Source organism: Lycium ferocissimum, chromosome 7 (assembly GCF_029784015.1).
Source record: "Lycium ferocissimum isolate CSIRO_LF1 chromosome 7, AGI_CSIRO_Lferr_CH_V1, whole genome shotgun sequence".
Taxonomy (NCBI): Eukaryota; Viridiplantae; Streptophyta; class Magnoliopsida; order Solanales; family Solanaceae; genus Lycium; species Lycium ferocissimum.
In genome coordinates, this window is record NC_081348.1 from 37,985,766 (window position 1) to 38,129,365 (window position 143,600).

Genomic DNA, 143,600 nt, shown 5'->3' on the forward strand with positions numbered 1-143,600 from the left:
TTAGTGTTCTTTCCCTAGAAAAATAAATAAAGACCAGCCCATTTGAAGGACAATGGTGCAATTTTTTCGAAAGGGCAATTTGCACGATTATCCTTATTCGGGGGTGGTCTTTAATTTTTGTCCCCCAAATTACTGGTCTTTAATTTTGCCCTTCACCTAAAATAGCTTGATGTTCTGGGTTCGAATCCCGACGCAGTAAAAAAATAATAATCCGCAAGGCAGAATTTCGTTGCAAAATTAGGCCCATTCTGACACTTTTGTAGAATTCTAGCAGAGTTAAAAAAGAAATTCTACCTTGAAAAGTTTCGCAAGGCAAACTTTTACCTTAAGGCAAATTCTACCGAACCCAGAACCTCAAGATACTTTGAACTACTTTTTTAAGCGAAAGACAAAAATTAAAGACCAGCAATTTGAGGGGCAAAAATAAAAGACCAGTGCCTTCGAAGGATATCCGTGCAAACAAATGTTTTGGAAAAGAAACGCTTTTGGGCCCGATAGCAAAAGCTATAAGCAATTGGATGAAATAGAAGCCCAGGGACACTCCGATTAGGCCCAGCGTTGTTAAAAAGCAAATCTGGAAAGATCAAGTGGAAGCGAAAGAGGGGGAAACAATGGCGGCGCGGCAAAAGTGAACCTAGCCAGCGTAAAAATTGCTACGCTCCTTGAGAACGTGCTTACACCGCACATTGCCCAGTGCACCCTGATTTGAAGGACCAACTAGGCTTTCATCTTAATACTATTATTATGTTGTTATCGGCTTAGAGAGAGGCTCGGCAACACCAATATCTACATCCACTCTTCCTACTTTTCATACTCTCCTCCACTCACTTACTCTTCCCCAAAAAATTAAAAAAAAAAGTACACCTTTAGTATGGAACCCTAGTTCCCAGATTCTTGATTTCGATTTCTTTCTCTTCAAAGAAGACAAAAACTAAGGTAATCTTGAATTCTTCTTCTAACTCTTGTAAACTATTTTTCATTCTTCAAACCCAACTATCTAAATGTGGGTACAAACAAGAAAAAGGGAAAGTTGGGACATTTTCCCTACTACATTAAATACTTGGATTTCCCTTTATTCTACTGTTGGCTAGTGTTTTTTGCTTACTTTTCTCTCAAAGTAGCTGAAAATTGGCGTGCTTTGGTAAGGTATTACATGGTTTGTTCTGTTGGTTTTGAATGTTTAAAGGGTTTCCTTGTACATCCTTTAGTTTCCAATCACATATTGCTAAGGCTTAAGTTATGCAGACGAGTCTAAACACTTGAATTGGCTGTTGGATATTGTGTATAGTTGCAACTCAAGCAGAAGTCTGTTTCCTTTAAAGACAAAGGTTTTGATAGATAGGCGATAAGTCTTAAAATAAAGAAGTAAATAAATGGACCTTGGGCCTATCGAGGATTGCCCGAGTCGAGTCCATCCATTCCTTAGATAGCCGATGTGGGACTCTTAACAAAAAAAAAAAAAGATAAAAGAGACTTTTACCCTTTAGTAAGGAGATAAGGGGCAATAAATAATTTATGTAACACTCAAATCTAGAGGTTATGACCCGTGGCGTATCTAGGATTTTCACTAAGGGGGTTCGAAAAATAAAAATGTAGTGCTTGGGGTTTGAACTTGGAACCTCAAGGTGAAATTTGAACCCCCTAAACCACTAAGCCGACCTCTAGTCTTGTGTTCATGGTACTCAAAATCTGTATACGTACATAAAAACAAAAAAAAATTATCTTATATATACAGTGTAATAGATTCACCCCTGGTTATGACTCTCTAATGCTGCAAAGTATGATGTGAATTACAAAGAAAACGTGTTACCAATAGATGCATGTCTTTCCTACAGTGTATGTTATTACAAAACTAAATACCCGAAAATAGAAGGAACCAAGATCCTTTTTTATTGTTTATTTTTAGAATAATAAACCAAGATCTAGCTTCTTATTTCATTCAAGTCTACTAAATGCAATTTAGTGGAGATATGCATACATGCATTAAGTAGAATTATGATCCTCTTTTAACTTCACGAACGTGTAATCAATTTCGAATTTTACTCTTATTCTGTCCTTGATGTCCTATTATGACTTACACTATGATTAACATGAATGCTAGCAAGTTTATATACCATATAATCCAAAAGAAGATGTATGGGTAGTAATTTCTATGAATACAGAAATAAATATTTTATGAAGAGAATAGTTCCACCTTTCTACCATTTGGTTTAATGGTATATCCTGTTTAGTTTTTTTTTTTTTTTTTTTTTTTTTTTTTTTTTTTTAAGGAAAGTAGAAATTATTTTGGGACAAACTGTTGATGAAAGTCTGCTTTTGTAGTTACCAAATATAAATTTATTCATTTGCTCGAGGCCTCAGCTGTTGCTGCTGGGATAGCCATTTATATGAACTAGTGCACCATTCGCACCCTGATTTGAAGGACCAACTCAGCTTTCACTCTATTATGTTATCGGCTTAGAGAGAAAGGCTCGGGAACATCAATATCTACCAGCCGCTCTTCCTACTTTTCATCTCTCCTCCACTCACTTACTCTTCCCCAAAAAAAATACACCTTCACTTTGAAGCCCTAGTTTACAGATTCTTGATTATTTCTTTCTCTGGGAAGAAAAGAATTAATGTAATCTTGAATTCTTCTAACTCTTGTAAAATATTTTCCTTCTTGAAACCCCACACTCTTGCAAACATCGTTTTGGCTAAATGTGGGTGGAAACAAGAAAAAGAAAAGTTGGGACATTTTCCATATAACACTAAATTCATGGATTTGCACTGGTTTAGTGATTCTACTTTTTGTTAGGGTTTTTGTTGTCTTTTTCCCTCAAAGTAGCTGAAAATTGTCAAGCTTTCGTAAGTTATATCAAATGTCTTGTCCTTTTGGTTCTTAATGTTTACAGGGTTTCCTTGGACACCCTTTAGTTTTGCTTTCCATATTCTATCACAAATTACTAACCATAAAAAAAAAACAGATGAGCTTAAATTGTTTGACATACTTGAATTGGCTGTTGGATATGGTGTATAGTTGCAACTCGAGCTTCTGTCTCTTCCGTTAAAGACAAATTAGTTTCTAAAGACAAAGGTTTGGATAAATAGGCGAATAAGTCTTAAAAATAAAGAAGTAAAGAAATGAAACTTGGGCTTAACTCAACTCCCAAAAGCTATGCTCAAGAGAGGAGGATTGCCCAAGTCCATATGAAGAGACCACCCATCGCTTAGAGTGCCGATGTGGGACTCTTAACAAAAAATAAGAAAAAGAGACTTTTTCCCCTTTAGTAAGGAGATAAGGCAATAAATAATTTAGGCAACACTCAAATCTAGAGGTTATGACCGGTGGCGGATCCAGGATTTTCACTAAGGGTGTTTGAAAAATAAAAATGTAGTGCTTAGGATTTGAACTTGGAACCTCAAGGTGAAATTTGAACCCCCTAAACCACTGAGCCAACCTCTAGTCTTGTGTTCAGGGTGTTCAAAATCTATATATGTACATAAAAAATAAAAAAATTACCTTATATACACAGTGTAATTTTTGCCGAGGGGGTTCGGGTGAACACCGTCCCGCCCCTGGTTATGACTCTTCAATCCTGCAAAGTATGATGTGATTACAAGCAAATGTGTTACCAAATAGATGCATGTCTTTCCTACAGTGTATGTTATTATAAAACTAAATACCAGAAAATAGAAGGAGCCAATATCCCTTTTTATTGTTTATTTGTAGAATAATAAACCAAGATCTAGCTTCTTATTCCATTCAAATCTATTAAATGCAATTTAGTGGAGATACGCATACATTCATTAAGTAGAAATCATGATCCTCTTTTAACTTCATGAACGTGTAATCAATTTCGAATTTTACTCTTATTCTGCCCTTGATGTCCTATTATGACTTTACACTATGATTAATATGAATGCTAGCAAGTTTATATACCATATAATCCAATGGAAGGAGATATATGGGAGTAATTTCTATGAATAAAAAAATAAATCTTTTATGAAGAGAACAGTGCCACCTTTCTACCATTTGGTTTAATGGTATATATCCTGTTTAGTTTTAGTTTTAGTTTTTTTTTTTTTTTTTTTTTTTTTTTTTTGATAAAGATATCCTGTTTAGTTTTATTTAGGGAAGTAGAAATTATTTTGGGACAAACTGTTGATGAAAGTATGCTTCTGTAGTCACCAAAGTTTGCTTATGTAGTCACCAAAGTTAAATTTATTTATTTGCTTGAGGCCTCAGCTGTTCCTACTGGGATAGCCATTTATATCAACTTGAAAACTACCATGTCTCAATGTTCCGTTGTCTTTGTCCTTATATTTCTTCCAGAAAATACCCGTTTGGCCATGAGAATTTTTCACTTTTGGATTTTTTTTTCACTTCATTTGAAAATCAGCGTTTGGTCATGAAAGTCCCAAATACAACTTCCTTGGAAAACAACCAAAACCCTATTTTCACTTTTTCACTTTCAGTACATTCAAACAACCAAAAATTCTTTGCAAAACTATAACCAAACACAACTCCAACTTCAAAATTCCAAATAAAGTAGAAAAATATGTGGTTTTCATGGCCAAACGCCTCTTGTAGGCCGCTAGGCCAGTGTACTCATCTAGTCTACCGGAGGAACTTTGAACCTCAGAGCGGTTCTATGCTCAATCCGAGTAATTTATGTACGAAACAAGCTTTTAAAAGAATGTGGTCAACTTTGCAAATTTTACTTAGGCTGCATTTGTTCTCATAAGATTAAGACGTCTAAATCTGAATGCACATCTTAATGATTAAGATGTTATCTCTAAATCTGAATATTACATACTACCTCTGTCCCAATTTATGTGATACACTTTCTTTTTTAGTCTGTCCCAAAAAGAACGATACATTTCCTTATTTGGCAACAATTTAACTTTAAACTTTACCTTTTACGCTTAACGAGATTTTCTATAACCTCACAAATATCTTGGGCTTATTTTAGACCTTTTTCTTTATTGCTTAAACTCCGTGCCCAGTCAAGCTATATCACATAAATTGGGACGGAGGGAGTAATTAAGACTGTTTGTTTTTAACATTTGAATGAACATAATTTCATTTTATTTCCAAATTATTACTCCCCCGTCCCAATTTATGTGGTATAGTTCAAGAGTCAAATTTCTTAATTTTGACCGCGAAATCGGACATAGAATCTCTAAATATTTTAAAAATAAAATTTACATATTTGGAAACTATGTAAGAAGTACTATACGTCGCAATAATTAACATTTCAAAATATTTACAAGGCATATGAAAAAATTGTAGTCAAAGCAAAACTTATTTGACTCTTGAAATGCGAAAGGTGACACATAAATTGGGACGGATGGAGTAATAAACATAATAAAAAGACAGAGCTTTGAACTTCTTCAAGCACCAATAATGTCGAAACTTTGCCACTGCCGTAACCCTCGAGTAATCCACAAGCAAATTTGAACCTTCAGATTCCACTAAAATCATTCTCTAAATTCAAATTTCAAAGACGAAAGAGAAGAAATTGATACAATTTCTAATTTTGTTTGTTTTTCAATTCCCAAAATTCATCCAACCACCTACTCTCATTAACAGACCCACCATTTTTGATAACTCAATAAAAGATCACCACTGTCAAGGTGGTGGTGGTTGGGTTTTCTAGACCTTGTTCATGGTTGTTCTCCGTGTAATGATATTTGGTTATGTGTCATTGGTAATTTTCTGGCAATGAATTTCAATTATATTTTCTTAGGCCAGTGGAGGAGTGATGATTGGGAAGAAGCATGGTAAAAATTGGAGATTGTTTTTTGCTTCCTTTGTTTTAGAGGTTGAATTGTAGTTTATTATTTGCACTGGTCCGGCAATAGAGATGAGAGATGAGATGAGAAGGCAGGTTTAGAAATCCTTAGCCATGGATGATTTGGGTTTCTACAGGGAGATAAAATTGGAGAAGAAGAATAAGTTTAATAGTAGAATTTAACATTAAAAACATAAAAGAGCAAGCAAAGGGTCTGAATGGTTTTCAGACTCTGTTCAGGATCTGTCTGAATCAGACGTGTTAAAGATGTATTAAGTGGCTAAATCGTAATAAAAACAAATGCACTTCATGGACGGAGTTCTGAACCATTCAATTTAGACCTCCATTAAGTGCAAACAAATGAGGCCTTACCCCAGGTTCACTAGCTGCTTTTCTGGTCTTGTGTGGTCTCTGGGAAGTAACTAAGTTAAATTCCACTAAAATGCTCTTTATTGATTGAGCTTTCTGTGAAATATTGTTATCTTCTTTCCTCCATATTTAATGTTGCGCCCTTGTGCTACCAAGAAGATGGAATACCACTTATTGAGTCTTTTTGCGTCCATGGCTGAATGGTTAAAGCGCCCGACTGAGTAAAGGGCAAAATCACAGGTTTGATTCCTACTGGACAGGCTGAGAGCAGTGCCTGCTCCCTTTACTTGGGGGAGTTGGATGGCAGTTTCGCTATTTGGGGCTTCCGGTTATTCTTTTTCGTTCAAACAAAGGGGTCCTTCCTCGAGAAGACTGAAACTACAATTTATCTAACCAACCAAAACCTTCTCCCTCCATTATTGTCAGCGCAATAGCTTGTGCAAAAAATCAGTATATATAGAAAAAAATTCATATATTCATTGTTGAGATTCCAGATTCTTTCAAATGGAAGCAAGGAATAGACTAAGGGCTGTACCTTAATGATCCCAACTGTATTGATGTTCCTGAGTGGTAGTCTTTTGGTAAGTAAATATAAGTTACACAATTTTATTTTCTTATTTTAGATTTGACAATTCACGGGCTGGACTTTATGTAGAGATTATAGCAGGAGGACTAATTTATTTGGATAATTTTCTTGTCCCCACTATTTGAAAGCATGAAGCTGCCGAGAACTGCTGCTATATATTTGTGCTTCATGTCCTTATTACTGTGTGACAAGAAAGTGCCACCAAAACTTAAAGGCAAGTTCTACAAAGTGGTGGTTAGACCGACTTTGCTATATGGGGCGGAGTGTTGGCCAGTCAAGAACTCTCACGTTCAGAAGATGAAAGTCGCGGAAATGCGAATGCTGCGGTGGATGTGTGGCCACACTAGGAAGGATAAGATTAGGAATGAAGACATCCGGGGCAAGGTGGGAGTGGCATCGGTGGAGGACAAGATGCGGGAAGCGAGGCTAAGATGGTTTGGACATGTCAAGAGGAGAGACACAGATGCCCCAGTGCGGAGGTGTGAGAGGTTGGCTATGGACGGTTTCAGGAGAGGTAGAGGTAGGCCAAAGAAGTATTGGGGAGAGGTGGTTAGACAGGACATGGCGCAGTTTCAGCTTACCGAGGACATGACCTTAGATAGGAGGTTGTGGAGGACTCAAATTAGGATAGAAGGTTAGGAGGTAGTCTCGCTTACTTCTTTCGTCCTAGTAGTTGTAGTTTGCTCATTCGTTTATTGCCATCTGATTTCTGCTTATATTGTTGGGTCTTGTACTTCGAGTATCTTATTTATTTATGGTAGCTACTGTTTATCATGACTCTCTCGCTTTTGTTGCTTCTCGTTTTCATATTGTTTTGTTATGCTTGTCCTTATCTGACCTTTTGTCTTGTTCTCTTTTGAGCCGAGGGTCTTTCGGAAACAACCTCGGGTAAGGTCTGCGTACACTCTACCCTCCCCAGACCCCACATTGTGGGAATTTACTGGGTATGTTGTTGTATCGTTATTACTCGAAGGAGATATGTTAGCCTCTCTTTCTTCTTTGGTTCTGTTGCATTTAGGAAGTCTAGCCAAAAGTAGATAAGTACTATTTAATAGTGCTATTGTAGTACATGTGACACGGTGATGTACAGATCAGAGAAAACTCCACTACTCCAGCAACCAAATGTCCCATCTTTAACTGATTTTGTATCAAACATTAACCCTCATTATTTTAAGTGCATAATTGGATGAGCGTTTCTATTCTTTATCTCTCATGTTTGTAAGTATTTGGTGCATTTAAGTATACGTTTGTTTTATAACCGCAACTTTGATTTGATATTTCTGTGCTCATGCCACTATTTTTTTTTTGGTCAGAGAAGCAATATTGGATTTTTCAGTTTGGAGTATAAGAAATTTTGCGCCATGGCATTGTCTTTGTGAGAATTGGGAGAATAGATTTCTCGTGATCTTGGATCATTGAATATATTGATCACTGCAGTAACTTAGAACTTGAGCACAGACGTCATTAAGATGAAAATGAAGAGATAACTGTGTCCTGTAGACATTTTTGGTAATGCCAATCAGGAAGAGTTGAGACCACAGCTAGAAATCAAACTGAGATGTCAACTCTTGGAAACACTGCAGTTTCACCTGAAAAGGTGGCAACAACAACTGCTGGGGGCCATTACACAGCATCAGCAGCAGGTAATATGTCTGAAAACCCTGGTGTTGAGCAATCAGGAGAAGCATGTGAAAACACAGTTCAAAATCTTAACCAATCAGAATGTCGAGAGAAAACACCTGGTCAGCCTAGAAAAAGAAAATCTATTTCAGGATCCCCTATCAGCAGTACTAGACTTCTACGCTCAAGGTCTAAGGAGAAATCTGGAGCTCCTGAGGCAAATAATACTGTAGTAACTCATGATGCTATTGAGGAAAAGAAAAGAAAAAGGAGAAAGAAAAAACATAGTAAGGATATAGCTGTGAATGAATTCACAAGAATAAGGGCCCATCTGAGGTACTTATTACATAGAATACAATATGAGCAGACCTTGATTGAAGCTTACTCTGGTGAAGGCTGGAAAGGACAAAGGTTCGTAACCTTTTATCAGAATTATTATGTAGTAAAATGTGTGAGAATTTAATTGATGAATGCTTAGTGAAGGTTGGATAAGAGGCAATCTTCTGTACCTTGTTGCAGTTTTATTGTACACATTTTTTTGACTTCATAATACTTGACCACTCATAGCAGCTTGTTACCCTACAGCAATATTTATTTGTGAAGTGTGAACAGTATACAAGATCGATATTGATGAAGAAGGGACATAGTACTACTATAGTTCATTGAATCGGGAGATGTTACTCTAAAAAGTTCTAGGATAATGTCTGTATGCTGGGCTTTGCCAATAGCAATAAAATTATTTACCTTGGTGGAAAAAAAATCATTGGTTAATTGTGCTTATATGATGGTGACTTAAGCTTGCAGGTGTGCACCGCTAACATTATGTTGCGAAGTAGCATCGTGGGCTTTGTTTTTTTTTTTTTTTTTTTGGGGCAAAAGTAATAGGTTTCTTTAAAGAACGGGCATGGGCTTTGTACAATCTCAAAGCTCGTTGCACTGTTGAAGGATATCAAGGTTTTTTTGCTTGCAATTTTGCATAATCTCTGTTGATGTAAGTTTTTGAAGTATCTGGGAGGTACCAACTTACCAAAAACAAAAAGTGGTCGTTGAGGGGTACTTTCTACCTGCTCATGTGTCGCATTATTAGTGTTGCGTTGATGTGATGGTCTAATTACTTGCTCTTTACTGGGAGGAAGCAGGTGTAAGCATGCTAACCCTGTAGAGTTATTTGTATTTGCTTTGCTGACATCTGCCATTGCCAAAGGGCCAATGGTTTTAGCAACTACCAGTTGTTATTACCCCAATAAGCTCATTTTAGTTTATCGTGTCATGTCACATTCATAAGGCAGGGAGAATATGTAATTTTTGTAATTATCTTCTCTATTACAAGGTGCTACTGCAGCTGCCTGCTTAACCTAACCTTAGATTATCTGGCCTGTTGAAAGAATTATATTATAGAAATCATGTTCATGTCTGGTAGTTGTTATTTCCTTGCTTAGCTCACTTTGCTGTATTTTCCTGTTTATGTTAATTCAAAGTCATTATTGGGTTTTGTGGTGTTGCCACTCTTGCAGCTTAGAAAAGATAAAGCTGGAGAAGGAGCTACAACGAGCCAAGACCCATATTTTTCGTTACAAATTAAAAATTAGAGATTTGTTTCAACGCCTTGATACTTTACTTGCTGAAGGGAGGCTTCCGGCATCTTTATTTGACAATGAAGGGGAGATTGACAGTGAAGATGTAGGATATGCTTGTTGGCTGTTATATTTTTAGATGTGTTCACGGTGCTATGATGGGGTAACTGGATTTCTCAGGCATCTTTATTCTTCTGCAGATATTCTGTGCAAAGTGTGGCTCGAAGGATCTGCTAGCTGATAATGATATTATCCTCTGTGATGGCGCTTGTGAGCGTGCATTTCACCAGTTATGTGTGGAGCCACCTCTGTTAAAAGAAGACAGTAATGTTCAGTTATCCTCTTGATAATTGTTCTGATAGCTTTTTCTCAAGTCTCAAATAACTTCCTTACACTCATGGTTCTGTTGTTCCTTCCTATGCATGCTAACAGTTCCACCTGATGATGAAGGCTGGCTTTGTCCTGGTTGTGATTGCAAAGTTGACTGCATTGACTTGCTTAATGATCTTCAAGGAACAGACCTTTCCGTTACTGACAGCTGGGAGGTCACGTCTTGATCATTGTTCTGGATAATCAGCAGTTAGTTTTTCTGATCGTTATGATTTTCAGTGCTGTTCCTAAGTGTCTTCTTCTAACATGTGTAGAAAGTATATTCCAAGGAAGCTGCTGCTGCGTCCGGGGAAAAGCTGGATGATATTTCTGGACTTCCATCAGATGACTCGGAGGACGATGACTACAACCCTGAAAATCCAGATGTAGAAAAAAATGATTCGGAAGATGAATCCAGTTCCGATGAATCTGATTTTTACTCTGCATCTGAAGACCTGGCAGAAGCCCCTCCTAAAGATGATGAGATTTTGGGACTTCCTTCTGATGACTCAGAAGATGATGACTTTAATCCTGATGATCCAGATAAGGAGCCGGCTAAAACAGAAAGTTCAAGTTCCGACTTTACGTCTGACTCTGAGGATCTTGGTTTGATAGTTGATACTAATAGGTTGCCAGGTGATGAACAAGGGGTTTCCAGTCCAGTAGATAACAGTAGGCCAAACTCAGCTTCCCAAGAGGAAAAAGCTAACGTTGGTAAAGCTAAAAGAAATTCGCTGAAGGATGAGTTGTCCTATCTCACGCAATCTGTTAGCCCTCTTGTCTCTGCCAAAAGGCACTTAGAGAGGTTGGACTACAAAAAGCTGCACGATGTAAGCTGCTTCTATTTTTTTTTTTTTGGTCATTATCTATGTTCATATATCCACATATATGCTGTTTAATTATCTACTATTTGTGTATATAACTAATGTAGTACATTTTAACCCTCTTGACATGTTCATGCCTTGGTCAATCTCCTACCAGTTTAGATTCGGAGTAATGAAATTTACTGATGTAGTCCATGTAGAATATTCGTATTTGTCAGAAAAAAAATGGAAACTGCAGGGCCATTGATCATGCCATTTTTGCTTGGCCAGTTTACTTCTGCCATCATTTATGAGATTATCATATTCAATATCATACTCCAGGTCTTTTTTAGCACAAAAAATGCAATTCCTGTTTGAGTTATTTCCTTGATTTTTGTCTAAATGCAACTTTTTATCCTCAAGGGGTCATTCACATTAACATAATTTTCTGGTTTTGTCCATGTTTTCATCAGTATAAAATTGGTCATGAGAGCCTATTCTCTATGGAGAAGGATAGAGGAAGATAAGTGGGAACAAAACCACAACACCCTTTTAAGTTGGGAGTTAAATTTAATCTATTTGTGATTTAGTATAATCAATTTCTGTGGGTTAAAGTTTTAAAATATCAGATTGTACGTGGCATATATACGAGAACTGGGTCACTGTATTTTACTACAAAAAAGTTCTGTGGAAAAACAACATAAGTTCTTGTCTAAAACATTCAAATTGAGTTCTGACAGCTGAGTGAGTCTAAGCCCTTATAATAGGTGCTTAAGTTGTACAAGCAGTCAAACACTTACCATTATACGGAGAACTGTTGTTTCTCTTTCAACTCTCAATAGCTGCATGACTAATGCTTAGATTGCTGAGGTATCATTCTTACTGTCTCCAGTAGCCAACCTTCTTTGATATCTTCCCTTGTTGGTTACTTGATATAAAGGTCATCTCTTGGAAAGAAAGAAAGTGGGATTCTTTTGAAACAACCAAGTTGAAATATCAAGCTTGCAGTTATCTTGGATTTTAAAATTGTGAAGGCTTAACTGCTATTTTTATGGGAGGATTTGAGGAAAGCGCTTGTCTGCAATTGGACATACTATTTTCTTTATAACATAAACTAAGATCTATTATATAAAAAAACAATGATTTATTCATTTAAATGGTACGTCACTGCATGTTATATATTGATCAATCATATATGCGCTTGTGTTCGTCAACGTGACTCCTTATCATTTTATATTCCACCTGCTTGGATTGATTTGCTCGGATTCATTGGTGTATGAAGGAAACATATGGAAATGGATCTTCTGATTCTAGTGATGATGAAGATTTTGAGGGTGGTCCTTCACCCAAGGTGAGAAAGATCAGAAATGCCAAAGCTGCTATGGCTTCTCCTAGTTCGACTCCAGCAGATATCAAGGACCAAAATGGGAAATGGAAAGGGAGCGGACATACTTCTGATGGGGGACACTCTGAGAAACTCAAAGTTGGAGGCGTGGACACCTCTGAATCTCATTCAAGCGGTAAAAGAAAAACATATGGAGAAGCCGCCACCAAGGTATTTGTGGGCTTTACTCTGGTTCTAACTGTTTACATAATCTGATCAGTGTTTATAGTTTCCGCTGAAATTTAAAACAATTCCTATTGAAGGTAGGAGGTCATAGTTATGTCATCCTTGTAGAAGTTATATACAATGAATATGATATTAAAAACAATTCCAATTGAAGGTAGGACGTCATATTTATGTCATCCTTGAAGTAGTAGTGTACAATGGATATGATAAACCAACTTCACTAGCTTTTAAGCAGAACTTGTTTACTCTGTAGTTACCCCAAAAAGAAAGTAGAACTTGTTTATAGATGTGCTTGCCTAATATGGTGAAGCCTTCTAAAAGATTTTCTTTCCAAAAAGATTTTCTTTCCAAAAAGTTGTATGCATTTATGATTTTTCTTTCTTATATTTTTCTGCATTTGCTTGAAGAGACAAACAGGATGTGGTTAGATAGGATTCATATGGCAGACCCAACTAGTTTGGGATTGACGGACACTGTATTTGTCTAGTTTATTGGAAGAATTTTGTTTGTCAATTTTCATGCATTTGCTCACTCCAGCTTAATGCTTTTTTGGGTTCAGAGACTCTATGAATCCTTCAAGGACAATCAGTATCCTGACCGTGACGCAAAGGAGAAGTTGGGTAAAGAATTAGGGCTAACAGCTCACCAGGTTTTATAAGTTCTCCCTGGCATATGTTAATTTCAGCTTCGTCCTGTTTTTCACCACTCATATCTTCTTTTTTGCTTCGCTGCTGCCCCTTTTTTCCCTTCTTAGTTAGTTTCTTTTTATTAAATATGCAGGTCAGTAAATGGTTTGAAAATGCTCGTCATTGCCGTCGTCATTCTTCTCACTGGGACTCAATTATGAGTCAAAAAGTGTCGAAAGAATCTCCATCCTCGTCACAGATAATTGGAGAACCACTTGGAACTGAATCTAAAAGCATCTTGAATGATGCTTCCTGCAATGGGGTTGAGAAATTTGAACCACTAAAGCAATGCCTTAATGGAGAAAAATCTCCTGCCATAGATAACAGCGAGGGAGATTTGTTGATACAGGAGTCCAGTGGAAAAGAATCTAGTAAACCAAAAGCAAAAAATGATGCAACAATTCAAGGATCGGATGACACTCCCCCCAGTAAGACTTCTAAGAAGCAGAATGCGAAGGTTGACACCATGGATTCTCAGAATGATGATATGACAGATCAAGGATCGGATGACACTCCTCGCAATAAGACTTCTAAGAAGCCAAATGCGAAGGTTGATACCCCAAATTCTCAGAATGTCCGTAGAAGTAGCAGGTTGCAGAAACAAGGCTGAGGCCAAATTGTGGACCATATGAATACTTTGAGTGCAATATAATCTACCTGGAAGTTTTCTGATCTCCGTGAATGGTTAAAGATTGAAACATTAGCTAGTTGAAGGGTCGGGCAGTTGTCCAGATACTCATGCGGAACTTTGAGGTACCGAGTTATATGGAGTTCCTCTGTTAATCCACAGAACGAACATGCATGGATGTAACAGTTCTCTTCGCATTTTCCCATCCATATTGGATGTAGCAGGGTTACTGGAGCTATCATATTTGAATTTCAATTGCCGTTACATTTATGGCTCAATCGTACAGTAAACATGGTTTGATGTCGCTATGTTGTACGTATTGCAGATTAAAATATTTCTCCTTTTTTATTTATTTGGTTTTTGTTGTCCTCTGTTGTAACTGTTTCAGTAAAGATGAACTTATTTCAGTTGGAATGTCGGATTTGCTGCTCAACCGTCATTTGGAGAAGCAAAGCGTTTAATGCGCCAGTATATCATGACATAGTAGGGAGCTGGAGATTTATTTGTGACAGAATATCCCTCCGAGGGTGAGTAGTAGTAATTTGTTGGGTTGGTTTCATTCGAAGTGTTTATTTTCTTAAGAAGTATTTCGTTTGGATAGCTAAGTGTTTGATCAGGATTTTGAGGAAAAAAAGAGTGCTCGGCTAACGAGGCGATCTCTAGAATCTTTTCAGGCGATCCCTAAAATCTTTTCATTCTCAAGGTTCGGACTCGAGAGCTTTGGTTAAGAATGGAAACTCGAGATCATTGGTTAGGGGGGAAAAGATCCTATCCACCACACCTTTATGGTCATTTCGTCTTAATTTTATAATTCGTTTATTCATGGGCTATAAGCATCACCTTCTTCCCCTCTTCCTTGCATTTTCCTACGATATATTTCTCATTACGATCTTTAGGATAATAGGATACATCATCACGACGAATCACCAGTCATTGAACCGGTTGATACATTTTTTTATGTATTTAAATTATCATATAAAACTTAAGTAATTAGATGTTCAATATTAATACTTTGACTTAATTTTATTGATTATTGATTAAAATTATTAATGAATTTTGTGGCTGCAATTTTTTTATATATTTTAGATAAATAAAATCAAAACTAAAAGTATATCATAATAGCCATTTAAAATAGTTTATCTATTTAAATAATAGTGATAAATGTGAGCTTCATGTGCTCTTATCAATAAGTTTTAACACTGAAAGAAGTTCAAGAAGAGTATTGTGCTTTCATGGACAGTCAGACGCAGTATACTGTATACAATTTAGTAAATAATATTTATGCAACTTACTAATCAAGAGCACTTGTATAAGTTTTTCTAATTGTATTTAATTTCATGTTTCAATATCGTTACATTTTGATTTCTAATGTTCAAAACAATGCTCCAAAGCGATTATAGCATTGTGGCTTGATCTTAACTTACATGATATTTGACTTGTATAAATTATTTTCCTAGCAATGAAATCAAGCTTAACATGTAGAAAGATAACAATGTAAGTTCCAAATCTGTCATGCTATTTGAAATTATTTTTAAAAATGCTTGCTGTTTATTTCCACTTGTTAAATTACTAAATTAAATGTTCCCTTTCAAATTATGTTCATTATTTAAGTTACGTGGCTAGAATGTCTTACGTAATCTAAATTTTGTAATAAGGATAAACTTAGGTTTTCTTTAGCGAAATGGCTAGAATGTCTTACTACTTCAAATGTTAGCTCTCAAGTTTTCCTCCCAATTGTGTGTTTAGTTTAGTTTTTAATAAGAGAACTATTTTTAGAAATAGAAATTTTTGCATTAGTTTTTGTGAACAATCTTGACTATTTTGTTACTCCTTGCGTTTAATTTATTCGTCTGGTTTAGACTTGATATGGAGTTTAAGAAAGTAAAATCTACTTTTGAATTTTGTGGGCATAAAATAAAAATACATAAAATGTATCAAAATATCCTCCAATCTTGTAATATCAAATATGCCACGTTGAAAATTGGATTTAAAAAGTTGACAAAAATTAGAATTAAAGTGACTAAGAAGGAATTTAAGAGCCCGCTTTGGATTAACTTATTTTAGGTGCTTTTAAGCACTTCTGAAATGTTTAAATTAAAATAAAAAATACTTTTAAATATTTATTTTTAAGCTAAAATAGAAAAGAGAAGTCAAAACTCATAAACTTTTTAGCTTATACGCCGTAACCCAATCCAAACGGGCTCTCTGGTTAAACAAATTTAAACGAGGAGTAGTAGTATTTTTTTAAAAAAAGACGTCTATATTTGGATCCACAATTTGTCTTTTATTGGAGAAAATTGCCAAAAACTTTTGTAAACCAAACGGTTAAGTAGTACGGCGGACGATCGTAAATCTTCCATAGGAAAATGGAGTGGGAGACTGACGAGAAAGAATTAAAGGCCGCCGGAGCTGAGGCTCTGCCGGACGGACGTTGTGGAGTCCGTATTCAGGGCTGGGAGATTGAGTCTCGCAAGCATTCCATTCTCACTTCTCTTCAACTTGAAAGGTAATGTACTCTTTTACCCCTCTGCTATTCAATTAACAGCTTCTCGTCACTGCAACTTGTTTGTTTCATGTTTAAGCTATTTAAACTAGACTTTCTAAGATATATAAACTTTTATTTTGACAATCGATTATTTTTAGAGTTAATGGTCAAAAACACAACTCAACTATCACTTTTTCGTGAGTGAGTTTCCTACCTGAACTATCACCATTTTCAGATAGGAAAAGTGAATAACTGATAGTTGAAGTGTGTTTTTGATAAATAGTTGGTCATAGTTCAGGTAGGAACTGGCACACCTAAAGTGAACAACTGATATTTGAAGTATGTTTTTGACAAATAGTTAGTGATAGTTCAGGTTGGAAACTCATGAAAAAATGATAGTTCGAGTGTGTTTTTGACCATTTACTCTTATTTTTATCCTTTATTAGCTTTGAAATTATTACCAGTTGTTGTGCTCTCTATTGAGGATGAAAACAAGCACGTCACCAGCCAAAGAGCAATCTTTCGCTGAATGAATAAAAACTTACTACTCATTAATGATGAAGCATTTATTTTGGATTGCTGTGTAGTTGATGATTGATTGACTACTTGGAAACAGGAAGTCATGCAGGATACTGTAGGAATGTAGGACTTGGTTAGGATGTGAAACATGAAATAAGACTTTTGCTTCTACCAAATAGTTATAGCCTTTTCCTCTACTTTGTCTGAACTTTTCTAATCCATAACAAATTTCTGGATGAGAATTGATATGCAATCTTGTTATCTGTGAATCTTTTGCTGCCTTGGAGAACTTCTCGTGATGCTTAATTTCAACGATTCTTGAGTGGGCTTAATCACTCAGGCCTGAGGTCTTAATGATTCTTACCTCAGTGTATGCGAATCTCGGATTTTGGGTTGAGTGCTGCATATTGATGAGGGTTCTTAAACAATTTGGTTCGGAGAACGTTCCTTGTTTTTCCTTCTTGCATGTGAGAGATGACCTGTGAAGAAGCATCCCTAAATCTTGAACTCTCCCCAGGCCCGCGAAAAGAAATTGCCATGCATTTTCTATAGAGAAAATAGTCAAATACCCCCTCAATGTATACTCGGACTAATTATGACGCATCCAACCTTTGCGGGCGACCTATTATCCCCCTGAGCATTTAAAAAGTGGAATTTATAATCCCTTGCAAAGTCACACCCAGATATGTGCTGGACTGTGTAGTGCACGCGCTTGACACGTGTACATTTAAAAAAAAAAATTCATTTATTTTCTTATTCGTTTCTTTATTTTTCTCTTTCCTCTGTCTATGATTTGTTATCTTTTTTTTTTTTTTTTTCTTTTTTCTTTCCTTAGTCTTCCTCAATTAAAATTCATTTTCTTCCTCCATTAACACACACACACATTCAATTTCATCATCAATCATACATATCTTTTCAAGAAATCAACCAACCCATTTTCTTCCTCCATTAACACACACACATTCAATTTCATCATCAATCATAAATATCTTTTCAAGAAATCAACCAACCCATATTCTTCCTCCATTAACACACACATTCAACCCATTTTCTTCCTCCATTAACAGACACACATTCAATCCATTTTCTTCCTCCATTAACACACACACATTCAATTTCATCATCAATCATACATATCTTTTCAAGAAATCAACCAACCCATTTTCTTCCTCCATTAACACACACACATTCAACCCATTTTTTTCCTCCATTAACACACACACATTCAATTTTATCATCAATCATACATATCTTTTCAAGAAATCAACCTATTTGGGTTCAAGAATTTCTTTTCCACGGGGCTGCTTCTTCTCTTTTCTGAAAACCCCCAACTTCCGGCGGCGGTGGTGGGGCAGTGGCCGCTCGTCGGTGGTGGTGGTGTTGGCGCAGGAGGGAAAGAAGGAGACGAAGGGTCATTGGCGCAGTGGTGCAAGCAGTGGAGAGAAGCAGATGAAGGAAGGGGGTCCATTGGGGCAGTGGCCGCTCGCCGGCGATGAAGTCCGGTGGCGGCGGCTCTTGATGAAAGAAGAGAGGGAGGGAGTAAAAGTAAAAAATGAGATAGAAAGAAAAAAAAAAGGGAAAAATTAATTAAAAATACATATATTTATGAAAAGATATATTAAAAATAAAATTTTAATACTTGTTTTTGGTGCTCACTCTCTCAAAGAAAGTGAAACACACTCACTTTGCCACGTAAGCATTTAGGGGGGTATAAATTCCACTTTTAAAATGCTTAGGGGGGTAATGGGTCGCCCGCAAAGGTTGGGTGCGTCATAATTAATCCGAGTATACGTTGAGGGGACATTTGACTATTTTCTCTTTTCTATATTGAACAATTATTTTGTGGATTTTTATGCTTTTGCGTATCATAGTTCATATCCTCTTGTAGATGAGAACACTTATCTCTTCGATATCTTGAAAGGGTCTAATTCCTCCCTAAATGTCTTGATATGCATACAGATGGGAAGAAGAACTTCAGACCTCTCACTTGCCAGAGATGGTATTTGGGGACAATTCTTTGGTGCTTAAACATGTGAATTCTGGCACAAAAATTCACTTTAATGCATTCGATGCTCTAGTTGGTTGGAAACACGAAGCGTTACCACCTGTTGAAGTTCCAGCAGCTGCAAAATGGAAATTCAGAAGGTATTGTTAGTTTTCCAATTATGTATTCTGGATCCTCTTTTAGTTCTCTCTCGCCGCTTATTTCAAACATCATGTATTCTGGATCCTCTTTTAGTTCTCTCTCCTCTTGTCCTGGATCCTCTTTTAGTTAAACCCCCTTTTTTCATTTCCATTTCTTTTCTTGGGGAGGGCACCTTGCATTTCAGCGATTCATGAAAGCTCCTCCATTCATCTCTATTTTTGATATAAGTTACGTGTGTAACTGAAGAAAGGATATAGAAGTAGAGAAGACATAATGTACTTTTATTAGGATGTACTGGCATTGTGAAGCTTACAGCAATCCTTTAAGAATTAGTAGCATTGTCATTGCTTTTATTGAGATCCACGCTTCTACAGTCATGCTTTATTCTAGGCTAGTACCATATTCCATTTGCGATATTTGCATGAACGCTGTTACCTTTGACTAATAACTCGATGTATGTGATATTCTCAACCTTGGTTGACAGAAGGCTTTCTTCATTGTCCTCCTCTTTCTTTTACCGACTCTCTCTCTCTCTCTCATTTTTTTTGTGTGTGTGTGTTTGCAGTAAACCTTTGCAACAGGTGGTGCTTGACTATGACTATACCTTCACAACACCTTACAATGGAAGTGAAACTGTCGAAAGGAATGCCGAGGTCTGAATCTTTTATCATTGGAGTAATACTTATTAAAGTTTTGGGACAATTTATTATTCACTAACACTTTCTAGATTGTTAAAGCTAATACGCCAGCTGGTTTAATGTTTGTTACCTTGGTTAGACTGTTTCATCAGTTGTTTTGTCCTTATCCTCCAGTCAGTGACTCGAATGTTTCATTTTTGAGTTACACTTTAGCAATAATCGCTGGTCACTTGGAAAGTTATTTTATTTGAAGTAACACTTATTAAAGTATGAGGACGTTTTATTATTCACTCACACTTTCTAGTTTATTAGAGCTAATATGCCAGCTGGTTTAATGTTTGCTACTTTGATTAGGTTGTTTTATCAGTAATTTTGTCCTTATCCTCCACTCAGTGACTCAACTGTTGCATTTTTGAGTTACACCTTAGCGACAATCGTTGATCACTTGGAAAGTTAATTTATTTGAATGGGAATATTTTTATTTATGTTCCTTCTTCTATCTTTTCCTTTAGTTATTGCTTTTTTTTTTCTTTTTTTGATAAGGTGAGGTTAATCCTTTAGTTATTGCTCTGTTGCTGTCAAACTCAAAGTTGTTTGAACTATTCTTGTTGCTTTTGTCTAATTAGTGTGTAAGAGGGTTATCGAATGAAAGCAGCTGCAGTCTCCAGTGGGAGGATTGCATGGAGAAAATTGATTTGGTTGCACTGGCATCAAAAGAACCTATTCTCTTTTATGATGAGGTTTGTGAATCAGAATTTGGTGATTTCTGGGTCATGTGACTGGGTAATCTTATCCATTTTCTATTTGTGTTACCTTTCTAGCATCCTAGTTTATTTCCATTTCTCATTCTACAGATCATCTTATATGAGGATGAACTTGCTGATAATGGAATCTCACTTTTGACTGTTAAAGTGGTAATGTTATTTCTGGCTTTTATTAAGTCATATCAATATGTCTGACTTCCAATTCACTGATAAACGACTTCTGTGTATTTCTAGAGAGTCATGCCAAGTGGTTGGTTCCTATTGCTGCGTTTCTGGGTGAGTAGCTCTGTTGGAAAATTTTCGACATAAACAATTATTACCTTGGTTCCCCTCGGAATCCGTTCTTTGTGCCCCGGTTATTGTTTCGTTATCTCTTTTACTGATGGTTGAATGCGTTACACAGCTTAGAGTTGATGGAGTGCTTATGAGGCTAAGAGACACTCGTTTACATTGTTCATTTGGGGAGCATATGAAATCAGTTATTCTTCGAGAAAGCTGCTGGAGAGAAGCAACATTTCAAGCCTTGTCTTCTGTGAGTTCAATATCATCTCTATACATGTACCAGGACCACCTGCTTAAAAAAAAAAAAAAGAAGTACCAGGGTGACTTCCCGACCCCTCCCACTTCTATATAGATCTATTGATCTGTCTATGCTGATGACCATAAGTTCTCGCAGTTGCTAATGTTTGTTGTCGATTTCAAAGTTGTTACTTTTGCTATCTGCGTTGTCTGTCACTTCTGGTGCCTCCCTGATATGTTCTATAAATCATAGGTTGTTTGGCATACTAGAGATCATTTTATCTATTGCTTGAGCGGGCAATCTCAATGATACTTTATCTTTGTATTATTAGGGAGAAATCATTCATCTGCTCTGATGCAGCACTGATTCAGGACACTGGTGCAGAAATTAGTTAAATAAAGCAGTATAGTTGACAGGATTCTGGGAGGATTTTCATAAAGAACTGATTAGGCCTTGGAGTAAGATTGCTGCTGTAGTGAAATGAAGAAACCAGATCCAACTGGAGTGAGAAGAAATGCAGGAAACAAAGAAGAGGAGCAAGTAGGAGAAAAGGGGTGGGGAGGTGGGCAGTCCTCTTTACCCTTGTATGGGTAGAAGCTATCTATGCACACCCCATTTTCAAATCATAATCTTCTTCATAACCAGATCATTACAATTTATCTTTCTATTACACCTAATAACAAGAAGCATAAGTCTTGGAGACCAAAACCTTTTAGAAAATCAGGGGACTAAGTTTTAACTAGACATTTTAAAGATCGATTTTAGTAGGACTCAATTATACTTCTACAAATGGCCCAAACCACTATAGCAGATGCCATATTGTGCAAGTGCGCACAGGCAAAAAAGAAAAAGAAAATGGAAGAAGCCAAAAAAGTAGTTGGGCTCCCTTTGACCAAATTCTCAAAGTAGCCTTGACAATTAAATGTAAAAATCCTTGAAACTAATGTCAGCATTAATTATATGGCGTTACACACTCTGTGTAGATGACATCAGGACGTCAATTGTTCCATCTAAAAGCACCTGCTAGGAATGTGGTTATCTTAGTCCTCCTTGAGGTATACTCAGCCTCGGTTGTACTGCTGGTAAGAATTTTGAGAGAGTTCAGTTCAGTTGGTCCAATTAAGTGAAGGAGATCTTTCTTCTTGTGTACCCGTTTTAAGAAATTCTTTACTTTAGATGTGCACTTTGTATCTAGTTGCTTTTAAATGGTAATTGGTAATTGGTAGTTACCTTTTACTCAAAAAAAAAAATGGTAATTGGTAAGAAAAAATATTATAAATATAAACAGCAATGCACTAAGATAGCTCTGCTAGGAAATTACTGAGAACCCCCTACCTGAAAACAAAAGGAAGGGTTCTTTCCTATATAGATTCCTATTCCTGCAGTGAGTCAATAAAATCTACATGCTTTTGCCGTCCTTTACATCCTGTTTATTGCACCAAAAAGCCAAAAACCAAAGACATTTGTATTTTAGCTGCTGTGTAGAGACAGCTTTCCCTTCAAAACATCTGGAACTTCTTCGGTCCCACAAAAACCCAACATACACACACTGACACTGTATTCCACAAGATCCTTGCTGATTTCCTGATACAATTTACAATTGCCTCAAGCAGTCAACAGATTCTTCACATTGAAAGGCATAACAAAATGCTGGCTGAAAAGATTGTGGAACAGATTCCAAAGTTTGTATCTAGTTAGCACTTCATATATTGGGTCTGATAGGACAACTCTGGTGTTGGATCGTATTTGTTTTAACTTACTTTTAGTTTGTTTTGTAAATTTCCCTTACAGATCTTCTTAATTTCTGCAGAAAGGATATCCTTCTGATTGTGCTGCGTATAGTGATCCAAGCATTATTAGTGAAAGACTTTCCATCATAATGCAGAAGGCTCAAAAGCTCAGTATCGAAATGCCATGTAAGCACTAGGTGTGGTCGATATTGTTGTATCAGATCCTTCTTTCTATGTTCCTCCTATTTGTGGAATTTTAGTGAATGATAATTAATTTTCAAGGATGTTATGGAATTATTTGACCTTATGAATATTGCCACATCTGAGTACTTGCATCCCGTCATTCTTCTTCTTCCGACTTTTGATTTTCCTCCCAATGTAAGTGTCGTCTAGATCTGAAGAGAAATAACACAGCATTGAGACGTGCAATGAGCACAAGGACATGGTTGATGCCTTGGATAACTGGAAAAGTGGAATGACTCAGTAGTGACTATTACATTGGAGACTTCTTTGAAAGAATCATTATGAGCGATGAAAACACTAGGTGATTTCTTCCCATCTGCCTTAGACAGAGTTACCAGGTTCCGCTACTAGTGGGAAGTAGCAGATATCCAGTGGAATAGTCATGGTGCGCACAAACTGGCCGGACACCACCGTTATAAAAAAAAAGGTCTCTATGGGCGATAAACTTTTGACATGCTACACCTTCGTTAACTTTCGAACTCCCAAAATGAAGCATATATGGCCTTTTCACAAGCTTTTCCTTATATAGCCACAAAAATGTCTACCGGCACCTCATCAGGGCTAAAGTGTTGGAATTTTAGTGGTTCTCTTGGGAAGAGGTTGCTGGTGGTGTTTTGATTGCACTGAAGAGTTGTGCTGATCAAAAAGTTAAAAATGAAAGCACATTGTATGCTTTTGTGAAACTTCCCCTTGGTATAAGATCTGATTGAGCAAACAAATCTGTTGTTCATTAACTTTTTGGTTGAGGAACAAATGTTATTGATGATGAGCTAGTTGGTAAACCACCGACACAGAACCCATATCGGATGACAATGGTCAACTTATGATGAACATTATTTCAGAAGTAAAATAAGTAAATACAAAAAATTACCATCTCAAAAAAAAAAAGTAAATACGAGAAATTGTGATTTTTTTTTAACAACTACTTTTTTTTAAGTTTTAGATAAGATAATTCGTACAATTCAATATGATTTCGGAGCCATTAGAGGTTCTGAGATTGAATTTCACCGCCTTCATCAACAATAGTACTTCGTCTGCTTGGCCCAAAAAAAAAAAAATCAAGGCTACACATGAAAGGGCGTGTTCCAAACCTAAGACAAATATATAAAAGTGTTCCTTGCCAGGGTGGTGGCGTTGATTCAGGGTACTAGTTAAAAACTTCAGTCACTAGACAACCGATATTACTTTTTTAGAATATTTTCTTTGTCAAGGCTTAATTAGAACATGTAAAAGAGATTGCCTTCAACTGCAAGGTGTGGTTCTAATCTATATTTCCTGAAGATTTCAAAGTCTTAGGGTCTGATGCTCTATACTAGTACATCCAGGGAAATGATGAGATCTAAAGGGGCATTTTTTATTAGTCGGCCAAGCAGGGACAATAGGTTCAATGGGTTATACGGGTATATCTTAGATAGTGGAAGGCAGAAGAAAAAACGTTTATGAAGTGGATTCATAGCATATATGCAGCATGTAAAGAAATAGATGGAGTAGTCGGAGGTGGGGAGTGGTAATCTATAAAATGTGAAAGGACTTAAATTTACTTAAAAGAGTTATACACTTTGTAGAATCTTGTACCATTGTTACCAAAAAATTTGTAATGGACAATAAGTTGCATTCTCTAGTATAGGTAACTGTGGACTTTTAGTATCTAAGCTGGTGATCAAGTGGTGCTGGGTGGCTTTTGTCAAATCGATACAAAAGATAAAAGCTTCAAAAGAAATCAATAGTAACATCAAAATCTCAAGGTGGGGTGGGTGGGGGAGTGAAGGTGTTATGGCCTGTGCTAACTCTCCTTTCTAACTGCCTCATGTGAATAGAAGAGCACCACTTCTTGCTCAGAATAGTTGTTACGAGAAAGTGCATGGTATGCAATAACTTGAGGAAGCACCACTTCTTCCTCAAAATTATTGAGATGCTCAAAACTTTAAATTGACAAATTGAGAAGTCAAGTTCTCTTTGCCTGGCTCTGAAATATTATAACTTTAACTGGTCATGTGGGTTAATAAGTATGTAATTGAAACTACCTAGGTCGAACATTTGGTGTTACAATGAGATATTATCTTATGTTACTATCTCTTATGTATCAGACAATATGAAAGTTGAGAGTCGAGGATTAGTAGGTTGGCTATTTCTGGAGAATCCGATGGCAGTAGGATACAGCTCTGAACAGTTAGTGTGATTACCGACATGCCTTCACACCAACCTTATGAAGCACTTTGTAGAGAGTGGCTTGCTGACTTTAGCGCTGAATAAAGCAGGCCTAGATTTCTGTGATTTTGGCATGGGAGTAAAATGTTCTCATTTTGACTTGTGTTTCGTGTGTCTGTGGCAAATGTTCACAAAATTCTAGAGTGGTGCAATTGGTGGGTTTCTATTTGCTGCTTCGCGTAGCACTTGAGTGTTGTTGCTGACCAGAAGGCATTTTGAGTTCTGTTCGTTTGACACGTGTAGTGGAAAGAGGTCCAACTTACCTTTGACATGTCGACAATAGAGGTGAAGGCCCATTTAGTCCTATTCCCAGTGTGCTGTGACAACTTAATCCTGAACACCGTCCACCATCCATAGCGTCCATCTGCACTATTGCCTGAGTGCTCGCTTTCACACGCTCACTCTCTGCTCTTTCTCCCTGTTTTGCCTGTATAACTCTTTAAAGTTCATCAATTTGCTGTTTCCTCTATAATTCTAATTGGAATTTGTCTAATTTCTTGTAGCTTAAACATAGTGCTTCTAGTTTGCTACCAAAAAATTATATATGCATAAATCAATAACCTTCTTTCACTATAACTCTTTCTTTTTCATTATCAAAAAAAAATAACCTTCTTTCACTATTTGCGAGAGAGTAGGACATTAAAAACTTGTTCTAAGTGCAGTAGGAATAGACGTAACTGAAAAGTACATATTACATCTTAGGTATCATTCATATGACAGGTTTAAGCTGGAAATCGTGACATTTTAGGAGCACTACTTCTCTAGGATCTTTTCCTCTAAACAGGTGGTCGCAGATCATACAATCAGTTCATGTACTGCTGATGAACCAAGCTGAAGCTGTTACAGGAGAGGATACTAAATAATTTGCAATAGATGAGTGGAATTATTACAGCTTAAGATTCAGATCAATCTTATTTGTATTTGAGGCCTGGTCTTCTGATTGATATGGATTTAGTCGAAAACTTCCTGGCCATTTCAAGTCAAATCCTTCATCTACTGGATTGGGACGCGATGTCATTTGAAATCCTGCACTAGCCTCGCTGAACCTTCCCACAGTTGTATTTATTTCTCTGCCTGTTTTATTCACAAGTGAGTGGGGAACCATGCCAAGAGATTTGAACATGGGATTGTTGATAGGTAAAGCCATCATGGTCATCATCCTCTGGGACTGATACTGTCTCACAGCTCCTCTTTCCCTCTTATGAGCATTCTGGTGGCCTCCCAGAGCCTGTGAACTGTAGAACTTCCTCATGCAGAAGTTACACGAAAAAACCTTGCTAGGTCTTGTCTGTGACTCAGATTCTTTAGATGTTGAAGGCGAGTTTTTTCCTAAGCTCAAACTCAACCACTCACCTTGATCGAGTAGTGAGGTTCCCCGGCTGCCATCCTCATCACTTCTCATTCTGCTGGCTGTTGGAATTATGCAGAAATCTTTTTTTTCTCTTCCCTCCCCACAATTTCACTGAAGAGCCAATTTGAAATTTGTAGATGTAGGAAGAGGCTTTGTGGAGATACTGACCAAAAGGACTCTTAAAGAGCTAGAGATCAGAGAGGTAAGGAATAAAAATGAGATCATGCAGGAGGTGAAGGTAAGATTAGGTATTGAAATTTATGATATCTCTTTTTCACTGTCCCCACCTAGTGAGGCTTGGTGTTCCAGGGGACAATGCTTACGTCATGTTTCACTGCAGTCCCTGTCAAGCCCGCGATTCCCCACTTCTTTTTCTCTCTTTTATCTAATCAAATAAATACTGCCTTTAATTATTTCTCGTTGGAGTTAATCGAGGTTGGGAATCACTGATTCAATTTATGGTCTCATCATAATCTCCTATAGTTTGTTTTGCCTGCCGTGTTGCTGCATCTTATGCAGACTTTGTCATATAGTATGTATTAGATTACACTAGTATTTCTCTTTAGCTGTATAATAAGAATTTGGATATCACGCGACTGAAGTTTACAGGTTTGAGATCAGTTTAAAAGGCATAGATTTTAGTGGATCTGGCAGCTTGCAATTGAAGCTTGTCCCACTTTGAAGAATTAGTTGGTTTTAAGAGCAGGATATTTGTCCGATAGCTCCAAGAATAAATCTCCTGCTCTGATTCTCTCTTATCATTTTTCCTGTTATTATTGCTATTGTAGGGGTAAAGTTTTGTAGTTTGCGAAAACTTTCATATTAAGTTGGTGCGGAAGTATTATAAAGATGGAACCCACCTGCAGTGACTTGTTCCCTGTGTGAAAGAATGAGTGAATGAGAAGCTTTAGGAGCAGAATGTAGATGTTGGAGTGAGTGGTGGTAGAGTCATACTAAATTGAGTGTGCCTTGTTTCAATGTCTGATGGAGTGGTAGGGTCCAAAGATTTGTCAATAATAGTGATTAAAATAGGAAAGAGATGAGGTAGCATCTTTTCCAACATAGTTTAGTATTTTCTTCTAAACATGAGTATCTATGTGGGTGTCTTCATGTTGGGTTTTCTTTCCTGACAGATAGTGGGCGTTGTATATGAACAGCAGAAAGCCCAGTTCACCATGAGATAAAGATACCTCAATAATTAAGGTGTTAGTGCTAGTTGATAAAAATAATAATTAAATATTTGTGATGTTGAGAGACAGATTAAATCTTCTGCAATTGAATTTGTTGGGAGGTAATAATTATCTGTTGTAATAATCTAGTCTAAACAAGCTGACATGGCCACCATCGTTATCAAGAAAATAAAAAAGCCTAGAACGCTTATCTGGTGACTGTCAATTGATGTCTTTCCTTTTATGGAGCACCAGATAATATGTTGAGGTTCATGTAATGAAGTGTTATACTGTCACACGTTGAAGGCAATAGTCAGTTCAATGTTATCCTGCTTTAGTTTAAGATTATCCGTTTCTAGACATTTTTAACAAGAGTTGCAGCTTTTCCTGCTGATTAGTCTGTTTCGTCATGAGTTCACTTCCAGAAAATGAAATACTCCCTCCGGATTAAAAAGAGTGGGGCAATTTGCAGGATTGCCCTTCACTGGAGGTGGCTTTTAATTTTTACCCCTCAAAATGGTGGTCTTTAAAATTTGCCCTTTAGGCAGAATTTGCATATGAAAACAAATTCTGCCTAATAAATTTTGCTTTGTGATTTTTTTTTTTTTTTAATGAAATTTGTGTTCAACCCACAACCTCGGGTTTTGCAAACGAAGGGTTGTCTTAAAGCACCACCAATTTGAAGGGCAAAAATTAAAGACCACTCAAATGAAGGGCAATCGGCGTTAAAAAAAAAAGTATTCACTTAACCATTTCGTATACTTTCATTAAAATATTAACTCCTAGATAAAAATAGATAATTTGACTAAATTGCCCCTAATTAAATAGGTATTGGGATTTGATCACATAGCAGTTAATAGGGGTAAATCTAAAAAAATAAGGTTAATTCTTTCTTGATTTGATAAGTGAACATTCTTTTTGATCCAAGAAAAAAAAAGTTAAGTGGACACTCTTTTTGATCCGGAGGGAGTACTACTTTTACATCCCAAATGCCTCAAGAAGTATGGTGGGTCGCACCATTACACTTGTTAAATCCATATCACTTTTTCTTCATATGTTACGTTATGTGGTTTGTCTATCTTTTTCATTTTTAAAAAGGAGGGTGTCTGAATTTTGCGCCTTGCAAGATTCGACTATTTCCATTTAGATTTCATTACTTCCCCAACACATGTACCGAGTAATTTTTCTCACGAAGACTTAGATAGATGAGGGTAAACCACTTAGTGTTTTTTCGTCTTTGCCGGTTTTGAACCCAGATATCCCATGTTTTCTTTGTTTACCGATTTCGTTGACTGCTAGATCACCCATGGAAGGCTTGTGGTTCGTCCATTCTTTTCATGAATCAAGACTTACGAAAATTTTCCGTACATCATTGGAAAAAAAGTAGTCTGTCATTGGAAAATAAGTGGTCCTTAGACCTAGTACTACGAAAAAATATATTGGGCCTAGTGTATTCCGATATATGTACACCAAAGTGGTGCATTTCCAATGTGGTCCAACATACCAGTTAGGGTTATTCCTTGGCTTAGGTACTAAAGAAAGCAATAGGTTTGCTGACATAATTTGAAGAACCAATGAGATATAAGGCATATTGAAGAGGATAACGATGATGATGCGACTAGTCAATCTATATGTCCTTCCCAATATCTCAAAGAACCTTTTCTCTGAACTATGTCTTTTAGTAGGTTTCTCAAAAAGAGATGGAGGAATCCTCAAAGTAAAACTTTTTTTTTCTTTGATTAAGACTTCTTTTTAGTGGAGGGCCTATTTAACATGAGAATTTTTATCATAGTTTGGACCTAGGCCAATTGGGAGCCAAGGTGGTGCTTTTTCAGTGGCAAAGGAGTAGGAGGTGTTGTTGATTATTATTGGCCGGACGGAGAGAATGAGATAATGAAAACGATAGACAAAGAACGTCTTGATTGGTTGAACGTACTTATATAACTTTGAGAACTTTATTCATTAAAGTTGAGGCAAGTGCAAGGTCAACCATGGTAAAGATCAACAAATATACTTGATGACCTGCATGAGACTAGCTAGCATACTTTAGATAAAGAAGGTATCATATCATGGGTAAGCTCATAGGGGCATCATGAGGACCACCTTAGGCAAAATGCCAAATTACTTTTTGTTCACTCAAACTTTTCTCTTAGGAAGGAGATAGATATCTTTTTCGACGTTTCTTTGTCACGAGGGGTTACACAATCACTAATAGATCTAAGGAAACATTTTCGGTTGAACTTAAAATAAAATAAGTATTACTTCCTCCGTCCCAATTTATGTGGCATTTTTCGCTTTTCGAGAGTCAATTTGACTAAGCTTTGAAACTAAACTTAAAATTTAAAGATTAAAATTTATATACTATAATTTGCAACTTTTCTCATATCAATTTGGTAAAAAAATACATCTTAAAATGTTTGTTAAAGTTCATGCAGTTTGAATCTCGGAAAACGAAAAGTGCCACATAAAATAAGACCGAGGGAGTAAAATATTGGGTTGAAGGTGTATCTCAAGTGAAATATCGATTTTTATTTCTGAGGTCATTATTAAAACATGTAATAATAAAAAACGTAGAAGGTATATATACGATCTTAGATAAAAAGTACTCCCTCCGTCTCAAATTATTGGTCGTTTTTTTGCTTTATAAGCTTCTTAAGAAATATTAATTAGGAGGGGTATTTGACTAACTTTATCCTTAATTATATCTAAGTTATGATCTCTCTCCATCAAATGTTTACTCTATTTGTGTGTCATCTCCATTACTGACAAAATACTATTAAAGATAAAATGGGGAAAACAGATTAATTGTTCCTTGAACTTCTAAAACGACAAATAATTTGAGACAGAGGGAGTACTACACAAGTAATGTTGAGCAATGCATTACATTAATTTTAATATAAAATTTTGTAGTTTATGGAACAAGGTGTTTGGCGGAAGAGACAGAATTCTTGTGGTCACATCAGATAGCCGGATTAAAAGATAAGATGAACTTCATGGTTAGCTAAGTAGCAACGTGAAGTAGAGGTCGAAAAGCCTCCATCTCTAATTTATTCCATCTTTTAGGAAACAAGATAAACCCAAAGATATGTGGTTCTTCATTAGTCTATTTATGGCGCATGTACTATCTATTTCCGAAGATATGATGATTGGTGTATTTTTTTTCATTTTGATCATTCAATATTCGAAACCAAATCATTTGATTAATCTGAATCCGTCCAAATAGACAGATGTGTACGGAGCTCGCTACTGGAAATAATACGAATTTGAGACCTCTATTTAAAGATAGAGAGGTAGCACTTTAATTATCTCCTTTTTTTTTCTTTTCTTTTTTTTAGCGCGAATTGGCCTTCATATGGACTGGTCTTTAATTTTTGCCCCTATTTCTCATTTACTGAAATCTTTTGGGCCAAAGTACCCATATTGGCTGGTCTATGAACCCAGAGATTTTGGGTTCGAACCCCAGCAGAGTTAAAAAAAAACAATTTCACAAGGCAATATTAAGCCTATTCGAACAAAGTTACATAGACATATGCCGCACAAAGCATAGTTCTGTAATTTCTACAGAACTATACCGAACAAGGCATAGTTTTGTAGGATAACTTAATTTCCACACAATTATGCCGGAAAAGGCATAGTTTCTATTAGGTCACGTACAAAGGAAACCGACAAACCGAACCAAACCAGAAAAAAAAAAAAAAAAGCGGACTAGTGATTTGGTTTGGTGTTGGAATAAAAAACTCGACCATACTAGGGTTGGTTTGATTTTAACTAAAAAAAGTCAAACCGACCCGATTATATGTATGCTACTTTTAAACTATTTTATACATAAAAATATTTAATAGAATGTATTTTATAAATGTTTTCTTAAATTTTTCACGATTTTTATATTTTTACATTCAGGTTTGGACTTAATTTGTGAAATGTTCCATATGTTTTGAAGCCCATATAAGTAATAGTCTAGATGATCTTAGAGTATTACTCCATCAACTCTAATGCAGTTTGTGATTTTGCTATATTCTATTTTGTCTCTAATGTTATTGGAAGCGGTTGAATTTAAGTGTTGAATTTTTTTGGCGATCGTTTCCTTGTTGAGGTTATTTTTTAGCAAATACCCTTGCCATATCTTTTAGCAATTACCCTTGGATTTAAGTGGTGAAATTGGTGGCAAGCAGAATCATACCAACGTACTTTTCTTTTGAAATGGAGAGGCTTACCAACTTGATCCCATGGTTTCTTTTATGTCCAATGATATGAATGTGGTTTTGTGTTAATCAGTAAGTTTCAAAAGGGATTGGTTATACATCCCCGAGAAAATGTTACTATTTAAAAGTTGCTAAAGAATTCCCATAATACTATTTAAAAGTTGCTAAAGAATTCCCATGTTACTATCTTTAACAATAGCTATTTTTAAAAGTCGTTATGGTATTTCCTTTGGAAGTATTCTCTCAACCTTATTGCAAAGAACTGATGTGTATTACTCAGATTCTGTTAGATTTATTGTAAGATGAGTCATATCGAACCACAAAAAATCCTACAAACCCGAAAAAATTCGAGAAAACCCAAGGTTGAAAAACCCGACTTTTCTTGGTTTGGTTTGATTTAGTTTATAGATTTAAAAATCCGATACAATTGATTTGGTTTGGTGTTTTAAAAATCCGAACCAACCCGATCCATGTACACCCCTAGTTTCTATACAACTTTGCCCGAATAAGCATATATTTTGCTATGAAACCTTGTCTTGCAATTTTATTTTTTTAACACCGCTGAATTCGAACCCAGAATGTCAGGAATATTTCCGGCCACTTTTTTATTACTTAAAGTGCCGAAGAGGCAAATATTAAAGACCACCCCAAGATAGGGGCAATAGTACGAGTTACCCCATTGTCGCACCACATCCCTTTGGTGGTAGGTTTTACGCACTTTTAAGAAGTTCAGGAATAGGAATTTTGGGATTAAACTAGCAAGATATATACTACTACACTTAAAATAGTCAATTTTTTAAACTAATGACTTTTACCAAGTTAATAACAGTTTATGATTAATCATGTTAGAGTTCAAATTTAAAAAGGATGAAAACTAAACGCTTTCCTTTTACAATTACCAGTTACTACCACTTACGGCTCAGAACAGTTTTTAGCAAAAATATACGCCTTCAATTTACAGGCTTCCACCACAGGCTTCCACCTTTTACACTTCTTTTGTTGACAAAAGTACTAATGGTTTTACGAGCTATTCTTCATTTGCTCTTTCTCACATCGAGATACAAAATTTAGAAATTGTTTTTACTGGCCGCTTCAGTCTTGAATACATATGGTTTATATAGTTGACCACAACTATTGATTGATTAATGCTATCATCGTTAATATCCAATTTATTTTCCTAGATAGGCATTACAGAATGACCAATCTTTTGCAGATCCACACCGAAACATAGAAGGAAAGGTCTTATAAAAGCTCAAAGAAAGCACCAAATGTAAGTAACTACACACATCTGCTCATCATGCCTCCAGTGTCGTTGCACTAAAAATAAAAGAGGGCCACAATAAGGCACACGATTGCTCCTAAAGTATGTGCATAATAAGACAGCATAACCTCCATTCAATTGTTATCAACCGTACTGGTAAAAATCTCTCTGACATTATACAAGATTGCAAAAGAAAGACAGAATAAGAAGCATCTCAAATTGCTTACATAAGATAGGTTAAGCACGAATGAGCACTAAACTGAAATAAATTTAATCTCTATGACTGTCCGTCAAAAAACAGATTTTCTAGTTTATCTTTAGAACATGAAAAAGAAAGATTACAGCTATTATTGTCTGCATCTGAAACAGATTGTCAGAGATGCATTTACCCGCCAAGACTACCATGAACTTCAAGCAACTTTGTGCTGCTCCAGTAATTGTGTTCAAGTACCTGTTAGTTACGAATCATGGGGTGTATGTGTTAGTCAATGCAATTCTATAGAACTATTAAAGCAATTCTAATAGTGCCAGAGTTCCAAAGCAACTCATTCAATTAAGGTCCACCATAAAAACACATGGAAACGTGCTGATACTCTTAGACACAAGAATCTTGTTTAATGACGCTCACCACACAGCACTCAAAACTACATCTTGAGGTAAGTGTGCATCTCTAAATCTGGATCAGAAGTATATGACATTATATTACAGAACTCCAAGTGGATTTTGAGTGATTCTAGCCCTAGTTTACACTAAAATTCTACCAACTGAATGAACAGAAATTCTACCAACTGAATGAACAGAAGGAGAAAGCTAGTTAGAGAAAAGGTGCTCATGACAAGCTGCTTGATTTTAGGGAAAATTAAAAATGTACCTGAAGGCTCAATAGATGATGATGTTTCTGAATTAAATGGAAGTCAGCTAGAGTCTTCTTGTTTATGTTTAGTACAAAATAGACTTTCCACTTATCTAATAAAACAAAAGAACGAAAGAGAGATTTTCTTAGGTCCTCGAATTTTAGTTTAGGTCAACGAATTTTCTCCTTCTCCGGTTTTCCCCGAATAGTGGTTTGTTATTTCTGTTTTTCCCTCATCAAGCTGCTAGTTCTATAAATATAATAGTTTCGGGACTTCCTGTGTTCTTTGGTTTTCTCTTCTAAATTATAACTTACTTTATTCAGGTTCATTTTAGTATTGTAAGTCTGTCTCGTATTATACTCGATGTGCACACGCCTCCAATTCCAAGATGACAAGTTTAGGGGCATCCTTAGGATCTGTATAATTCATGAAGAGAACTAGGAGGCTGACTTATTAAATATGTTTTGGCTGACTTTACAACCCTCTTAAACCCAAATAAGATAATTCCACAAGATGAGATTAGGTAGGCCAACAAAGCTCCATCTTTCTGTCTATGTACATATTTTTCACCACAAGAGGGTCAGTTGTGAATGAGAGACTGTTCTCTCTGTTGTATATAGGTGCTTGGTAGCAATAAGCGAGAAACATCTTGAATTTTCAAATCTTACTATTTGGTGCTTCGAAGCTCATACAAGGTCTCTATTAGAGATTGTTAGTAAAATACAGTGGTGTTGACCATCTGCTTCTTTCAAACCACCGCTGCCTATTGTGGACCATCTCACAACTTATCAACCCACACCTGGGCATCTCCCTCACCTAAATGTTTACTTAAATTTTTATTGGCTTAACTTATGGTTGAATTTGCTTGCTTGTCTGTAAATTGAACTGGAGCCCTCCAAAAGTTTGCCTGAACTACAGTCTATAATAAAAAGAAACTGTCTTGTGTTGTAAATTCTATGTTATTTGTGCATGTCCATAACTCATAAAGGTGTAATTCCCACTATTACTTTGGTAACTCTCACACTTCCATAATCTCAAATGCTTAATGTCATGTCTCCCACCTCCTCCATGATCTCAAATACTTAATGTTATGTTTATGTCATTCTTTTTGTACACCTCCAGGTATACAAATCAGCACTAGGTATACAAAAAGAGGATGAGAAATAATATTGTATACACTTGGAAGAAAAGAGAACTTTCTTCCAAGTGTGTACAATATGAGTTCTTATGCTTTATAGTGTTACATAGAGGCATACAAAAGGTAGCCATAAACATGACAATAACCATGAAGGTCATGGGGGAGGTTATGGAGGTGTGGGAGTTAATATCTACATCATGGAGAAAAATATCATTTTTTCCAATGGGGTTTTTCCTACTAAGGTTTTCACGAGGCACATCATCTATAGATGTCCAAAGGGGAGTGTTATGAAATACACCGTATATGTATGTCCACTACAGAAATTAACTCCCACTACTTTTCTCGATGAAGTAGATATTAACTCTCACAACTCCATAACCTCCCCCATGAACTTCCCCTATGACCTTCATGGTTTATGTCATGTTTATAGCTACCTTTTGTATGGTTTATGTCATGTTTATAGCTACCTTTTGTATGCCTCTTAACACTATAAATAGAGGCATAAAAACTCATATTGTACACACTTGGAAGAAAGAAGAAAGTTCTCTCTTTCTCTACATTTCTTGTCTACTTTCTTGTTCCTTCCAACTGTTTTCCAAGTGTATACAATATGACTTCTCATCCTCTATTTAGAGTAGTACTATTACATAGAGGTATACAAAAAGAATGCCATAAACATGACATTAAGTACTTGAGACCATGGAGGAGGTGAGAGACATGACATTAAACATTTGAGATTATGGAGAAGGCTATAGATGTGTGGGAGATCATGTGTGGGAGTTACCAAAGTAATAGTGGGAATTACACCTTTATGAGTTATGGACATCCATATATGACATAGAATTTACAACATCCTGAACTATGAAGTAATTTTCGTTATTTTGATACTATAAATTGGATAGCAAATTTGGGAAATAACTAACAATGTATACCGGTGTAGAAATACTAGAAAGAGCCAAAAGACAAAAATTGGCTAGAACCTATTAGTTACTTAAACACTAACTATGCTAGGCGTAAATTGACAAAAGAACCTTGATCATATAGATTAAATTCACCCTGCAAAAAACAACAGGTATGAGAAGGTTTAGCACACGAAAGAAGAGCAACACAAAGAGAACCGCAAGGTGAACAAACATATGAATAGCTCCCATAGATCAAATGACTCTTTATTTTATATAAGGCCACTAAAATTCTGAAGAATTTAGTTCCAATCAGTGCACATTTAGTTTCATCAAGAATGCAGAATTGCTAACTTAAGATGCTATTATGTTATCAATCAAAAACCAGAAAAAAAGAAGTTGGAATATAAGAAACCTACAATGCTTCAAAATGTGACCTTGGAGGTTTGGAAGCGCTGCTGACATCACCCATCTTTTCCATTCCTCCCTATAAATCCCCAATTCCTTCTTATCAACCAATATCAACAAATAAAAACAATATTTAACTAGAACATCCCTCACTTCACCAATCAGAAAGCAAACAACATTCTAGCTATGCACATAAAGAGCATGCTGAAAAGAGCAATTGTCAAATGCAGAAGACACAAATCAAGGAAACAATTTCTAAAACGGCTTTCCAAACATAAACAGTTTATTTCTTCTATCCTAAAACAGAACAAGACTCACAAAGAAACTACTAGCGATCCTGACAAGAACGTTGGAAGGTACCGTGATACAGCTCGCAGCAAGCCCGCACGTTGACTGTCAAGTGAGAAGTCAATCGAGTTCCAGACACCACATTGTGCAGCGGCAACAAAGACTGAGTACACCCCAATGCTCCCAATGGCCTAATCAGATATAAGAATAACTTGTGATTAAACAATTCCTTTTTTTCCTTTTCTGGAAGAAGGATGATGAAACAAATCTAAAATACAATATTGAAGGAACTTTTAACAACAAAAACAACGCCTCAATCACAAACTAGACGCAGTGATCAATGCGAATCATCCACATCCATTATGCTTATTTTCGCCCATCTAATTCAAGTTTTATTTCCTCATTCAATAACAATAATTTCTACGACTCAATTCCAAATTAGTTGGAATTGACTTTATAATCCTAAATTCCCTCCGTCCCAAAATACTTGTCACATTTAGCTTCTTGAGAGTCAAACTGCATGAACTTTGACCAACATTTATTTTTTCACTGTATTGACATGAGAAAAATAGCAACTTATAGTACTTTTTGTATGGTTTTTTCTTATAACCATGGTGTCCAGGCGAACTTGCGCGAACGTTCGACTAATTCTACAGCATACCTGCCACCTCTCACCAGCACCAAGTACCAAGTAACTATGTCCACCAAAGTTAGAACAGATGGGAAGAAATCATCTAGTGCTTTGTCTCTGCTGGGAAGAATTTAATGTGAGACCTCATGGTGCTCAACCCACTTCATTGACCACTAGGCCACACCCTTGGGTACTTTTTTTTTTTTTTTTTTTAACAATATTTAAGTTTTAATTTTAAGATACTGAATCAATCCAATCTAATTTAGCTCTAAAAGTTTAATTAAATTGACTTTGGTGAATCGAAACATGACAAGTATTTTGGGACAGAGGGAGTATATCCTTGCACTATATTTGGTTCTGTTTGCTTTACTACACCTCAATCTGAATCTAGGTAAATTCTATATATTCTAGTCTCTCTCTATTTATATACAATTCGTTTCAATACTTAAATAAGTTTGAAAAATGTTAGATGGAGATGGTACCTGGGACTGCCGAATGAGAAGCGGCGCGTGTTGGCACGCGTGGCGGAGATTGGAGGAGTGCGAACACGGTTAAGTGACGGAGATGAACGGGAAGTGGAAGCCCTAACGGTGGACATAAGTGACCTGCTAACGGAACCACGCCAAGCCATAGCTGTATTGATTGATCTCTCTTCCTAACAACACCAATATGGTCTGCTCTGTGGGTTTAGATTAGGGTTTTGGGTTATACTATGGTGTTGCGCGTGACCAGGAAAATTAACGTGTACTTGCTGAAAATTAATTGTACTACTAATTTGCGACAACGGCCCCAAGGGAATTGATTAATTGCATAACTAGTCCCCGTTTCTGAATATGGTAAATATTTCGCCCTTAACTAATTAGTCATTTTTAAGGGTAAAAACTAACTGCACCCAATGTTATATAACAATACATAAGACATGTTCTCGGTACACTTTATTCACTAAATTATAATTAATTAATACACATTCTCACCTTAATTTATGACTTATCATGATAAATTAGTATGATTTGGTGTAAATACCGAACGTGTTTAAGTTTTACCATTTTTAAGTGTGAAATTTTTTCACTCGAATGGAAAAGTGACTTTGTGTAAGAGCAAGAAATTGAATTACAGTGGATATCAACAAAATCAAGAGTTACAAGGTTGGCTAGTAGTTTTGATATGAAGAGTTACCTCCCTCAGACCTTAGCATGGTCTAAGATAGCTAAGAATATTTTACGTGTGTTCTTATTTGGTTCAACTTGATGAATCCTCAATCTTAATAAAAATTTAATCACAATCTATATAGTAAATGCCATGTACCGACGTCATGTCAGCATGTCGAACCAAATCTTTGAGTCAAATGTACTTGAGATAATACAAGCCTCGTAATTTGGTTACGTAAAAAGGAAAACAAATTGTAATAATCACTAGCCTTAAAACATTTTTTTCGTCTGTCTTGCTACGCATTTCGTTGTATAATTCAATGTTTCAATGTCACTCGGAAGTCTGAACTAGGATCTATTTGTTTGGATGCCGATGGCTTGGTGAAAACATCCATTGAGATAACGTCACATAAAACGGATTCGGTATATAAATTTGATAAACTTGAACCTGCACATTTTTTAAATTATGAGTTCAGAATCTAATATTATTATTTTTAGTGATATTTTTCTCGTATATCTCTAGGTTTCGTGTCGAAAATACTAAATCCAGGTCTCTGGCGCCACCAGTAGCATAATAGGCCAAGCCTGCCATTGACCTGAAGTTTACAATCATCGGAAACATGTTATCAACTAACCTTGTTCCTTCTCATCCACAAGCATATAATAGCAGCAGGCAGAAAAGGCAACAACACCTCCAAATTAAAGTGATGTCGGTTATTAACATGGTAATTATAAAGTTATATAAAGGTGAAAATGCAGCCACTAAAGCGGACCACACAAATAGAGATCATCTTTGCATAAAAATCAAGAACCTTAGTCCCTATGCTTTATCCTAATATATGTTGAATTCAAGTTCTCTCATTTAGCTGACCATCAAGCTAAACTTGTACGGTGTACCACTAGAAGAGAGTGTATGTCTTCACACAATTCAACTGCTTGTTGAACGTGTAAACCTTGCCGGTCAGCAACTTTGCAGCCACAGTTCGTCCTCTATAATGCAGCCTTTTCGTAGTAGTCTGTTCATTTGACGATAGGCCAACTTCATGAAGATCTCCTTCATTCCAGCAGATGCTGACTGTCACACCTCCCCGTGCTTTCAAGCCTTTAACACAACCATTTTGCCATTTATCTCGAGGAAGGGCTGGGAGCAAGTATAAATCTTTCATGGTGCTCTGCACAAGCATTTCTGCTATTGCTGCAGAAAAACTAACAACGGATTTGCAAATTAGCACCATCATCGATCCAGCATCCCTCGTGTCAAGTTTAAATAGGAAAACTTCTAGAGTTAATGTTATTTCATATAGATATCTAGAAACATCATTAGTTTCAACTAACAATAGAGCGACATGTACGAAGATTCATATAGCCGACACTGCCTTGGAATTAAGGCCTAGTTGTTGATGTTGTAACAACGCTGTCAAAATTGAACTTTCGAAAGACAATTATAGGGAACCTCAGAAACAAGGACTCACCCAAAGTTGGCATCAATCTGAAAAGGAGGGTGTGCTGTGAACAGATTAGAGTAGAGACCTCCTTCGAAGTTGACCTCGTGATCAGGATCTACCAAATAAAATAGATGCTTGACCATGCGGTAAGCATGCTCACTGTCATGAAGACGTGCCCATAGTGCGGCTTTCCATGTTGTTGACCAACCTGGACCCTCCTCCCCTGCTCAACACAGTAAAAGTCATGAATCTTCATGTAATTACAAGAGTCTAGATTACGATCGCAAAATCTATAGCTACAATGTTCAAATTAATAAGGTTATACCCAAGCTGGACCAGGTCATCTTCCAAACAAACCTCTTTTATACAGGGTATTATCAGTGGCTTTACAGAGGGCAGGAGTCTCAGCCACAGTGATTGTGTGGCCCGGGAAGACACCAAAAAGGTGTGAAACATGACGATGATGCGGCTCTGGATCCTCAAAATCTTGTGCCTGCCATTCACCCATAGATAGTGAGTAACTAATGATAACATTATCTTGAATTACATTTTGTCAAAACTCAAAACTTGTTTTACTTTAAAACATCTCATTGTGATTGTCTTGAAATGAAAAATTTTCACGTACCCATTCCATGATTGTACCATCTCGTGCAATTTCGGTTGGCCGAAGACGAGGTTGAGCTTTACAGACTCTTTTAATCAGGTCATCTTCACTTTTTCCAAGGACCTGTTAACAATCTCTAAACTTATTAGATATGGTATTATATTTGCAATTTTAAGTGTGTATGTACATATTAGGTGACCCGAAGAGAAAAAGGAAGCTAGAGATGTTACTAAACCAAGTAGAAAATCTACCTCAGCAGCAAAAATAATGTCATTGAAAACTTCTCTTATGATTGACATGTCCATGGTTGATGAGTAGCTCACACTAGCTGGTTTACCATCAGGAGCGGTAAAATTATGCTCAGGAGAGGTTGATGGGTTGGTTTCTAAATACCCTCCACGCCCTTCAATCAGCCAATCCAACAGAAATGAAGTACAACCTTCCAGCAAGGGATAAGCTCTATTTGCTAAAAAGGCCTATATATAAGGATAAAACGACCGTCAAACAATAGTTGCAGTAAAACTAAAGTCACCCAAAGCCCATATATTTAATTTATAGTTAACTTTATCGATACTCTTTTAAGCTTTTAATAGTTTCACAAACTTCTCTAATAGTACCAAAAATTACGCAAACCTTTTTGTTGTGTCATTGGTTACTGACATGATCAAAATATCTTTAGCAAGCTCAAACATTCGGACAAGGGAGATTTATGTAAATTCGGGCACCACAAAGGAGGTTTCATAATTATTGAACACCAGGTATTGACTATTCAAAATATGCAAGAATGCAGGTGACATGACCACATCAAAAATAGAAAACTAACATAACAATTTCATATTTGCTGGTTTTCAGGATAGAGAAGTATGTGTAAGGGGTTCGTTAAATTTTAAAACCACAAAAAGTCATTCTAATTGCTCTTACAAGCTATATCATAGGCTGCACTTTTTGAGACTACCAATATATGAGCATATTTTCAGGTCGGCACTCAGGACATCGGTTTCTTGTTCATTGACTGACCAGCAAATTGCAAATATGTTGAGCAGTGGCTCTATTTCTAGTGGTGGTTAAGACAAAAGGCAACACTGCAATTAAAAGGTATATCAGATATAAAATATGCAGGCCAGAGAGAACGAAGTTGCAATAAGAAACTATTACTTTGTCCATTGTATAAGTGTAATGCTCCCATAAATGAGTGCAAAGCCACGCTCCACCCATTTGCCACAGAGCCCAGACAGCCTGACCTCGATCTGGAGATGTTTTTGCCCAATTATCAGACACATGATGAGCAACCCAACCTGAAGCTTCATAGTTCACCTGTAAGATTCTGAAACTAAATACATGAGGGCTGCACATAGCAATATTATAATAGAAATACCAATACCTTAACTTCCACCGACATTCTAGCAACATACTTAAAATACTCATAATGACTGGAAGGTTACACTGTAGGGCCAGGAAATGGGAAAAAAAAAAAACTTACTTTTGCAGTTTTGCTTCCGTTGATTGACAGAGATGTTATGTAGTCAAAGAGAGGTTCTTGACACTCCTTAAGATTACACGAGAGTGCATGCCAATAGTTCATTTGAAGATTGATATTCAAGTGAGGGGCACAACTGATGAGGAGCAAACAAAACTCAGAACAATCTTGATTATTATACATCTGAAGAAAGCGACTCTAAAGTAAAGCTATAAAGAGGAATTAAATAAATTTATGAAGTACATACTCCCATGGTGGCTCTAACATGTAGTTCCATATGCCTTGCAGGTTTGCAGGCTGGGTCCCAGGACGTGAACAAGCAATAAGTAGATATCGCCCATACTGGAATAGAAGCTCCACAAGGGATGGATCTTCATCAGTTTTAAAAGACTTCACCCTATCTGCAGTTGAAACTGTAGCACTTTCACTTGCTACACTGTCAGAGTTTTTCGACAACTGCAAGGAAACTCGATGAAACAGCTTCTGATAGTCATCCAAGTGCCGTGCATACAATTCAGAATATGAAAACTTCTTTATTGAATTCATCATGCTTGAACATTCTGACTTGGGATCTTTTTTTGAATCCACTGCGGTAAACGGTCCATTAAATGATGAAGCGGCCACTAGAAGGATAATAGCCCAATCACATTTCTCGACACGGAACCTTCTATTGTCTAAAACATGTATAATACCTGAACCCTCGTTGATCTGTAAATCGAGAATCGCAGCAAACTTAATTCCTTCGGGATTGTCATTCACATACACCTTCGTTGTCTTTCTTTTGCCTGGGCAACTTCCTTCCATGGTGATCTGATTATTTCCACTGACATAAGTATGATGATGCATTTTGCTATCCATGGATAGGGTAAAAGTTAAGCATCCCGGCTTATTTGCGGAAACCTTTGCTGCAATCACTTGATCTGGGTTTGATGCAAAATATTCCCTTGCAAATTCTACACCACCGACAGAGTAGTTAACTTTCACTTTTGCTGTGTCCAAATCCAGCACTCTCTCATACTTTACTTCATGAAATGTCCCTTGAGAATCATCAAACTCAAGCTTAATATCTCCAAGGAGCTGGTAAACCTTCACCATTGTTCATGGAAATAATAATACAGTTATTAAACCAGTTAAAGAGTGCATTTCTCTTCAAGGAAACATTATCTACTTCCTAAAAGTTAGTCCCTTCGTCTGTATAATTGTGTTACATTAGTGTCTCAAGGCCTTCATAGGGTACCAAGTTCAGACTGTTCCATTATATCCTCATATTTCTTTTCAATGCATAATGTAATATAAATTAGTTGCCTTATATTAGTTAGAGAGAGTTTGTTAAGGTCTTGGTACACCCTCGTGGGTAACATTTCGGAGAGTCCAATAAAAGTCACCATAAGTCCATGACCACTCAACCTATGATAGTTTATGCAGAGGCGGTTCCAGGATTTAAATTTTGTGGGTTCAATCTTAAGATTTTTAGCATTGAACTCATTATATTTTTAAAGTTAGGGGTTCATATCTACTATTTATTGCAATTTTAATAATTTTTTACACATAAATTTAGGCTCCGCGTAGAAAGTAACCCCTATCTTGTAGGCTAGATACGCCTGAGTTTGTGGATGATTTGGTTTTGTCTGGACAGTTAGGGAGGTTCTATAATTTCTTTTGTTAACACCCATGCCTCATGATGACAAGTCATTAAAGTTGAATTAACAGCAGAAAAAGAGGATCACATGATGCGAACCAGAAACCGAGCTGATAAAGAAACGCACCTCAGGGAAATTATCCATCAAATTTACAGCAGCTTCAGTAGCCTCAGCGTATTGGCCATTATCAACAAGTTTTCTGACCTCAGCCAACGACTTTGGAGCTTCAGGATTAGTATAATCCCCGGGAGTTCCAGTCCAAAGTGTATCCTCTAAACAAACCACAGCAAACATCAGTTTATTCTAGTGTTCTCCGCCTAAAACATAAGTAATAATTTTAGACAGCTCTTTAATTTAGCTCCTTTGTAGTACTAGATAGAGGCTTAAAGAAAATCTTTAGCAGAGTTGTCTGTCTTTCCCTATTTCTTTAAATTCTCTAGTGCCTTAAAGTAATGGCATAAAATCACTTGTAGCATTGATGATTATCAGTACAAAGAAAGTCCTTTCAGATAGGTCAAAGACTATACAGCGCATCTATTCGACTTCTCAAACAGGAAATGCAGGGACAACAGGAAATTAGAAATTAAAGAATGAATTTTTAGTCATCGCTTATCATATTTTCTTAAAAACAAAAACCAAGCAAACATATACTGATAAATGAAATTGCACATGCATTAGCAAGAAAACCACCTTAATTACCATTAAGATTGAGAATCTCAGTTGTAACACCACCCCAAACCATAGCACCAAGACGGCCATTACCAATAGGAAGGGCATCAGTCCAGTGCTTAGCTGATTCATTGAACCTTATCTCAAGAGGCCTTGAACTTTTTTCAGCATTTTTCAAACTTGGGTTCCATATATCTCTGTCTGTTGGTTCTTTTACAAGTATCCACTCCGAATCTTCCATTAAAACCCCAAGAAATTAAAGAAAGGAAGTCACTTTTTTTTTTCTTTCAGGACAATGATGTTAGTGGTTGAAGCTTATAGAAAGTACTACTGCTAATAAACTCAAATCACTTCCAAGATTCAACACTGAAGTGAGCAGACTAAGAATACATTGAAGTGGCAAATTAAATGTGACGTTCCTGAGGACGGTTGATGGTGGTGCGGAAGAGGGTGAATGATTGGCTTATTTTAAGCGATTATTGGCTTTTAAATCCTTTTCTAGTTTTGTAGTTAATGGCAATGATGAAAACTACTTAAAAGCACATAATTTTAGGTACTCAAACTTATGACTTTTAGCTTGGCTTATAAGCTATTTTAAAAAAATTAATACAAACACCCTCTAAATTAGCGTTTGAACATCCAATTTTATCTCATAATTTCATATCATGAGATAAAATTCTGAATTTTCCAAAAAGATAAGATTTGAGATTTTAAATCATGATTTCAAAAAATTCAAATGTAAAACTTGACTCATAAGTTTATATTTTGCAAAAAAAAGACTCATAAGTTGGTACATATTTTAACAATTACTCCCACCAATCATTTATCAATTTTATTAACTTCTACCAATCTTTATTTATGTTCTAACTTCTACCAAGTCATAATTACATTATTATTCATGTTAAATTTTCTTTTTTTATTGAATTAAAGTTTGATCAATTGATATTGTATTATTTAGAACGGAAAAGGGCCAAATATACCCCTGTACTATTGAAAAAGGGCCAAATATACCCTCATTATACTTTGAGTTCAAATATACCCTCCTCCGTTAAGTTTATCCAAGATGGACATCCAATCCTACGTGGCATTGACCTTTGATGAAGTAGATGCCACGTGACATGCCACCTCAGCGCCCATAACTCATTTTACCCCTCCCCTCTATTTATTCTTCCACCGCTAAATTTTCTTCCTCTCCACCACCATTACCGCCACCGTGGCCACCCCTTCAAATTCCATGCTGCTTGTAACGTATCGTTCCAAGCTTCATATTTGGGCTACTGTCTTTCCAATGTCAAATTGCTGTGAAAATTTATTACTACAGTAATGTAGTGACAGAGACACTATTGAAATGTCTCTAGTAGCTCTGTTTTGCTACTCATTTGCTTTTCGACAGGTAGATTGGTGTTGAAAAGTTGCACGAGAACTCCCTGATTTATTAATTTAATGCTATACTACGAACAATAAAATCGATCTTGTACAAAGGGGGACACACAAAAAATGTAAGAAAATATACTACATCAGAATTCGCGTTTCAATATACTGTATTAGTTTATCACAGTCAAAAGAACAATACGTTGGAAAAGAGTGGAGGGGAAGAACGATACGGTGGTAATCATGATGGAGGGGAAGAAAATTTAGCAGTGGAAGAACAAATAGAGGGAGGGGTAAATGGGTTAGGGGCGGCGTACCAGATGGCATGCTGCGATGCACAAGATCCACTGATCAAATATCAATGCCACTTAGGATTGGATGTCCACCTTGGACAAATTTAACGGATGAGGGGTATATTTGAACCCAAAGTATAACGAAGGATATATTTGGCCCTTTTTCAATAGTACAGGGGCATATTTGGCCCTTTTCCGTTTTTAGAAAGACCTTCTAGTAGCGTATTAATTTTGTTATAAATTATGACTTGCTCATTTGATAAAATTGTATAAGAATTAGAATGTTTTGATAGTTTTTACAATTTGTGGGATTTTTATGTATATAACAAAAAATACAACTTAAGAAATTTAGGTTGCATGTTCAAACATGAGTTCAAATTATGATTTTATCTCATAATTTCAACTCATAATTTCAAATTATGTCCAAACGGCACCTAAGTAAGAGATGGTGACAGCAAAGAATGTGACAAGAGAGTTTTCTTCGATTGCACTGCACATGACATGTAGGTCCAAGACTTTGGTCCCACACATCCATGGCTTTGTACGAAACTCCATTGCCACGTTCACAAGAAGCTACGAAAAGAAATTGTACACTGTCAGCTCCCACTGCAGTTATCGCATGCCTCGTCAAGTAGGTGCCACCTCCCGTCCTTGTGAATCGCACAATAACTGCATGTATTCTTTAAGCTTCTTTAGTTTACACTTAGGGGGTCGTTTGATAAAAGGTATAAGTTGAATATCCCAACATTAATTTTTTATATTATGTTTAGTAAAAGGTATAAATTTATCTTGAAATAAATTTATATCTTGTATCAAATAAAGTATAAAATGCATCCCATGGTATAAGCTGGGATATATCTTCTTATATCACTTATCCTGGGACTATTTTATACCATCTCTGGATAAAAAAATCCCAAAATACTAAGATAAATTAGTCCCGGGATTATAATCCCGGGTTAATTTTGGCCATGCACCAAACGACCACTTAGGATCGTTTAATTTGGTCTCTGAACAAGGTAATAAAATTATACTGTAGTACTAAGAAAATTAAATAATAAACGGAATTATTTAGTGAACATGTGAGGCATAAAATGTTTGATTTTATATTAGGTAAGCATTTATTTTCAATTGGAAAAAAAGTTTTGGTGAAGGGCATATTTTTTTTTTTTGTTATTTTATCTCGACATGATTATTATCTCACACTGAGTTTGATATAAAAATAATACTCTCGGCCTCCTTTCTAGTTTATAAGTGAACATTATTATTTTTGGAGAGTCAAAAGTTTCTTCTTTGACTTATAATGCTTTCAAATATATGAATTTTTTTAATAAAAAATTGAATAATCTATATTTGAATACACCTACCATTAATAACTTTTTTAGCCTTTGTACTCCAAATCTTGTCATATAAGTTGGAACGAGGGGAATTTCATAATTACGGTTTAAATAATTTGAGGATTGCTTATATCAGAATAAAAGTTCAGTCAAATGCAAAGTATAGTTAATCCCTCACTTCTTCGAATTGTTATCCCTTATCATTGTAACCAAAATTACATGTACTCTTTAGATTGTGCTGCTTCTTACATTATAGCGTTACTCTTATATTTATACTTTGTAAAATATAGACCATTGAAAAAGAAAAATGTAGAAATGCCACTCTACTGATCAAAATGAATTATGTAGCTTGAGCTCAAGCTTTAGACAAAAGCACAAATTAGTTCATGTATTTAATGGAAAATGAAATGACAATATTGTATAACCTGAAGAAAAGGTAACCTAACATATTTGATAGTAACTTCTTAATGAAGAGATTTAGGGAAAAATTTATTGTCAGATTTAATTATTCTTATCGGATTCTTCTCAATCCACAATTCTTTGTCCCGACCTTAAGTTGTCCACCCAAATTAAAGAAAAAAATATTAAGAGTTTTTGTGGACATGTGACCACAAATTGTTCAGCCTTTGACAAGTGTCTTAATTTTTTTATGCTCAAAAAAAGGATAAAGAGCTTAATATTTGCATCCGCTATAGATTCTTAGCCGCCAGCACAGAACACATTAACATCCATTAAAGTATTTTCCAATTTGAAATGGACGTTCATACTGTGACTATTATCGGAGGACAATCTTAATTTTGCAACCGCTCAATCAAAAAAAAAAAAAAAAAAAAATCAAATTAACAAAAATCAGAAAAGCTGATTATGTTCTCATAACTGTCTTGATGAATCACTATTGAAAATCAACATTTTAATTCAGCATAACTCAACGTTGTTCGTCTTTGATGACAAGGGTTTATACTGACTTGTCTGGGCCTTTGAGCAAGTAGTCAAATGGGGTAGTTTTTTTTCTATTTGGAATCAGTTGAATATTCATTCAACTTCAACATATATAATCGCATTATGAATATCTACAAATTAACTTAGCAGTATTATAGTCGAGATCCTATAACGTCTTAACAACAATTGAATATGCTAATCGAGATCCTATAGTGTACTGCTTGTTAGAAGTTCCACACACTTCCACTTAATCAAACATGATAGTTTTTATTTCCCATATAAACATATATATGTACACAAGCTTACACAATACTATTATTACATAAAAGAGTTATTTAGCCATTTATATTCCTAAAATATTTTTGCAGGAATCAAAGGCAAATCTACCTCATCACACCACTCCACAAGCCTTGTCTCATAGTATGAACTTTTCACATTATTTGGCCAATAACTTAACCATACTTGACCCCCTACTCTCCACTTCAACACACTTCCTTCCATTTCTTTACTCAATCTCCATCCTACTTCTTCACCACATTCCTCCCCTGCAAAGACCAAACCACCCTTCTTAGTAAATGCCCTATTCCCTCCAAAATATCTTCCTCGAAAATTGTTCATCAGTTGATTATTCCTATCATCGCCATTACTAGGCTTCCACGTGGAAATTTCACAACCAGACACGTGGTCGTATAAGATAGCTTCATATACGGCTGCATTCCCTTCAGCTTCTTGGTCCCACCTCCAATTTTTCATCTTTGATTTTGTTGCCATTTTCGCCCTTGTCTTAACCTCGGTTTGTTTTGAATTCCCAAAATTGCCCTTTACGACTCTTTGCATTTCGAATTCACGTTCGACGTTGTTAGTGGACCGGCCCAAACTTAACCCGCCCACATAATTAGCACCTACTTCTGGCCCAACCCAAACTCGAATCCTAGATGGAAAATGCTTCTCTTGCAAATAAGAATCCTCCTCTTCCTCATTCTTGTTAAAGCCCAATCTTGCAACACCAAGACGTATGTTATCCAAACGGGCCCTTACCTGGATAAACCCATCATAGAATCCAACCGTATATTCAAATTGGATCACAGCCTCAAGTTGCTGATGGGCCAGTGTATATTTTAGTGCAATATCTTTAGATTCAATTATAGGAAATTGAATTTTGTCACCGTTCATGCGCGTGGGTTTCATTGCCTTAATTGGCGCGTAACCTTTTAACATCCATAACCCATGAGCCTCTGTGGCATAGGAGAATCCAAGGTAATGAGATGCTAACGGCATTAACGACTTTAATCCTACGCCGCCAACTTCCCTTAAAATCAACCATTTTGCTAACATGTACCCAAAGGTGCGCATGAAACAGAGTTCCACGTCAGTTCCTACTGAAATAAAGAAGGTTCGCAGAACTGGGGCGTGCTTGCACGAAAAGGCTTCAAGGTTTGGAGCTAGCAGGGAGTGGAAGTAAAGAGACCCCACTGCTGCCGGCGCGTCGAACGCAAACATCCAGAAAAGGCGAGTGAGGAAGATGAGATTGAAGAAATTTGAGAATGATTCTGGTGAGTGTGAGTCTAGGATCCAAGAAACCGGGTCGGGTTGGAGCTTGTGGAGCTGCGAACGTGGACATGTGCAGCTGTCATGCGCCGTGGGTGAACGTGAGATGATTTCTTGAAGGAGTTGTAGAACAAGTGGCAAGAATGGTTTGTCCGAGGAAAGGGGACACGTGTCAGAAACCCAGATAGTCACCTCTTCTTGAGAGGTGTCATGAAAACCTACCAAGCATACAGAGAAGACCAATGAAGAATTACTCTCTGAGTTTGGCTCAAGTGTTTTCTCAGCTTTGAATTGAATTGATTGGTTTGAATTGCCTAGGGAAGTAGCAAGATTATAAATGAGAGATGAGTCATTCCCAGTACTCCAGATTTCAGAGTCAAGAAGATCACATATCCAAGACCAAATATCCATATTTTTTTGATTTTGTTGTCTCTTTGCTTTTGGAAGTTTAAAGTGAATGGAACTATGGAAGAGTATATAAAGTGAAGAACCTAAGTGAAAGAATTTATAAAGTGAACGAGTGATAATAGGGTGGCCAACATGGAGGTAATTTTGTCCGAAAGAATTCGTGGTTATAGGTTAAGGACTTGTGTAAGGTTTAAGTTCTACTGCATTAAATGCTCCATATATGCATAAAAGATTTTTTTCCGGTAATTAATTTTCTATTTTGGTTTGTATTTAGAGAAACTGCATTATTGAGTGAAACACAAAAAATTTGTTATTTTCGTAGGGTACTACTTATTGGGGATAGAGACTTATGTGGTGTAAATGGGAGCGACGTCCAAGTCATGCATGCATGTATGCCAAATTTCTACGAGATTTACAAAGAGTGTGTGGAGAATTAGCAACCTTTCATGTTTCAGTGACAAAACGGAGACTTGGATTTCAACGAGGGCAACATAAATTTAATATATATATTGTTATTAACAGAATGAAGTTTTAATTTAGAAGACAATGATTGTTATAAGTAATTAATTATCGTTGGGGAATTCATGAATATGTGCAACTGGCTTTTACGGTATACGATATTCCACGCTCATTTCCTACAGACGAAGTAAATGGACTCTCGTGAATTAGACGTGCTGCTTTCTATTCTTTTTGTCAATTATTTGGTGGTTGATTTTCACGGCTTGATTTTCAAAACGACCTCTTTTTATTTTCAGATGCACTAAACTTGACTCCTCATGCAAGAGGTTGTAGACTTGTAGCCCACGAAAGTATGATTTCATTAAAATGGAATTATAATGAGCGCATATATTGACTTATTGAGCGATTGAAAATCGATACAACACAAACCAATTAAATGAAAAGTAAAGATTAATATTGTCTCCCTCTCTCCTGCTTTCTAGTTCTCTCGATTTTAGTTGTGTTCGTTTCAAACTTATCCGGCTCTTCTATGTTTTCCCAAATTATTACTTGGATGTGAGATGTACATGTCCCATTTTAAAACTAATTTTTTAAATTTAATTAACCACTATTAAACTAACCCATATATAGTTATATTTAGGGGTGTTAAATGGGTGGTTTGGCCAGAAGTTGGGCTGGTAAAAGTGAACTGAGTTATAAATAAATACAGTAGTATTCTTATTAACAGAATGAAGTTTTAATGAGAAAGATAATTATGAGTAGTTATCGTTGGGGAGTTCATGAATACATGCAACTGGCTTTTACGGTATACCATATATATTCCACGCTCAATTCCTAAAAACGAAGTAATGGACTCTCGTGAATTAGACGTGTTGCTTTCTATTCTCTTTTTTGATTATTTGACAGTAGATTTTCGTGGCTCAATATAATATAATACTCCCTCCGTTCGATTTATGTGGTTTAATTTGGAGTACGTGGGTCAATTAGCTAATATTGTGTGTGAATTCGGACGATGGAATCTTCAAACTTTTGACATATTCCACGTGAAAATTATTATAAGTCACAATAGTTAATAATTTAAAGAATTTGAAAATTTAATTCATACTTAGTCGAGGAAAACATTCTTTGACTCTTTTTTTCTTTTTCCTTGCACCCAAGGATGTGGTCTAGTGGTTAATGAAGTTGTTTGAACACCGAGGTTTCGGGTTCAAATTCCAACAGAAACAAAATACTAGATGATTTCTTCTCATATGTTCTAGCCTTGGTGGATTAAGTTACCTGATACCTATCAAAGGACAATGACAAGATATCCCGTAAAATTAATGAAATGCGCTTGTAAGTTCTATTACAATTTTGTTAATACTCAGTACAAGATAAATAACCCAAACAAACATATAATATAAAAGAGAAAGAATTAGAAATAGGAAAAGTGGGACTAAACAGGAAGCCATGCAATCTCCTCTCTCTCTTAACCTAGTTTATCGGAGCTAGAACTTACTAGTACTCTCGTGATCTAAATTCGTGTGACAATACTTTTTTTTTTTTTTTTTTAAGTCAACCCCCCCCCCCCCCCCCCCCCCCCCACACACACACACAAAAAAAAAAAAAAAAAAAAAAAGGAGATATATTTTTACATTTAGTAATAATTTAATCTTGAACTCACCACTTTACCCTTACCGATTTGATTTATAACCACATAAATATTTATGACTAGACCACAAGTTCAAAGTTCTTTCTTTCATTTTTAAACTTTGTGTTTAGTCAAACACTTTCACATAAATTGAAATGGAGGCAGTACTTGGTATAAATTGATTCTCAATTATACAACTGAGAAATATAAAATATATCTATGCATGCATATACGAATAACTATCGTTATATGAGAGGTTTAAAACTTGGTTTTATACAAAATGACCAAATATTATCCCCTATCCCCTTTCTTTCTTGACTCGACTTAGTTTTGTGTTCATTTCAGACGACCTAAATTTAGCCATTTCTTTTTTGCACGGAATCTCATTCAAACGCACTGATCTTTAATTTTTGGCCCTTATATTCGTGGTCTTTAATTTTTATCCTGTTGCTTATTTAATGAAAATATCAAGTTGTGCTTAGCTAGAGGCACAATAAAGGGGGGATACCACATACAAAGTGATGGGGAAAAAAAGAAGAGATGAGCCCACTTGATTTGAAACTCGCGAGTTGAATCATGTGTTGTAGGCGGAGAATAAACTGGCCCAATAAAATTTTTTACCAAGAGATAAAATATTTCAGGTCGAATCCATTGGGAGACACGTGTAGTTGACAACATCTTTCACTTAGACGCTTCAACTAAACCTTGTACCTATTGAACACTCAGCATTATTTTACATCGAATTTGTTCCAATTAGACTTTTTTTTGACAAACAGCTTAAATTATAGTGTGCGTGCAATACACTCGCATGTGACGTGGCATAATGACTAATTAAAAGAGGACATGTGGCATTTGGGTGCAAAATAATAATTTAAAAATAAATAAAAAGGAAAAAGAAAAGAAAAAACAATTTTCAACAAAAAAAATAAATTAAAAAACCTATTTTGTAAATACACACACTTTCTCTAATCCTTCGGTAATGTCGCCGCCGTCGGAGCTGACCGCCGGATGGCCGACAATAATAATAGACAACACTTCTTCCTCATCCCCTTTTCTTTCCTTTTTTGTATCTGATAACGTCGCCACATTGTCCTCACCGGGAAAGGCCCAATTTGGACAATTTGGTATGTTTCTAGCGTTTCTCCGGCATTTCGCCATTGAAGCAATGCCGTTGGACACCGTTGTAGATTATGTTCCCCCTCCCTTATTTATTTGATCCACATCGCTATGAGTTAACATGGAACCTACAATGCTAGCGGAGATTATTTTCAAAAAATTTGCGACTTATCATAACTGTGAAGCCGATAGTCTAAGCCTGGAAATTTGTTAAATGAAGCTTTCTTTCGGGTATACTTTACGAATGCTTTCTTTCAATTTTTGTCATGGTAACGATCAATACTTCTTATTTACATAATTGCAATTATCCGGATAAACTCATACTGCTATAATGCTTTCTTTTGACGTTGTAATACTCGCACATATTATTCAAAACCGCAATTTCTCCATTTATTTTCGCTTTTTCCACCATTGATTTAAGAATTTTAGTTGGATATTGGGTTTTTGAAGATTATTTGTTTTGCCATGATAAATGTTTGGTTTTTCAACTTCTGGAGATTATGTTCGTTTAAATCTTTCTTAGCTTTCATTTTTTTGAGCTACTATTCAAAGTTAATGGTAGGGAGAAAGAATGAGGAAGAAGAAAGGAGAAAAAAATTAGCTTTCACCAAAAAAGAGCTCCTCACGCGCTCAAAATTGGTGTCACACACACAATGTGCCAAGTCATATTAAGCAAAAGTGTTTAAATGGCACAAGACTCTAAATGCCACGCCCCACCTCAAGTGTCTAACTAACTTTGAAAGATGGGAACATAATTTAGTTGAGCCTGCTTGCTAAGTGAAAAATGTCAACGACTACAAGAGGATGTCGATGGGTTTGGCCAATATTTCAATTCATTTCACGTCTACTTATATAGTTATATAAGCTAATGTTTGATCAAAATTAAATTGTGTATCTGATGATCGAGTTTTACAACGGATGGGATGAGATAATTTCATAATTTATTAACACATTAATGGTGTATATATTTCGAAAACTGAACTTTTGTCTCGCTCGGCATAAATTTAGTAAGATTAAGTTATGCAGCATAAGTTGTGTAGTATTTTTCAAATATGTTGAGCGTTGAAAGTTTTGCCTTGTCCGACATAATTTATATGGATGTTATGACACACATATGTTGAAGCTAAACGTAAATTATGCCGAGTGAAATCTAAATCATGCCGCGCCAAAAATTTTGAAGACAAAAATTTAAGACCACAAATTTGAGAAGCAAAGATTAAAGACCTCCCTGAAATAGGGGCATTGTGCGAATGTGAATTAGCCACAAACTTGCCTAACAAAGGACTGAAGGAGTGAATGAATCGACGACAAGTTTATGCGCGGATTGCCCTTCTTACGGATTGGTCTTAAATTTTTGGCCCTGCTTCTTATTTAATGAAAATTTGTTGGCTAAAGTACCCTTATCCGCTAGTCTACGGAACCAGAGATTCTAGGTTCGATCCCCAGCAGACGCGATGAATTCGTTGTTTTCTCAACAACAAACAATTCACAGGCGACATAAGTTTTTTGGGAATTAAATTATCCGGCATAAAGTGTGTAATAACTAATTTGCAAGACATAAATTTATAGAAATTTTGTCTTGTCCGTCATAATTTCTGTAGGGATTAAATTTTCTGGCATAAGTTGTGTAGTGCCGAGCGAATTAGTTACTACACAAGTTATGCCAATTTTTTTTTTTTTTATATCAAAAATATTTTCGATCACTTTTTTTTTTTTTTACTTAAAGTGCCGAAGGAAAAAAACTAAAGATCACCCCAAGATAGGGCATCCAGCGAATGAGGACCAAGCCCCTAGATTCTGGGCCACTTCCGACCCTCACCTCTTGATAGGGCCAAATAGGCCCTCTCTCTTGAAAGGGATTGTGTAGATGTTTGCGAATTAACTAGTGTAATGTCTCTTCGAATGGAATGACGTCGATTCTTTGAAATAGTTTCGAATTGAATTTAACGTTTTGGTTGTATGTGGTCTTTAAATTTTTTTAGTATTTGTGATCTTTAAGTTTTCGTTTTCTTGGATACCTCGGATTACCAATTTTTTTGAACCCCGGCATAAAAATAAAAAATAATTTTGCAAAATATTGCGGTGCGAGGTGGGTGTATCTAGAAATTGTTAATACCGACATAAAGTCCTTAAGGAAAAACTAAAGTTATGCGCAAATATTTGGAAAACTTTTCCTCGAGGCGGAAATAAAGCAATTTAGTTATCCTACGTGGGATATAAAATTTTTCTTTAAGGAATTTTATTTATAGATCGAAAAACATTACCGACCTTCTTTAATTAAGGCATAATTATTAACTTTTCGGAAAACTCGTTTTTTTTGACTTTTCCTTAAAGCATAGATCTTTGCCTGATGAGTTTTTACAACGGATGGGAGGATAAAAATTTATTAACACCTCAAAGTGTATATACAGCATCGAACTTTTAGTTATGGCATAAATAGTAACACTTTTCAAAGCATAACTAAAAATATATACAAGGCGAACTTTTCGTCCCATGGCACAACTAAAAGTTTACCTTGAAAAGTAAAATAAAATAAAATATATGCTCAAGGCAAAGTCTGCCCTTTCAAAGGCATAACTTCGTAGTTTTTCCTTAAGGATTGTATACGGATGATCTTACACTCTCTCCCACCCAATCCTTATTCGAGAATTTTTTTATTTTATTTTATGCTCAACGACGCGATGGTTGTTCGAGCGTAACCCGGGTATCACTAATTTGCAAGCAAAACTTAAAGATTTTGTCTTGTCCTACAAATATGAGGGGCAAAATTTAAAGACCACCAATTTTTTTATTTTTTTTTTGATGTCAAGAATATTTTCAATCACTTTTTTTTTGGCAATCCGTGCAAAAAAAAGGCTCAGATCGAGATGTGCTCAACGACTAGTTCCAAAGTCTGACTTTTAAGTTTTTACATTACAGCTAAGGGTGTCAATGGTTCGGTTTGACCGTTTTTTCGCAAAAAAATATACCATATCAAATTTTCGGTTACTTTACTATATATAACCAAAATTAAACTTTTAAAGCTGCCCCAATCATTTCAATTTTTCTTCGGTATCGGTACGGTTCGGTTAATTTTTGATATTTTTTGAAAATCAACTAATACAATACAAAAGAAAGTTAGAAGTTAAGAATTACAAAGTGATGGAAAATCAAACTAAAAATACACTAACATTATTGATGAATCTCACAAATACAACGACATATTCGTATAACTTATTAGGAACACACTACACTATAAAATAAATACTAGCAAGGCATTAAGCCAACAATTGTATCAAGACATACTAATTGATGTTTAAGGAATATTTTTATTAAATTTTTTTTTTGAAAACTAAAACTACATAAATTAATTTCCTTTAAGTTCTAGCACGGTGGGAAATGGTAATTCTATTAGATTTTTAGTTCAAGAATTTACAATATATGAAGTTATATGTATATGCTACCGTTACTATTTGGAATAAGAACTTCAAAAATTTAGAAAAAATATAGCGGGAAGAAAAAGAAGAGGAGAAGAAAATAAATCTTTCCTTTTTTCTAGAGTAGTTGATGATATTGTCATGTATTAATATTTTAGACTTTATGTATTTTATTTCAATAGGGTAGAGTAGGTTTAAGTTTTAATTAGAGTCCTTTCCATTTAAATTCATCCCAAGGCAAGGTCTAAGGTTAAAATATTTAATGCTATGTATGATAAATTTTGATACATAAAATATATTTTTACATGTATATTTATTCGGTTCGGTAATTTTTCGGTATTTTTTATAAAATAAAAAACTCACCCTAATTATTCAGTATAGTTATAAATTTATATTGAAACCTTCGATTTTATTAAAACGAACCTAAAAATTGATTCGATACGGTTCGATCGGTTCAATCGGTTTTTGAAAAACTATTGACACCCCTAATTACAACACAACTTCACTTCAAATTCTTTGCCTATATTTACAAATACCATATTGAAAATTGAAGCATACATATGGACTGTGGCTAGTACACTAGAGATGATACATATTTTTTGCCATTACCATTTTTCATTATATATAAACAAACAGTTGCTACATTTTTTCCAGTTCTACTTTTCGTTATACACTTTTTCCATAGTTAATCTATTAAAAAAGCCACGCAACTAGGATGGTAAGATATTAGAGATTTGAAAAGTAGCAAAATATTTATTGAAAAAAGCAATTTATGTTGGTAACTTGGAAGTGCTAAATTAATAATGACATAAAACAAGCTTAATCCCTAACCCGATGGTTCAACAATTACCCGGCACTAAATCCTGACCCGACCCATATGCTAGCTTTCACAAGACGCAGAAAAACGTATATAGACTTGCAGAACATTGGATTTTTCTAAACATTGTTGGGTTATATCATTTCGGATTTGACAATTGTAATCAGTGATTAATGATTCAAGAAATGCAGAAAGCTATAGGTGCTTATAGGGAAGTGCTGAGGCTAGTTAGGCGACTTCCAAAAGACACAAGGGGTTATTACGCTAAATACGCTCGTGAAAACTTCGTTAATTACAGAGAAATCGACTCAAATGATCCAAATGCTCTCCAAGAACTACTTCAACGAACTTACAATCATTCTCTATGGGTCCTCAAAAAGGTGCTAGTACTTTTTTTTTTTTTTTTTTAATGTTTATTTAGCATTTGATTGAATTGGATTATGCATCTTTGATAGACCCACTTGCAATTTCTTCTTATTTGTAGTATTCGGTGGACCAGTCTGCAGCGGATCGCTTGAAGAATATATGCTCTGCGTGATGGTTCGTTTTGCCTACCAACTGTTTGTTACTATTCCGCAAAGAGCCTTTTTTGTTTGTTGCTCTTTCTTTCTTCTTTTTTACTTTAAATTGGGATATTTTGCATTAGACACTTGGTATACAGTTTTCTGCTACTTCAGAGTTCATAATCTCTGTTCCTGTTTATTCGTGATTTATTGGTCAGGCAATGACCAAACTGCTATTTGAGGAGCTAACTTATTGCTTTTCGATTTATGGTTTTCACCTCAAATCAGTTTGCTGAATTTAGTGGTTACTATTCATTGTTAGAAAACAATTAAAAAGATTATTGAAAGGAAAAAAGAAAAAAAAAAAAGGCTTGGGCATGTAGAAACAATTTTTTCAAAAGAGCTAACGTTTGGTAGGGTATATGCTCTTACTTGGATACAATAAGTCTGCTACATCAGATATCAGAAAGTAATTTATGGAGGTGAAAGAACATTCTTATACAAAGGTGTATACTTTTTGTCTTGGAAGGTTGTACAGTTCAAAAGGTTGTTGCTTTTGCGAATAGTTAAGACTGTTAATAAGCGCAGCTTGGTGCACAAAGCATCCTGCGTTAGCAGGGTCCAGGGAAGGGCCGCACTCAAGTCTGCTAATAACTGTTCAAAATAAAATTCATGAAAAATAACTAAATTTAGGTAAGTTGTCTTTTTTATTTTACAAGGCTCTAAGTCCAAGATCCATCTATGATATAAATCAGGTCACGTCAAACTTTCACATGTGATGGACAAGTACTTTGATAGGAAATGGGTGGACAAACACTTGAAGAGTCATGTCTTCTTTTGCACATATATGTGGGATTTTAGAAACCCAACACATGTACTGATTTACCAAACCTTCATGAAGCCAATCGTCTTACTTAATAGTGAGGTGCATTGTTCTGATAGTCTGGTTGTTATGATAGTTAGACACTTTATTTATTGCCAGTTTCACATTACAAATTGTACATCATGACCACAGTGTATGATCTTCAGTTTTATGAGGTGTCACTTAGAGTTGCGTTTATGGTGTTTAACTAAACGATTGTATTAATATGGTGATGTATCCATGGCAGAGAGACTTCAGTTGTATAGTCAGTATTAGTCCTGCAGAGTTACTGATCCTGAAATGGTAGCTTACCTTAGTAAGACTGTAAGATGCTGAATAATTAAAATGTGTCGCCAAATCTTGACATAATTAATCACCTTACATTATTGCGTCAATTAGTATTTTAGGGCCTGCTGAATGCTGGGTTTTGTGATCGTTCTAACACATGAATCTTGCTAGGGGAGAATTTGTATAGGATCATAAGTTACTATCTGAGTTCCAATTTAAGAATCATTGTTTTATGCATGACGTGTGTATACTATAGATAATTGCGGACACATTCTTTGCTCTGCCCAGGTTTCTCTTCGGCCCTTTGTGGCTTACAGTGTGGTATCTAACAACAAAGATGAAGTTTCCTTCAGTATTGGGAAAAGTTCTCTGTTAGATAATGAAATGAGAAAATTTAATAGTTTTATTAGGGCTTAAGTGTGTGGGTTCTAGTTTTATTGGAAATCTTCAAACTGCAGCTTTTTGACATTTCTATCATTCCTGGATTTGGTTGTGTTTAGCACTAAGAGATGCAAAGTGGCAGATTGATATCAAATTAATTTATACTTTTTTAGAGCCATTCAGCTGGTAGAATTAATTTCAGTGATTGTAGTTTCTTCTGTATGACAAATCAAGCACAGCACCCTAATTATCTTCAGGTTCATTAAATAGTGAATGTTGAAATGTTACTATATTAGGCACATCCCATTCAAGGCCGATGTACTTTTTTACAGGAAGTGTCCTCATCTCTTTCTTTTCTCATTTCTTAATAGATGCTTTTTCGAAAACCAAAACACTTTGTGAATTGTGATGGTCCTGTTCCTATAGAAAATTCAAGAGCAGTTAGTATAATTGAGGTTAGTTGGGGATGTACTAGAAACAGAGGAAGGAACAAAATTTATTTGCTAGTTCTTCTTGAGTCACTTATCAATTGTGCTGATCAAAATAGTGCATAGTACTTCCAATGAAAGTTCACTTGTCAAGATGCAACAATGCATTGTTTCATTAGGCTCTAGCCGTGTTTTCGTCAATTCTAGGCACCTAGGTTTCGACTTCTTCATTAGTGATGCCATTTGTCTTCTACTCTCCAGTTATGTCTTGTCAAATACACCTTTAGATTTATGGGCCCGCATCTCATAGAGCGAGGGGTGGAAAAGATCAATGAAAGACTAGAGCTCAAGCTAGCTGATCTACCGACAAGAACCCTCCTGTCAGGAACAAGGGATGACTGTATTTCTGTCACTTTGATGGTATGTAATTTATTAACGATGTCATGTTCTAAAATGAAGAAATAGATGAGGTGTGAATAGCATGGGAAATGGAAAAGCAATTCTAGCTGATGTTGTTGTGGCTTACAAGCTATTGCCCTGATTAGGAAAGTTTTGTGGTTTTATATCTCTATCATTATGTTTCTTCTTTGTTTTCAATGTATACATATGTAGGGTGTGTTTGGTATGGAGGAAAACATTTTTTGAAAAATATTTTTCAATTTTCCCATGTTTGGTTGGTCAGAATATTTTGGAAAACATTTTCTTTAGGAAACAAGTTCCCTAAAAAATGAGGAAAATGCCTTCCCCTAATGGAAGTAGGGAAAACAAGTTTCATAAGTGACATTCCAAGTTCATTGACTCCTCCCACCCACACCACACCCCCAACCCCATTCCCTATAAATGCTCTTGGGATAATATTTTCTTGCTTACTTACCAACAACAAAAAATAAGTTAGAAATCCACTTATTTTCCATGAAAAATATTTTCCTTCATACCAAACACACCCGTAGTGTCTGTTCGGCAGTCATTTTTTACCAGTGGGATGAAGAGGTTTTGCGTTGTTTGTAGACGTGAAGCTTGTATCTGTATGTGTATCAATTAGTTCCTCCAAGAGCGCCTTGCTTCTATGGACAACTGAAGGTAATTTGAGGCGTTAAGTGGTGACAATGGGTGAAATTATTTATAAAGCTATGAAGCTTTAAGTTAAATGTATTTACTCGCCCCTGCTTTTGGTTTTGGATATATGGATTACTTCAGTTCTCACTCAACCATTTTGCGACGTCCAGTGGGATTTCAACAACATACCCAGTGAAATCCCACAGTGTGGGGTCTGGGATTTCAGTCAACAGAATTTAATTATGACTTCTTGATGGCATAATGAAATAGTAATATGTTCCAAAGATCAAACAGCTGCAAGGAATGACTTATGACTAGCAGTAATTAAGATCGAAGGGTGTATATTAATGGTAGAAAAAGATTAAAGATATCTTTTGGATCCTTAAGTAGCTGCCTGCTTTTTAAAATCTAGGTGTTAAGTTAGTCTTTTCAGTTGGCGCTTTTTTGCCCCCGTAAACAGTGTGGATAACTTTCTGGATTTTGTTAGCTCCCCTTCTCTAGTACAGTAGAGATGGGATTTATTTAGACTGTTTTACAGGTTTTTGCTTAGTCTGCTTCATGCTTTGTTTGAAGCAGCTTTTTGCTCATCTGTAACCTTGCATCTTTTTGATGCTTTTCTAATGACATTTTATTACTTTACCAAAAAAAATAAAAAAATAGCTGCCTTTAGTTGTATTCAAATCCATTGCAGCCTTTAGAGCATGAGTATCGAATAAATATATTAGTACTATAATTTGCTCATTTACATTTACATGCACTAAACACTAGGTCAAGTGCTTGGGTTTTGGACCAGCACAGAGTAGAAGCTTAATCGAACAGAGAGATTGACCAATTTTGCATCGTCCAAAGAAGCTAAAATGTCTGGCTTTGGTTTCCTCGTATTGTTTTTAGTATAGTATTAGTGATGTAGTTTGTACAGAGCCCTATGCTTTGTGTTATGCCAGCAATCTGCGTAATTCTTACGTTTTCTCACTAGTATACTGAAGCCTTTCTCGTACTTGTCAACCATGAGCTAAGATTTGCCTCGTTTTCAATAGAAATCTTGGTCCACATGCAAAAATCACCGTATTGAACATAATTCTAAGCTATTTTAATCTTTATCACATTTATTTAAATCTTAATTAGAGTGTAGAACCAATTGAATATTGGGTTTACTGATGTCCTTTCTATTCTAGGGGGTCTGAGTATCGAACAGTAAAGAGTATTTTACATTGTCATGCTATTTGAAGGTTTTCCATCCGATTTACTTTTCTAAGGGGAAACGGGGAGTAGCTTACCATGCAATTAGTTTTTATGTACAATAGAATCGCTTCACTGGGTTTGAATTGTGATCTGCAGAACACTTGATTATCACCCTGACTAATCAAACAGTACTTAATATATGTATCATCTAGTTATTTTGTGATTAAATTAAATAAGATCCATATTCATGAACACTACAGAATTCTTATAAACAAAAATAATAAACACATAATGTTATCGAACATGTCAATTAGAAGTACTTAATGAAATTTAAAAAAAAAAAAAAAAAACTTGAAGAAACAAAAAGAAAATGACAAAACTCAAAATCGATAGAACAATTATATTTGGCTCCGGTTTAATCTAGTATATATAAATCTATTTAATAATCTTTTCTTTGAAAACTGACTTGAACCAAAACATACGCCCTACATGTAATACTACTTAGGACAATTGATGACTGGCCCCTCAATTCAGTTTGAGAAGAAACTGAAATAAAACAAAATCAGGTTTTGTTTTGTTGCATTCCCAAAACAAAACATTGGAGTGTGGACGATATATATGGAGAAGGGTAGCACGGTTTTCTCGGGTAAATGGTTGGAGTTGGGGAAGTTTGACTGAGACTGTATACAGTACAGTAAGAGACGATATTACCGAAGCCCTTCATTTTGCAACGGCCGTAACGCCCCCACTCGTCTCAGTAACTCTTTTCACACATTCAGAGACCAGCACGACAGACACGTCCTTGTCTTGAAAACTCATTACTCACAACAACCTATTGAGTCAAGGCACAAAAGGGTATAAAAATCACTTGGTATTTACCAAAAGGGGGTGCCCAAAAATTTATATACCAAAAGGGTATATCGTAATGATCCACGATATCCCAAAAATTTTTTTCGCGACACAAGTCAACTAAAAAATTTAAAAAAAAAATTTAATTGTATAACGTGGGACTGATCCACGTTATACAATATAAATTGTAAAACGTGGACCAGTCCACGTTTTACAAATATATTTTGTAAAACGTGGACTGATCCACGTTTTACCTCTAATTTTTTTTTTTTTTTTTTTGCGAGCACTAAAAAAAAAATTTAGTAAACTTTTTTTTTTTTTTTTTGTAACACTTAATGTGTTTTTTCATACTTTGACCAATGATTAATCGTGTGTGAAGACTCAAACGTCAATATTTTATATAGAACGATATTTTTTCTCGTACAATAATGTAGGCTCAATACATCAAGGATACGTAGACGTTCGGATCGTCATTTTAGGGGTTGAAAAGGTGCCGAAGTAAGTTTTGTTTGAAAAAACTTAGTGTTTTTTCATACTTTGACCAATGATTAGTCGTGTGTAGACTCGAAACGTCAATATTTTATATAGAACCGATATTTTTTTGCGTATAATAATGTAGGCTCAATACATCAAGGATACGTAGACGTTCGGATAGTCATTTTAGGGGTTGAAAATGCCGAAATAAGTTTTGTTTAAGGTTTAAGTGTTTTATTTTTTAAGGTTTTGATTTAAGCGTGTTATTTTTTAATCACGATAAAACATTATTTTGAATATAAATATAATTCTAAAAAATATAGGGAGAAAAACTAGTTGTAAAGTGGTCAAACTTTAGATATAACTTTCGGACGTCCGTTTTACGCGTTTTTTTTTTTTTGAACTTGCGTATTTTTTCGAGATCTATGCGGGGCCGCAAGGCGGTTTGGCCGAGCCTATTTTTAAAAAACGCCTTTTATCCCATTCAATTTCGATTTTCCCCAAATTGGCGTGAAATTTTCGCTTTTATTTACTTATAAGATGATGATACGCAATAGATTTCAACGTAAAAATCCCAAGGTAATGTACACTGTGAATGTCAATTTCACTTAACGGTTTCAATTTTTGAAAATAAAGCCGATTAATTTTCTCAACATATAAAGTTGACTAAAATAACCTTACAATCAAACACTAAGTTTTTTCAAACAAAACTTAGCACCTTTTCAACCCCTAAAATGACGATCCGAACGTCTACGTATCCTTGATGTATTGAGCCTACATTATTGTACGCTAAAAAAAATATCGTGTTCTATATAAAATATTGACGTTTCGGAGTCTTCACACACGATTAATCATTGGTCAAAGTATGAAAAAACACACTAAGTGTTACAAAAAAAAAAAAAGTTTACTAAATTTTCTTTTTTTCGTAAAAAAAAAAAAAAAAAAAAAAAATTAGAGGTAAAACGTGGACACGTTTTACAAAATATATTTGTAAAACGACAGTTATACATTAATTTTTTTTTTTTTTTTTCGTTGACTTGTCGGGAAAAAAAAAATTTTGGTATATCGTGGATCGGCCCACGATATACCCCTTTTGGATATAAATTTTTGGGCACCTTTTGGTAAATACGTGTATTTTTATACGCTAGCTCAACCTATTACTCCCTTTGTGCTACGTGGCCTTGTTAATTTCTTTTCTGTCTTTTCTATTACTAATTTATTTTTTTAAATTTAAGTGACTGAATAATGATGGTGTAAAATATAGTTACACAATTAAATTAATTATAAAATAGTTGTAGGTAAGTTTTTAGAATTTAATTTATACATTGTGAGTGTAGTTTAGCTCATTACACCACGTAACTTGAGAAAAATATATACTCCAACAAATTTGCTATCACAAATTAAAATTCAGTGATAATATAAGAATATTTACACTTTATAGTGATAATATAAGAATATTTACACTTTATGTACCTAAGGGCGTGATCAATAGAGTGGTTAAAAATCAAGAATTTTTATGTTCAATTTTCAACAGAAATAAAAAAATATGTGATTTTTTTTAAATATGTCCAAATCTTGGTGAACAAAATTACTTATTTCTAACTCGGACACTACAATTGTTTTAAAATATATATATATATATATATTTACACTTCACTAGAAAAATGTAAAAATGAAGTCGGGGCAATGGGTCAAATATAAGAAGCCAAACAGTATAGTAAGAATAGAACAACACAGTGCTTATCTATCTTTGTCCCTGTCCATTTTAGTTCAACTTTAAAAGAAGCTTCCGTCGTTTACTCCCATAAACAAACCCACAAACCTCCTGTTTCTTTTTTCATCCCCATGGGTCAAAAAATATAAAGGAAAAAAATCCACCACTATCAGATAGAGCAATGGCGAGTGGTGAAGGGTATAAGGAAGAGATACTGGACGAAAGTAGCTATTCAGAACTACTGTTTGCGGATGATGATGACCTAGGAGGGTGTTTCAATTTCACATCATCTTCTCCAAAAATGCTCTGTTTTGGTGATTACAGCAAAGCATGTGATAGTCCTCTTGTTGAAACTTGTTCTGTACAAACACCAGCACCAAAAAACCAGAAATCTGGAGTCACATGCACTGGAGATTCACCCTCAGCTTGTTCAAGTAGGAACATCAGCAAGCCCAACAAGTCCAATGTATGTACAGATTTTATGTTTTCTTATGTTAGATAGTGATTTTTTTTACTTTCTTGTATTTTCTGCCTGATTTGATTTTTTTGGGTTTCTGGATTGTTTGTCCTTTGTGCAGAAAAAGCGAAATGGGGCAGAGAAAGAATCGTCTGAAATAACAAGAGCAGTTCCTGCTGGAAATCAGAGAAATGGCAAGAGGACAAAGGTAGAAAATTCAAATGTGACAGCCCATGCAAAGGTCAGAAAAATGAAAAAACGAAAACAGACAAGTCAATTTGCATGATAACTGAAGCAGTGTTCTATTTTTTTTTCTACTTTTGATCTCTTAACATTTGAAATTCTGGACAATAATGCAGGTTAAGAAAGTGAAGCTTGGTGAAAGAATCACAGCACTACAACAGCTTGTATCTCCCTTTGGCAAGGTTCATTTTTCCTCTCTTTCTAATTAATTACGTTAATTCTTACTAATTGTAGTCAATTCTTGGAATTTGGATTTTTATTTATAGAAGGATGATACCTGCAAGTTTGTTGCACCTGATTTATTTTTCACCAACATCCTATTTTTATTAAATACCGTAAAGGGCCTAAAATGCCCTGAACTATCGTTTTTGGTATGATAATACCCTTCATCCGTCTTTCGGGCCAAAAACCATAGTTTAGGGCATTTTAGGCCCTTTTCCGTTTTTTTGTATCGATTGGTTGTAATTTGATAAGTTGAGAATAATTCACGATTGGAAATATGCAATTTAATGTGACATTAAAATGAATATTAAGTTGATTTGAAATGGGAATAAGTGCAGACAGACACGGCATCAGTGCTGCATGAAGCGATGGGATACATCAGGTTTTTGCACGATCAGGTTCAGGTCTTGTGTTCTCCTTACTTGCAGCAACAGCGCCTGTCTCCCTCCTTACGTGTAAGTACTTTCATTTTTGACCATTTCTTCTCCTTACCCTTTTCACTAAAGTCCTTATTTACTACTTGTACAACAACCCCCCTTTTCTCACGGGCCTCCCCTTTTATTGTCTTCGTGACAAAAAGGTAAAACAAATTATTCGGTGGCGAATGAAATGAGTTGAGAATATGTTTCAAATTTCGATAAAAAAAAACTAAGTGATTTCTTTTCATTTGTCTTTTGAAATTTGTGGTAAAAAACAAGCGTTAGATATTTTTGTCATTTCATTAAGAGTAAAAGGAAAAATTTAAATTTAAGTTGTTTGTTATTATAGAAAAGTGACATTCTTTTTTGGGGCAGACTAAAAGGGAAGGGTGCCACATAAATTGTGACAGGGAGAGTATTTAATATTTGTCCTCGTGGGAGGAAGCAAAACATCCATGAAACCAGTGGTGAAGTCACCTTCGCCAAAAAATTGTGCGGTCTACCTAGGTCAAAAATTTAATTTTTCCATTATATGTTAGATCCCCTTAACTTCTTTTTGTATTTACGTTCTTTAATTTTGACATCCCTTGGTGAAATTCTTCGCTCCATTATTTCGCTAAATTAGTCGAGATAAGCACGCGTGAAATTTCAATTAAACAATGAAAGTTATAAAATAAAATAATATATTTACACTTATATACATACCGCCCAATTTAAAGAATTTAGCGTGTTGTAACAAGTAATTGTCTTATATTTTCATGTTACTAATTCTATCTTTTTATCAGAATATCATATTTTAGCCTAATAATTGCATAGAGGTTACTCCACATATATTGAGTTTGTGGGAATTAAATGTGACACAGGAGGGCGGAGAAAGCGGGGAAATGGAAGAACCAAAAAAAGAGGTGTTGCTAAGGAGTAAAGGACTTTGTCTAGTCCCAATAGAGCTCAGTATGCATGTAGCTGATTCTACTCTCAACGGCGCTGATCTTTGGTCGCCTGCCGCCATGATGAACAATAATATAACCCGATGAACAATCCCTTTTACTGTTTTTGCTCTCTCCTTTTTCTTGTTTTGGTGGGGGTTTGATATGACAGTGTATTGCAGCTAGGGGAAGAACCCATTTTTGGATATAAAAAGACGTGATCAAAACTAGCTAGCTAGGTAGTATAAGTGAAAATGACAGTAATAGGAAGCAACTGGTTTTTGAAAGCTGATAGATCTCGAAGTGAAAAAAAGGAGAGAGAATCCTTTTGTGGCAGCTGATTTATTGGTTGTAGAAACATCAAGTGTAAAAGGCAACAAAGTTTGGGGTTGGAAACACTGCTGTGTATTGGAAATTGTACAACTTTTAGGGAAATGGTAAAGTGTATTACTCTTTACAGATCGAAGAAGGATTCGTGGACTCCATTCCTCTCGATCGTCTTTAATTTCTTCAAGATCTTGGAGGTTAATTTTACCTATAGTCACTAAACATATATAGTCTTCGTAATTTTAAAGTTATAGAATTATTTTTGTATAGTAAAGTCATTAAACTAACTATTTGTAACACTAGCTAGTAGCTACTAAGCTATGTGTTTGTTGTCTAGAAAATACATATAATCAGCAACTTGACACCAAAAAATGACATGTTATTGACACCTCATCATTTTGCCATTTTGTATCAATCCACGTGAGAAAAAAGATTATTTAAAAAACTCACATATCATAACTTATAGGAGTAGTAATTAATTTGAAACATAATTTTTTTTTAAAATATTAAATAAAAAAGAAACGAAAAGAAAAAATGACAACCCTCGCAAAACCAACTTGAATCTAATTACGATTTAAATCAAGTTTTACCGAAATAGGATTTTCTTTTCGTGCCATACGCGCTTAGACTTTACTTTTTCCCATTTTTCTTCCTAGTTCAATATTTGTTCTCGAAGATCTTCTTTTCCGTGTAGAAGCAAACTCCAAATTTATGGCCAAGTTCTTTCAGTACTTGATAAGTTGGTAAAATACCAACTTATTTCTTCTTTAATCTTAGATTGTTGCTATGTTTTGATTGAGAAAATAGTGGATTTAGTGTCGGTTACTTCCATTTTATAGGATCATATGATTGAGAAGAGCTTTGGAGGAAACCAAGTGAAAAAACAAGTTAAAAAGAGACAAATTGAAGAAAATGAAAAAAGTGGCTAAAAATGCAAAAAAGTAGCAAGAAATATAAATCTGAAATTTGCAAAGTTGAAGGCTATTTTCGTCACTTTTGATTGAGGAAATTGGAGCACTACAAGAGCAAGACTTGGGGGAAATAAGTTTCATCTTTGGCCATATTTTCAAGCTTGAGGAGCTAGGGTAAGAGAAGATTTGAACACTTTAATGAGTAAACTCTTAACTCTTTCTTAAATTCCTTGTTATGTATTGAATATTTAAGTGTGTGGCATTTTATTCTTTCATTTGAATCTTGTTTATGAGAATATTCATCATCAAGTGTTGAATTAAATCTCTTGTTTTGTTTATGTATAGAATGATTTTTATTTCTAATGAAATGATCTTTGTTTCTTTAATTAATCTTGTTCTTTAATGTTTCTTAAGGGATTAGCTAACCCTAGGACCCACCCATTTACTTCGATTTGAGCTCGGAAGAGGAAAATTGAGGTTGGGAAAGATTAATTAACAAGAATTTGGGGCTTTAAACCTCATCTAATAACTTGAGCTATAAATAGGAAATTTAACTTAAGATTCAATTGCTTGTGCTTAATATGGAGGAATCAATGAGAGGACATCAATTCAAATCCTGGATTTTTGAATTGAGAGAGATCAAGAATTCTCACCATTTCTTAGATTCATGGACCCAATTCAATTCAAAAGATCCTTCATTCACATTTTTTTCCACCAAGAACGTTTTCTAAAACTCTTTGACCCCGAATTTTGGAGTATCCTACTTTCACGCAATTCACAGGGTTCAACAAGCAATCGATATTTCACGATCAAGGGTGTAATACTCTTTGTAGTAGCAGAAAAGCTTAGAATGAAATTTATTGATTTGGTTGGAAAACTTTCAATGAGATTTTAGAAATCATTATCTTTTAACATAGACTCGCTCTTAGTTGTAAAATCGTAAAATATATTGGATCGTTACTCGAGAGTCCCTTGTATCCATGCTTGTGGCAATTGATCATTTTACCCGCTTTCTAGTTTAATTTTATATTTGTTAGTTTTAAAATCAAAAAAATAAAATATTGAAAAAGTGTTTGGCTTAGCGTAGTTGGTGATAAATCATTTAATTTCTCAATCGCCTTTAAATTGTTCCTTGTGAATTCGACCCGACTCATAGTTGGGTAAATTATATTGCGACGACCGAGTATGCTCTCTTTGAGGAGTGGATTTGGACGTTATCAGTAATCTTACAACGAATTTTTTTTGCTCTTTTTTATTTTGGCTAAAGAGCCCCTGGGTTGTATGCCAATCATATGTAGCTTGAATTGTGATGCCGCAATGTTTTAGCTATTGCCGATCCTTGCAAATCATGTGTAGAAATGAATATTTTTGATTTTTCAACTTCTTGAAAGAACCAAAACTGTCAGGGCCTTCTACTCGTCTCGTACTATTAAAGCGATATTCGAAAAACTCTCAACGAAATATCTTTAAATATTGAAAGACCAACTTGTAACTTTAATATAACCTCACATGTTCTAATCTTTTGATATTCTGAAAAATTGGCTGGGACAAGGTTGGAAATCGCATCTACAACTCTAATTATGCAATTAATGTCATATAAGGGTCACAAAAATACACTTTTGGTTATTGCCGATCGCCGAAAATTGTGCACTAATAGGAAAAATACTTTTTATTTTTTTTATTTTTATCATTTCTTTTAATAGTTATAGGTTAAGCATATGTTGATTTTTACATTAAAAAATTATGTTAATTACAATAAACACCCTATATTATGAATTAATTTCAGATACATCCCATGTAATCATAGAATCAAACACTTATACCCTTGTACTATGGAAATCATACAATTATACTCCCTTAAGAGATATATAAGTATTTAAATATAATCTTTAAAAGATAAGTTAAAATTATAAATAAAAAGTTTTTATGTGTTCATTCTTTATGATATTTTAAAAAGGAAACATTTTTATTGAAAATCTTTATTTACATCTTTGATTTTAAAAGAGAAGAAATATCTTTTAAATATGTATCTTTTAAATAAATACAAATTACTCTAATTATAAAACAAACTCTAATTTTGCATATAGTATTTGAATAATCCAAACGGCTATTCTCACAAAGGCTCACCCTCTCCCCTCGAACAAGGAAAAGGAAAAAATAAAAAGGATTTGGGTTTAACCGACGCTTAGTTCCGCGGGTTCAAGAAATAACCCATGCCCGTTGCTTTCAATAGTCTATATATCTCCCGCTTCATTTTAGAAATCACACAATCCCATCAGATTTCAACTTTCAGTTCTCAGCCATGGAACCGTCACGCTCAGCGAACTCGGGTTCCAATTCAAAACGAACTTCAAATTCAAATAGCAATCAAAGTAACAAGAAGAAGAAGAAGACGATGACGAATCAAAAGACCCTAGGCATGGCTTGGGGTGCCAATTCTCGTTCTGCTTCTCGTCCTTCCTTCAACAGTTCGCCTTTCTCCAATTTTGGCAGGTAAAAATCTTCTTCTTTCTTTACTTTGTTTTCCCTGATTAATTAGAATCTTTGTACACTTTCTTGAATATATTGCACTAATTAAAATCATTCTAAACTATCTTGAATATTTGAACAGTTTTATACGCCCAAGAAAACATTACTTTGAGTTGACTTGGAATCATGGGTTGATCGTCAAAGAAAGTTTAAGACCGGCCGCTAGTGGAATATGTGTTGATCATCAAGAAATATTATTCTTATTTCTGTACTTTGTTTGAACTGATATTGCAAAATCTTGAACATTCATTAGAATCTTTGTGCACTATCTTGAATATTTGGACAGTTTTAATAGACTGAAGAGTGTTTTCTTTTGAGTTTACTTCGAATTAGGTGATCGTCAAGAAAGTTTAAGACCGGCCACTACTGGAATGTGTGTTGATCATCAAGTAATATTATTCTTATTGCTTTAGAGACATTAAATGAAAAGAGTCTGAGTAAAATCTTCTTCTTTCTTTACTTTGTTGGCACTGATATTGTGAAATCTTGAACATTAATTAGAATCTTTGTACATTATCTTGAATATTTGAACAGTTTTAATCAGCTGAAGAGTGTTTTTCCTTTGAGTTGACTTCGAATTAGGTGATCATCCAGAAAGTTTTTGACCGGCCACTAGTGGAATTTGTTGATCATCAAGAAATATTATTTTAATTACTTTATAGACGTTAATTATTGGAATTAAAGGAGTCCAATTAGTTTGTTGTTAGAGCATAGTTCATTGATTTTTATGGACTGTTTTTAGAGTTTGACTTCATATGTCTCCTCTATATGGCCAAGTACACGTCTTGCTTACAATTTACTTCATAAAAGACCCCTCCACTCTGATTTGATGTGTATAGTGTGTACTATATGACTCGTTTTTGGTGCTGATTTCCTGATCTTTCCATTGTGGCTTTTGACAACTTTGCTGTAGTTACATGGCCGTAAAGAATCAAAAGCTTCACGAGCAGTTTGATGCGGAGGCATCAAGCACTTCTCTCAGTGGTCCAAGCTCTTCAAAACCTATATTTCATAGTGTTTCCATTTTTGTTGATGGATACACGGTTCCTTCCAGTCAGGTTTAGTGCATTATGGTTTCTTTCTGGTCTATTTCCTGTTATTTTCATGACGGAGATTAATGTGATATGATTGCTTGAAGATATGAATTAAAAGAATAATGATGTTGAATAATTGTTTCATCAATAAAAAACCTTCTCTAAATTTTGAACTGTCGAAACAAATGATTACTTGTATTCTTGCTTTCCGTGACACGAATTGTCTCTACTTTTGTAAGAAAGAGTTCATTCAATCTGCATGTAACCCCGCATGCAAACATCCATCTTCATTGCAATCAATACATTGAGTATAGAATTATCATATTCTTTTCTGTACCTCACTGATTGTCTCATATGGAAGATTAGGTAGCTTCTCTTGCAGTTTATTGAATTGAACAATACTTCTTCAGGAACTTCGAGGATATATGTTGAAGCATGGAGGCCGTTTTGAAAATTATTTTTCTAGGCGCCGTGTTACTCATATAATCTGTAGTAATCTTCCCGACAGTAAGGTCAAGAATTTAAGGTCAGTTCTAAACCAAGTTCATCAGGCTGTCAGTTTCTTATTTTTGTATCTCTGCCGAAACAGAAATTGCAATTTTTTTCTAAGATTTGTTTGAATTTGATATAGGTCCTTTAGCAGGGGACTTCCAGTAGTCAAACCCACATGGGTGTTGGATTCTGTTGCTGCAAATAGCCTTCTGAATTGTAAGTTTATATTTCTATGACTTTCTTTTTAACACAATCTAGCAAGTTCACCACTTGTTTACTTTTTAGCTCTTTTATGGTGATTTTCCCTGAAAACATCTTTGTGGGTGAAAGGATATTGTTTGCAGAAGTTATTTTGGGGGACCTGTGCTTCTCCTCCTCTTAGGCCTCTTTTTATTTCTTGAATTAGCAAGGGGGATAAAAAAGAGAAGAACAAGGAAGTGCTCTTTTACGTGTCTTCTAGTTATGTTTGTATTATATATTTGTATTGCAAAGTTTACAACTTCAGGCCTAGCTCCATCTTGTGAAGAGTCTACTTGAAGGGAAACACGGAAATGCTAAAGTACTTGAATCGTAAGAAGATTACCTTGTTCCCTTAGATGAGAAGTTTATAATGAGGTGCATGCACCTTTATCAAGTTCTTTATGAGTCCTGGGATATTCCATGAATTTTGTTTCCATCATTTTCTTGTAAACTTTGATGAGTCTACTTTCTGATGCTTCATGCCACTTACATCAGTACTTTCAATTTTCTCTCTTACTAAGCAACATCGGTTCTCTGTGTTGTTCTGTTGTTTTCAGGGGTTCCTTATCAGCTTGATCAGCTTGCAAGTGAAGCTAATAACCAGCCTAAGCTTTCTGCTTTCTTTATGAAAAACATTGCTGTTTCTGATGATGCAGCAACATGTTCAACTGGCCAAGCGACATCTAGAGTTGAGAGCCCATTGTCATATTCTGGACCAATTAAAGATCCTATATCCTTTGAAGAGTGGCAATCTGCAGAAGATTTGAAGCCTTGTACTCTAGAATTTAAAGAAGATCTAGTGCAAGAAAACTACAATATAGATAGAGTTGAAGAGTCAAGTTGTGGCATGGCAATGCAAGAACTGAGTGATGCTGCAAGTGGAGATGGAAGCCATGCTCCATTTTCAGCACCTTCCAGTCCGCACAATGATGGATCAGGTTGTAGCGACTGGACGAGTGATCCTGTTAAAGAGGGACCATCAAATTCAAAGATTCCTAGGTCTCCTAATCAGGGACATTCAACTCTAGTTGATCCTAATTTTGTGGAAAACTACTTTAAGGTACACATGTTAATATCTTGACATTAGCATTGCTCTTGCTTGAATAAAAAAAAAAAAAAAAAAAAAAAAAAAAAAAAAAAGGAAAAAACCCCTAATGAACAATCTCTACTCCAAGTCCGTTCTTCTTTTTCCTTTTGCTAGAGTGTTGATGTTAGATTATATTGTTATAATTGTTAAGTTAATTATCATCACATATTACAACACCTTTCTGCAAATATAACTTGGTTTTTGGAGCTCACATTTAAATTTTGATGTGGACTTGTAAGTGTGAAACGAGCTTACGAAGTCGATTTTGATAGATGTGTTGGACTAAACATCCAACCTGGACTTTGAGGCAATGGTTGTAGTAACTTAAGATGAACCCCCCGGATGCCCTTTATACAGCCGACGTGGGATATAGTATATATACATACACACACAATATGTATATTGATAACTTGGGGGATGTTATGTAGCTCCAACACCTTACCAAAAAAAATATATGCATCTCCAACACTTTGATAGGTGAAATGCCAGGATACATTATTTTTATCATAATAGGGCACCAAAGAGGAGCCTCTCATGTGCAAAAAGCTTTTGTTCAAAGGATAGAGAAGGCTGAGCTCATAGAAAAATATGTTAAAGGTGCTATGACGTTGGTATTCTTTTTTCCAAGGATTGCCAACAGGAGATCCACATGCTCATATCAACTTTTTTTTTTTTGGGTTAAAGTTGTTTTAATGACTAACCATAAGTTATCAACTTACTTTATGCTTCTGCTGTTGCTGGACCTTTGAAGAGTGTGGAAGACCTAATTTCATTTGAATATGAAGAATCAACAGCCAACTCATAGCTAGATATAGTGTTGCTTATATTACTTATACTAAATTCTTGGCAACCAGATTTTCTGGGGCCTTTTGATGCTATGAGATTACCTGCTTATGCTTGTGGATCTGTTAATTTGAATTTGTTCATTAGCAGCTATTGCATGGTACAACTAATATATACATAAATGTATGTGTATATTGATCAAGTAATTGCATATCGAATATTAAAAACACCTAATGCCGAAGTGGCTGACATATTCCTCATGGGCTTTTGTCTTCAGTATTCTAGGTTGCATTTCATTGGTACCTGGAGAAACCGGTATTGTAAACGATTTCCTAGCTCCCCTGGTGGGTTTAGATGCACAAGTTCAGGCCCTAGTTCTTCAGCCACAGCAAATAAGACGATCATTATTCATGTGGATATGGTAATTTCTGCTTCGATGGTCTGAAAACTTGACTTGTCCTCTTTATGTTGTTATGCCTGCTTCTATGTTCTGGATCCTCTTCCTTCTCATCCTCCTCGATCTGAAGGAATGTCATATATATGATATATTACTCATCTCTGTAGATTATTCTCTGTACTGAAACAATCAATTCAACTTTACTTGTTCAGGATTGCTTTTTTGTGTCTGTGGTCATTAGGAAGCGCCCTGAGTTGAAGGATAAACCTGTTGCCATTTGCCATTCAGATAATCCACGCGGAACAGCAGAAATATCGTCAGCAAATTATCCTGCTAGGGGTTATGGTCAGTCTTTCAGTCAGTAATTCAATCTTTCCATAAACATCATCCTGTGTTAGAAATTCGGTCGTCATTCAAGCCTTTTTTTTCTTATAGGAGTAAAGGCTGGAATGTTTGTCAGAGATGCCAAGTCACGTTGCCCTCACCTAGTCATACTTTCTTATGACTTTGAAGCTTATGAGGAGGTGGTCATGATATTTCAGTTTCTTCATCTTGTTCTTTTTTCCCCGTTTAATCATATTCTTTTTTATTTGGATTTTGAGTCCTAATTTCTGATTTCATTTGCAGGTTGCTGATCGCTTTTATAACATCTTGCACAAGTACTGCAACAAAGTGCAAGTATAGCCTCAAAACTGTTTGTTGAGCAATTTCGTGATGTTTATATCTCTTGATTGGAAATTGCTACCGAATGCAGGCCGTAAGTTGTGATGAAGCTTTTGTAGATGCCACTGATTCTGGAGTAGAGGACATTCAAGCTTTTGTCTCAGTGATTAGAAAGGAGATTCTTGAGGCAACAGGCTGTACTGCTAGTGCTGGTATCGCTGGGAATATGCTTATGGCTCGTCTTGCTACTAGGATTGCAAAACCTGATGGGCAGTGTTACATCCCTGCTGAGAAGGTAGCTTACTTCGAGCTGTATTTTTGATGTATGAAGAGGAGAGAACTTATGTTTTGATCTCTGTCATCTTTATACGTGTATCTTCTACTGCAGCTACATCTTTATTGGTTACATGTCAGTGCTTTCTCTTTAACTATTCGTTGTTAACCTCCTTACCCAATAGTCCACCATGCATTGTGAATTTGCACGTACTTCTAAAAAGGATATGCCTGCAAGTGAAATCAGATTTTATAGGCTCCACTGTCTAAAAGTGAAGTTTCTGCCAGGGCTTCTCCATTGCCACATGAGAGGCTATTTTTGCTTCATTTTATTTATGTCTTCATCCTGTTCAAGCATAATAACCTTTTTTGCTGCAAGAATCTGGAGTTCAGATGGAAATCAGATGAATCCTTGAATTATTTTACTAAAAAGAAATTAAACAATTACAGTTTCTTATTGCCCTATAAATAGAAAAAAAGATATCCTTGAATTTTTTGCTAAGGATAAATCCCAGAAAAGGGCTATTTTGATCACATAGTTTTGTGCCACCACTGATACTGTTCTATATCAAACACATTTCTCTTCTTTAGATCCTTTGATTAACTTTCCTTTTTGATCATCTTTTATTCTAGTGTCTACTACACGTAGTGGAAAAAGAGGAAAACAAAGGCTTGAAGATCATTCTAGAGAAGTAAAATAATTACTGTGATTTCACTGTGCTGATTTATCTTGTTGGCTATATTAGGTGGAGGAGCACCTGTGTGAACTTCCAGTAAAAGCACTTCCTGGAATTGGTCATGTGTTGGAAGAGAAGTTGAATAGGAGACAAATCACAACTTGTGGGCAGCTGCGTATGATTCCCAAGGTATTCATTGTTTAATATTTGTTTCTTTCTGCAATATATTGGTGATTGCTGTCATGGTTTCGGTTTTTCTATCTACTTATAGTTTTGTGTACAACAAGCACTGTTTTGAATCTCCTTTGATCTGGTTTCTCTCAGATACGTTTCACACTTGAAGAAACACTACAAGAGGACTTCATGAATCGTTAAATCTCTTGCTACAGAGATCTTCTTGTTCATATTATCTTTGTTACCATATTTCTTTTTAAAAAAAATAAGATGATGGTATTTTATTAAAGCTAAGTACTAGGATGGTACTGAAAATTGTATGAAGGGGTATGTCTGTTATATCTGTGAGAGTTTGTAAGCAGAGTTTCTTCTAAGCGGGTGGCCTAGCGGTTGAGAGCTGGAGTGACAGCCTTGGGAACCAAGGATTGCCGTCTAGCAGGGACGACACTAGTTGAATTCTTCCAATCATTCTAAGCTATGGAAGGGGGGGGGGTAGAGTTATTTGATACCTAGGCCAGTGGAGGTTGTAGGTGCAGTAGATTAGTTGAGATGCGCAGCATCTGCCCAGATACTACTGTTCCTAACAGAAGAGTAACATTATGTTAAGTCTACTTGTCTATTTGCCTTCTCCATCCAAAGCCCTCCATGAAAAAGGTTTCACGTTTAACAGATAATCTCAATTGGATAGCTATTAAAGAAAGATGACGGTTGTTATTCATGCTGTCTGCTTGAGTCAGAGTCCTCTTTGCCACTCGTCTTCATGCGCACATTCCCACCAATGTAAAATCGAGCATCCTTGGAACCTTCATTAACTAGAGCTGATGAAATAGGGGATAAATTGTTTATTTAATGCTGCATTTAACCAATTTGGCTTGCTGATCAGCTCCTGGAGTTTATTTCAGCTGGTGATGTTTTGTTAAACTCGTGATTAAAATGTTTTCAAATTATGGTCATTCGGCAAAAATGAGAATATCTTGTCTTCTTGTTGTAACTATGATCTAATCAGTGCTTTCTAAATCCCTATGGGGGTTATTTCTTTTGAGGAAAAAGTATGTCGAAAACATCACAGCACTTTGTTAGATCGTTGGTTGGTTATCTTTTCTTAGAATTGCTCAAGACTTGTCTTATAGATTAAAGAAGCAATTTTTTTAATTGGTGAACACTTTCATCATTTTTTTGCTGTTATTCAGCTGGCCGAGTAGGATGCTTTTCTCCTTTATATGATATACACCAATCGTGGTGGCACAAAGAATGCTTTATATAATGAAATATGGATTATATAATCTCCCGTTCATTTGTTGTGTTTCCAGGAAACTCTCCAGAAGGACTTTGGTTCTAAAACCGGCACTACGCTATGGAACTATAGTAGAGGGATAGATGATCGGTTGGTTGGCATGATACAGGTTAGGTCCAACACAGAATATCTTACTGTACCGCTTTTGTTTGTAGGCTTTCTTTTGAATGGTGTCATAGTCACACAACTGACTCACGAACTCCGATTGACCTTTATTTCACCGTTTCTTATTGTTTTGGATATTGGAGACTTGCTTAATGATTGATGAGGATTTCCTTTGCCTCCTGTGCTTGTTCTTGCTTCTAAATTGCTCATTGATTTTGGTGCCAATATAAGCACAGCCGCTCAAGTGGTATCGGGGTATGTGTGTGTGTGTGTGTATATTTATGATATTTTCAGAGCAAAATTCTGGTTCCAATTCGAACACTGTAAGTTGTACGTATACACTGCTTGCATTGTATTTCTGTAGATGTCTTAAAAGCTGTTCTAGTACCTGTCAAAAGGAAGCAAATACTAGTTACATGCTTCACGAATCTGCATCATGAAGTTTGTCATTTTTGTTTTGAATCAGTCATGTGGGCTCAAGCCAAATATATAAGCCTCTCGATAACTTTTGCAGGAAAGCAAATCCATAGGTGCAGATGTTAACTGGGGCGTGAGGTTCAAGGATCTGAAAGATGTTAGATTTCCACTAAAATCATTGTTTGTATACCAAAATCATTGTTTGTATACCTTTGTATTAATGCTTATAAAATACCTCAATTCAGGTACAACATTTTCTGTTAAACCTTTGCAAGGAGGTTTCATTACGTTTGCAGGGGTGTGGAGTGATAGGCCGGAAGTTTACCTTGAAGGTCTCTCTCTCTCTCTCTGTTTTTCTCCTTATGTAGCCATTTTTTTTAAGATTATAGTTCATCGCTGAACTCTTTTAGTAGAACTAGTCATATAGTTGGTTCTTATGCTGTTTTTGCACCTAAATATAACAATACAGATAAAGAAAAGGAGGAGTGATGCAGGGGAGCCAGTAAAGTATTTGGGCTGTGGTGTTTGTGATAACTTGAGCCATTCTGTCACGGTATTAATATTTTCCGTGATAACCTTCTGCTCCATGTTTTTTAATTGTAAGAATTTTTTTCTTACTTCATGGTATTAATTGCATTGTGCCACTTGTAGGTGCCAATGGCTACAGATAGCGTTGATGTGCTTGAGAGAATCGTTTCACAGCTTTTTACTACTTCACACATTGGTAATTGCTTCTAAGTGAATGCTACACTTTAAAATAAGGGTTTAAGCCTGCACCCAAGGGTGTGGCCTAGTGGTTAATGAACTGGGTGTGAACCTAGGAGATCAGGTTCATATTCCAGCAAACACTAGGTGGTTTCTTTCTAGGGTGAAGGCCAAAATGGAAATGAATTATCTTAAGAAATTTTAGTTGATCTCAGTGTCATTTCAATGTAAATAGCGTGTTTAACTTTGTTCTCTGGGATCAATTCACTTCACATTCAAAGTTATGGGCTTTTGTTGTGATTTTAGTCTGGATTATCCTTCTTATTTGCTAGTTTTGATTTTCATCTTAATACATCTGTGGCAAAATGATTATCTGAATTGATTTGAGAGTCGAACAAATGGTTCTTGACTGTAATTATCAAATATGCTTTTTTCTTTTGTCCATTGGGGAAATATAGAACTCTATTGTTTTTCATATAATTCTAATACTTGACTTAATTCTCAGAAGCTGAATCAGTCAAATTAAATTTTAATAAACTAAATAGGTCTTATCAATTTGGGACAGAGTATCAGCTTTTGTGTGTGACATTCCATATCCAAGCAGCTTTCAGTAAACTAATTCATTTGATACATTATGTTATTGAGGAAAACTCTGAGCTAACCATTTGAGCATTGCTCTGTGCTTGTTTCTTATCCTTATTCAACTTCTGTCCTCCGTTTGATTTTTGGAAGAGTCTGAATAGTAATCGTAACTCCGCAACCTTCTATAGGGCTGAGGTAATGTCACTATAATTTCGTTCTTTGATATAGTTTTTGTGTACACACACACAAGCATTTCTCTATTGGTATTACTATTGCTGATAAGCTCAACAAAGAGTGAGAAATGGAAAGTTGCTCGTTTCCTCTCATGCAGAAGCTCGGCTACTTGTTTTTCATGATTTAGCCAAATTATTGTAAGAACAAGAGTTGTCTTGGAGATTGTAACATACAAGTGTTGTAAGTGTTACGATGGTGAAGAGAGCTGGGAGAAGCCTTTTCCTCTTTCCCTTCAATAGGGAGTTTCTGCACTAGCGGCGTTTCTTTTTCACTTAATTGCTAGCTGTATCAAATCTGTAATCTATTCATAGTGAATTTGTAAGATTGCAGACTTTTAAAATTTTCTCTTAAGAATGTTGAATTCCCTTTGGACCAATGAGTTTTAGAGTAACAAACTTCGATTTTACTTCCACATCAACCATTTCTTTGTTGGTTATTTAAAAAAACATTGTTCTTTTTGTGTCAGAAATGAGCCAAAAGCTATGACTAGTAGGATAATACCCTGTTTTCTGCTTGTATGATTGCTGTTTGAATCTTCGGTGCAGATGTGGAGGACATAAGAGGCATGGGATTGCAGGTCTCAAAGCTTGAAACTGCGGATAGTTCCAAACAAGGTTTTTGTTCTGACTAGAATGTCTTTTCTAGTTACTTACCGTTCCTGTAAAATGCTTGGGCTTTTCTTCATGTTTCATACATCTCTCTATGCCAGTTATGATGTTATGAGGGCGACAGTATGCCATTTAGGAACTGGATTTTCTACTAATTTCATCGACATATATCCAGGGAAAGAGAAATATTCCATCAGATCTTGGCTCACTTCTGCCTCTGCTAAGACGGGTCACCAAAAAGGTGCTGATGCAGGTTTGACTTCCTCGCTTGCTTTCATTGGCTTGTCCAAATATTTATTGCCTCTAATCATGCCTATTGTATGATAGAAATATTACTAACACACTTATCTGGTACTGAAACTCTCTGCTGGTTTCGATTCTGTGTTCTAATCTCATGGGAGGTTGTAGACCTTTTATAGGAATCTCTTTAATTTGTGTGTCTAAAAAGTACTTGAGGACATCATAGTTTATTATTTAGATTGTTTCCTTTCTCTGTCCATAACAAGAGAAACTCAATGGGATTTTTTATTGCAGCAGCACTGATGGATGTGGAATCTCTTTTTCAATGCGTCTGTTATAAAGTTTAGCATGATGGCCTTATGTTGTTGCTTCATGTCAATTTATTCCAACTCCTATTTCTGTGTTTTCAACAAGTTATTAACTAAAAAGTATCGCCAAACTTGTATTGAGTTCATTTTCCACTGAAGACATGCTGGATGAGTCTGAATTCGATCTACTTCTGATATTACAGATAACGGTAAAAACAGTATTGGTGAACGACAGGCTCAGTTGCAGGGTGATCCAAGTACACCTTTCATTGAAATAAGTGCAGCTTCGCCCTCCGGTACTGCTGGTTTTGGACAGAGCGGAACTCTTCCTCCTATGAACGAGCTTGATATAGGAGTTATAGAGTCTCTTCCTCCTGAGGTCTTTTCAGAAATTAATGACATGTATGATGGAAAATTGGCTCATTTTATTATTGAAAATAGAAGCAAAGGTGAGGGTACATTCCTATAAATTACAGAGGGCAGTTGGTTAACCCAATTAGCTTATGTATATACCATGTTGTTATAAGCTTTTACCTCAATTCTCATATCTTTTAAATTAGGTGTATCAGAAAAAGAAAACATATCTTCTGTTTGCCCTGATGCACCAGATGAAGCTTTTGCTGCTCATGAGGTATCTTTATTTTTTTCTCTTCTGGGGATGGGTTAGTATTTGGCCTGGGTTAATAATATTGGTGATGATGGTTATCTTGTTTCGACAACTTCATGGTGTTGATTTCTGGTGGCTATTATAGGAGCAGCAGTATAATGAAGAGGAAATCCAAGTAGTCTCTTTTCCTAATAAGCTTTTTGGTGATATGAAAAGTGAGCCAGTGTCTGATGCTAGTGTACCCAATCCGGACGTGGTTGTTAATGCTCCTGTCTCGGGAGGCATCAGTCTAATGCCCACTTCTCTAAGTCAAGTAGACACCTCGGTTTTTGAAGAATTGCCTGAGGAGTTGAGAACAGATATACTTGAACTCCTTCCTGCACACAGGAACAATGAATCTTCACTAGATGCTTCATTGGTCTGTTCTGATAATACGAACAGCAGTCCTTCTATTTCAAGCATTGATTTGTGGGTTGGGAATCCACCAGAATGGGTTGAAATATTCAAAGCCAGCAATTGTCAGATTTTGCGCGTTTTGGCAGAGATGTATCAGAGAGCAGGAGCACTGAAACAGTTATCTGCTGTATTGCAGAGGACTATGTCTCAGGTTTATATTCTCCCCGATGTCAGCACTGATGGATGGGCTGAGGCTGTTAGTTGCTTATGCGAGCTTATCAAGCAGTATCTAAAATTAAAAATTTCAACTGATATTGAAGAGGTTTACATTTGTTCTTGCCTTTTAAGAAGGTATATACTAGAGACTAAACTTATCTGCAGCGTGTGTTCATTCTCTTAAGCACATCTCTTTTCTTGGCACTTGCTTCTGTATTTCTTTTCTTCTTTGAGATCTTAAATTTCTTTGTTGATGCTATTGTATTCCTTCATATTCATCCTTGGAAATTTGAAGTAGAAACTCAATGCGATGCTTATACATGCAGAGTCCAAGGTGATATGGAAGTTAGACAGCCACTAAGTGTGGTTCTCAAGTAAAATATTTTGATAAGACTTTTCAGGTAAAATTTTGGAGGACACAGACTGGCAGACTTACGGTCTCGCTATACTACAACAACAATTATTCTTTAATCCCAAACAAGTTGGGGTCGGCTATATGAATCCTCACTTTTCGATTTAAGCTCAACTCATGTCATCATCATGCCAAATAAAAATAATAAGTAAAAAAATAAATTAATATATATAAATGCAACAACAACAACAACATACCCAGTGTGATCCCACAAGTGAGGTTAGGGGAGGGTAGAGTGTACGCAGACCTTACCCCTACCTTGGGAGGTAGAGAGGCTGTTTCCGATAGAACCTCGGCTCAAGGGTCTGTTGATTTAAATATATATGAATAATAACAATAATAATAATCATAATATTAGAAGTTCTCTAGCTAGTCTAATTTTTTTCGCCTATTAGTGATATCATCTATAGGTTGGACTTAAGCGGCCTGCATTCACTATCATATAATGTTGTTGGTCTTATAGTTGTTCTGTAGAACTTACCTTTCAATTTGGTAGCCATCCTTTTATCACATAACACCTTGATAACACTTCTCTATTTCAATCATCTGGTTTTACTTCTATGAGTAACATCTTCATCTACCATTCCATTCTCTTGCCTAGATATCTAAATTGATTGCATTTTGGCAGCACCTCAACGTTGTTCTTCTCATGCTGACTAAACTTGGTGCATGTATTCAATTCTACTTGTACTTATCCTTAAAAATCCTCTCTCTATAGTGCTTCTCCATAGTTCAAGCTTTTAGTTGACACCCTCGCTAGTTTTGTCGATTGACAGTATCATCAATAAATAGCATACACAATGGGACCTCATCTTTTATTGTGTTGGTTAGCTCAATCATAACTTGGGTAAACAAGTAGGGCCTCAATGTTGATCTGTGGTGTAGACCCACCGTTACTGGAAACTTTTTTGTATCTCCTGTTACTGTTCTCACGTTATTGACGGCTCCTTCATACATGTCCAATATGACATTTATATATTTAATATGAATTCCTTTCTTCGCCATCCCGCCAAAGGACCTTTATGGTACTCTATCATATGCTTGCCCCTTCCCTTAAAAAAAAAAAAGAAAAAAAGAAAAAAAAAAATATTGTTATTGTCGGAAATGTCAGTATAAATACTGGAGTAAGGGCTTTAGTATCCAAGAAAACTTAGGATAGAGTACTATAAAATGCAGTCTTCACAGATTCACATAGGCTTCTCCTGTTTTTTACCTTCCACAACAGCTGGTGAGGAAAACTGGAGGGACTCTTGAAAGCTGTCTTTTCAATTTTTTTTTTTTTCCTTCTTCTTTGTCCTTTCTTCTGGTGCTTTTGGTAAATACCTTGTCTAGTATAATGATGACGTAAGCCTTCATACACCTCATCAATATCTTTGTTGTTTGGATATTTTGGAATTCTTTTGCATTGTTTATTCTTTAATAATATTTACCTGTTTTACTGCGAGCAACAGCACAAGTAAACATGGAAAAGTGTAACGCCGCAAATACATTTATGATTTCTTATGAATGAAGGCCGGGTCTGACATTATTGAAATTGTGACATCAGGTTAACTGCAAGGTCAAAAATTTTCCTAGATGTTTACAACGACTTGCTTCCTCATTTTCAGGTACCATAAGTAGTCCAATTTTATTATTCTTGTTGATATGTGTACCCATAACCAGTTAGTAAGTGCAGGCTATTATTTTCAAAACCAGTTACACTTAGATGTTGCTAAACTTTTTAATTAGGTAGAGTCTCTTTTTTGATAGTGATTACAGAAGACTTGCTCTAAAAGGTTAAAGTATAAAGTGAGGGAATCTTTTCTGATATATTGTTATTATATCTGGATGAGAGAAGAAGTGAAACAGCAATACAATAAAATGAGAGTGACATCTTAGAAATTCTTTGAATTCTTCTGATGCGTAGCGTCCTTTTTTACAATAGCAAATTCAAGTTTAGAATCTGAATTACAGTGAATTCGTGACCTAGCCTGATCAACATTTTATCTCAATTGGTAGGCATCGGTTAGTGAGAACTATGGTGGAAGCTTTTATATAGCTTCTGTGAAGGAGTGATGCGTGGCGTGCCTTCTTTGCCAAACAAGTGTCAGGTGCTCTACGTCTACAAGTGCCCTTTCTGTGTGCTCACTTGCTCTACCTGTAAATTGGCTTTCGATGCAAAGGACCTCTGGTACAAGAACTCACATCTGGTCTAACAGAAGATCATGCGAATTTTTGATAGTACCACATGAAGTTAGAAGAGCTCTGTTATCTTTGCCGTCCCGTCTTCTAAGATAGTGCCTTTTGTTATGCAGGTGAGTGCTTCTTCTTTCTACACTAGCAATCTTGCTTTTTTGACTTCTCTAGGAAATTTATTGAATTTGTAAGTTCTCCTTATTCTTGATTTGCCGTGGGTCTATCGGAAACAGCCTCTCTACCCTCATTCAAGGTAGAGGGGTAAGGTCTGTGTACACCCCACCCTCCCCAGAGCCTAAGTTACTCGGACTCTTCGAAAGTGTTGCCGCACCCGTGTCGGATCCTCCAAAAATACACTACTCCTGACGGATCCGACACGCACCTGATGACATCTTAGGAGAGTCCGAGTAACATAGCCCAGAGCCCACTTGAGGGATCACACTGGGTATGTTGTTGTTGTTCCTTATTCTTGATTTCTCTTCTTCCCCTCTTCTCATGTGTCTCAGAAGGACCTAGATACGTCCTTTACTTTATGAGATTTTTCCTGTTAAAGATTTCTGAAACTGTAAAGTACTGCCTTTTCTGTTGAAGATTTTGTAACCTTCAAATGGTCATCGTGAACCAAGACGTGATAGAGGGTTATTTTTAATCCACATCCCATTTGTCATTTCTTGAATCTTCTTTTTATTTTCGTATGCTATTTAAAGCATTCACATCTGATAGAACTGGAGATCACTGTAGGTACCTGTGTGTTTCGAGAGAGTTATTTCCAATTTGGTGATGTGAACTGCTTGAGTCAGTTAAACATGTATTCATTTTGTCCTAGGCTTACCTTCTGGAGGTCCTGTATGGATGTTCCAAGGACATCCTTGATAGTTATCCGACTGAATAGTGAAACAAGAATGCTATTTTTCGCTTCCCCAAAGTTGATGCATTGTTTGAATGGCGTCTCTTCCTAGAGGGGATTCAGTAAATTAGAAGTGTTAAAACAATTAAACAATAAGTAAATAAAATTCTCCTTTCTCTAGCAGTTTGAGCTTTTATATGCTATGCTCATACAATTCGACATGATATCCAAGTAGGCGCTTTGGATTCTATGTCTCATTCACTTGTTAACAGATTAGTAGTATTTAATATGTGCTTGCCCAAGTAAAAGGAATGAGGAGTCCATACAGAATCAATTTAATAGGTACAAATATCCTCTGTAATAATTTGAACTTTTAGATGAGGTAGCAGTCACACGATTTAGCAGGAAGGAGAAAGGAGTTCGTGGCTTACAAGGCGTCAAAATTGATAGTTGGAGAAGTATTGGACAACAAAAGGATGAAGTGGTGTTGACACCATTGCCCTGTGAGAGGACAGCTTTTGTCCTTCTGTGTCATCATTACTACTACCATTTTGGTGTACTGTCAAGAAAACTGGTTCATGGAAAACAGTGCCTGTTTGTCCTTGACTTGCTTGATTCTTCTGTTTAAGGATATTTTTATCTCCCTTTATGTATGCTATTTTCTTCCCACTTCTCTCTCTTCTTTTCTAGTTTTATTGTGCCAGTGATGATAATGCTTATATTTGATTTTGTTATTGCAGAAAGGAATCCTAGGAGTCTGCATTTGTCTGTACTTTGGCGTTATTGGTCAGGCCTCACTCCACTGTAAATGCTGGTTGGATAGAGGAGCAGTTTCCATGGTTGTGGATTGCTCTGATGCAGTGTTGAGGCAGAAAGATGCAAGGTGCTAAGTTCATGGTTGACCATGCACCTTAAATTAAGTGCTAAAAAGATTGCTTGAGAGATCATTGGACTTCTTGGATGGTAATGTCTTATAATTTTGATATGATTATATCTATCTTTAATTGTGAAGAAGTTTGTATGATTCCCCTGCAAATTTGCACGCGAAAATAATGTGATTGTTTAGGCACCCACACGTTTTAGTTTAATAATTGAGTAGAGTTTCTTCTTCCTTCTCGGTATGTGCGTCTTTGATACACTCGTATTTATATCTGTTGTACCCGAATATTGCCTGTTGTTATTGTCCTACATGAGTGAGTCCCTTTCTATTTCACTCTGATACTCTTACCTTAACCAATAAATATCATAATGGCTTCGTTTGTGGGATACTCTACCTTAACAAGGCGCTATATTTGTAGGTTTGCTGAGATTGTTGAGTTGTTGTAAAGGTATACTATTTGAGTGTGGTTCTGTAAGTACAAACTATTTAAGTCTCTGTTGAAAGGCTAAAATATTGATGTTCAGAAAAGGATTTGGACACTTTCCTGGAAGTGTGTTTGGTTACCAAGCTTCGGTTTCAAATTAAATATGCTCAGTTTGCCATTATGCAGTCCAGTACACAGTTAATTAAACATTCCTTTAGCTGACCCCGATAAATTTAGGATCGGATATTGGGTCGCGGGTTGCTCCATGTGGGCTGACCCGACCAGGTTAGTAGAGATAAAGAATAAAAGGGGTTATTAAATATGTGAGAAGTAAAGAATAAAAGAGGTTATTCGGAGCGAACTATTCAGGTTCTTAAGGATATGCTTCGTGCGTGTGTGATAGATTTCGGTGGGGATTGGGATCAGTTCTTGGGTATGACAGATTCTTGAAAAAAGTTGGTTGAAAAATAATTCATTTTATTGTGTTTGCTTGTCATAAGATATTAGCAAATGACTTTTCTTACTTCTCAACTGTAGTATTCTCGCAGTTCCGGTAACTTTATGACTTCATATCCATCGCTTAAACATTATTATCCATCTTTAATGTTCAAGAAGTTACCAGAAGGTATGTCGTTTTTTCGGAAATACCTTTTCTCATACCGAACGCACCGTGTTTTTTATTTTTCATGTTAATGAAGATGGAATATTTTGTGCTGGAAACAGGTAGATAATTTTTGAATTTGTTTGGTCCACAGGTAGAAACTTTGTTTACATGAAAAACATTGGCCTGTCACAGTCGTAATTGAAGCATATATGCAAGCGTCAGCCAGCACCTGATCTGGCCGTGAAAATTAAAGAATACCTGCTCGTGCTCATCACGTTTTGCCGTCGCATTTTTCAAACAGCGTGCAATATATGTACGACTGTTGACCCAGTTCACAGTTGAAATCGCACTGTTGGTTTTCAAAATTCTTGATTTAAATACATGTGAGGCTCAAAGGTGGATCCAGCATTTGAATTTAGAAGTTTTGAATTTTAAAGCATGGCTTTAAGTGTTAATGACTGGATTCTAAATTTAATGTGTACATATTTAACGAACTTTTCAGCACAAGCATACTGTTTGAGTATAGGTTATTGGGTTCAACTGAATCCGTATCTGAAGTTTTACCTCCGCCCCTGGTGGTGCCCCAACATTTATCTTTTGAAATGTTTCCTTATCTCAGTTACAAGGATTTGCTAGCCGTCTTGCTTGAATTTTGAATTGGCTTAACACGTCGTCAGTGCACTCTAGTAATATTCAAACTTCATCAACTATTATTTGTGTTTCATGGTGGATTGAAAAAAACAACTGGCTTCTTTTTCGTTTTTTCTATTATTTTTTTTCTGGGTATTTTCCCTAGTCGTTCTCCAAAGAGCTGTTCGTCAGTCGTCAGCATGAGGGATATTCTAAAACCGGAAAAGGTGTAAAGACTAACAAGTTAAAATTAGTGCTGCCAAAATGAAGCATTTAGGTCTGATCAAATATGCCGGTTTATATTTGATAAGATCTCTCTTCTGGGATGTTGCCTTCACGAGGTTCTTCAAATTCAAGCATTCATACAGAGGTTAAACTCTATGCATGGACGGTGGAAATGGATATTTACACAATTTAGGTCACAGGTAATTTACATGTAGGTTTTTGAAAGAAGCAATGATTGGAACCTTAGTAAATGCGATTACTATCTTTTGTTTTAGGGAAAAAACATAAAAGTTCCACCGAGATGGTAAATATGATAATTAATTTGTTAAAATAGGTCAAACTGCAGAATTACCTTTGTTAAATTGCATTAAAAATGTAAAAATCATTTACAATGTCGGTGGATTTAACTTTAGTCCAATTTATATTCGACACTTATGCAATTTGGGTAAAAGGTAGGCAACTGAGGCTCCTAATTCTCTGGTCAAAATCCTCACATCTGACCAGTGATCCACCGGCTCATACAAAAGCTGATGAAAAAAGGGTGCATCTCATTAAGAATTGAAGTATGTACAACAAGAAAATCGACAAAAAGACGCTTGTAGAGGAAAGTCTACGTGTCCTCAGTCGTGAGAACACCAATTTGTGTGTGGCGTTGGCAAAGTTGTGTGTCTCAAAAGTAGGTAGGGTTGGAGGAAGGGAGGCATGGTTCGACCAATGTTTTGATAGACTATTCATTCTTTGGTCTTAGTCTCTTAGATAGCAATGTGAAAGACTCGAAAAAGATAGGGCAATTCGCGCAGAATTGCCCTTCTTTTGGGGTGGTCTTTAAATTTTGCCCCTCATATTTGAAATCTTTAAAATTTGCCCTTCGCTAACACCCATAGGTTTCAGGTTCGAACCCACGCGCGCAAAATTTTAAAAAAAATTCGCAAGGCGTAGTTTAAATTTCGCTATCCGGGACCAAGATACTTTTGTTAAGGAATTACCAAAGTTATCGGACCGCAGATACTTATGCCTGTGGGCGGACTTGGCATAAGTATGCGGATCCGCATAACTTTGATAATTCCTTCACAAAGTTATGCCGGTCCAGATAAAAGTTTATGGATAAAGTGGATCCATGCCTACTATGTCAAAGAGTAGGATTTGACCAATTTAACGATGCTTGGCGGACATATTGGATGGTTAGACAAATTATTGGTTCTTGGAGAATCCTGGAGCAAGTGCATACTTCTTCTCAACCTGGAAAAAGCTTGATTCGAACTAAATTCTTGCAATTATTAGGTAATCCACGAAAGAGTCAACGAAAATTTATGGTGTTTCAACATGCCACTCGACTAAAATATATTTCACAATGTGATTGTGCTTACGGAAGCTCTTGATCGCTAATAAGATCATACAATGGGGCTTGAGTGTAGAACCAATTTGTGTTATGTGCAAGTGTTGTGATGAAGAAAGTTTGCCCATTAAAAGTATGCCCCCCGCATAACTTTGTGAAGGAATTATCAAAGTTATGCGACCCGACATACTTATGCCTTATGGGCAGACTTGAGTATAAGTATGCCGGATCGCATAACTTTGATAATTCCTTCACAAAGTTATGCCGGTCCGGCATAAAAGTTTATGGATAAAGTGGATCCATGCCTACTATGTCAAAGAGTAGGATTTGACCAATTTAACGATTGCTTGGCCGGACATATTGGATGGTTAGACAAATTATTGGTTCTTGGAGAATCCTGGAGCAAGTGCATACTTCTTCTCAACCGGAAAAAGCTTGATTCGAACTAAATTCTTGCAATTATTAGGTAATCCCGAAAGAGTCAACGAAAATTTATGGTGTTTCAACATGCCACTCGACCTAAAATATATTTCACAACGTGATTGTGCTTACATGGAAGATCGATCGCTAATAGGATCATACAAACGGGCTTGAGTGTAGAACCAATTTGTGTTATGTGCAAGTGTTGTGATGAAGAAAGTTTGCCCATTAAAAGTATGCCCCACTAAGATAACTTTGTGAAGAAATTATCAAAGTTATGCGGACCGCATACTTATGCCAAGTCCGCCCATAAGGTATGAGTATGCCGGTTCGGCATAAAATTTGTAATTCCTTAACAAAAGTATGCCGGGTCCGGCATACACGCGATTCAACCCTTGTCTTGCGATTTTTTTTTTTAATTTTTGCTTGAGCGAGGGTTCGAACTCAGAACCTGCGCGAAGGGCAAAAATTAAAGACCAGCAATATGAGGGGCATAATTTAAAGACCACAAATATGAGGGGCAAAATTTAAAGACCACCCCAAAAGAAGGGCACTCCGCGCAAAAAATTGAAAAAGATAAATCATCATGCAGTTGGGCTAACGGCAAATCCTTTACAGTAGTAATAAAATTGTACATTATATCCTCTATATTTGGTTGGTTGTACAAGATACAATAATCTGTGACATAACTTGATGGTTGGCTTTGTTAAATTTTAGGTTGCTCATATCTGAACAAGTTATGCTAGAAATTTTATACTCCCTTTATCCCAATTTATGTGATACACTTTTCTTTTTCATCTGTCCCAAAAAGGATGATACGTTTTTATATTTAGAAATAATTTAACTTAAAATTCCCCCGTTTACCCTTAATGAAATGATTTACAGCCACACAAATATCTATGACTTGTTTTAGACCATGAATTTTAAAGATCTTCCTTTCTTCTTAAACTTGATATCTAGTTAAATATATCACATAGATTGGGACGGAGGAAGTATGTATTATTATATGAGTGATAAGAATGTGGATAAAAGTAACTAAAGACAGAAAAGGTCCTCAAAAGCGATTGCTTGTTATATAAAAATTCTTAAGACTGTATATCAGTTATCGTTTACAATCTTTGCATTAGTATTATACACCGTTGAAATAACTCCTGCCTAACTAGCTAGTTCGTGAACCAAACCACCTTCGTTTGCACTGTATCTGTCACCACTTTCTCTTTATCATTGTTTACTTTTGCCTATAATTAATTTTCTGTTTTTGAATATGAAAATTATTTTTTTAAAAGGAGAAATCGAGTGTACAACGTCGTAATTATTTTTTCAATATTTTGACTATTGTATACGGAACTCCGTCCTTCTTTCGGAGCTGATGGAGGAATACTCAATGTTCCTTTGTTTGACTTTGTGAAATTCTTTCATAACATGCGCCACATGTATATACCACTCTAGTTTAACGTTTTCAAACCAAAAATTCAATCCTATGAAAGAAGAATTTCAATTCTTGCGACCTCCGCCTTAAATAAACATAATAAGTCAAAGTACTAGCACAACCAAAGTCAAAGAAACATACCTTTCTTGCACTTCTACGTAACCAAATACCAACCCCTGCTACTTTGTCACCTTTATATATATGGTGACAAACCCTTCTTTTAGAAAATGCAAACCAACAATAAAAATAAAATTAGGTGCTTCCGTTCTATTATACTAAGAAACTTCAGATTGTTGTCTTACAAGTGCTCATCTAGCTCCCTCTCAAGAAATATCAAAGCCGTAAAATGAAGAGTTTCAAGTCTTTTCTAGTGGCTCTAAATGCCATTGCAATATCTCTCATTTTTGTGTGGCTTTCAAGTTCCATGCAGGTGGAGGGGTCAAGAGACCTTAAGGAAGAACATTCATTGATATCTTCAGTGGTAGAGAATTTAGTTAAACAGAGAGCCTATTCTGGGCCAAGTCATCGTGGACGAGGTCACTAGCTAGTTTCATGTTTCATTTCTGTATTCATAGTTCCACCATTCCAAAAATCACATATCCAAAACTTTCGATTAGAAAACATGATCCGCTGCTGCAAGCTTTATGGAGTTGCCTGAAATCCTAAGAGATAGAGGCACATATTCATTTCTTTGATTATATTAGTTTGGCCTTTCCTGGTTGATTAATTATTTTTTGTCTCATTCTGCTTCTTTTAAATTTATACAATTGGTGGGTTCAATGTAAATCATAGGTACTCTAATATGTTTTTTTTTTTTCTCTTTTTTCCCAATAGTAGGATACGTTTGATTATCGAGCCTTGTTGATACTAAAGTTCTTATATCTGAAAATTTATTTTTTCCCAACTATGATTCTTTAATTATGTAACTATATATGTAAACCATAAAGATGATGTTTTATTATTTTCATTACCTCATTATACTAGACGAATTCATACGTTGGTAAACTATTGATTTGTCATTTATAAGTTTGCCAACTCAAATATGCCATCTTTCAAATTGTTGCCTTGAGTACAGTGTGATACGTGGAAGGCTGGCTGGCTTAGGGTTTGGGCCTCAAATATATATTACTTGGGTTTGGACCTCTGGTATATCTTACTTGGATTTGGGCCGAATGATATTAAGTTCTTGGGTCAGACTTAACATGGGTTGGTCCATGCAACAGAGTCCAAAAAAGTGAACGATTACTAATGGCATAATACATAAACAGACTTAAACTTTCCTCACCAAAAGATGCTTTCTCCAACTTTCAAAAAGGTGATAAGAAAGATCTCAACTTGTCTAAAGTTGAACATAAATGCCGACGTGGCACTGATGTGACACATAAATTTTAGAGGGCACTTCATTGCCACGCCAGCATTTGTGTTTACGTGTTCAACTTTATACAAGTTGAGGTGCCCTACTTTCGCGACACGCGCCAAAAAGATATTTTCTTGAGGCCAAATTTGGCTCGTTATGTATTATGCCATTACTAATCTAAACGAAAAATAATTAAAAAGTGTAAATTGGCCTTTCGACCCCATTTTGTGGGATTTCACTGGGTATCTTACTTGGTATGTCGTCGTAAATTTTTCCTTTCGACGAGCAGAAAGAATTTTTCTACCAACTTGAAGTCTTGATTGAATGTTGGACCAATAATTCCACTTGTTAAATTTAGCCCTACTACTTTATGTTATGGACCAAACATTAATGAAAAGCAGTCAAGTAGTTTTGAGGGACCAACCAAATCACCTAAGAATAGACCAACACTAAAGTTTAGAGCATATAGATAAGACAGTTTTCATTTTGACCTTTCTCCCTCTCATAATAGAGTTGAATTCCAACATTAGTGGATCTTGCTGGATTATTGTATATAATAATTTGTGACTATAAGATATGTATTGATAATAGTTGTAATTTCTTGGCCTATACACACACAGAATATTGCTAATATAATTCCTGCCTCATTATTCCAAAGCCCACTGGTGCATTATACTCGTGCATAAATATAGTTTTTTTGAGTTCAAAAATGTTCTTTTGAGGAAATTTAGTACTCCTATTTTGAAATAGTAAAGGTACTTATTAGTTTTAATGTTACAACATGGCACCTCTATCAAAATATGAATAACCAAATTTTACCACTAGCTCAGCAAAGAAGACCAATGATGATATAAAGAAATGCAGCTCAAAATGGTTATTTGGGATGTGGATCAATAATAGCCTCTTTTGGATCAATTCTATTTTGGCCCTCAACAATCAGATATAGGGCAATTTTCACGACAGTTCTTCTTCAGGGGTGGTCTTTAACTTTTGTCCCTCAAATTGCTGGTCTTTATTTTTTGGACTTTGCCTAAAATACCTCGAAGTTTTGGATTCGAACTCCGGCTCAGTCCAAAAAAAATAAATCGCAAGCCAAAGTTTCGTTGCAAAATTAGGCATATTTGGGAGGCCTAGCTTTTGTAGAATCCCGCCAGAGTAAATTTTTTTGCCTTAACGCAGACTTTTCGCGAAAGTCTTGCCTTGCGAAATTATATATATATATTTTTTATTAAGTGGGGTTCGAACCCAGAATCTTGGGATATTTTCGTCCACTTTTTTAAGCGAAGGGCAAAAATTAAAGACCAGCAATTTGAGCACAAGATCAGCGCCTTTTAAGGAGAATTTGTGCAAAAAAAGATCACCCCAAAATTACTGGTCTTTAATTTTTGCCCTTTGCCTATAGTACCCCGAGGTACTGGGTTCGAATTTTGGCTCAGTCAAAAAAATAAAAATTCGTAAGGTAGAGTTTGGTAGTAAAGTATGCCTATTCGGGCAAAAGTCTGCCTTATAAGGCAGAGGTTTGCCTTGCAAAGTCAAAAAAAAAAAAAAAAAAAAAAAAAAAAAACTGCCATAAGGCAAAGTCTGCCGTCTCCTGCAGACTTTTGCCCGAATAGGCATACTTTGCTACCAAACTCTGCCTTGCGATTTTTAAAAAAAATTTTGACTGAGCGTAGGTCCGAACCTGGAACCCATGAATTTTTAGGCGACGAACAAAAGTTAAAGACCACCAATTGGAGGGACAAAAATTAAAGACCAACCCCAACGAAGGCTAATCGCGCTAATTGCACTACAAGAGTAGGTTCGTAGGATATATACATATCTCTTTCATGTGAAAAAAAAAAAAAAGGATAATGAAGCAATCTCACTTCATTTCAAGAATGATAGCTTTTTGTAGATGTACGAGTAAATTTATCTAAGGAAATAAAATTAAAAAATTATAATTATCTTTACTTGTACAGTTTTGTCATGCTAGTATTCGTACTTTCTGAAGTTTCATTCAGATCCCTCAACTCAATCAAAGCACGTATTGTAAACTCCTCTAATACTCTCACTTGTCCTGACACGGAGGATACATCAGATCCACCTAGATAGATTAATGCCATATCATCATTTTTTTTTATAAAAGTTACAACTTTTATGAAAAAAAACAAATTTATCCCTTTTTCTTTTCTTTTTTTTTTTTAAAAAAAAAAAACTCAAACCTTGCTCTTCTCTTTCCACCCTCCCATTTCTCCCCATGCACCCACCACCACGGCACCGCCACTCCTTCTTCCTCACCATTTCTAAAGTCCTTTATTGTGGTGTATATTGCATAGATGACTGCATTTGAATTTCAAAAATCCAATAGTTAACCAAGAAAATTAATCAAAATCAGATCTTTACAAAAATGAAAATACCATTCAGTGCTTTGGTGGAAATCAGAGTAGCCTTTTTAACGTAAGACATAACCGACAATGTTTCTTGCTTTTTTTTTTTTATTCCTTAAATACAATCTTGGGACAACCATATAAATGTAATTCAATCTAGTGCAAGTATGAAGAAGATCCAGATGGAAATGTAGCTTGAAAAGGACAAAATGGCAAAGGGAAAAATAGATACGAAAACTAGGATAGAGAGGTACGTGCAGCTGCAGATCTGAAAATACCATTTCAAGAACACTCCTGTAAACATACATTTCTTCATTTAAAGGGGGCAATAGATGGAGGTTGTCGCGAAAATAGGCGGCGGGTGACGAAGAAGAAGAACGCGAGATGGGGTTGGGATTGTTTTTGTTTTTTGCTTAATTTTTTTTTTCTTTTTTAAAATATTTAATTTTTAATCAAAATTATCACATTTAAGTTGTTAATACGCGTGTACCTCACGCATTTTGTCCAGCTCAGAATGATTAATGCCACGTATGCTTGGTCAACGGTTAGAGAGGTTTAAAATGCTCAGTTTTTAAGGGTAGGGGAGTTTAGTTGGTAAACTCGTAAATACAAATATCGGCATGATAAACTGAATAAATGCAAGAGTCTCACAAGCTATTCCGCTTATAAATATATGTCTATGTACATTCCGTAACATTATTAGCCATCTATATGCATGAGAAATCTTTTTTCAAAATCGGCCAAACTCAACTAGCTAACACTAGGGGTGTACATGGACCGGGTTGGTTCGGATTTTTTAAACACCAAATCAAATCAATTGCATCAGGTTTTTAAATTTATACATCAAACCAAACCAATAAAATTCTGATTTTTCAACCTCGGGTTTTCTCAGGTTATTCGATTTTCTTCCGGTTTTTCGAGTTTTTTTTCGGAATAATCTTGATACAAAACATATAACTTTTACTTCAAATATTTCTTTAGTCCTAGTAAGATACAACTATATAATTAAGGAGTTTCTTAAGAAAATAACACAAAATGTGAGAAGAGTGATGATATTGTATTAAAATATTCAACAAAAGCTAATAAAATCGGTTAAAATAAATATTGCTAATTAACAAACCATAAAGAAAATGACCATAATATAAAAATACTAAGTCATGCTAAAATAAGTACGGCTAATAAATATTAATTACATGACAAAGAAAAAAAACTTAAGTTATGTATTTTCACTCTCTAAATCAATTATGCAAAACTAAAGAATAAATATCCAACATTATTGTCATTCCTAGATGTAAATTGAATTTCTTTTGTTAGCAATATATAGTGTTGAGTTGGTTTTGGTTTGGACTTTATTTGAGTTACTAACATCAATAGGATATAAAACTTATTGACATTCAAAATTCTAAGTTCAAGCTTGAATAATATGATAATAGATAAAATACAAAAAAAATTTAAGAAATATTTATAAATTACATTACAAATAAATATTTTTATGTATAAAATATTTTAAAAATTAAATACATGTAATGTCGGATTGGTTTGGTTCGGTTTGACTTTTTTTTTAGTTAAAACCAAACCAAACCAACTATGGTCGGGTTTTTTTTCTTTTTTCCGACACCAAATCAAATCACTAATCGAATTTTTTTCTCGGTTTGACTCGATTTATCGGTTTGGTGCGATTTATTTTGTACACCCCTAGCTAGTACATTGAACCATCAAACTCTTCACGTTTCCCCTAATCAGTGCTCCACTTGTCGTCTCCTAACCAAATGGTATGATTTGGTCCCAACATCAACTTAATTTTGCCGACAGTCTTTATTAGTAGTACTATAAATACATAGTCCAATCCGAATCAAACATACACCAAGGCAACGACATCGACGTATCAATTGCTAAGTTTTTGTTCACACAAATCTTTTGCTTGTTTCTCCTAGCATTTCAAAAAGGAGGCCATGCACTTACTGTAACGTACAATGCGACAAATGGGGATCCAAACTCAGCTGGAGGCATACGATTCACTAATGAAGTTGGCTTAAATTACACCAAGCAGACGCTGGCAAATTCCACTAATTTCATTTGGGCTATTTTTCAACAAACTGTTCATGCTGACTCTCAATGCTTTTATTTGAGAATACCAAGATACTATACACAGTGTACATTTAATCTATTTAGTTTCGGATTTTTTAAACACCAACCAAACCTCTCAATGCTTTTAGGTTTTTGAGAATACCACTATGTCCTAGTAAGATACAACTATATAATTATGTTTCTTAAGAAAATAACACTATACTGTATTAAAATATTCAACAAAACTACTTGGCAATAAAGAAAATGACCATAATCTAAAAATATTAAGTCATGCTAAAATAAGCACTAATAAGTATTAATTACATGACAAAGAAAAAAACTTAAGTTATGTATTTTCACTCTCTAAACTAATTATGCAAAAACTAAAGAATAGATATCCAACATTATATTCCTAGTGGTAAATCGAATTTCTTTTGTTAACGTTATTGTTGAGTCGGTTTTGGTTTGAACTTTATTTGAGTTACAAATATCCATAGGATATCAAAATAAACTTGAATAATATGATAATAGATAAAAAAACTACGGGAAAATAAAAGAAATATTTATAAATTCCATTACAAATAAATATTTTTATGTATAAAATATTTTAAAAATTGAATACATGTAATATCCGGTTGGTTTGGTTGGTTTGACTTTTTTTAGTTAAAACCAAACCAAACCAATTATCCTCGACTCATTTTGTACAGGTGGCAATGTCATTTAGGCACAAGTTACATACAATCTTATTCCGGAAACATAAAAACCAACCTCACTGGAATCATAAACCATGAGGCAACTCATGTTTGGCAGTGGGCTGGCAACTCCTCGACTCCAGGTCAGTCGGATTTAAACTAGATGCAGTGGGTTTACAGAACGCACGGCGTCTAGCTAGGACTATGTATGAGTAGACGTGTCAAGTTTACCGTCCGCCCACCCGTTCAGATTCAAGGGGGTTGGGATTTGGGCCGGCATATTTAACGAGTCGTTTAGCCGTTTAGGTATGGCCCAAGTTAGCCAATCATTTGGCCCCTTGGCCGCTAGTTTGGACTACATACATAACCCAAAATAGATTGTAATAGTAAATGCTAACCATTTTTCTAGGCATATAACTGTAAAATAGCAGTTATCATGAAGTTTCAAATTCCAATAAAACTCCATGATAATATTTTTCATTTTCACCTATGAAATTTTAAACTCCGTGACAATGTCTGCTTTCAACTGCATGGACTCTAAAAAATGGATATTTGTGAATTTTACCCCTCAAATTGACCCATTAAAAACTTCTTAAAATATAGAAAAATAGAGTTTTTTCGTCGATTTATTGATATAGACAGAATAAATAAAAGGGAAAGTTTTATTAATTTAGTTTGGTAATTAAATAAATTTCTTTAAAAATAAATAAAGTAGTACGGGTTGGGTTGTGAAAAACAATTATGAATACCACGGGTCGTGACTCTAACCCATTTATTAATTCGGCCCATATAAATAACAGAATTCTCTAATTCTAAAATCGAAATTTGTCACTGTTCCAGGTGGATTAATAGAAGGGATTGCGGATTACGTTAGACTAAAGGCTGGTTATGCGAGTAGTAACTGGGCGCAGAACAGGCAAGGTACCCGATGGGATGAAGGTTATTCTGTCACAGCTCGTTTTTAGATTATTGTAATGGTTTGAGAAATGGATTTGTGGCAGAGAAGAATAAGAAGATGAGAACTGGCTATAGTAACAATTTCTTTGTTCAATTGCTTGGCAAGACACCGGACCAGCTTTTTGCTGATTACAAGGCTAAGTATAAAACTGCTTAATGCTTCTATGCTTACATGGGTAAATATGGGATGATGCATGAGAAGAAACAGAATAAATGCTTATGGATATGTACTTATGTAATAAGGTGATGTATTGGATTAACAACATGTCATGAAGATTATGTTATCATCGTTGCCTTTCGTATTATGTATGTTTGTGCTTTTTACCTTAATTAAATTTGACCGTCTATGGTCTATATTTACTAACAATTACATTTTCAATTATACAATGTATTGATAGTTTATCTTTCCTCGTTTTCATATTGTTTTTGATATGGTTATCCCTATCTGACTTTTTATCTTGTTTTCTTTCTTGAGCCGAGGGCCTTTCGGAAACAGCCTCCCTACCTTTCAAGGTGGGGATAAGGTCTGCGTACACTCTACCCTCCCTATACTCCACATTGTGGGATTCTACTGGGCATGTTGTTGTTGTAGTAGTATTGATAGTTTATCTTGCTTCTCAAATTTGATTGCTATTTTCTCTAATATTCTAGAAGTTTTATTCACAATTATTATGTAAACATCGACCCATAACTTGCTATATTTAGAGGAGTCTTGTCGCACCCTCTCTAACTATTCAACAGATAAACTTACTGGCTGAGCCACCTTATACCAAGGGGTGTCAGATCACACTTCTTTGCCAGAAAATTACAATATTTAGTTGGGTACATAAAATTTTTAGTTTTATGTATATATATTTTCTTAATTTTCTACGTGTATTTATATATATATATTTTGACGACTTTAGTAAAATTTATGGCTCTGACAATATATACAAAGTAAGCGTTTCGACATGCGATTTCATCTCATGAGATGAAATCCCAACTCATCCAAAAAGGCATGATTTGGGATTTGAAATCATGATTTCAAAAAATATAAATGTAAAATTTGACTCATACATTTATATTTTGTTAAAAAAGACCCATAAGTTGGTAGATATATTTACCAATCATATTTACCAATCGGGAAATGCATGCTCGGCGTGAAGAGATTATTAGTACCATGCTAGAGGATTATATTAAAGAGTAGTTATATTACTATTCATATTAAAATTTTCTTTTTATTGAACTAAAGTTTGATCAATTGATGTTGTATTTTTTAGAAAGGCCTTCTAGTAGCACATTAATTTTATTATGAACTATGATTTACTCATTTGGTAAAATTGTATAAGAATTGAATTTTTTTTGATAGTTTTTACAACTTGTGGGGTTTTTATATTTATAAAAAAAGTGCAACTTAAGAAATCCAAATTGCATGTCCAAACATGATTTCATCTCACGATTTCATCTCATGAGATGAAATCATGTCCAAACGGCTCCTAAGTCCCATCAATTTTTGACTGTACGTATGCAGGGAAGGATTTAGAGGGTGGGAAGGGTATTCACGCGAACACCCTCGGCAAAAAGTTGCATTGTATATATAGGATAGATTTTATGTGTTTATTTACATATATTAACTTTTGAATATCCTAAACAAATGCAAAAGATTAGTTCAAGTGGTCTAGGGTGTTCAAATTTTTCTCTAGCGCCCCAAGTTCGATTCCCAGTGACACCATTATTTTTTATATTTAGCTTTTGTTGTTTTTTCCAAGCCCCCGAGTGAAAATCTTGAATCCGCCACTATGTATAAATCTGTGGAACCCTCGGGTGCAGGAAAACTCAAGACTTTTAGCTGGTTTGAAATGGGAAAATAAGTGGGCCCACTGGTACTTTAACTTTTTGGCTGGTAAGAAGTAATTAAACTAAATTGGAGCGGTTTTCTTGGTACAACTCTTACATAGGGCTGGGCATAAATACCGAAAAATCGGAAAAATCGGACCGAACTTCAAGAAACCGAAACCGAACCGAACTAGTTGGGTTCGGTGTTTGGTGTTCACCTTCAAAAAATCGAAACCGAAATAGCCGAACCGAACTTTGATGAAACCGAACCGAAGAACCGAAATTTAAACGAAAATTTATACATTACCCAAAAAAATTAAAATAGTCCAGACCCATTAAGTTTAAGCCCAAAAAAAACCCAATTGTAATAAGCTCTCTTTTGCTTTTGTATCCCTACTTTTCCACTTCAGTTGAGAAAATCAAATATCCTTAATAAAGAAAGGTGACTAGGATGTATCTTTAGGATTAATGTATGTCCTTTATGTGTTTTCTTAATTATTCTTATTGTATGTATATAACACCTAGTAATCCTATATTATGGTTATGGTTTTTTGTTCTTGTGTATCTTGTTTGTTTGATTTTGATTTTAATTTGTTAGTTTTATGTTTTTTTGCTTTTGAGAATATGAATTAGTGTAAATGGAATCGCTTCTAATATCATATCAAAAAAACCGAAACCGAGCCGAACCAAACTTCAAAAAACCGAAACCGAAAGAACTGAACCGTACTAGTTTATTTCGGTGTTCGGTGTCCACCTTCAAAAAACCGAAACTGAAATAGCCAAACCGAAGTTTGATAAAATCAAACCGAAGAACCGAACGCCCACCCCTACTCTTACATATTATTGGCATCTTTTAACCTAAAAAGTTATAGCAAATTATAGGCCTAAAAAAAATTGGCTCAACTTAATCAACCAAGCAAGCGGCAGCTAAATAATAGGGATGACTATTTTCTTATCCCATATTTAACATAACTAAGCAAGGAGGCAGCTATATAATAGGGATGAATATTTTTTTTTATCCCTTATTTAACTTGATACACATTATATGAATACAATAGGTGTGTACAAATGATCAACAAACATTTTTTATACACATTATGTGTATACCAAATCAAATTTCATATTTGATATACATCAAACACACATTATTAATTTTAAACAAACACCATGGATCTAAAAATATAAAAATTAATATTTATGTATTTTATTCATAGAATTTGAAACTTATGGAATATTTGGACACCAGTCTATGTATACAAATCAACATGCGTATAGCCACATTGACACAGTATGTTACTATAGTTAATGTATACAAATATTCATATACATTATATGAATACAATAGATGTATAAAAATGATCAATATTTGTTATAGAAGATGTATACATCAGATGAATACACAAGATGTATACAGAGGTTATTTTTTTTTTTTATATTTTTTTTTATACGGAGGTGATATAAGTTTACAAGGCAAAGAGTTTCATATACATACCAAAAAAAAAAAAAAAACAATTGTTAATTGAAATATTTTAGGAGATGAAATAAAAGAGGAGAAATTCGGTAGGAGAGACAATGAAATTCAAACTGCATGTGAAGCTATTTTAATGGCATGATTTATGGGTTGTGGGATACAAAGAAAAATACCCTAAAATGTGTGAATAGGCCATTCCATGCCAATATTTTGAAACATGGTTATTCTATGCCAATTGTATTTCTCTGTTGATACAGTGCGCCAAATTCCCGTTTTCTTGGTCAGCTGTGGAAAAATTACATTCATGCAGCAAGATGGTACAATATTCTTAAAGCGTTAAATTACACAATACCAAAAATAAGCATGTGTGAACAAGCTAGCATGTCGACGGACAGCACTGTGCTTCTGGTCTCTTAAGTTCAACTTTGGCGTGCTTTCTGAAGTTCTCACACCAAAGCAAAGATGTTAGCCCCTTTATTCTTTAATGCTCACGCTGACTTTTGACTCTTTGTCCTAATAACAAAGTTTCCCAAACCCCACTTGATGAGATTTTACTGGGTATGTTATTGTCCTAATAACACAAGTATAAGAATTATGTCTACATAATTCATGACCTGGAAGCATTAACTATTTATCCCGTACCATATCCACAATTTAGAATTTGTGAGTTCTTATAGTTACATCAAATTCATATGGCATACAATAATAATTGGTCTCTCGATGAAAAAGATAGTTATTCAATGATTTTTTTAATAAAAATATAAGTTTGATAAAAAAAACTATTGAATTCTCGTGAATTTGTGTTTGTGATAAGTTTACATTAGTTGGTAATTATTATTGGTTCAATCTAGAAAGCGATGTGTCGATCTCAAATTGATATTTGAAAATGAGTTGTGAAAGCACTCGTCCTTTACCAAGTATTTTGTCACCTCTACGAAACTAATTAGTTTAGTGTTGAGTCTTTAATCCAGATTGAATCAATCTTTGGGTTTAAAATGCAGTCCAGAAAGCATTTTGCTTAACACAAATAAGACAAAAATAAGAATTAAATAATTTTTCGGCCGGCTAAAGCGCATTGGTTGTAACTTGCTACTATAAGAAGACATAATTAGGTAATGAAAGTAAATCAATAATTCATCTTACTTCTCAATTTAATTAATTAGTTTGATAAACCGTCTTTTGCGAGTCTCTGTTTTGTCGGGGAAGTGATTATATTATTGCTTAGGAAAACCTGATTATTCTTCTTTAATAAGACCACGATGGACTGTTTGCCCTTATCTTGAGCCTCAGAGGACCGTTACTCATGTCCTACTTATTTAAGTTTGTTTAATATTTTACTTATGGAAAGTCCTAATCTGTATTTTGTAATCGTTGTGGACTTAGTAAAAGTTGACCTGTTGACTCTTATCTTTTTGGCGATTATGAATGTATTGATGTAATTGTTGTTCTATAAGATTATATCAAAATGTGATTTTTGTTGACAATTACAATCTTAAAAACGCATTTTGATATTCAACTTGATAAATCTTTGAAGCTAAATTGGATTAAATCAACTCAATATTTTACAATTAAAATTTAAATATTCAAAAACTACACAAAAAGTATTATAAATTGTAATTTTTTTAATGTCATTATGACGATATATATTTATATAGTTTACTTTCGAAAAGCAAACATGACAACTAGTTTGGGAGCGGAGGGAATAGTTACATTATGGTACAAAAGCATTAATTAGTTGACCAACTAGAAAAGTACTTGGAATTTTTTCATTTCACTCTGGTGGCTTTGAATTTGATCTTCTCTTTTACTTTTCCAACTGACTTGGTCCAACTTCTCTGCTTCTAAGTTTACGGAAATACTATATAATGATCGTCTTCTCGGAGACCATATCACTCACTCAGCAAAATTAGCAATGGCTCATAATTTTTTCTTCATTTCTTCTTTATTCGTCCTGGCAATATTCACCCAAAAAATCCATGCTGTGGATTACACTGTCACCAACACGGCTGCAAACACCCCTGGTGGTGCCCGTTTCGACCGAGATATCGGTGCCCAATACAGTCAGCAAACACTGTCAGCTGCCGCTACATTTATATGGAATACCTTCCAACAGAATTCTCCGGCTGATCGAAAAAACGTGGAAAAAGTAAGCATGTTTGTCGATGACATGGACGGAGTAGCTTACGCTAGCAACAACGAGATTCATGTTAGTGCCAGGTATGCAAAGATGAACTCAATATATAAGCAGCGAATGCACGTTTTTTATCCAACATATGTACTCTCACGTGTGTGTGTGTTATACATAAATTTATTACTTACTACTCATTAACATATGCATATCTGCCTACATAGCTGTGGCAGAGACAATGGCAAGAAGAAAGAAGGAACAAAAGAAATTAAAACTCAAAATTAGTGTGAAGGGTCATATTTGACCTTTGAACTTTGTTAAAGGTTCAAATTTATCCCTAAACTATGAGAAAGAATCAAATTTTATCCAATGTTTAAAAAAACTTAAATTTTTAATTGGGTGACACATGGTATCACTGGGTGCTAAGCTTTCACTGTCTAAAAATAAGGGCAATTTATTCTATGTCGCATAGTTTAGGGGCAAATTTGACCCCAACTAGTGACTACAGGGGCACATTGACCCCAACTATTAACAGCAAGAAATTTGCATAGTTCAGGAACAAAAAATGAGTCCAACTAGTAACGGCGAGGGCATATTTGACCTCAAACTATTAACGTCGGGTAAATCCATTTCATTTTGCATGGTTGGAGGCAAATTTGACCAATTACCCTTATATTTAAATCTTGAATTCATCTTTGCAGGTACATCCAAGGTTACTCTGGTGATGTCAGGAGAGAGATTACTGGAGTATTATACCATGAGAGTACCCACGTTTGGCAATGGAACGGGAACGGTCAGGCTCCAGGAGGATTAATTGAAGGGATTGCTGATTATGTGAGGCTCAAAGCTGATCTTGCACCAAGCCACTGGGTGAAACCAGGGCAGGGCGACCGTTGGGACCAAGGCTACGATGTGACTGCTCGATTTCTTGATTACTGCAACAGCTTGAGAAATGGGTTCGTGGCAGAACTTAACAAAAAGATGAGAAATGGCTATAGTAATCAGTTCTTTGTTGACTTATTGGGGAAGACGGTTGATCAACTTTGGAGTGATTACAAAGCTAAATTTCCAGCATAGTGTAATATTGCCTAATTAGACTGAAATTGAGAAATATCATCTAATGCAATTGTACCAATACAAGGCTATTTGTGTATATGGTCTTGGTAAAAAATTATTGTAATAACAATAAGCTATATATAATTATATAAAAGCAGGACATATGCCCGCTGACGTGGTATTCTCCTATGCTAAGTTTACTATTTATCTCTTTTCCAAGTTTACTATTTATTTTTTTTTCGTAAATTAAAAACATTTTTGCTGAAAAAGGATTCACTTCCCTTCAATCGACGACTTTATTAACTATTTTTTTTTTTTTATGGTAATATGGTGTTGTATTGTAGTCGTATTAATGAACACAATAATCGTTTTTTGTGGTTTAAAAAAGTTGCTAGATGCTTGTTTAATAACTTGTAAGTTTACTAAAATAAACTCTTAATTAGAAATTAATTTATATATATATTAATAAAACTCTTAAAGAATAAAATAGGAACTTTATTAAAATTTAGTGGGTGGGGGGTGGTGGAGGGTTGGGTGGTTTGGGATGAGAGTGGGGGTAGTGGTTCCATCGAGTGGAGGGGTGGGTGGTGTGAGGTGGGTGGTGTGGGATAAGGGTGGGGGTGAGTTGTTGTGGGGTCGGGTTGGGCGGTGGTGAGGGGTAGTGGGTGGTGGTTGGGGTGGTGGGGGTGCGTGGTAGAGGAAGTAGGGTAGTTAAGGGGTGGGAGTGGGGTGGGGGTGAGTGGTAGGGTGGGAGTGGGGTGAGGTGGATAGTGGAGGGTGAGGTATAATGGAGAAATGAAATACATAATCACGGAAAAATCACCAAATTTGTGGTCTCAAAATTAGGACTTTTCATGGTTATATGACCGTTATAAAACGTTTACAACGCCATACTAGTGAAAACAAACATGGTTTCATAAAAACCATACATTAATGAACCACGGTACGTTATGTTTATGCATTGTGCTTAACTACTCTCCATCGACTTTCCTTCCGTCTCCCACGTCTTCTGTTGTCATGAACTATCACGTCTTCTCCGAACTATCTTACTCTCTTAGTCTCCTCTTTTCCATCAACTATTTGATGCGTTCTCTTTATCATCAATTATTTGATCTATGTCCTTCCATCCTTTTAGGTGATGAATTTTATTCTCTTTTCTTTAATTTGGTTTTGTTACGAGGGAGACATGTAAGTGAAAAGGGGATTATCAATTTGTCCTCTAATTTTGTTTTCGGCTGAGCCGGAGTTTTTTTTGTTTTTCCAACCGTTTTTTTTATAAATAAAATATCTATTAACTTAGTATTTAGGCTGCAATTTGTAAGGCATTGGCTTGACCATTGTATTGAACACATTTTTGAAATCCAAAACATAAATAAGATTAACTTTAAAGAGGACCTAGAAAAGCATATAATCGATCAAACTTTAGGCACAAATTAAACGAAACGCAAGCCTTACTTTGAAACTCGCATGAATATTTTTTAAGAAAGATGCCATGCATGTTTTCTTGGTTCTTTCTTGAAATTGAACACGGACCTAGCTAGCTTTCCAGTAAGTTATCACTCTTCTGCCTGACAATTCTCCTGTCATTTTCTGATAAAGCCTCGGAAGGAATTAAAACTGATACACAAAATATAGAAGATAGCACACTGCTTAAATACCAATTATGTTGAAGAAGAGGGATAATGAGGTGCAATCCACCCCAAGTTCAACCCTACATGAGTAAATAGCTAGATTCAAGCTAAAATACGAACGGAATAAGGAGAAGTTAGCACTACATACGAAGTCAAACCTCAAGTGAGAAACAGGGGCGGCTCAAAAGAGCCGGTGACCTAAAGCCGGAATTTAAAGGAGGCATTATATTTATTTAGTAAAATTTTAATATATTTTATTTGTTATTTATTCTTATAGCTTTTTAAAATGTATTTTTTTTCAATTGATGATATAGTCAATTCGTGTAATTTTTCATGAGACATTAACTGAATCACGAGTCTTATATTCTGTGTTACGATCATTTCATCGATTTTTTTTTTTTTTTTTTTTGTGTGTGTTAGTTCAATTGATTGTTACAAAAAACTTTTCAAAATTATTTTATAAGCAATGGAAACATTTAAAAATAGAAGTAAGACTTCAGGACAATAAGAGTATCATCTTCTACATATAAATATTTTCGTATCACTTTAACTATAAAAATAGATTAAAACCGTCACTGACTATTATGCCTTAAAAAAAAATTAAGGGCTTAATAATGTCTTTTCTATTCTAATTGTTTAATAATCTACTTAGCTTAATTGAGCTTGAAAAATATCTAAAAAGGCACTCAAAGAGTTATAGAAGATCTTACAAAGTCAAAATTATAAACTAGATTGATTTAAGTTGAAGTGAATTAAACCATATTACAAAGTAGGAAGTAATTATAAATTTAATTGACTACAACTTCTAAATGTAATTACATCAATCATATTTCTAAAAAGTAGCAGAAACTTTGAATATATATATATATAATAATTGATAAATAATTGAAAGTAAAATGATCCAGAAAATTATTTATCACTAATAATAAATATATAATTTTATAAAATCATATATATAATACAAATTATTTTGGGGCCTAAAGCCACTGCTTTGGTGGCTTTAGGCTTCAGCCGGCCCTGGTGAGATAGAGGCAGATTCAGAATTTAAAGTTTATGGGTTTTTATAACGTATGACTTCGACTTAATAATATTGGGCTCACGGTCAAATACTGGGTTGTCGTAAACCCATATACAAGCCTCTAAATCCACTTCTAGAGGGAAAGTTCTGAAGCTATCCCTACTTGTTTCCTTTTGTTAAAGTAAGTGATTTGCATCAAGTTTTAATTCCAACTTTGTTAAACCCATGTACCAAATTCTAAAATTGCTTAAAGGGTTACCTCGTTATCACTTCAAGTTTGAATTTAATTATGTAAATGAAACACTAGTAAAAAATATTTTTACATGTGAAATCATAGGCCTGTAATCTACCGGTTCAATTTTTTTTTTTTTTTAAAAAAAACGGTTGACTGACTTTTGCGTAGCGCAGAATGTGCTAATATTTGAATTCTCGCGTAATGCCGGTTCCACCAAATGTGAACCGGTTTTCCAAGCCTTTTATACTATTTCACCCAAGGATTAAGATCCTCTCCGTGTTGAGGATCTCCTCTATTTCATTCAGTGCACTCTTCAGCGCGTAACACTTGTCCAGTTTAGACCTTAACGGTTCAGATTAATTAATTTAAAAATATATTCCAACCATAATTATATTGCATATTGAAGAGTGCACTGGACGAAATATAGGAGATCTTTCACTGGAGAGGATCTTCATCCATAAATGAGTATCAGCTGGAAAATATAAATGTGGCTAATTATAAATGAAATGAGTTGAAAACTTGTAGGGATCTAAATCGTGCAAAAAATACTCCTCTTGATAGTTGACTCTCTCTTATCAAAGTGTCTCAGTGTCCAAACGTATCCCTTTCGAAGAGGTTAAGTGAGATTCGAACTCCCCAACGCAATTAAAGAAACATTAAGTAATGCGATAATAAGTCCGAGGTTAAATCTTGCCAACTAATGAGAGGAAGCCACATGCAGATGCGTTAATTTACAAAAATATTTATATATCTTACACATATGATCTGATGAATAAAGCACATGAAGAACGAGGAATTGCATCGGTGTATTAGGCTCAGATACAAGTGTATAAAACAAGTAACAAAGCAGTAACATGCTTCATGTGTTTTTGTGTAAAATAGGAAACAAAAACAAGTAACTGAGTAAGTATATACGTCAGAGGTACTTAAGAACATTTTTTTCCGGGAATGTTAATGCAACGTGTAAATCTGTATGATTGTATCTGTTAGCTTAGCTGACGGAATGAAGAAATATGAAGATGATAATAATATTATGCCTCGATTGCAACTTGCAAGAAATCGATTTTAACCGATAATCAAATAATATAAAGTTGGTAATTAACCGATATTGCATTGGCTGATATATTAGCGGTTAGATTAGCGGTTTAACACATTTTAAAATCAGCAACCGACAAAACTAGCCAATAACTGCAAATACCCATAGGACCCATGGTCTAGAAGACGCCACATTATCCTTCCTAAAATCAACTTTATATTAATATTAGTGAATTAATTCACACATATAATTTATTCGTGATTCGCGTAGTCAAAAAATATTATTAAAATGATCTAAGCCAATCATGAATTCAGATTACATAGAAAGAAAACACTTATAAACAACATACAACTAAAATGATTCAAGTAGTGTTAAAACTAAAATTACACAAAGTGAATATCCTACAAGCTTGATTATTGGTGATCACTGCAGCATGCTTATGTGCTCTTGGTCATTCCATCACTTCTACTTTTTGATGAAAAACGGGTTGTGATTATAGCTTTTACTTTATTCTTCCTTCTACTGAAAGTCAGATGTATGTCACCAGAACCATGGGCTACTTGTTACCATTTTCAAAAAAAAAAAAAAAAAAAAAAAAAGAACCATGGGCTACTTAATTTGATTCATTTTTTTCTTACAGCAGGTATGAAGGATGACGTTAGAAATACTGATGTTAATCAATTAAAGTTGGTCAAGGACAGTTTTGGAAGTTGCTTATTTCTGCTTAACGACTTAAAAGTGAATCCGCGACTTAAGTAGACAAAAAAAAAGTTGAGCCAACTAAACTAGCCGCAAAAAAAAAAAAAATACCTTAGTAGTATTCACGCACGAATGAGGGACCATAAATCCCCATCTTCCCCACAGATCGCGACGTCTCCCTCGCCCCACCTGCCATTAAACCCCATTTTCAGTGGTCCCTACCCCCTTAAAATAATAATTTTGGCGTTATTTTTCAATCCAAAACTCAATATTCTCAGATAAAGTGTCATAGAACAAGTTTCTAGGTGGATTTGAATAGAGCGGCGTATAATACATTTCAAAAACTCAAAAAAGCTTCAATCTAGGTATTTCACTACGAATTTTCTATTACATTGTTAAATATATTATTACCCTAAGCATGATCATTGTAAACCGTGGTGGATTACTGCTTTTGCTTCCTTTTTTTTTGCGTTTTTGGGCAATGCTGCAACCGTGGGACCGGCCCATTTTTTCGTTTTTTTTTTTTTTTTAATTGTTTATCTATTGTTAATTAGTTAATTATTTATTGCTTGTTTATTTAGTATTTGTTAATTATTGGATTAGCGACTTAAGTATTTATTAATTATTAAACTAGCTATTTCAATTGTTAGACTGGCTAATTATTTATTTTGTTTTTGTTAAGCCAATTGTTTATTTGTTAATAATTTCTTAATTGTTTCATTAGTTAATTAATTGTTTATTTGTTAAATATACGTATAATAATTTATTAATTTTTTGATTAGTTACTTAATTGTTTATTTATTAAATATATGATAATAACTTGTTAATTATTTGATTTGTTAGTTATTTGTTTATTTATTAATTATTTATACTAATTGTATGCTAACTAATTGTTAATTATTTGACTTATTTTTATATTTTAGGAATGAAAACCCTTAGTTTAGGATTCATAATTGTAGTAGCTTAGGGATTGAAAACCTTAATATAATTTTCTATAAAAGATTACATAACTAATATTACTTATTAATGATTTATTTAAAATACGTAAAAATGACGGGTCACCACAATCTTTAATAAAATTTTCGATAAAAGATTACATAACTAATACTAATACTACTTGTTAATGATTTATTTAAAATGCGTAAAATAGATGGATCACCACCCTCTTGATCCGGGCCCTTCGACCGAGAGTTACCGTATCTTCACCCCAGCATAGGTCGCAACATATACGGACATCCGACCGGCCCCCCGAGTCTCGTGTCCGTGCCGGTTGGGGACTTCGCACGGGAGATCTTAGTCGCCGCCCCCCACATCCTCGTGTCCCGGATATACTACGTCGGGGCGGTATCTACCGGTGCGTCGAAGTTGGTTTCCGGTACAACACGACAGGTCGCTAGTGACAAAGTGATTGAGGTGGCGACCGTGAGACGCACACATTTCATCTCCGCACCGCGGCGAGGCTACCATTACCCTTCGGGATGTGGAGGTCATTTTATGGGCTACGGGTTGATCGGACGCCCACCGTATATCGAGGAGCCTCCTCGTGCCGCCGCCACGGGACGAGCTGATTAGGCTCACCGGCTTGTCGCTCTCCGGATGGTCATATTTCCGCCGCAGTCGCTTTTGTTGTCGCCCCTTTACGCTCACTGCGCCTCCTGCATACGCAAAGATCCGATTGGAGAGGGCACGCCTCGGGCCGATGTCGATCGACGCGCGCGTCTATACCTACTCATCATATTCAGGGGCATCCTGTTCCCGAACACCGGGTTCGCATATGAGCCGAGGTATCTTCGGTATATCGACGATCTCGCCGAGATAGGATGTTATAGTCGGGGCGCCGCCGTGCCGGGCTACATGTATCGAGGTCTCGCCGATGTTCTGCGGGGCACGGGGTAGAGGTCCCCGCATTTTGCTCGCTCCTTCGGTGTTATATATTTAAGCGTGTGTAATTATACACAATATATATTTTTTAAAACGACGACTGATAATTTTTTTTTTAATTGACTATATCAGATATGGGTGTGGACTAGGTTGAGACCTTTTCAGCCCATACCAGCTGACCCTCCCGCTGACTATCTTACTGTCCCGATGCCATACGCGCGGAGATGGTCGCGAGGCGTAGACGCGCTTTGAGATGGTCTTTGGAAATTGGCATACTTCTTTTCGATCGCTGTTGCAGGTATATGGTTGGCTACAACATTTTAATCCGGCATCATTTGTAGAGTGGCGACTTATAGAGGGTAAAAATCTTCAACTTCGTATTTTGGACATTCAAACCATGCATTGATGGTTTTGCTCATCACGACCAAAGGATATCCATGAGTGCACGCATGTATATGGTGCCTACGACATCAGTTCTAATTGCAAGGAATGGATGCCAATGGGTCAATATTTCCTCTGCTTTCACAATTGCCGCTAACGAGAGCAACGACACACGGGGATCTTTTTGACCCATTTGAAAACTCATGTTATTAAGGATCGTACGCATATGCGTCTTTCGTCCGATCGTCATAAAGGTAAATTGCACAATATGGATAATTTACCGGGTGGCACTTCCCTTTGTTTATACCATCGATATTGTTTAAGGCAGCAGCGGGAAGTGCGAAGGTCAACGTTTCACAATGGCACTCTAAACAAATTGATGTGCAATGCGATGGAGCATCAACAACGAAATGGCCGTGAAAATGGAGTCCGATAAGGTCGGGTGAATGAACTCAGATACGTTTGGACGATTGCTCGATGTTCAAAAACGGACGCCATGCCGACGGAGGAAAAAAGATGGGGCATGCTCACAACAAACAAATTTCGAGTCTTTCAATGGCTTGTCAAATGCGCTCGAGGACTACACGTCACCGCAATGGTGAGAATGACTTTCAAGCGGTGGTGGAGCGATTTGTTGTTAGACAAGGAGCGGAGCGATATTAGCCGACGGCGGGACATGGATGCCAAAGCCTTCAAAACTATGGAGCATTATAGACAAAAATGTGAGCGTCACCAAATGACCGAGTATGACCCAATTCAACATGTGTATGAAGTTAGGACGGGTTATTATAACGGTAAGGGTGGAAACGCGCATACCGTTTACGAGGCAACAGTTAATATGCACTTGTGGTAAGTGGCAAACGTACCACGTACGCCGTGTTCTCATGTCACAAGTGCTTGCAGAGAATGAGAAAAACGGTAACAAATTATGTGGCGGGGGAATACAAGGTCCAAAGTTACCTTAGAGCATATTCGGCCAATTCCACCCACTTGGTAATGAAGCTTATCGCCAAACGAGTCGTTTTCGATGGTTGCTAACAAGGATTACATTAGAAAATTGGCATTAACTTCGAGTCGTAGACCCAATCAAATGGATGTTAGTGAAAGAACTTACTCTCGCAAGTGCTCTATATGTAAGCAATATGGCCATGACAAGCGTTCGTGCGGGCAACAAGGCCATGGTAGTACAAGCACGTCTCGAAGTAGAGCCTCTAGAACTTGAAGATTGTATTATTATTGTAATTTATTATTGTATTGCTTTGAATTAGTATTGTAATTAAATGGAATGAATTATTTTTTAATTAGTATAAACTCTCGTATTGGATGAATTATTATTAAAACACTTAAATCAAAACCCTATAAATATTACAAGTTTCAAAACTTGCTTTCGGGCACTTTAGAACCCCTAAAACGACGATCCAAACGTTTAGGTGGACTTGATGTAACGAGCCGACATTATTGTACGCAAAAAAAGAATTAAGTTTTATATAAAATATTGATATTTTGGAATTTTGAAATATGACTAATCTTTGCCCAAAGTAAAAAAAACGTGTTTGGAAAGGTAACGCAAAAAAAAAAAAAACGATTCAAAACATTAAGACGAAAATTGCGTAGTGAAAGGGTCAAACCGTATTTTTGGTAAAGTCCTTTCACGCACGAATTTCGTGCGTGAATACTACTAATGTAATTTTTTTTTTTTTTGCACTAGTTTCAACTTTTTATTTTTTGACACAAGTCATGACCTTAAAAGTCAAAAGGTGGATAAGATACTCGTTCCCCAAAAAAGGGCCAAATATAGAGAAAAAAAATCGGGGAACACCATGCAATCTGATAACTTGATTATCCTTGAGGTTGTATTTGCCTAATTTAATTGCTTGTATTGGATCTGGAGTGACGATCTCTAGAGAAAGAGTCAATGGTATAAAGTTCCTCGAAGAGAGCCCCTCTTCCTCTTTACAGTGGTAAATGACATTTAAAATTTTCTAGAAGCAAGTGGAAAATTGCTGCTCTGAAGAAACAAATAGGACTGGCTGGTAATTTTTCACCCACCCTTCCATGGTGTGGAAATATGGGACACTGAAAATCAAGAATTGAGAATACCAATCAAAAAATAAATAAATCAGGAATTGAGAATGAGAGCAATCTGTTAAAAAGTACAACCTGTTGGCATGTGTCTGATGGTAAGGCATTGTAAGATCCAAATTCTTCAGAACAACAGATGGAGTAGAGATTGAGTGTGGACAAACAGAGAAGAATTCTTAGAAGAGTTTTAGATGAGCCTTGATTGTGACATGTCCTACATATATAAATACTTCTATTTCGAGGCTCTTTGAGTCTTTGAGATGCTTCCAAGCCTGAACAAGACTTTGTACATCAGAATGTACAGCATGTCAGAGTACTAGTGGAGTGATGAGTTGAACTAGCTTTTAATGTGATGCACTTAGAAACTTATGCTATTGACTAGTGCAGTGAGATATTGACTATATTTTCTTTCCATTTAGCCCATGGGAACATTCTCATTTATTGTCTTTTATTCCATATATCTGGATGAACTGTGCTTCTCTTTTCCTGATTGTTTTCTGTCATATACAGAGGGTTCATATTTCTCTGTCGCCATTATCCCTTTCATAAGTTATTTCCTCTATGCAAGTCTAACTGTACCTCACAATGCATCTTGCAGGTTTTCCAAAAGCGATTGCCTCCAGAAGCGGTTGACCTGATTTGTCGGTTTTTCAAGTACTCACCCTATTTGAGATGCACTGCTGTAAGTCTACTTTCATTCTGAATTAATTCAATCTCATTATCTTGAGGTTTGGCTGTAGTAGCCTAATGAATTCTGCTTTAATCATGCAGTTGGAGGCTTGTATTCATCCATTCTTTGTTGAATTGAGGGATCCTAATACCCGTCTTCCCAATGGTGGCCCTCTTCCACTACTTTACAATTTTAAGCCCCAAGGTAATGTACACCAAAAGAAGGCTATTTTACCACATTGTAAGCATATTATGTGGTTGACTTATTAAATTAGATATGACTGGTTTCAGACTGAGGCGTTGGGACTAATAATCATTATTTCAACTGCAACCACATATGGGAAAGAAAAATATGAGACCTGAATTGGGCGGAGCTTTTACTGTGGATTCATATAGCTGACTTCAACTAATTCGTATTGAGGTGTAGTTGATTGATTATGATTATGTTCTAATTATGAAGGAAGCTTAACCACGACTTTTTTTATCACAACAAATAAAAACACAATTCAGTACCACACCGGCAGACTTATGCTGGTTGATTGAGCTGTTTCTGCTCCAGCATGGATCTTACTGCTTTTGCTCTAATTATTCACCATGTAGGTTAACTTATGTTGCACCTAGGATTCTAAGGAATGCGGTTAACTACCATGTGTCCAGCTGTTCAAAAATTGAAATAGCTCAGCTTCTATCGCTGATAAGCTAGTCCTATCTCTTGTAAACAAAGTGTCCCACTCTTGATGGATTATGTTTAAAACATTTCTGAAAAAATTAAAGTAATAAAAAAAAAGGGAGGTTCTGAGTTCATAATTATAGTCTCAGGAAAAGGGTTTAAGTTGTTCAGACAAAGCAAATCTCAAACTGCTTTGAAATATTTTTCCTTGAGCCGAGGGTCTATTGGAAGCAGCCTCTCTACCTTCCGAGCTAGGGGTAAGGTCTGCGTACACACTACCCTCCCCAGACACCACTTATGGGAGTACTGGGTATGTTGTTGCTGTTGTAGACCAAGCAAATCTCCAAAAAAAAGGAAAAATTAGAATAGGAGAAGAAGAAACACTAAATGAGTTATTTGCCATGGTTATAAAAAGAAACACGAAATGATTTGTTTGTAGATAGATGACTGTAATGGAACCTACTGAATGACCACGCAGATGATCCCATAACCTCGCAATATTTGGGCAAGCTAGTATATGATGATGTTTAGTTATTAATATTTTGATATGACACCATTGATCTGTTTTGCCATTGATGTTTCACATATAGCATTTTCATGATAATAGACGGAAAATTAACTTTTGGTATATATTTTTTTCTGATATGAAATGTATTTATTTCATGTCATTAGTTATGTTGCATTTTAATCTTTGCTGGATAATGTAACCAGTCAGTGTCTATGCAGCATAGCTTTGAGCATCCTGTGTTCATGTAATACTCCAATAATACATTATTTGTATGCATGAATATCAAGTCAGGTGGTTGTTTAGAGTTGATCATTGAAGTTGCCGTAACTTAGTAGTCTAATCAGGGAGGTATTTCTAATTAGAAGCTACCACTTCTGTGAATTTAGTCAATGGCATCCGATTTCACGAATTTGCTTGTCAAAATTCAATAAGCAAATCAGATGTGTTGGGGTATGCGAGAAAAATCACATTGGTATTGAAAAAAGAGCTATTTATAAGGAGTTGGATACTCTTAATGATGTGAGGCTTTTGAAAAACTGCGCTCGCCTAAAGCCGGACAATATCACATCATGTTAAGAGATTCGTTAATCGTTTTTACCAACAATCAGACGTGTAGCCAATGGTTTCATGAACGAGGAATGGCATTTATGTGACATGCATGGGTGGCGTCTTGGCTTAGTGCTCTTGTTCGCCTATGTATTTGCTTAATACCTTTACCCATAGCTTTCAAGACGATTCACCACTTTTCGATTCGGGTAAGGGACCGTGAATACCTGATTGATGCGGTGGCAGACACGTATATGTTGAATTTCGACCCGTGGTGGCCGATACAGCATGCGTGGAACTTAGTTCAAGGGAGATTGTCAACATACTTTAACAAAGACTACACGCAGAATTGAAAAGAAAGGGAGTTTACTTACAGGGCGAAATGGATACTCTTAACGACGTGAGGCTTCTTGGAGAACCGTATGGGCCCAAAGCTTTAATATCACATCACAATAAGAAAGATTCGACCTGCTTAAATTTCAACAAGACAAGCCAAGTTGAAGTGTAGATGTGGTTTGCTAATACTCCAGTGATTGGACCACAAGACTAGTAGACTTAGGCAGTACCTTTTGGCAATATTTTACTCTGTGTCTGAATATTCAATTTCTAAATTTGTGAGCCCTAAATTTTTCTCTCGCTCTTTTGATGTACGTGTCTTTTTTATTGTGGCATGCACCTTTGCAGAGCTCACCGGAATTCCTACTGAAACCTCCAGCGCGTCGTTCCAGAACATGCTCGAAGGCAGAATTTATTCATGGCTTTACGATCCTAGTGGCTATTTCACATTTTTGCCACTGTCCCTTTCTGTACCATGTGATAAATTGGTGTTTGGACATCATCCACAAGTGCTTGTTAAATGTGGTTGTAGATCAAGTTCACAGCGCTGTTAGACTTGCCGTTGCACGTATGTGAGAGAGCATCTTGTAATTTGTTCCTGATAGCTGTAACGAATACTGTGCATATATGTCAAAGCACGTTTTGTATACGTGCGAAAACACTGAGGTTTTTGGTTTGGATGAAGAAAAGCTGAAGAGGATTTTTATATAATTGTTTCAGTTTTTTGTTTTAGCCCCAATTTGCTTCATGGGCAATGCTAGCTAATTGTCATACCATAAAAGGGTAATATACGTCTTCAGTATTTCCTTGCATGTGTTATTCAGTGAAACACGATCACATATTCACGTGTTACTTTTCTAAGACTAGAAGAGCTGTTTTCAGCAAATTGGATTATTGTTGGCTTTGATAATCATATCTCCAATAGACTGTTGATATTCCAAGAGCTATCCTCATGTGGCCAATAGCAATGTGTTTCATAGGTCTTATACGGTGAGCATTGATGTACGTGCCTTGTTGCTAGATGAGTAGTAGTAGTACTCTCGACATTGTCAAGTCATTTGCTTCCATATCCACATTGTGGTTTCTTTAAACCTTGCTATAGTCGTAGCTTGAATAGGATATGGTTATAGGAACTAAATCTGTTTGCACTTTTTGGACTTTGTTTGCTCCCTATATTTAGTATAGGAACTCCTGTAATGAAACTAACAAATTTAATTTTGTACTTGATAGCTTTTCTACTATCCGCATCGTCTTGATACCATCAATGAAATCACTACATCAAAAATAAGAATAAGGGGACAAAATATGTGGCACTCCTGAGGTGTAAGCTGACAACACTTGGCCCATAAGTGCGTTTTGCCTGGACGATTTTCACCAAAAGAAAGCAAGACTTGCAATATCACGAATATATTGACAAAATCACATTGAAGTGAGCAACCTCTTGATTATGGGATAAAAGCTTACATAGGATCTATAATTTTGATGTCCCTTAATGGGTCTACATATTGTATAGAAGAGGTTCTGGAAACCTCATAGTGCTAGATATTTTTAAGAGCTGATTTGAAATCCTACTTGACTTATAGAATGGAGCCTGTTTCATTCTTAGTAGGTGCAGAGAGATTATATGACTCTTCTGATCTGTACTAGGGGTGAATGGCCCGTGCCAACATGAAGGAGGTTTAAAGCGTATACAGTCAGCTTTATTCGCAAAAAACTTGATACTTACTTTTCAGCTTGTGAGTATATGCCATAAGCCGTGAACTGCAAACATACCAAGACTGAAAAGACAGGCTTATTACATATAAACTGCTTGATGCAGTTCCTTGCCAGCACGGACCCAATAAGTATCAAATCGTCGGACAACACTGCATCATAGCTAATCGTGAGATACAATATACAGACATTTTGGAACAACATCCATGATGCATCATACTGATAAATGCTAAAGTACATATTGTTTACATAATGTATGGGAGAACTATTTACAGGTTAGCCTATGTTTAGTCTTCTTTGTAGCCTTCTTCTAAGCAACTTTGGGGAAAAAACACCTGTACAATTGGGTAGAAATAATCAAATGTTAGTGCTTATATCAAAGGCAAATAGAAATAGACATTTGTGAATGGAATTAATACCACCTTAGTAGTCGAGCTGTCAACAAAGTTGAATGCATATCCTTAAGGCAAGTGAGAAATGAAATTAGATGAAAAAAACTACTTTTGTTGGCCATGTAGAGTCAAAATGAGCTTATGTTTAACCCTCTTTGCATGAACTTCTCTTCTCCAATTGTTTGGCAGCCATTTTCAGGATGAAGGGAACAGGGGAAAAAAAGGAGCATGTTATCATTCAAACAATATTTACAAATAAAGAGAGCTAAACAAATATGTAGAAGTGGGGCAGTGTACTCCTCAATGCTAAAGTGGTCTACATAAATACAGAAAATAAAAATTCAAATGCCAATCTTCAGAATATTGAAACTAAGAAGTAACTCTCCCATTCTAGATGTAAGGAACGCATAGTCTTCTTACCTTTGAACTGTTAAGAAGTAACACACATATCCTCTACCAAAAATTTGTATTTATTTTGAATCTACTGGAAAAATACAATCTCAGCTGGTATTAAATGTTTTTCATCGTTTGTTAGATTTAAAGTCATTCACCAGCTTTCTCAACACATGCCTCAATTTTTTTGCTACAGGTTACTATTATTTTTCAGTTTCATGTTCATCACACATCTCTCCAACAGCTTCAGTTGTTTCCTCTTGTTTCACCCCTTTCTGAAAGATTATTAATCGTAAAGTTTTAGCGGCTTTTGCTAGGTGAAATTCTCAAATGTTTACAAAATGAATTGATCTCTAAGTGGCTCCTTAAACTTTATCTAAGAATGGGGAATACTGAGATCGTCAAATTTCTCTTGTTTTTTCCACAGAAATCTCCATCATATTCATTTGGGATTTAAGCATTTCACTTGACTTGTTGAATTCTTTGGAAATTGTTTGTCTATGTTAAGAACCTATCATATAAGTTAAAAATATGTTATACATAGAATCAATTGGCCACTCTTTTAAAGTTGGAACAACATTTTATCGAATAAGTGTTGTGCAAACGAACAGAGACCTCTAAACTTGAAAGCACATAGACGGGAACACCCAAAGATTACATTCCAGATCTTATAAATAAGTTAAGAGAAGATGTCAACAGAGATTAGACAAAATCACAAAACGACAGGAAGGGAAATTTCCGCAAAATGAAAGAGAAACCAACATTTTCGAGGCAAAGATCCGTAGCCATCATCGACGCCTATATGTTTAAAATTACAAGTACATGTTTAACATTGATTAAATGCAGACATGTCTACATACATATCATTCAGTAATGTGTAACATATATAACAAACTTAAAGATCGAACATACACGTTATCAAACAGAAAATATTATCTTTTAATTGAAAAGCCTACAAATAATGAATAAAACAGACAAATCCATAATGAATAAAACAGACAAATCCTTTATTATATTGAGAAGATGAGATACATCTTTGAGGGTCTGAATCTCAGAACTTTTTCAATAAGGAGAAGTTAAGATGTAGAAGAGCAGTACTTTCCACGCTGTTAAATGCTACGGCAAACACACAAATACACAACCACCATTATCACTCAAAAGAATGTTTGGTTCTCTTTTAAAAGTGTTCCAATTTATAGACTGATTTTCTTTAAAGAAATTGAACAATTAGTTTTTGCTTCCTCACCATCAGTTGGTTGGATATTTTTAACTTAAGTCTTCCATGGATAGTAATATGTTTTAGCACATTCGCAAACAAACCAATACAGTTAAAGTTTGAACAGTGAGCTTACCTTGAATAGAGCAAAAATAGACGATGCCATGTAGGCCGACCAAACTCTAATTTATCCCACCAAAGGCTAGCTTGAATTCTGCAAATTAAACCTGATAATGTTATACTTGGGATGAGAACTTTGAAGAAAATTCTAATCTTCCACTATAACAAAAATGTAGGACACTAACATTGCTCTCCCAAACATACAAATGCACTAACTTCGTGTAGTTACGTTGACCAACTAACTTTGATTGTATTGATATATATATACGCAATCCAAATTATTCAGTTGAGAAGAATAATTACATTAACCCGGTTTCGATCGACAATCAAACAGATTTATGTGTGCCATATAATCTAGATGAGTTCGATTGCATCAAGCTTCTTTTTATGCGATTTTTTTACAAAAAACACGATTAGAAAAGAGTGCAAGTAAATAATATATTTAATCTAAAATATTGAGTTCAGAAGTAGGATGATGCAAATTTAGTTCATTACATATTATTTGGAAAACAGCTCAGTATTGTGGTTTACTTATATAACTGAAGAAAACTAACAATTTATTGGCAGATAAAATATAGATATGACTAACTCGGTAAGGACGCATCTAGCTGGATCCTTAGCTCTCTTCATTTGATGCTGTCAATAAGGAACAAAATAATTTATCCCAGTATTAGCTGAGTCAATCCCCTTGTGAGATAAAGTGTTTAAACTGACTGTGCTTCTGGATTGGATGGAAACAAAAAATTACAATGCACTCACCAATTATGTCGACTATTTGGAACAAAATTATTAATAACAATCTCTTAGAGTAAATCAAATAATTCATATAGAGTCTGTCAATAGCATACATCTATAACTTAAAACAACAATTTTTTCGCAAATCAGTTATTACTCTTTTGTGGTTCTTTGAAACAGTCATTTCACTATTTACTACATCAATCGTACCTTAACTTTATCTCAAAGTTCATGCACATTGTTTCATTAGAACACCGGTCAAAAGAGAAAAGGCAAAAAAATCCAGATGATTGAAGCCTATCATCAGACACTTCTGTGCAGCAGTGCGTAAGTACTAATGCAATTATCTACCAGATACCCATCAAAATTCCATTAGCAAGCGGTTTTCTCATTGTTGTTAACCCCGGGCACATTTTGATTCGCAATAATTTCCATAAAAGACTACAATGATTTTCGAACAAACCCAGGGGAATATTTTAAATATTGTTAAACTGCATTTAGCACAATAAAATCACGTGATTCCATAAAACGACCAAAACAACCTGGAAATTTAGCATCAGAACCGCCATATCTTTTTTGCGGATATTGCCAATTGCAAATTTACATTAAAAAAGTGTATTTGGAGCAGTAAGGAAGCCAATTTAGAAAAGCATGTTTAAATCTTGAATTATGTCATTCACTTAGAGGCCTAAACAAAGGATGGCAAAAAACCCAGCAAGGGAAAAGAGACGAAGATATGAGCAAAATCGATTTACAGAGAAACATACCTGCTAGAACCAAAACCACAACTCCATGTTCGCCGTCAAATTCTGACATTGAAGCTTGTGACAATATCAAAGGCATAAACAGCTTCCACCTAGAATCTTTTCATAACCATCTGAGTCATCCCTATACATAGGTAAACGGAAAATTTCTACCGAAGATTTTCAATAATTCTTTAGCAGCGAAATCCTATCCAAAGGAAGAAAAGGATGCCAAATTAGGCTAGTTCAGCAATAGAAAATAATCAAATTAAAGAAAATAACCTTGTGTTAAAAGACTCGAATTCGCTTCTATTATTATTCAGACTCAAGCAAATAAAATCAGCAGTAGTTACGTGGCTGATGGATGGGCGCTGAACCTCCAAGTAAATATGAAATGTCTATTATGCCCTTAAGTTGAGATTTATTGGCAAGTAAGCAGCCATGCTGAAACCCTCTCGTATATAAACTCATATAAAGAAATTTACTATTAAATAGTAATAAAATGCTGCCACTCTCGATGAGGAGGATGGAAAAAAAAAAAAAAAAAACTCTTGATTATGGGCATTAGTAAAGTTACAGATAATATATGGTCTCTTTTTATTATTTTCTGGTTCAAAATTTTCTTATTCAGGTTCTTTTTTTATTAGACTGGGGATGAGGTAGGAAAAGGGGGAAATGAATCAGTGAGAGTTGAACTCACACATATTTTGTGGGAGATTTAACTAGTGCTAACAGACTATAATGATTTTATTGACTTGCAAATTACATTCCTATGACGTGGGAATACGTTAGTTACTACTTTGTGATCTTAGAAGTCAAGCAAATTACCGCTTATACCGTTAAATTATACTCTAACACTGCGAGTCTTCTCTTTGAAATAATTCATGTATTCGTCCTGTTGAAGTACAAAAAATTTATTAACCAATCCCAATAGACAATTTTTTATTTATTTAATCTCTTATAAGCATTATTATTTACCGGAATGATTCTTTTCACTAAATATTCTACTTGGACACGCTTTTATAAAAACGAAGAGGACAACCAAAAAATAAATTGTTTTAATAACATAGATGTGTTATAGATGAGGTCACTTATCGATCATTTCAACGTTAAAAGAGCTCTTAGTTTCACTTGACTATGTGGAAGCTCCATGTAAAAGACTTAAAATTGCGGTACTTCTATTTATAACAAATGCTTACTACGTTAAGATCGTTATACTTCGAATATTTGCACATCAATAAATAAGTAATGCCAAGCCAGAAGGATTTTCATGTAATTAACGAGTAGAGGCAAAGCTATAACGATGAATAAGAAGATGAGAACTGGATTACTATAATGGTTTGAGAAATGGATTTGTGCCAGAGATGAATAAGAAGATGAGAACTGACTATAGTAACAATTTCTTTGTTCAATTGCTTGGCAAGACACCTGACCAGCTTTTTTCTGATTACAAGGCTAAGTATTAACCTGCTTAATGCTTCTATGCTTACATGAGTAAATATGGGATGATGTATGAGAAGAAACAGAATAAATGCTTGTGGTTATGTACTTATTTAATAAGGTGATGTATTGGATTAACAACATGTCATGAAGATTATGTTATCATCGTTGCCTTTCGTATTATGTATGTTTGTGCTTTTTACCTTAATTAAATTTGACCGTCTATGGTCTATATTTACTAACAATTACATTTTCAATTATACATTATATTGATACTAGATGGTGTGTCTGTCTTTGCGCGCTAACACTTTGGATTATAGTGTATCTACGTATATGTATTGTATAATTATAAAGATTTATGCATTGGATAGTGATAGTATATATATTTTACATTGCTAATAAATATATACATAAGCTTGCACTATTTTTATGCATATATCTATTTGTCTATTACATTGATGATTGCACTATATGCATATCATTTTAATTTAGTACAGTAAGCAAAGAGAGATTCCAAAGAGATTTGCATTCACGATGAGACAATGTGCTACCTCAAAAAGAGAACCAAAAGACGCTAACAACAGTCAATGCAATATAAATTGTAGTAATTAAATGAGTTAATTAAAACTATACAACCATTTAAAGTGACATTAATTGGTTATAATAACAAATATTTGAGTATTATTCTACATAAATTTTATGTATAATAAAGCTTTTTTCAATAAAAATGTATAATCTTATTTGCCAAATATAGTGTATAGGTAAAAGTAAATAAAATAATATATTTTAACGAGATAAGATAATTATTTTTATGTATATAGATGTATCATATGTTAATTTTCATAATAAAATGATAAAAATGACAGAGAAATTTTTTAAGACATTTCATGAATAGGTGGAAATTATTTATGGAAAAATGGAACAAACAATATATACATTGTTAGTGTAAAGAAGTTTTTCACTATCAAATTTCATTTATTTATTGTGCGTAATCTGTGTTATTTTAATATTATAAATCTCATTTTATATTTTTTATATGATGTGGATAGGTGAATGCCTTTTAAATATTTATTAGTATCTTTTTTTATTATTCTATTACAATAACTCTTTTGTATGGTAATTACATGTGCAAATAATAGGTTAGTTCTAACTTTTTTGTACATTTCGTTTCAATAAGACAAAATTGGAAATATCACCTTATTAAAAAAAATGGAACAGAAATGAGTATAATCAACAATGACACAAAGCATTTAAGAGGAGCACTTGTAGTGGGGTAACATGGGGCCACGTGAGATGTCACATCAATTGATTCCTAGATATGTTCGTGATTGTGTTTATTGATGATATTCTGGTCTATTCACGATCGGAGAGGAGGACATACGGATCATACGAGAACGGTACTTGGGTGCTCCACGACGCAAATTATACGCTAAGTTCTCTAAATGTGAATTACGGTTGCCGACTTCGTAGCATTCTTGGGGCATATTATTGGGGCTGATGGCATTCGGGTGGATACACAGAAGATTGAGGCCGTAAAGACTTGTCCTAGACCTACGACACCTACTAAGGTACGTAGTTTTCTAGGGTTAGCAGGATATTACAGAAGATTTGTGGAGAAGTTTTCTTCGATTTCGCCGCCTTTAACGAGGCTAACTCGAGAAGGCACTAAGTTCCGTGGACGGATGTGAAGAACGAAGCTTCCGATTCTTCGAAAGATAAGTTGACTACGGCTCCGAGTTTAACTCTTCCCGGGGACCGTATGGTTATGTCATTTATTGTGATGCTTAGGTGTTGGGCTAGGATTGTGTATTAATGCAGCATGGCAGAGTTATAGCCTATGCCTCCCGGCAGCTCAGGAAGCATGAAAGGAATTATTGCACTCATGATCTGGAATTAGCAGCGGTGATTCACGCTTTGAAGATATGGAGGCATTATTTATATAGCATACATGTTGATATTTATACAGATCACAAAAGCCTCCAGTACATCTTTAAGCAGAAGGAGCTGAATTTGCGGCAGAGAAGGTGGCTAGAGTTGCTGAAGGATTATGATGTCGATATTCTATACCATCCAGGGAAAGCAAACATTGTAGCAGATGCACTTAGCCGTAAGTCAATGGGCAGCTTGACGGACGTGCAACCAGAAAGGAAAGAAATGGTTCGTGAGATTTATCAGCTAGCTAGTCTTGGGGTCCGTTTGGCTGATTCTGGTGGTACTGGGGTTTCTGTCCGAGGAGTTGCTGAATCCTCTATTATGGAAGAGGTAAAGCGACGTCAGTACGAGGACCCTGTTCTGGCACAGTATAGAGATACAGCCCTTGAAAAGGAGAAGACCCCATTCGAGATTACACCTGACGGAGTACTACTACATAGGGGCAGATTATGTGTACCTGAGGTTGCAGGGCTACGGCGACAGGTTATGGGAGAGGCGCACTATGCCCGTTATTCGTATCATTCGAGGTCTACAAAATGTATCATGACCTCGGATGTTTGTCTTGGTGGGATGGCATGAAGAGGACATAGCAAAGTTTGTTGCTCGGTGCTCAAATTGCCAACAATGAGGTTAAGATCGAGCATCGAAGCCCGGTGGATTATTACAGAGATGGAGATTCCGACTTGAAATGGGAAGCAATCAATATGGACTTCATTATAGGTTTACCTCGCACTCCACGGAAGTATGATTCCATATGGGTTATTGTAGACAAAGCCGACAAAATCAGCCCATTTTCTTCCAAATGACTACTTATTCACTCGAGGACTATGCAAAGTTATATATTAAGGAGATAGTAAGACTTCACGGAATTCCCACATCTATTATATCCGATAGAGGTGCTCGGTTTACAGCTCACTGGATATCATTCCAGAAGGATTGGGGACACAGGTGAGTCTTAGCACAGCATTTCATCCTCAGACTGACGGACAGGCCGACCGTAGTATTCAGACACTAGAAGATATGTTACGGGCTTGTGTTATTAATTTCAGAGGTAACTGGGATGATCATCTACCACTTATTGAGTTCGCCTATAATAATAGCTACCATTCTAGCATCCAGATGGCTCCGTATGAGGCTCGTATGGCAGAAGTTGTGTCACCTATTGGCTAGTTTGATGTTCGGGGAGGCTAAGCCGATCGGCCCAAATATGATTCAAAAGCCATTGATAAAGTGAAACTCATTCGAGAAAGGTTATTAGCGACTCGAGTCGACAAAAAGTCATATGCAGACAATCGACGTCGACACTTAGAATTCCAGAGTGGTGATTGGGTATTCTTGAAAGTATCACCCATAAAGGGTGTTATGAGATTCGGCAGGAAGGGAAAGCTCAGCCCGAGATATATTGGGCCTTATCAGATTGTCCATAAGATAGGCAAGGTTGCCTATGAATTAGACCTACCATATGATCCGGAAGCAAGACACCAGTGTTTCATGTGTCTATGCTTCGTAAATGCATTGGTGACCCTTCCAGGATATTCCCCGTGGATGATATCCAAGTGACAGAGGAGTTGTCGTATGAGGAGAACCCTATAGCTATACTGGATCGTTAAGTGAGAAGATTGCGTACTAAAGACGTGGCTTCTGTTAAAGTATTGTGGCGAAACAATAACAGGGAGGAGATGACTTGGGAAGCTGAAGAGGAGATGAAGAAGAGATATCCTTACTTGTTCCCTGTGCCTACAGGTAATCTAAACTCCTAAATTGGTTATGTTGATTGATAAATGAACTGTATGTGATAGCTATAAAAGGGACTCCCCCGAAGTGCTTATAAGACCCTGTAAGACTAGTTCAACATTCGAGGACGAATGTTCTAAAGGGGGAGAGGATGTTATATCCCGTATTTTTGTACATTGGGATATTTTAAGCTAATCGCGACAAGTTAAGGACAAGACTATTTTGGGACCCGAGGTAGACTTTTAACTCGATTTGTGTTTTAATGTACAAGTTGCTTACAAATTTTATTTGGTATAGAAATATTAATGGAGATTAGGGATTAATTAACCAGGATTAGATTATTAAGTGGGATTAAAATTTAATTACTTCATTAATTGGCCATAAGTGGTCGTGTAGGCCCCACCCGTGACATGGCCAAGTGTAATTGGCTCACACTTTGGGTGGGCCACGTGTCCAGCCCATGGACATCCTATATATAGTAATTTCATGACTCATCCTTCAACTAGCTACTCATTTATTCATCTTGCAAACTTAGAAAAATTAGAGAGGGAGAGAGAAAGCTCTCGGCCATGGCTGGCCGAGATTGAGCTTGTGCATTGTTGATCAAAAAAATATTTTCTCCAAGTATTTCATCTCTTTGGAAGGTGTATAACAACATGGAAATTGATCCTAGGTAGCAAGAACAAGTATTAATTCAAGGCACAAATTCTAGCCAAGTTGAGAAGACAAGTATTAAAGGTAAGGTTTAACTTTTTTTGCATGTATTAAGGGTGGTTGTGAACGTGTTGTAGTTGTAGAAATGAATGAAATTTATGGAACTATATGTGTTGGTGTTGAAGCCGTGTAGGGCTGTTTTGTGTAGGAATGATGAATTAAATTTACTTAGTATTTTTGGTTGTTGTTGTTATGATTGTATGGTGAGAATGAAGGTTTAATGATTCAAGTTGTATTTGTAATTATTTGTGGGTGTTGTAGAAGCTAATATGATGTTAATATAGTTTCTTGCATTTGTGTGAATGATGTTGTTAACATATGGTTATTGGTATAGTTCATGAAATTGGAAGAAAAGAATGTGTTGTTGTTCTTGTTGAGTTTGGAAGATTTCGGGTTGTATGGTATGTTGGTTGGGCTGTTTTGAATATTGTGCGGGTTGTCCAAAGTGTTCTCGAGTCTTGTTTGAATGGTCTCGAGTTAGCACTTGAACGTGTGATCATTGGTGTTGGCTTGGTTGTATGTAGTTGGTTTGAATGTAAGCGAAACGTCGTCTAATCATCTAGAAAGGAGTTACTAACATTAGAATGCGTTTTGAATCTCTTCGTAGTTTAATCGTAGTTCTTGATGTCTTAATATAGGTTGAGACACTGTTGGGTAGCGTATACGTGTTGTGTTGCGAGTAAACGCTAAAGGTATGTAAAGCCTATCCCTTCTTTCTTTTGGCATGTCCTAGATGTAAGTAAGATACGATATGAGCTTTGGGATAATTCTATTCACAAGTTCCGAGCATGATTTATGATTCTTATTCACTTTTGATGTTAGAACTCTTTAAATAGTCGAGCTATTGCCCTCGAGTCTTTTATATGATTGAATAGTAAATGATGCATAAAAGTTCCTATTCCTAAAGGATTCTATAATGAATAATGTCCTTAACTTTCATAACTTCCGTCTCGTATTGATTTGATACATGTCTATGATTCCTGAGACTTACCTTTATATAGTTCGTAATGACATTTAGAGAGAACTTAATATGGTTATCATCCTGAAACTCGAGAATTAATTAGTCTACTTATCTATTGAATCTCAAAAGATGATTTGGGTGCCTATGGTTACTTACTACTCTGCTCGTGCATACTGTTACATCTTTCACTGAGTCCCGGACCAGGACATGTTTTCGTATATATTATTCACCGAGTCCCTCACTGAGGGCCGGGACACGTTATATGTATATGTATATGATGATATGATGACACGATGATATGGGGATGGCGGCTCGGATGGCATATGATGATTTTATTCACCGAGTCCCTCACTAGAGGGTCGGGACACGTTATATGTACATGTATATGATGATTTTACTTACCAAGTCCCTCATTGGAGGGCCGGGACACGTTATATATGCCTATGTACAGGATGATTATCTAATTATGACAAGTCCCATAACGGGTTGGGTATGATATTGACACGTATGATTTATGTTCAAAGGTAAGCCTTGTGGTTTTCGGTTATTGTACTAGTTTTCTACACTCCTTATTTCGCATGATCCTACTAACTATATTTCATGCTTTACATGCTCGTGATATATTCCGTACCGACCCCTTTCTTCGGGGAGGTCGTGCTTCATGCCCGCAGGCACGTACGCTCGTTTTGGCGATCCGCGCCTTAGGATATCTATTAAGCTATCTTGGAGTGCTCCCTTGTTCCGGAGCCTTGCTTTTTGGTACAGATCCTTTTGTTGTATATATGTGTCTATCCAGGCACCGGCGGGGCCCCGTCCGTCATATGATACCGTTGTTACCTTAGAGGTCCGTAGACATATGCGTGGGTTTGTATAGTTACCGTTCTTTCGTCTCTATGATTTATGTTTGGGACGTTCCCATTCGTAGTGGTAGCCTTGTCGGCTTGCGTATATATACATGTTTTGGGATGTTATATAGTGGCGCCTTGTCGCTTGCGTAGATATAAACATATATGTTTTGGGAGTCGATATATTATGATAGCCTAGCCGCTTATGTACTATGATATCTCGTTGAAAGTTGTAACTCCTCAAGAGACAAAGTTGTTATGATACGTCTATATAATGCGATGTTTTTGAGACGACGTCTTGCCTTTTTTATTTATAAGTTATTTATTATGCTAGTTGTGGATGATTATAGTTAACAGGTGCATATGAGTGTCCAGCTCGGGCACTAGTCACGGCCTATGGGGTTGGGTCGTGACACCACAAACTCTTGCCATTTTGGGGGAGGTGCATTTTCCCCTCTTGAAGAAATCCAATTGTTATACCATAAAACAGCTACGTCCTGGAGTCTATACGAAGCCAACTCCACAGACTCGGTATCAGAAGCATGAATAATTCTCAACGTCCTCAATATCTCGTCAATAAAGCCCTGCGGGTCTTCATCCGGTTTTGATCCAAAAAATTATGGAGGATTTAAGCTCATGAAATCACGAGCTCGAGCACTAGCCGCCCTATCACTTGGACCTGCACTCTGCCGCTGAGCCTGCGCGGCAACTAACTGAGTTAGCAATTGAACAGCATCCCGTAAGTCCTGATTTGGAGCAATAGGAGAAAGAGCTGGGGCCCTCTCATGCTCCTCTGCCGCCGGAGGGATAGGGGGGAGTGACATGCGAGGAGTAGCACCTCCGAGCTCCTCGCCATGTCCCAACCTCGCCTGGAGGTTCTCATCTGGTGCCTTCCTCGGCAGCATTTAATATTGTGCGGATTTTCTTCTTTCTTGTCGGCATCGCTGAAATCATAATGCACAATTAGAATAGAGGAAATCTTACATTATGGCGCTATCGCACGATCTATGGAAAGAAAGACGGTCATTATTCCTAAATGCCCCGCAGCCCCTCGTTTATAAGTGTGGCGCGCTTCACACCCATAAACAAGACTCTACTGGACACGGCTCGTAGACACACCCTAGGACGAAACTGCTCTGATACCACTTTTGTCACGACCCGCCTAGTGGGCCATGACGGGCACCCGGAGCTGACCACCGAGCATCCCACATCATACTACTATCGTCTTACCCTGTACACATATAAACTCCATAAAGCATGTACACACATATATATATATATACAAGCCCTCGGGGCAGCAAAAGAATAATATACAGAATATACAATGAGGGTCACATAACATTCACTACCCACACATGAGTATCTACGAGCCTATAATTGAAACTCTGAGGTCATGAAGATGGAACAGGACCCCACCATATCCAAGTATATACACAAAAGAATATATCAGAAACGGCACCTCCGGTCTATGGAAGTGCTCCTGTGCAAGCTGATCTGGCTCCTAGGAGGCTGGGTCGTCTTCCTGTCTACCTGTGGGCATGAACACAGCATCCAAGAGGAAATAGGATGTCAGTACGAGTAATGTACTGAGTATGTAAGGCATGCATCATAAAATAACAAGGGAACAAGAAGATAAAATAAAGATAAGAAGATAACCGTGACCGTTGCCTCTTAAGGCGGAGTCATGCATGCATACCGTAAAGTATCATATCATGTATTGCTGCGGAACGTGCAACCCGATCCGTATATCATCATATATCAATATATTACCGTGGAACGTACGGCCCGATCCATTACCCATATAGCCCGCGTCCGGGATAATATCATAATATACCAGCTGATCAGGTGGCTATGCGTCTATAGCGCCTCACCTTTCCCTATGTCCCCTATATACATATACATATTATATACATATATAATATACATAGCATGCATGAGAGCCCAAGTAAAAGTGCGCTCTATCGGAGTGATGTAAGGTCGTGAACCTCCGATTATATTATGGCATCATCATCATCGCTATGTCTCACCTTGAAGGAACTAGTATCATGAGGTGAGACAACAACGAAGAATAGCATCAATGAAATCATAAGCATAGAGGCATTGACATCATGAAGTCATCATTGTCATCTTTATCGTTATGGAACATATCTCATAAGAAGTTCTTAAAGTTCTTCAAACCTCATCTTTAGGGATGTAAGAAGGTCATGGAAGTATAGAAAGGAATCATAAACAAGAGTCATGCCTTAGAAGGAAGGGGACTAGCCTTACATACCTTTTGTATCTCCTTAACGATGTTGACTAAAAGCTTTCCTTCCGGCTTACAATTCTACATACAAAGAGGTTCGTACGAAGGTTAGATTGTTGAAGGTATACCTAGACCTGAACTAAAGCGAATAAGGCTAACGAAAATTGGGCAGCATCTCGTTTGTTTCAACCACTTTCCCTCAAATAATAAAACGGCTCACAAACATCATAGCAACGCCCATAATATCGTAACACCTAAATTCCCTTGGCTAGATGTTATTCCATTCCTAAATCCATCCCTAAGATCCTCCATAACCAAAATTATAACACAACATCATGCTTATCATTTACATAATACTTCCTCAACATCGTTACTAACATGAAATAATTGTAAAACTCACCTTTTTTTATGTAGAGATAACCTTTGGATAAGAATACTCCGCTTGAAAAGAACTCCACTTCAATACCCAAGAGATTTTCAACTTCTATTAACCCTTAGGAAGCATTCACACCCTTGATTATACCAACTTTTGATGTTGATCCTTGATTTCTCTTCTTGGATATATATTAGTGTGATATGGAGAAAGTTCTAGAGGTTTAGAGAGTATTTGAGAAGTGGGAAATGAGAAAAGGAAGGAGAAACCTTTCATATATAAAAATGAAGTTCGGACCCGACCCGAAATATACGGTCCACTATACGGACCGTACAATTTATACGGTCCGTACATTGGACCGTATGTTTCCTCCAGAAAACCACCCTTCACTGGAAGGGTTCTACGGTCAGGTATACGGGCCGTATAAAATATACGGTCCGTATATATGACCGTATAATCCTCAGTTTTTCCGAATTCATTCTCGTCGCTTTGTTTGATCTCGAATCCTTATGGAACCTTCTTGATACTTGTGTAACACATCCTTAACAATCTAACGGACATTATAACTCATCCTCAAGACCTTACTTAATATTCGTTAGTTCGATAACCATGAAATCCTTCCCAAACATAACTTATACTTCGCTTTGATGACAAACCTAGTTTCACCAAATCCTATGACCTAAAAATCTTATTGTATATGCATTAAGGCTACCAATCACCCTCTTGTAGCCGTGAAGGTCTCATGTCCGGCTTAACTGACGTTAGTCTATTCACGACACAATGACATGAAATTGCCGAGGTGTAACAGATATCTACCGGTACATGGTGTTTGTAGTGATACTACCTTGCTGCACTTTTTAATTGAGTGAAAATTGTGTTCCAGAGATGTAACGACCCGCTTAGTCATTATTTTCTTTTTGGTACTTTCTTACCTTTCCCAGAGCTTGTTAGCTCACTTTTGACCAGAGGGGATCATTGACACAGTTCTCAAGGTGTTCGGGGTTGATTTAGGTGATTTTTTGGGAAAATTTGGCTTTAATAAAAAAAAAAGTTAATTCAAAGTTGACTTTTGGGTAAACAGACCTTTTTTGAAAATCCATTGATTTCGAGAGGTCCGGATGGTCATTTTGAACTTGTGTGCATATTTGGTTCTGTTCCTAACGCACTCGGGTGCATTTTGGGACTTGGGTTGGGAAGTTATAATTAAGGTATCGGGGGTTGACTCGGTCAATGAGACCTCCGTTGGGGATTTCGAGGTCACGAGTGCGTTCGTAGCGTGTTTTTATGTGTGTATGTACATGTGGTTTGTGAGCAAATGGCCTCGGGTATTAGTCGGGATTTTAGATTTAGCTTGTGATTATTTTAGGGAAAATCTGGTACTGGTGCCCGCTATAGCGTCACCCTTACCGCCTCAGCAGTACCGCCATAGCGGTTGGCTGGGCCGCTACAGTGGCTAAGTGAATTTTAGGGCTGACCGTTGAGGTTGGACCGCTGAAGCGGTAACGGGCTGGTTATTTCATTAACTGTGTGTTAAAAGCCCTAAGTCCATCTTTCTTTATTATTTCGACTTTAGAGTTCTTGGGAGATTTTCAAGGATATTCTTGAGGGAATTTCTTGATGGTAAGTTCTTCTAATTCCTTACTATTCCATTGTCGTTAATCACCTTAGAATCCCTTTATCTTGTTAGTTCATTAAGTGGTTAAAGAATTAAAAGAGGGTTCCATGAGTTCTTCCTTCTAGGCTTCTGAATCACAATTTGTTGGTTGGGTTAGCTCTATTAAGCTTGGAATTGATGACAAGAACCTATAATTACATGATTCTTCCTAATTAGTGGTTGAATTTTTGGAATTGGAAGTTAGGGTTTATACCCAAATTTGGGAGTTTTGCCTAGAATTCGAATTTGAGTAAATTGTTGGTTATTCTTGTTTGATAATGATGGGAATTGATCACCCAGAGGTTAATTTCATGTTGGGACCTTTATATTCCCAATTTCACCCTTCTAATTCATAAAACCCATTCCATAGGCTGGGAATTTGGGCCTTGAATAGAAGTAAGGTTTGTTTGATGTTCTTCTTGATTCTAGTTTCTTGATTTGAATGTGCCTAGACTTTCTTTATCTCGAGGCTCAAAGGAAAGGAAAGTCTAAAGAGTGATTGTTAGTGATATTTTTGTTCGGCCTTCCAGACAGGTTTCGATTTACCCTATGGTGAGACTTCGTTTAGCGAATCATATGTTTAAATAATATTGTCAGAGAAAGCATGTAAGCCTTCGGGTATGAAGTTGGGTTAGATGTTGTCCTAGGTTGGGACCTGTTGTGTGATTGGGGCTAGCCACTCTGTTGTGTTGTGACTTATCTTGTTCTATTGTTGTTGGCTTGATGCCACATGGAGATAATAAATATTGGAGCCTATTGATATATCTTGACCATGATATTGTAGTATCTCACTTGTTGTCATTTGATATGAGGATAGTGTTCTATTATGGCTTATTGTGTAGCCTTTTCATGATATTGATGGTGTGCGGGTCACGACCCGATTAGGGACCATGACGGGTACCCGGAGCTGACTACCGAGCATCATTAGACTATTCATTATACTCAGTCTGAACATATATAAATCCCAAAACCATACATAGATATACATAAGCCCGTACGACCAAAAATGATATACAAAAATGTACATTGACATTATCATGGGACACAATTTACCCAAACGTACGTATCTACGAGCCTCTACTAGATTACTAGACATAAGGACGGGACAGGACCCCGTCGTGCCCAAATATGTACACAAAATAATAAATCAAATAGCACCTCCGGAATAATGGAGTGCTCCTATCAATCTGTTGATCCGCTCCTATGAATCTGGTTACCACCCTATCTACCCGTGGGCATGAACACAGCGTCCTAAAAGAAAGGACGTCAGTACGAACATTGTACTGAGTATATAAGACATAAACAGCAATAATACATCGGTGAAATAAGGAGACATCAAGTAGGGAGAAAGCTGCAACTGACTGCCATTTAATACTGGATAATGCATGCTAACTTACTTCATAAACATCATCATATCATGTATGTATATATATATAAGCTGCCCGACCATATAGGTACGGTGTAATCATCATGAGTCCGCGTCCGGGGTAAACATCTCATGCCGCCCACTAGTGGTGTCTGCCCATGCCATCTAGACATGGTGTATACGCTGCCCGCCTTAGCGGTGTCTGCCCGGCCATATAGGCACGGTGTAATCTCGTCATCATATACTTATCATAATGCATGCATAAAAACTCAAATACAACTATAACTCTATCGGGGTGACGTAAGGTCGTGAACTCGCGATTCCATTATGGAGTATTCATAAGCATTCCGCCTCACCTTGAAGGAACTAACATGACAAGGTGAGTGTAACAACAATAAGCCACATCAAAGGGGTCCTATAAGGATCTTTAAACTTAGGCTCTTCATCATTAATTATCGTACTCATAACGTATCTCTTATCTCTATCTCATGAGAAGCTCTTTATGTACATAGACTCATAATTTCTGGAATGTAAGAAGGTCTTGGAGGATAAATAAAGTCATGTCATAAGATTCATGCCGTAGAAAAGAAGGGATTAGCCTTACATACCTTTTGGTTTAGCTACTCTATCGCTTGAACGTTCCCCTCCAATATTCACATTTCTACCTTCAAGAGAGTTCGTACTAATATTAGATAATCGATAACATAAGCATGCTTGAACTAAAGCTAGAGAAAATTGGAAGGCATCTCCTTCGTTTATACAAATTTCTCCATATCATATATCAACTCCCAAACGTCAATAATAACATTCATCATATCATAATCAACAATCTTCCTTCATCCCACATTATTCAAGTCTCCCAATTCCATTTCAAATCACCCATAACCATGGTCGCAATACAACATTACATTCATCCTTATATAATGTTTCTCCAATGTTCTTAATATCATTTAAAATATAATTATATTCACAACATATCAAGGAGCATGATTCATATTAAGCTACTACTCAACAATGTCACTATTCTCATACTTGTAACCCATTTTCTATTCCCTTCCATAATCCAAGTCTTTCAACCCCTCAATAGTCTAGATAGCATGGAAGAATCATAAAACTTACCTTTGATTGGGTAGGAGCAAGTTTGGATGAAAATATTTCACTTGAAGGAAAACCCTAGCTTTGATCCAAAGAATTTTCTTGACTCCAAGCAACCCTAGAGAGCTTTTTGCATTTGATTCCCTTGGTTTGATGAAGTTGATCCTTAATTTCTCTTGGATTCTTGTAGATGAAGTATGGAGAGAGTTCTAGAGACTTCGTGAGGTGTGGAGAGAAAATGAGAAATGAAATATGAACTTGGGGTCCTCTTATTTAAAACATAAAAATCTGTCCCCACACAATTATACGGACACACATACAGTTCGTACAAATTATATGGTCCGTATGTGTGACTGTATAATGGTTCCAGTAGCTATCCCAATTCTGGGTAGGTTATACAATCAAATGTATGGGCCGTATCTTTTATACGGTCCGTATAGTGAACCGTGCAATTCGTAGTTTTTCGAAGCTTGTCCTCGTCGACTCGTTTGATCTCCAATCCTTATGGAACCTTCTTAACACTTGTTTAACTCTTCATTAACATTCTAAGGGGCATTATAACTCTTGTCATAAGTCAACATTAACTCGGTACTTTGTAAATCCTTTCCGAAACACAATGTAAACCTCACCTTTCTTGACGAACTTTCTTCTCTTGCCTCAAACGTCTTTGGAATCTTAATGGAAACCATTAAGTACTACTTCTTACTTGTGGAAACATCCTATACTTCCTTCCCTGTGTTAATCTATTCACTGTGCAATGGCATGAACTTTTTCGAGGTGTAACATTCTTCCCCCCTTTAAAACATTCTTCCTGGAATGTTAAGTTCTCGGGATTTCTATGAAAATTTTGCCAGAGTTTCTCCTGTAATATGGCGCTACCATCCTGTCACAATAGCCCATAATAACATTGCCTCACAGGGCTACAACTCAATAGCAAGAAATTATGGCCACCCACGACCTAAAAGCATGAAAAGAAAGCATACATACCCATAATCTTGATGTTTCATCTTGGATCTCTCCCGGGGGTGGAAACAAGTGTGGGTACTTGGAATTCATGTTTTCTTCTGCTTCCCAAGTCATTTCTTCTCGGTTATTATTTCTCCATAAGACTTTGACTGAAGTTACTTCTTTGTTTCTGAGCCTCCTTACTTGCCTATCTAATATGGCAATCGGGACCTCTTCATAAGCCAACTTTTCTGTAACTTGCACATCCGCTACTGACACAATTCTAGTAGGATCTCCAACACATTTTCGGAGCATTGACACGTGAAAAACTGGATGGACTGATTCAAGTTCTGGAGGCAAGTCCAGTTCATAAGCTACTTGACCCACCTTGCGGACAATCTTATAAGGTCCAATGTATCGAGGACTTAGTTTTCCCTTCTTGCCAAATCTTATCAGACCTTTCATCGGTGATACCTTTAAGAATACCGAATCATTAACTTGGAATTCTAGGTCTCGTCGATGGTTGTCCGCATAAGATTTCTAACCACTTTGGGCAGTCACCAACCGATCTCGGATAACCTTGACCTTTTCCACTGCTTGTTGAATCAACTCAGGGCCTATTAGCTGTATCTCTCCTACTTAGAACCACCCAATTAGGGATCTACACTTTCTTCCATACAGAGCTTCATACGGGGCCATTTGAATACTGGAATGATAGCTATTGTTATATGTAAACTCAATGAGGGGTAAGTGGTCATCCCAACTACCACTAAAATCTAGTACACATGCCCGTAACATATCTTCTAAGGTCTGAATAGTGTGTTCGGCTTGACCATCGGTCTGCGGGTGGAACACTGTGCTAAGCCTCACTTGATTGCCCAAACCTTCTTGGAAAGACTTCCAAAATTTAGCTGTAAATTGTGCCTCTCGATCTGTGATAATGGAAACCAGGACACCATGAAGTCGCATAATTTCCTTAAGGTACAACCTTGCATAATCTTCTGCTGAATATGTTGTTCTGACTGGAAGAAAATGAGCTGATTTCGTGATTCTGTCCACGATCACCTATATGGAGTCATACTTGCTTCGGGAACAAGGTAACCTTACAATGAAATCCATGTTAATCACTTCCCATTTTCAAGTAGGGATTTCCATGGCTTGTAACAATCCTCCCGGCTTTTGATGTTCAATTTTCACTTGCTGGCAATTTGGACATTGAGCTACAAATTTTGCTATGTCCTTCTTCATTCCATCCCACCAATACATTATTTTAAGATCGTAATACATCTTTGTCGCTCCTAGGTGAATAGAATACCGAGAGAAATGAGGTTCTTCTAGAATTTGACGACGTAGTTCCGCAATATTCGGAACACATAGCCTGTCTCGGTATGTAAGAACTCCATCTATAGAAATTTCAAAAAGCGACTTCTCTTTTTTGTGAAAAGTATCTCTATAGTGGCGCAATTGAGGATCTTCATATTGGCGCTCTTTCACCTCCATATCTAAGGATAAAACAGTCAGATTATTAATATCAATTCCTGTATTGCCTGAATCAATTAGACGAACTCCGAGGCTGGCTAGCTGGTGGAGCTCACGAATTAATTCTTTCTTTTCTGGAGGAACCTCACATAGGCTACCCATTGATTTGCGGCTAAGGGCATCCGCCACTACATTCGCTTTTTCGGGGTGGTATAAAATACTTACATCGTAATCCTTCAATAGTTCTGACCACCGTCTATGTCGAAGATTCAACTCTTTTTGTTTGAAAATATATTGAAGACTCTTGTGATCTGTATAAATATCAACATGAACACCATACAAGTAATGTCTCCACATTTTTAGTACATGAATAACCGTGGCCAATTCAAGATCATGAGTTGGATAGTTCTTCTCATGTTTTCGCAACTGCCTTGAAGCATAGGCAATGACTTTACCGTGTTGCATCAACACACATCCTAACCCAACACCAGAGGCATCACAATATACAACATATCCATCTGGCCCTTCTGGGAGTGTCAGGACTGGAGCTGAGGTTAATCTGTCTTTCAATTTCTGGAAACTGTGCTCACAGGCATCAGTCCATTGAAATTTTGCTGACTTCTGAGTTAACTTCGTCAATGGTGCCGAAATAGAGGAAAATCCTTCCACGAATCTTCTATAATAACCTGCCAATCGCAGAAAATTACAGACTTCTTTAGGCGTTGTAGGCCTTGGCCAAGTCTTAACAGCTTCAATTTTCTGAGTATCAACCCGAATGCTGTCAGCTGAAATAATGTGGTCCAAAAAAGTCACAGAATTTAACCAAAACTCACATTTTGAAAAGTTTGCATACAATTCTCGAGTCCGAAGAATTCCAATGGCATTACGCAAATGGTCTGCATGCTCTGATTTTGTCCGAGCGTATACTAAAATATCATCAATAAACACGATCACGAACAGATCTAAGAGAGGCCTAAATACATTATTAATTAGATTCATAAACACTGCCGGAGCATTAGTTAACCCGAATGACATCACCCGAAATTCATAATGGCCATATCTCGTTCGGAAGTCTGTTTTAGGAATATCTTCCTCTCTAACTCTCATTTGATGATAACCTAACCTCAGATCTATTTTGAAAAATCACTTGGCACCCTATAATTGGTCAAACAAATCATCAATTCTCGGGAGAGGATATTTATTCTTTATCGTCACCTTGTTCAGTTACCTATAATCAGTGCACATTCGTAGGGAACCGTCTTTCTTTCTCACAAATAAGACAGGTGCTCCCCACGGTGATGAACTGGGCCTAATAAATCACTTCTCAAGAAAATCTTTCAACTATGCCTTTAACTCTTTCAATTCTGCAGGAGCCATTAGGTAAGGAGGGATAAAAATTAGTTTAGTATCCGATATTACATCATTAGCAAAGTCAATCTCTCTTTCTGGCGGAAGACCTGGAAGTTCATCTGGAAATACATTCGAAAACTCATTCACTACCGGGACGGATTGAAAAGTCGGTGGCTTGGCTTCGGTGTCATGAACTCGGACTAGGCGATAAATATAGCCTTTTGCTATCATCTTCCCTGCCTTAAGGTAGGAAATAAACTTACCTCTAGGAGACGCTGTATTACCCTTCCATTCTAGTACAAATTCTCCCAGAAATTAAAATGGAACCACTTTCGTTCAGCAATCAACATTCGCATAACAAGAAGCCAACCAATCCATACCCATAATCACATCGAAGTCCAACATTTCGAATTCAACTAAATAAAATTTAGTCTGATGATCACATACCACAATTACACAATTCTTGTATACTTGTCTAGCTATTACGGGATCACCAACCGAAGTAGATACCTCAAAAGGCTTAATTGGCTCGGGTTTCACCCCGATACGACCAACAATATATGGAGTAATATAAGATAATATGGAACCCGAATCTATCAATGAATAAACGTAAAGAGAGAATATGGATAGTATACCTGTAACCACATCCGGGGAGGACTCAAGATCCTGCCGTCTTACTAGAGCATAAATACGGGGCTGGGTACCACCTGAACTGTATGCTCCCCCTCTACCTCGACTTACTGGAATCTGGGGAGTCTTCCCTATCAGGCGTACGGAAGAAGAACAAGCCATTGATCCTGTGGGCTAAACCCCAACTCTATCACTCATGGATGGACAATCTCGCATCATATGCCCAACCTGGCCACAGGCATAGCAAACATCTGATCCTCGGTGACACTATCCGGAATGTAATCTATCGCACTGGCTGCATTACGGTACCGGTGGTCTCCGCTAACTAGGATCACCCCCATACTGAGGACCTGAGACCGTCAAACTCTGACCCTGTCTTGAATGAATTGAGCGATCAAATCTCCTGCCTACAAACTGAGGAGGTGGACTAGTCGTCGACTGGCCTAAATATCTGGAATATGACTGCCTCGATCCCCCTCTATAGTAGCTGTGGGCACCAACAGATCTGGCCCTTTTACTCTGCCCTCTATTAATATTGCGCTCACCCCTTTGCGGATGTTGCTGCTCTTCTAAGTTCTGGGCATGAGCCTAAATACGGGAAATATCTATCTCCTCTTGCAATGAAGCTGTCAAGCAATCTTTGAAAAAATGTGGCCCTAGGCCACTCATAAATATGTGCACTCTATCTCCCATGTCAGCCACTATAGTCGAAGCATATCTAGCCAATGAGTTAAAGTGAAGGCTATACTCCCGGGCACTCATATTTCCTTGCTTCAAATTTAAGAATTTATCCTCTCAGGCCCGACGAACCTTGGGTGGCAAATAGTGACGGATGAAGGCATCTACAAATTCTTGCCAAACCGGGAGAGGTGCATTTTCCTTCCTTAAAGATACCCAATTATTGTACCATAGGACCGCTACATCTCGGTGTCTATAAGATGCCAACTCCATAGATTCAGTTTTGGAGGTATGGATAATTTTCATTGTCCTCAAAATCTCATCAATAAAATCTTGTGGGTCTTTGTCCGACTTTGACCCGAAAAACTTTAGAGGGTTTAAATTCATAAAATCCCGAGCTCGAGTACTAGTTACCCTGTCACCTGAACCTGTACTCTGCCGCTGTGCCTGAGCGGCAACTAACTGTGTCAATAGATGAATAGCCTCAGTTATTTGTTGACCCGAAGCAGTCGGTGGAGGGACTGGAGGCATAGGAGATGGAACTGAAGCCCTCTGTTGTTCTTCTAGAACAGGCGGAGGGGGAGAGATATTAGATGGAGCCTCATTATGTGATTCTCCTTCTTTTACATTTGTTGGCGGCTCCCTTTCTATCCGCCTTTCTGTCATAGCCTTGCCCTTCTGGGTAGCTGTGGCTTTTCTCTTTACTGGCATAGCTGAAATTATAACACGCCATTAGGGTGAAGAAAATCTTATAACATGGCTCTATCGCACTATCTCATAAGAAGAAGAATGGTCATTTTTCCTAAATGCC

General features: G+C 36.1%; 11 protein-coding genes and 1 long non-coding RNA gene across 36 annotated transcripts; 7 read left to right on the forward strand and 5 right to left on the reverse strand.

Annotated features, from left to right (window-relative positions):
* The first annotated feature begins 565 nt into the window (after positions 1-565).
* LOC132064833 (pathogenesis-related homeodomain protein) lies at positions 566-14,415 on the forward strand. 4 transcript variants are annotated; one of them, XM_059457958.1, is made up of 9 exons: positions 566-936; positions 8,046-8,763; positions 9,867-10,032; positions 10,127-10,250; positions 10,359-10,471; positions 10,571-11,125; positions 12,381-12,653; positions 13,228-13,317; positions 13,449-14,415. In XM_059457958.1, the coding sequence occupies exons 2-9, from the start codon at positions 8,291-8,293 to the stop codon at positions 13,962-13,964; spliced, it is 2,310 nt and encodes a 769-aa protein (XP_059313941.1). In that variant the 5' UTR covers positions 566-936; positions 8,046-8,290; the 3' UTR covers positions 13,965-14,415. The 4 variants fall into 4 exon arrangements, with proteins under 4 accessions (XP_059313941.1, XP_059313942.1, XP_059313944.1 ...); XM_059457959.1 differs by having other exon boundaries at positions 8,051-8,763; XM_059457961.1 differs by lacking the exon at positions 566-936 and adding an exon at positions 996-1,141.
* A 1,851-nt stretch (positions 14,416-16,266) lies between these two features.
* Positions 16,267-26,095, forward strand: LOC132064834 (TIP41-like protein). Of its 6 annotated transcripts, none has more exons than XM_059457965.1 (9): positions 16,268-16,488; positions 18,946-19,131; positions 19,698-19,785; positions 20,397-20,510; positions 20,625-20,684; positions 20,769-20,810; positions 20,938-21,066; positions 22,865-22,970; positions 25,956-26,095. In XM_059457965.1, the coding sequence occupies exons 1-9, from the start codon at positions 16,349-16,351 to the stop codon at positions 25,973-25,975; spliced, it is 885 nt and encodes a 294-aa protein (XP_059313948.1). In that variant the 5' UTR covers positions 16,268-16,348; the 3' UTR covers positions 25,976-26,095. The 6 variants fall into 6 exon arrangements, with proteins under 6 accessions (XP_059313950.1, XP_059313948.1, XP_059313946.1 ...); XM_059457963.1 differs by having other exon boundaries at positions 25,938-26,077; XM_059457962.1 differs by lacking the exon at positions 25,956-26,095 and adding an exon at positions 23,178-23,710.
* Positions 25,798-27,071, reverse strand: LOC132064835 (zinc finger protein 4-like). The gene has a single exon (XM_059457968.1). The coding sequence runs from the start codon at positions 26,635-26,637 to the stop codon at positions 26,122-26,124; it is 516 nt and encodes a 171-aa protein (XP_059313951.1). The 5' UTR covers positions 26,638-27,071; the 3' UTR covers positions 25,798-26,121.
* Positions 27,072-33,325: 6,254 nt separating this feature from the next.
* Positions 33,326-38,243, reverse strand: LOC132064836 (uncharacterized). 3 transcript variants are annotated; one of them, XR_009416654.1, is made up of 4 exons: positions 37,919-38,243; positions 36,836-36,996; positions 36,529-36,596; positions 33,326-33,669 (listed from the first exon to the last, which is right to left on the reverse strand). XR_009416654.1 is itself a non-coding variant. In XM_059457970.1 (4 exons), exons 1-3 carry the CDS (start codon positions 38,065-38,067, stop codon positions 36,574-36,576), a joined length of 291 nt encoding a protein of 96 aa, XP_059313953.1. In that variant the 5' UTR covers positions 38,068-38,228; the 3' UTR covers positions 33,326-33,669; positions 36,529-36,573. The 3 variants fall into 3 exon arrangements, 2 of the variants coding, with proteins under 2 accessions (XP_059313953.1, XP_059313952.1); XM_059457970.1 differs by having other exon boundaries at positions 36,878-36,996; positions 37,919-38,228; XM_059457969.1 differs by lacking the exon at positions 36,529-36,596 and having other exon boundaries at positions 37,919-38,238.
* Positions 38,244-39,248: 1,005 nt separating this feature from the next.
* LOC132064837 (alpha-L-fucosidase 2) lies at positions 39,249-44,789 on the reverse strand. 2 transcript variants are annotated; one of them, XM_059457971.1, is made up of 10 exons: positions 44,450-44,788; positions 43,877-44,022; positions 42,358-43,196; positions 42,114-42,246; positions 41,789-41,947; positions 40,885-41,109; positions 40,655-40,756; positions 40,387-40,522; positions 40,057-40,252; positions 39,249-39,790 (listed from the first exon to the last, which is right to left on the reverse strand). In XM_059457971.1, exons 1-10 carry the CDS (start codon positions 44,658-44,660, stop codon positions 39,484-39,486), a joined length of 2,454 nt encoding a protein of 817 aa, XP_059313954.1. In that variant the 5' UTR covers positions 44,661-44,788; the 3' UTR covers positions 39,249-39,483. The 2 variants fall into 2 exon arrangements, with proteins under 2 accessions (XP_059313954.1, XP_059313955.1); XM_059457972.1 differs by lacking the exon at positions 39,249-39,790 and having other exon boundaries at positions 40,113-40,252; positions 40,355-40,522; positions 44,450-44,789.
* A 3,814-nt stretch (positions 44,790-48,603) lies between these two features.
* LOC132064838 (uncharacterized) lies at positions 48,604-50,499 on the reverse strand. The gene has a single exon (XM_059457973.1). It carries the CDS (start codon positions 50,313-50,315, stop codon positions 48,708-48,710), a length of 1,608 nt encoding a protein of 535 aa, XP_059313956.1. The 5' UTR covers positions 50,316-50,499; the 3' UTR covers positions 48,604-48,707.
* A 7,257-nt stretch (positions 50,500-57,756) lies between these two features.
* LOC132062816 (LYR motif-containing protein At3g19508) lies at positions 57,757-58,363 on the forward strand. Its single transcript, XM_059455304.1, has 2 exons — positions 57,757-58,130; positions 58,235-58,363. The coding sequence occupies exons 1-2, from the start codon at positions 57,924-57,926 to the stop codon at positions 58,286-58,288; spliced, it is 261 nt and encodes an 86-aa protein (XP_059311287.1). The 5' UTR covers positions 57,757-57,923; the 3' UTR covers positions 58,289-58,363.
* Positions 58,364-65,445: 7,082 nt separating this feature from the next.
* Positions 65,446-68,150, forward strand: LOC132062817 (transcription factor bHLH113). The gene is made up of 5 exons (XM_059455305.1): positions 65,446-65,953; positions 66,066-66,185; positions 66,304-66,369; positions 66,748-66,864; positions 67,692-68,150. Exons 1-5 carry the CDS (start codon positions 65,669-65,671, stop codon positions 67,860-67,862), a joined length of 759 nt encoding a protein of 252 aa, XP_059311288.1. The 5' UTR covers positions 65,446-65,668; the 3' UTR covers positions 67,863-68,150.
* Positions 68,151-71,250: 3,100 nt separating this feature from the next.
* LOC132064840 (DNA repair protein REV1) lies at positions 71,251-89,105 on the forward strand. 13 transcript variants are annotated; one of them, XR_009416660.1, is made up of 25 exons: positions 71,252-71,485; positions 72,435-72,579; positions 72,966-73,081; positions 73,187-73,263; positions 73,845-74,347; positions 75,435-75,578; positions 75,767-75,899; positions 75,990-76,078; positions 76,182-76,232; positions 76,309-76,512; positions 77,237-77,356; positions 78,652-78,744; positions 79,255-79,314; positions 79,403-79,489; positions 79,627-79,710; positions 79,809-79,881; positions 81,224-81,292; positions 81,462-81,539; positions 82,038-82,283; positions 82,395-82,465; positions 82,587-83,188; positions 85,012-85,072; positions 85,464-85,555; positions 85,760-85,827; positions 87,228-87,366. XR_009416660.1 is itself a non-coding variant. In XM_059457974.1 (23 exons), exons 1-23 carry the CDS (start codon positions 71,295-71,297, stop codon positions 87,375-87,377), a joined length of 3,447 nt encoding a protein of 1,148 aa, XP_059313957.1. In that variant the 5' UTR covers positions 71,251-71,294; the 3' UTR covers positions 87,378-89,105. The 13 variants fall into 13 exon arrangements, 5 of the variants coding, with proteins under 5 accessions (XP_059313957.1, XP_059313958.1, XP_059313959.1 ...); XR_009416655.1 differs by lacking the exons at positions 85,464-85,555; positions 85,760-85,827 and adding an exon at positions 88,138-89,105 and having other exon boundaries at positions 71,251-71,485; positions 87,228-88,102; XR_009416656.1 differs by lacking the exons at positions 85,464-85,555; positions 85,760-85,827 and adding an exon at positions 88,329-89,105 and having other exon boundaries at positions 71,251-71,485; positions 87,228-87,450.
* Positions 89,106-105,033: 15,928 nt separating this feature from the next.
* LOC132064841 (uncharacterized) lies at positions 105,034-106,549 on the forward strand. Its single transcript, XM_059457981.1, has 2 exons — positions 105,034-105,377; positions 105,990-106,549. The coding sequence occupies exons 1-2, from the start codon at positions 105,073-105,075 to the stop codon at positions 106,363-106,365; spliced, it is 681 nt and encodes a 226-aa protein (XP_059313964.1). The 5' UTR covers positions 105,034-105,072; the 3' UTR covers positions 106,366-106,549.
* Positions 106,550-115,800: 9,251 nt separating this feature from the next.
* LOC132062191 (uncharacterized) lies at positions 115,801-118,870 on the forward strand (the record flags this gene model as incomplete). Its single annotated transcript, XM_059454812.1, has 3 exons — positions 115,801-115,989; positions 116,079-116,181; positions 118,385-118,870. Coding segments are annotated over 3 exons (498 nt in total), but the record flags the coding sequence as incomplete, so codon positions are not given.
* A 1,009-nt stretch (positions 118,871-119,879) lies between these two features.
* LOC132062818 (uncharacterized) lies at positions 119,880-121,515 on the reverse strand. Of its 2 annotated transcripts, none has more exons than XR_009416255.1 (2): positions 120,172-121,515; positions 119,880-120,084 (listed from the first exon to the last, which is right to left on the reverse strand). It is a non-coding gene; the product is annotated as an uncharacterized LOC132062818 (long non-coding RNA). The 2 variants fall into 2 exon arrangements; XR_009416256.1 differs by having other exon boundaries at positions 120,169-121,515.
* Between the last annotated feature and the right edge of the window lie 22,085 nt (positions 121,516-143,600).

Bases quoted from the DNA above. Each gene is read 5' to 3' on its own strand.
- LOC132064840 (XM_059457974.1), top strand. From the start codon at position 71,295: ATGGAACCGTCACGCTCAGCGAACTCGGGTTCCAATTCAAAACGAACT. The intron at 73,264-73,844 runs GTAAGTTTATAT...TGTTGTTTTCAG, and splicing joins TGCAAATAGCCTTCTGAATT to GGGTTCCTTATCAGCTTGAT. The intron at 76,513-77,236 runs GTAGCTTACTTC...TGGCTATATTAG, and splicing joins GTTACATCCCTGCTGAGAAG to GTGGAGGAGCACCTGTGTGA.
- LOC132064833 (XM_059457958.1), top strand. From the start codon at position 8,291: ATGTCAACTCTTGGAAACACTGCAGTTTCACCTGAAAAGGTGGCAACA. The intron at 10,033-10,126 runs GTAGGATATGCT...ATTCTTCTGCAG, and splicing joins GGGAGATTGACAGTGAAGAT to ATATTCTGTGCAAAGTGTGG. The intron at 11,126-12,380 runs GTAAGCTGCTTC...TGGTGTATGAAG, and splicing joins ACTACAAAAAGCTGCACGAT to GAAACATATGGAAATGGATC.
- LOC132064834 (XM_059457962.1), top strand. From the start codon at position 16,349: ATGGAGTGGGAGACTGACGAGAAAGAATTAAAGGCCGCCGGAGCTGAG. The intron at 19,132-19,697 runs GTATTGTTAGTT...GTGTGTTTGCAG, and splicing joins GCAAAATGGAAATTCAGAAG to TAAACCTTTGCAACAGGTGG. The intron at 20,511-20,624 runs GTTTGTGAATCA...CTCATTCTACAG, and splicing joins CTATTCTCTTTTATGATGAG to ATCATCTTATATGAGGATGA.
- LOC132064836 (XM_059457969.1), bottom strand. From the start codon at position 38,067: ATGGCTTGGCGTGGTTCCGTTAGCAGGTCACTTATGTCCACCGTTAGG. The intron at 36,997-37,918 runs GTACCATCTCCA...ATATCTGATTAG, and splicing joins TTCTCATTCGGCAGTCCCAG to GCCATTGGGAGCATTGGGGT.
- LOC132064837 (XM_059457971.1), bottom strand. From the start codon at position 44,660: ATGGAAGATTCGGAGTGGATACTTGTAAAAGAACCAACAGACAGAGAT. The intron at 41,110-41,788 runs GTAATAGTTTCT...CCTTATATATAG, and splicing joins ACACTTATACAATGGACAAA to GCCTTTTTAGCAAATAGAGC. The intron at 39,791-40,056 runs GTGAGTCCTTGT...ATCCGTTGTTAG, and splicing joins CAGATTGATGCCAACTTTGG to TTTTTCTGCAGCAATAGCAG.
- LOC132062816 (XM_059455304.1), top strand. From the start codon at position 57,924: ATGATTCAAGAAATGCAGAAAGCTATAGGTGCTTATAGGGAAGTGCTG. The intron at 58,131-58,234 runs GTGCTAGTACTT...TCTTATTTGTAG, and splicing joins CTCTATGGGTCCTCAAAAAG to TATTCGGTGGACCAGTCTGC.
- LOC132064835 (XM_059457968.1), bottom strand. From the start codon at position 26,637: ATGAGAAGTGATGAGGATGGCAGCCGGGGAACCTCACTACTCGATCAA.
- LOC132064841 (XM_059457981.1), top strand. From the start codon at position 105,073: ATGGCTCATAATTTTTTCTTCATTTCTTCTTTATTCGTCCTGGCAATA. The intron at 105,378-105,989 runs GTATGCAAAGAT...TCATCTTTGCAG, and splicing joins GAGATTCATGTTAGTGCCAG to GTACATCCAAGGTTACTCTG.
- LOC132062817 (XM_059455305.1), top strand. From the start codon at position 65,669: ATGGCGAGTGGTGAAGGGTATAAGGAAGAGATACTGGACGAAAGTAGC. The intron at 65,954-66,065 runs GTATGTACAGAT...TCCTTTGTGCAG, and splicing joins GCAAGCCCAACAAGTCCAAT to AAAAAGCGAAATGGGGCAGA. The intron at 66,370-66,747 runs GTTCATTTTTCC...GAATAAGTGCAG, and splicing joins TTGTATCTCCCTTTGGCAAG to ACAGACACGGCATCAGTGCT.
- LOC132064838 (XM_059457973.1), bottom strand. From the start codon at position 50,315: ATGGATATTTGGTCTTGGATATGTGATCTTCTTGACTCTGAAATCTGG.